The sequence below is a fragment of the Rhododendron vialii genome, chromosome 10a (genome assembly GCF_030253575.1).
Source record: "Rhododendron vialii isolate Sample 1 chromosome 10a, ASM3025357v1".
In the NCBI taxonomy this organism is placed as follows: Eukaryota; Viridiplantae; Streptophyta; class Magnoliopsida; order Ericales; family Ericaceae; genus Rhododendron; species Rhododendron vialii.
In genome coordinates this window covers 35,633,217-35,777,395 of record NC_080566.1, presented here as the reverse complement: position 1 = coordinate 35,777,395, position 144,179 = coordinate 35,633,217, and the positions used below count along the sequence as shown (strand labels likewise).

General features: G+C 37.2%; 8 protein-coding genes and 1 long non-coding RNA gene across 25 annotated transcripts in view; 4 read left to right on the top strand and 5 right to left on the bottom strand.

The window, feature by feature from the left end:
- Positions 1-1,438, bottom strand: part of LOC131302679 (uncharacterized) — a 1,449-nt gene extending 11 nt beyond the window's left edge. The window contains exons 1-2 of the mRNA XM_058329432.1: positions 1,368-1,438; positions 1-393 (exon numbers count right to left, since the gene is read on the bottom strand). The exon at positions 1-393 is cut by the window's left edge and continues 11 nt beyond it. Coding sequence (XP_058185415.1) covers positions 86-393; positions 1,368-1,377 — 318 coding nt within the window. The 5' untranslated portion in view covers positions 1,378-1,438 and the 3' untranslated portion in view covers positions 1-85. The remainder of the gene's footprint in view (positions 394-1,367) is intronic.
- Positions 1,439-17,148: 15,710 nt separating this feature from the next.
- On the bottom strand, positions 17,149-18,163 carry LOC131302678 (uncharacterized). The gene is made up of 2 exons (XM_058329431.1): positions 18,106-18,163; positions 17,149-17,575 (listed from the first exon to the last, which is right to left on the bottom strand). Exons 1-2 carry the CDS (start codon positions 18,113-18,115, stop codon positions 17,214-17,216), a joined length of 372 nt encoding a protein of 123 aa, XP_058185414.1. The 5' UTR covers positions 18,116-18,163; the 3' UTR covers positions 17,149-17,213.
- An 18,385-nt stretch (positions 18,164-36,548) lies between these two features.
- On the top strand, positions 36,549-41,943 carry LOC131302676 (uncharacterized). The gene is made up of 3 exons (XM_058329430.1): positions 36,549-36,963; positions 40,136-40,373; positions 41,581-41,943. The coding sequence occupies exons 1-3, from the start codon at positions 36,661-36,663 to the stop codon at positions 41,724-41,726; spliced, it is 687 nt and encodes a 228-aa protein (XP_058185413.1). The 5' UTR covers positions 36,549-36,660; the 3' UTR covers positions 41,727-41,943.
- On the top strand, positions 36,970-37,247 carry LOC131302677 (uncharacterized). The gene is made up of 2 exons (XR_009191878.1): positions 36,970-37,119; positions 37,176-37,247. It is a non-coding gene; the product is annotated as an uncharacterized LOC131302677 (long non-coding RNA).
- A 39,118-nt stretch (positions 41,944-81,061) lies between the features above and the next one.
- Positions 81,062-88,727, top strand: LOC131302675 (transcription repressor KAN1). 2 transcript variants are annotated; one of them, XM_058329429.1, is made up of 6 exons: positions 81,062-82,341; positions 82,730-82,806; positions 83,473-83,518; positions 84,685-84,835; positions 88,015-88,111; positions 88,349-88,727. In XM_058329429.1, exons 1-6 carry the CDS (start codon positions 81,543-81,545, stop codon positions 88,460-88,462), a joined length of 1,284 nt encoding a protein of 427 aa, XP_058185412.1. In that variant the 5' UTR covers positions 81,062-81,542; the 3' UTR covers positions 88,463-88,727. The 2 variants fall into 2 exon arrangements, with proteins under 2 accessions (XP_058185412.1, XP_058185411.1); XM_058329428.1 differs by having other exon boundaries at positions 88,346-88,727.
- A 7,869-nt stretch (positions 88,728-96,596) lies between these two features.
- On the top strand, positions 96,597-108,437 carry LOC131302673 (pentatricopeptide repeat-containing protein At3g14330). Of its 14 annotated transcripts, none has more exons than XR_009191873.1 (5): positions 96,597-98,599; positions 103,731-103,841; positions 107,039-107,181; positions 107,517-107,583; positions 107,713-108,006. XR_009191873.1 is itself a non-coding variant. In XM_058329426.1 (2 exons), exon 1 carries the CDS (start codon positions 96,605-96,607, stop codon positions 98,588-98,590), a length of 1,986 nt encoding a protein of 661 aa, XP_058185409.1. In that variant the 5' UTR covers positions 96,597-96,604; the 3' UTR covers positions 98,591-98,599; positions 108,299-108,436. The 14 variants fall into 14 exon arrangements, 1 of the variants encoding a protein (XP_058185409.1); XR_009191872.1 differs by having other exon boundaries at positions 102,732-103,841; XR_009191870.1 differs by having other exon boundaries at positions 99,694-103,841.
- Positions 104,125-108,942, bottom strand: LOC131302674 (protein GAMETE EXPRESSED 1-like). Its single transcript, XM_058329427.1, has 6 exons — positions 108,284-108,942; positions 106,725-107,312; positions 106,105-106,231; positions 105,827-106,013; positions 105,596-105,743; positions 104,125-105,040 (listed from the first exon to the last, which is right to left on the bottom strand). The coding sequence occupies exons 1-6, from the start codon at positions 108,760-108,762 to the stop codon at positions 104,770-104,772; spliced, it is 1,800 nt and encodes a 599-aa protein (XP_058185410.1). The 5' UTR covers positions 108,763-108,942; the 3' UTR covers positions 104,125-104,769.
- Positions 108,943-111,674: 2,732 nt separating this feature from the next.
- Positions 111,675-120,317, bottom strand: LOC131302671 (cysteine-rich receptor-like protein kinase 3). Of its 2 annotated transcripts, XM_058329420.1 has the most exons (8): positions 119,863-120,317; positions 117,401-117,801; positions 116,273-116,398; positions 115,345-115,472; positions 114,430-114,640; positions 113,538-113,769; positions 112,402-112,561; positions 111,675-112,229 (listed from the first exon to the last, which is right to left on the bottom strand). In XM_058329420.1, exons 1-8 carry the CDS (start codon positions 120,294-120,296, stop codon positions 111,912-111,914), a joined length of 2,010 nt encoding a protein of 669 aa, XP_058185403.1. In that variant the 5' UTR covers positions 120,297-120,317; the 3' UTR covers positions 111,675-111,911. The 2 variants fall into 2 exon arrangements, with proteins under 2 accessions (XP_058185403.1, XP_058185404.1); XM_058329421.1 differs by lacking the exon at positions 116,273-116,398 and having other exon boundaries at positions 119,863-120,312.
- Positions 120,318-130,259: 9,942 nt separating this feature from the next.
- On the bottom strand, positions 130,260-141,211 carry LOC131302672 (cysteine-rich receptor-like protein kinase 43). Of its 2 annotated transcripts, XM_058329424.1 has the most exons (10): positions 140,876-141,211; positions 140,668-140,734; positions 139,013-139,456; positions 135,065-135,456; positions 134,231-134,353; positions 133,757-133,887; positions 132,846-133,056; positions 131,703-131,934; positions 131,002-131,161; positions 130,260-130,775 (listed from the first exon to the last, which is right to left on the bottom strand). In XM_058329424.1, the coding sequence occupies exons 3-10, from the start codon at positions 139,411-139,413 to the stop codon at positions 130,461-130,463; spliced, it is 1,965 nt and encodes a 654-aa protein (XP_058185407.1). In that variant the 5' UTR covers positions 139,414-139,456; positions 140,668-140,734; positions 140,876-141,211; the 3' UTR covers positions 130,260-130,460. The 2 variants fall into 2 exon arrangements, with proteins under 2 accessions (XP_058185407.1, XP_058185406.1); XM_058329423.1 differs by lacking the exon at positions 140,668-140,734.
- Between the last annotated feature and the right edge of the window lie 2,968 nt (positions 141,212-144,179).

Here is a 144,179-nt window from a genome sequence, read left to right as displayed (position 1 = left end):
ACTGTAGTCACCATAGTATTACCGAATTTTTATTGTTGATAATTAGGGCATGACGACCAATTCATGCATCAAATTACACCAAATTTTATTTCCCCTCATGCATAACATTGGCATCTTCTCCGCCAAGTTTACAACCACAAACAGGAGTGGCACTGAATGTGGCCCTAAGCTTCTTCCTTTTCATTCTCTCTGCCTTCGCGTTCGCCTCCAACTCCTCCACGACGGACTCCATCGAGGGGGAGCCAGAAGCATAAATTTTTGAATTCTTGTCTTTTTCCTTTGGGGTCACGAAAATTCCCACCTTGCAGTTGTGGTCGTTGGACAATTCCGTTGCTTCTTTGTAAAGCTCATTGAGCATCTTCTTGAACTTTTTGCTTCCATACTTTATCTTATCTATCAATTGGAGCAGATACACATAGCAAAATTGAAGAATATTATACAAATAAACTAAAATTCTATATTTTTTGAATAAAAACAAAAATAGTCCCAAAAGTCTATCTGTTTTGGATTATCTTCTTGGATTATTTTTGTTTTTTGTGACAAACCGATAATCCACAAAAATTCAACACAAAACTAAAAAATTCAAAAAAAATTTAATAAGGACAAAAAAATAATCTGGCTATCTTTGTAAAAATTTTTTTACAAAACAAAATGGTCTATTAGTGAAAAAATTATCAGATGCTCCTTGGACATGCATGGTTACGTCAGCCGTGGTGCTTTAGAAGCCCTATAGTCAATATATATATATATATGAACACGAAGAAATTCCTTACGACTGTATATGGTGATTAAGGTGATGGAACACCTCATGATCATGCCCCACAATTACTTTTTTTTGATAAGCAATTTTTTTTTATAAATCTTCGAAAAGGACTACAAAGATTTAAAGGAACACAGGCACACCGGTGGAAATGCCACCTAAGAACCACACTAAAGGAAGGCAAGGAACCAACCAAAAAAGCAAAGCGAGAAATCACACCGAAACAACTTCTGAACGCTCCAAACACCCTGAACAAAATAAGACCAAAAAAAAACACCGAAACTCAAAGAGAACAAACCAAAAGTAGCCAAAACCAAAAAACCACAACATATAGGCTATACCACCAAACCTCGAAATTAAAATTCCAATGAAAGCAAAGCACTATCCTCAAAATCCACTTCTTCCTCCGAGACAATTACTTTTTTTGATATGCCCCCAATTACTGGATATAATAAAGATCGCGCGGTTAAAGTAAAAGCTAGCTAATACTAAATAATGAAAGAAATAATAAATAGATGAAGAAACTTCGAAGTAGTTTATTAACTATCTCGAAAGAAATAGAGATAAGGAGATGAAAGAAAAAGAAATGACATGAACTAGAATTTACCTTGGGCCATTATCAATGTCTATTTTTTTTCGACAAGGATTAGTGGTCGAGTGGTGGAGAGGAGAACTACTGACTCCCTTTATATAGTACCAAAACTTGGAGGGAGCTAGTCTTTAAATATTTACCTAGATTGCTCAAATTTGGTGATGAAATGTATGAAAATTTTATATTCATTTCAAAATTAATTGGCAATGAGTGTCTCAAATGTTATTAAGTGATTACCCATTCCACTCTCAAGCAATGTGAGACTTTATTTCCTTAACATTCCCCCTCACGTGCAGCCCACATTTGAGGTCTGTCACGTGTGGCTACTTTTTGAGCCCTATCATCATACATCTTTTTTGTTGGTCTTTCATCGTAGGGTGTGGATTGTAAATTTTTAAAATGTGGGGTGAATTGGGTCCCGCTCTAATACCATATGAAAATTTTATATCCATCTCAAAATCAATCGGCAATGAGTGGAGATGTCTCAAATGTTATTAAGTGATCACTCATTCCACTGCCAAGCAAGTGAGACTCTATTTCCTTGACAAAATCCAAAGTCCTAAAGTATGTACCTTAATAAGTACACAAAATGAGGCTATTAATTTGCTTTGATAGTCTAAAGATCGGGTTAAAAGTCCTAAAGTATTAAGAACACAAAATGAGGCTATTAATTTGCTTTGATTAGTCTTTGCACGAATTTTGTCTACAAATCAGGTTCTTTCAATCAAGATTATTTCACAACGATATTTGTGTTTCAGTGTTCTATCCCTACACGATGTCTTTGGCGGGGCAACTCGTGGCGGCTTGGCAGATTTGTAGTACTTGGGAGTTCATTGGTCTATTTATACTTGGTTGTAGTGCATCTGATCGTCTGGGTATTTGGTGTCTTTTGTTCTTAACTTTGCACTTTTTCTCGTTTGAGACTCCTAATTAGATGTTAGGCAGTTTAAAAGTGTTGCTGTTATGTCAGGCCATGCCCGAGTTAGGATAAAAGACATCGATTGTCTTGTGATTCACTCGTTTTATATTTGTTAGACGATTAGTTTGGCTTTGTCTAAGTGCTTTGTAATGATTTTCATTTCGTAAGTGCCGCTGAGCGTTTATCAATAGAATTTGCTCACTTTTGGAAAAAAAAAAAAATTGCTTTGATAAGAAGGATTTACATGGCTAAAATGGATTTTACCACTAAACTCGTTCGCATACTAAGAAAAACAAGGAGACTGATATTGATACTATAAAAATTGATCTAGACACTCCAAAATCAGTGTAATTTCAAAGTCACTTCCCTTTTTTTTTTTGAGTGCTTCCATCAATATCTGGAGTGCCAATATCATTTTTCAAAAACAAAATATTTGTTGCTAGGTATTGAAATTCTGTCACAGTACATAAGCCACCCGCCTATTTCTTTATGTGATGCACCTAGTAAACATTATTTCCTGAATAAGTAGAACACAACGTGATGCACACAACGTGAGAACCACTACTAGTGAAGTTGGTTGCTCATCATTCTTCCTCCAGTAGTGATCAGGGTTCGAGTCCCACAGAGGCGGGACTTTGGGGGGCTAGAGCTATGGATAGTGTCTGAATCCCATTGTTTACAAAAAAAAAGTAGAACACAACGTGGATTTCTTACCCTAAGATAGGGGTGCACAGAGTCTGGATTGGTCTAGGAACCAAAACCTAACTAGAACCAAATCGTAAGACTGATCTAATTTTGGTTCGGTTCCGGTTCTATCCAATTAGTATCCAAACACTTATTCACAAAATATGAACTCATAAATTTAAAAATTTTAAGCACCAAATAACTCAATAAAATAATAATATAAATTTTATTAAGAATCAAAACCCAATATGGTTCATGAAATACTTGACACTCTACCCGCACTTAAGCAACTCCTAAAATTGATGAAAACCATTAATAAAGTAGCCAAAACCACTAATGGAATAATCAAATTTAGCAACAGAAAAAGATTAACCTACCAAATCTAAATACATAGGAGTACTTTAGGAAGGAAAAGATTAACCTACCAAATCTATATACATACTTTATTACACACACATATAAATATATTTTTATATATTTTAGTTCTAAACGGTCTAGTTCGGTTCTAACCACGGTTCTTTAATTGAAAATCAATATATAACCGAACCAAAATTAATGATTCTTATTTTTTTTGGAACCATAACCGGACCAATAAATCGCAAAACCGGACCAAATTTTGAATACGAACAAGCTCATTAAATGTACTTTCTGCTGTGCCGTACCTAAAAAGAAGCAGCTAAATAAGGATCTAGGAATGGCTAGTCCACCCCCACCCCCACCCCCACCCCCACCACTAGGAATGGGCTAGCATAGAGAGTGCAAGCAGAGCTGATGCATTTAACGTTTGCCAATTGCCAGTAGACATCTAAAAAAAAAATAGTTTGCCAGTAAAGGACAGGGACCAGTTCTTTTCACAATTCAGAAATGTTAGGGACAAAGAAAATTTATCCCGAAAGTATCTCGAAAACAACAATCAATGGTTGAGATTCACTTTGATATGCGTGACCCAATCATCAAAGTGATTCTCAATCATTGATTACTGTTTTCGGGGTACTTTCGGGGTAAATTTTCTTTGTACGTAGCATTCCCCTTCACAATTTCACCTCTAGGGCGGGGTGCTCTACAGCCCCTTTAGGACAGATTTGGGACGTTCATCTTGCTAATAGACAGTTCAAATTTTAATCCGATCAATGGATGGTCCAGATCAATAGGATTTTGGATTAAATCCGAGCCATTCGTGCCAAAACGGACCGTACAAGATTTCCCATTGCAAAACTGAGAACTCTGTAGTGCAAGGGTATGCTATAAGATTATAGTACGACATCCAAGTTGCCCAGCTCGCATGCAAGTAATTGTCTGGATTTCATCTAGGCCCTTGCATATTTGAGCCATCCATCATGGCTTACTCCCAAGTGGTTTGGGAATTAAAAAGGTCCAATATTAGAGTTGCTGTGCCCCTTAGTGGTTTGTGCGGCCAATTCGTTTAAGTACGGTTGTAATCCACTAGCTATTGGTGGACCGTAGAAGCCATGGCTATTTGGTCTCTATCTGCAGGGTCCGTCACGGATTTAGAGTCTAACGGCGGAACTACATATGCAGGGTCCGTCACGGATCTGGAGTCTAACGGCGAAACTATATATACCTTAAGGTGGGCTATATAGCCCAAGCGAATTTAGGAAAAGTAAAAAATATATATTTAACATTTTAGTTCAATAAGTTTTAGCCCAACTCATTTTCTTTTTGTAGCTCAATTCATCCTATATAATTATCTTTATTAGAAGAGAACTTATTTAAGATATCGGTTTAGATTCGAAAATAAATTATTTCTACTCTCTAAAATTACGTAGGGCACAACTTCAATAAGGTAAAACTTTTTTTTTTTTTTTACGAAAGAAGGGATGATTTTATTAAGATGAAGAGCGGTCCGAGAACGGAATATCATCACAGGCAAGACAAAAGCGATATTGAGGGACAGTCTAGCACCTAATAGGGAATGCTCAGCCAACGAATGGACTGCCCTATTACAAGAATGCTTAACATAAATAAAGTAACAAAATGAAAATAAAGGTAAAAGCTCTGCACAATCAGCAAGAATAGAGCTACAATCTGAAAGAGACTTTCCATCTTGAATCAAAGCATGAACTACCTGTAATGAGTCACCTTCAACAATAATTTTAGAAAACCCTCTGTTGTTGTTTAGGGTAAGTTTCTTTTGTCTCATTTTTGTACATTTACCAGCTTTTGTATGTACAGGTTTGCAGGACAATATTAAATATAAATCTATTTTTTAGTCTATTAAATTGTGGGTGAGCTCAGAGCATGTTAGATTCCTGATACCGCCCTTGCTGGAGTCTCTATGGGGAGAGTATCGTCCTCTCCTCTACCCTGTTGCCTCCTCTACCCTGTTGCGAAAAAAAAAAAAACAAAACTATCACCATGCTGATAGCATGAATAGTCAGAGTTGTAGTTATAGAATGAATAGTCAGAGTTGATACTCTCTCCGTTCTTCAATGATGGTCCAGACCATGAATAGTAGTGAACCTTGTCGAACTAAAACATTAAAAGTAATTGGGTTTAAATTTTTTTGCACCTAATTAAAGTAAAATATTGAATTTGGTGCATAAAAATTGGAAAAAAAATATATATATATACTCTCATAGGTACTTGATTTTTTAATTAAAAAACATGGCTATTCGCAAAGGACCATGTTTAGAAACAGAAGGACAGGACCAATTCTTTTCACAATTGATTTCACCTCTAGGGCGGGGCGCCCAACAACCCCTATTGGGCATGACGGCTCGGATTTTAATTCGATCAATGAATAGTTCAGATAAATAGGAGTTCGGATAAAATTCGAGTCGTTCATACCAAAACGGACCCTACAAGATTTCCCATTACAGAACCGAGAACTCTGTACATGTAGTGCAGGGGCGTACTATAGGATTATAGTGCGACGTCCAAGCCGTCCAGCTCGCGTGCAAATAATTGTTTGGATTTCAGCTAGGCCCTTGCAGATTTGAACCATCCATCATGAATTACTCCCAAGTGGTTTGGGAGTTCTAAAGGTCCAATGTTCGAGTTGTTGTGCCCGGCCCTTAGTGGTTTGTGCGGCCAATTCGTTTAAGGTTCAAGTCGATCCACGTAGTCTTGAATTTTGCCCTCCTGCGAAGTCCAGTTGTGATCCACTAGCTCTTGGTGGGCTGTAGAAGCCATAGCTATTTGGTCCCTACCAGCATGGGCAAACCTAGAATTTTATGGCACTGCGGTCAAATATTCACAGCAAAAATAATTCTGTGTTCAAAAGATTACGGTTGGTTCCTAATGGCATATATATGATTGTTGGTAATCATGGATGCCATCTTAGTTGGAATCCATTGGAAGGTGAGCTTCTCGTTGTGATGCTATCATATCTTGATTCTTTTAATCTTTTTGACTTCTATTCAAATTAAAGATTACTAAAAAAGATATAACCATTACTTGAGTTAAAAAGTAGATGGGACCCAAAAAAAAAAGAAAGATCGGGCGCAGGGTGAAACAAGTTAGGCAAGATTGTAATTTTTCAATACTACTTGGAGCAAGATATAGGAATGAAAGTATAATGTCATGGGGCAAAATTATCAGAACATCCAAAAATATACGCATATCTTTGTGGAGAATTCCAATCGAGTGGGGTCAGGTGACCCCGCTTGCCTCTACCTGACCCCGCTTGCCTCTATATAGGTCCGCTCATGACTACCAGGATGTGCCACGGATCTGGAATCTCTATGCATGGTCATGCCTATGGGAGAGTATCGTCCCGGCCCTCATCTACCCTATTGCCAAAAAAGTGAAAAAACTATCACCATGCTGATAGAGAGGATATTTTCAGTACCATTTGTTACATTTTTAGACTTCTGATCGAACACGCCCAAGAGTAACATTAGAGGTATTAATTTGTTGCAACAGATTTGGCTACCGTATGGTACTCTCTCCCATCTTTTAATCTTTTGCTCTTTTAACCAGTTTTACCTCCGTCCCAATTTAATTGTCACTTTTAGAAGTTCGTGCCACTTTTCAATTGATTATATCTTGTAATTTATAATGTTTAGGTGATTTTAAAACATTGTATTATAGAACAAATCGAGATCTATCAAACAAGATCCATATTAGATATAAAATTCATTACCAATTTAAAGATATAACTAATTTTTTTATCCGGTTTGAATAGAACTGAGACAAGTAAATTGGGATGGAGGGAGTATTTGTTGTCCCGGTTGGGCTTGTCGGTTCAAAGCCGTGGCGGTTGGGTGGTCAGCGGCGGATGTAATCTTGCTAATTGTTAGGGTTTTGCTTAGGTGTTGGGCTGGGCTTGTTTAGGTGTTGAGTTGTTTTGTTGTAGATCTGGGTTTGAGACCCATACGATTTTCTGGGCTTGGCCCAATGGATGTAATGGGGCTTTGCCTTAATGGGGGTTTCTTTGGGTTGGTTCCTTACTAACCTAGGTTTTGGGAGCTTAGCTTAGGATTTGATGCCATCATCCCTTATCCTTTTAATCTTTGTAACAATTTCAAAGATTAATAAAATATTTTTTGCCGTTAAAAAAAAAAAAAAAACTATTTGTTGTCCCATTTTCAACAGGTGGTGGAGGACGGAAAGATCTTTTGGCCATAGCTTCTCCAGTTCTCCTTGATTTTATTATTTTGCCCATTTCCTTCACTATTTGTAGCATCTCCATTGTTTCATATATATTGGTGCTGTCAAGAGAGCTAATTATGGCAGCCTTTTAGAGCAGCCAATAACTATTGTTGTAACCCATGGGGTTGGTTAAGTGGTTTTGGCCTGAAAGTTACATATTTGCTCCATCCTAAGGTCTCAGGTTCGATTCTCTTTGTCAACAACTCTTGAGGTCATCTCACCCATATGTGTAAGCATGTGAAACGGCTGTAGGAGGAACTGTAGGAATTAGTCCAGGTGCGCGCAAGACACCCTGCATTACCAAAAATAAAAAATAATAAAAACTATTGTTGTAAGGTGAAGTACTACCGTCTGTGCATAATGCTCTCTGGTGTATCGCTCCAGTTTGTAGGGTTTCTGTTTTGTATCATTTTTATTTATGGTATGAAAACTTTTCTTTGCTGATAAAAAAACAAATATAACTATTGCTGTAAAACTGTAGTCACCATAGTATTACCGAAATTTTTTTTGTGTTACTAATTTATGACCATGAATTAATTCATGCATCAAATTACATTACATTTTATTTCCCCTTATGCTTAACATTAGCATCTTCTGCAACACCCAGCTTACAACCACAAACAGGAGCAGCATTGAATTTGGCCTTCTTTTTGATTTTGGCCATAAGCTTCTTCTGTTTCCTTTTCTCCGCCTTCGCCTTCGCCTTCATCTCCTCCATGACAGACTCCACAGAGGGGGAGCCGAAAGCATACATTGTTGATTTTTCGTCTATTTCCTTTGGGGTCACGAAAATCCCCACCTTGCAATTGTGGTCGATGGACAACTCCGCTGCTTCTTTGCAGAGCTCATTGAGCATCTTCTTGAACATTTTGCTTCCATACTTTATCTTAGCTGTCAATGGGAGCAGATACACATAGCAAAGTTGAAGAACATACGAATAAACTTATCGAAACACATACGCAATCATCACTTAATTGTTTAAATTTGATCATAAGATTCAAAAAGAGCAAATATTTTGACAAACATATGGGTGAAGTAAACTCAGAAAGTGATAGACGACGTATTAAAGTATACTTCTTTTCTTATGGTGTAAAAATCGTACTTGTGTCAAAAATCCGATTAATACAAACAAATCTAATAACTAATTGATGACTTTGCAGCGTATCTAATTACTAGCTGTACACATTCGCATTATATTTGACCTTGTGATAAAATAAATTTTATGCGAATTCTCGAAAGAAATAGGGATGAGGGGCATGAAAGGAAAAAAAATACAGTAGAAGAGAAATAGACATGAACCAGGATTTACCTTCGGCCATTATCAATGTTTTTTTGTTTTCGTTATTTTTGATAATGCACTTTCAGAATTAGCGGCGGAGTGGTATTGGAGAAGAGAACTGACTCCCTTTATATAGTACCAAAACCTAAAGGTAGTCCTCCTAATATTTATGTTTTATCTTTGATAATTTGATAAAATATACACCTAGATTGCTCAAATTTGGTAATGAATCCAAAGTTCTAAAGTATGTTTCCTAATAGGTACGCAAAAAATGAGACTATTTGCTTTGATAGGAGGGGAATCATTTGCATGGCTAAAATGGATTTACACTCAAAAAAACCAAAATATTTGTTGCTAGTTACTGAAATTCCATCGCGGTGCATAAGGCGCGCGTCTGTTACTTTATGTGATGCACCGAGTAAACATTTTTCCAAATAAGCACAACTTGGCATGGATTTCATACCTTAAGATTGACAAAAGGGATTATTAAGAAGCAACTGGTGCCAGATAAGAATTGTGTGAATTTTATTTTATTGTCAAATACGAGAAAAGTTAACCGATTCGAGTAGGGTTGACAACCGCGAACAAAGTTTCAAAGGTATTAATATCCAATTGTCAAAAAATGTAAAAAGTGAAATAACTTCAAGTAGGGTTGGTAGGGGAATGCTTAATTAGGGAAATTTATAGAAATAGCCCTCCTAATTTCATTCGAGTCTCATTTTCGTCCTCCAAGTATCAATTGCAACTCTTTTGACCTTCAAGTTTGATTTTTGTACCAAGTTGGTCCAATTGATGGCGTCTCTCAGCCAAACTGGCTGAAAAAAATCAAATTGAGGGCAGACGTTATCAATTGGACCAACTTGGGATGAACTGCAACGTCCAAACCGCCATCAATCTGATTTTTTCCGTCCAGTTTGGCAGACATAAGTTATCAATTGGACCAATTTGGTACAAAAACCAAACTTGAAGGTCAAAAGAGTAGCAATTGATACTTGGAGGACAAAAATGAGACTCGGATGAAACTATGAGGACCATTTATATAAATTTCCCGCTTAATTATGCTAACACAGTTTAACTGATACCATATTGAATTGAAATAGTTCTATCCTATATATTGCCAAATATGGAAAGAAGTAATTATTTTTTTTGGAAGTGTATTCAATGACATGTTCAATTATTGTTTGAATATTGCCATAAATTGGGGAAAAAAATGATTTCAAGTAGCGTTTGAAAAGGCGTGGACAATTATGGTAAGAGTTAAGTTAGTATATTTGAAAAGGTCGGCCCATATTGGTTAAGGCCTGGCTTTTAATTAGTGGGCTGGCGTTCACTCTTTTGGTCCAGGTGGGTGTAGAAGTTTTTTGGTGCCGCGCGGATACCACGGGACAGTACTCGTCGGTGATCCGGATTGTCCAAGCAGTGATCCAATGGACCAAATTTATTCCCTATCTATCTCCTCACCCCACCACTCTCTCTCCTATTTTTCTCTCTCTATAATCTGGACCGTCCAAAATACGTTTGGACTTTTTGAATCTCTGACGGGTACCACATCTGTGATACCCTACCGGCACCCAAAAATTTCTCACTGGACTGAACTCCTTTTTTTGTGGAAAGCAGACTTTGAAGATATATTAATAACCCAATTAATACGAAGGGCCCACAAGTCCGAGACGATACAAGAAATATAATCAACATACAAAATGAAAATTCGTAAAAAATTCAAGATTGCTGATTTTAACACTCCATTTTTACCGTGAAGTTACGCTATCAATTAGTAATTTGCTTGCCCGAGAATCCAGTGTTTCATGCCATATATGACTAAAGCATGTGGTGGTACACTATCACTCTGTCAAGGGAGGGAGATAGAGATGAGCCACGTGAAGACCAGGAACCAAGTTGCAGACATATTCATTAAGGCCTTGTTCGTTTTAGGATCTCAAAATCTTTAAGCACGGTTCACAATAGCTTTTCTCTATCTATATCCATCCATTCATTATTCTAAAAAAAACCTCTCTCAAAACTCAAATTGAACAGGGTCTAAAGGACTTAGAAACTTTTAAGTTGAGCAACTTGGCATGATTGCAGGAACTTCCAACATTGTGACTGTAAAATTATGGTGGTTCACAACATTGCGCAAGGCGCAAGCCTTGCTCGCTTTGCCTCAGTGACGGGCCTGAGCTGCATGCGATTCATGTGAGGTTATGAACTACTATTAGAATTCCTACCCAGGCTCTTGGTTTAGTTATTTAGAAAAATTCCTTCGAGCATGCATCCTTAATTAATTAGTTATTCCTTCGAGCATGCATCCTTAATTAGTTATTCCTTCGAGCAGCCTTGCTCGTAATAATATTATGCGCGCCTTTGATATTTCAATTTCTCACCATGGGGAGATGCCCTATTGTTGTTGGATATTACTTTCTTTTTGCAATCATGAATTTTTGTATCGTAGACTGCCTGATTTACATGTTATGAGCGTGAGATATGCATTAATATTTTTGATAATTTTTTTCACTGGATTGCTTAGATCCTGTAACTACTATTCCACTCATGAATTGACGAGATGTCTAGCTCTAAGTTTGACATTATTTCCTATTGTTATTTTGTTTGGTTCCTTTTACGCGAAAATAGATACAAAAACTTCTAAGCTAAAGTCCTTGCGTGCAAATGACTTTTGCGAAAATAAGGATTTGTTTGATGGCAGGGGCGGACTTAGTAAGAGGCACGTGCCCCTACACCCTCTCATATTAATTTATTCAACTAAGGTTTTCTCTTATTTGATTTAGGGGTGCCAAGTATATCTCACACAATTATGGATCTTTTTCTAATGATCCAAGACGTGTATAACGTCGAGATTGTCAAATAGTTTATCCACACAAAAAATCAAGTTGATTGGGCACTGATAACAGCTTGTTAAAAGTATTTCATTTATGCAAAAAATGGTTAGACTGTGTATTTTTTATGAGTATGAGTATTTCGATGGAGTTGTTTTAATTTAAAGTCTAATCGACATAAATTTTTTAATGGACAATTTATATGACGAGTCCTATCATATGAACGGTTTGGATTGACGGGAGATATACTTGCGGACAAATTGCACTTGTAGGGAATCTGAATCCTTTTACTAAGTTAGGAAAGAAAAACAAAGTGCTTAAGAAGAACAGAACACTAAAATAAAATTTTGGAAAACATATTTCGCCGCTTCACCCTCAAATAAAAAAAATCTAGCAGAGAATACATATGTGAGCATACGTTTAAAAACTTTTGAAATGGTGTATAATTGTAGTTGGCAATGAACTTCTCTAAGGTTATGAATGATTATGTGCCCCCACTATAAATAATTCTTGAATCTGCCAATGTTTGATGGAATAGTCAAATAGCAGGAAATGGTAATTCAAAACTACTCCGGAAAGAAAACAAGCCCCCCAAAGACTTGGGCTGTAGTAAAGATGGGTGAATGAGAATCTTCCACAACAAAAAAATTCTACTAATTTTCATCAACAATGATATCGTGATCGTATTTTTACGTCATATTTTGGTTGAGATAGTAAACAAAATACTACGTAAAAAATATGATCACCATAATATCACTGCATATCCATTATTATTGTTATCGAGCATGTCTTGAATTCATGCATGACATTACACAATTTCATTTTTCCTCATGCATGCTTAACATCATCTTTCCAAACACAACAACAAGAAACTTTTCAGCTTGGCCCTTTCTCTTCATGTTCACCATGGTCCATAAGCTTCTTCTTTCTCATATTCTCTGCCTTTTGCCACCATCTCCTCCACGATTTGACTCCGGACAAGGCAAATCGAAAGCACAAATTGTTGATTTTTTTAGTTCATTCCTTGGAGGCTATGAAAATGCCCACCTTGCATTTGTAATATTCCATGGATAGTTCTGCTGATTCTTTGTAGAGTTCGTCGCACGTATCCTTGAACTTTTGGCTTCTGTATCCCCGTTCCGCTGAGGGAAATAAATACTTATTTTCCAATAAGTACTTATTTTTTGAATTAAATGTGATGTATTATGAGAGAATGACCTGTCTCGTAAAACGAAAAATAAGTACTTAAAAAATAAGAACCTTATCTCACTTGGCAATGCTAGCATATCCACATACTTGAAAATATACATCTGTATATGTATGCGAAGGCAGAGCCATAATCTTAATTCCTTCATCGTCTAATGTATTTTTATTAGATCATAACTTTTGAAAAGAGAAAGACATTTTGACAAACATATGGGCGAAGTAAACTCAACGGGCGAAACATTCCTGTCAAAATATTTTATGATATAATATTTATATTTATGCTAATATGCAATTCTAATAAAAATAAATCTAAATTAACATGGACCTTCTTAAGTGATCTCCAAGGGCTTCAATAATGGTTGCCTAATGACGGATGACTTTGAAGTGTATAGACTAGCTACTAAGGGGGTCCTGGAGTTTGACTCTTTTTTTCAATGTGTTAATCTAATTATTCTAATAATACTGACTTTCACCGATCAGACCTTGTGATATACAATTTTTTCTGAATTTTCAAAGAAATAGAGACAAGACAATGCAAGAAAAAGAAAGAACGAAAGAAAGACATGAGTTGGAATTTATTTCAGGCCATTATCAGTCTTTCTTCATTGTTTTTTTTGTAATGCAGTACTGGTGGAGAAGTGAGCCGAGACCCCTTTATATAGTACCAAAACCTAAAGGGAGCCCTCCTGATATCCTTCTACTAAATCCTAATTAGGTAAAATACACGAGTCGAATGTACAAATTTGGTAATGAAGTTAATAATTCTAAATAATTTACCTAAAAAATTAAGCTAGTACACAAAATTGAAATATTTGTCGTTTATCTGACTAAAAATTTCATTCACACAATCAACATTACAAACTCATTCAATTCATATTCATTTCTGTATAGGTACTGAAATTCCATCCCTATACATAAGGTGAGCATATATTGGTTTATATGATGTGGTCCCTGCTTTAAGACGAAACGGATGCCACCGAATGGATTGTGTGAACATTATTCTATTTCCAAATATGAAGAAAACGAAATGATTTCGAGTAGCATAGGAAATGGCATGCAAAATCCTGGTTACTATTTCTATCCTCTTTTCAAGAATGGCAAATGTGAAACGACTCAAGTAGGTTTGGAAATAAAATTCAATTGTGGTAAGACATTTTAATTTTGGTAATGAGATTTAAGTTCAATCCAAACATTTGGTTTTGCAGTGGCCTATTTAAAATGGCCGGCCTATAATGTCCAGGCCTGGGTCCTACACTATTAGGTATTCTTGGATGTGGGCTGGAATGCAGTCTTTTGGGCCAGCTGAGTTTTGTTACTTAAAAAAAAAAAGATAAGAAAAGATAATTGTGAACGTAATTGATTTTCATACTTCATTTTTAAAAAAAACCCCCTTTTGGTCATCTTGTGACATAAATTTATAAAATTAACCTTTCATTTGTATATTTTTTCACACTTTGAAGGACAGTATCGTAAATTCAATAGTGGTAATCCGGATCCGTATCCGAAAATTCGAATCCGATCCGAAAACTTTTTTACTTCAAAAATTTTAGCAAAAAAAAAATATATATTTTTCAAAAAATACATTTTTTTTCAGAAAAAAATATTTTCCGAAAAAAATTTAAAATAAATTAAAATAAAAATAAAAATACAGTTTCTTAAACATTTTTTTTTCAAAATAAAAAATTTACTGTTTTTTAAAAAAAATTAAAAAAATATAAAGTTCGGATTCGGATCGATAACAGATTTAATCCGATCCGATCCGTATTTGGATGACCGGATTCGGATTATCGGATCGACAAACCAATTGGCAATGAGTGAAGAGGTCCCATATGTTATTAAGTAATCACTCATTCCACTCCCAAGCAATGTGGGATTCATTTCCTCAACATCCCCCCTCACGTGCAGCCGCATTTGAGGTCTGTCACGTGTGGCCACTTTTGGGTCCTGTCATCGTGCAGCCTTTTTGCTGGTCTGTCATCGTGGGGTGTGGATTGTTAATTTTTAAAATGTGGGATGGAACGGGCCCCGCTCTGATACCATGTGGAAACTTTATATCCATCTCAAAGCCAATTGGCAATGAGTAGAGAGGTCCCAAATGTTATTAAGTGATCACCCATTCCACTCCCTAGCAATGTGGGACTCTATTTCCTTAACATCCCCCCTCACGTGCAGCCGTATTTGAGGTCTATCACGTGTGGCCACTTTTGGATCCTATCATCGTGCAGCCTTTTTGCAGGTCTGTCATCGTGGGGTGTGGATTGTTAATTTTTAAAATGTGGGGTGGAACGGGCCTCGCTTTGATACCATGTGAAAACTTTATATCCATCTCAAAATCAATTGGCAATGAGTGAAGAGGTCCCATATATTATTAAGTGATCACCCATTCCACTCCCAAGCAATGTGGGATTCATTTCCTCAACAGTTATCGGATTCGAATCCGGATTCGAATCGAATTTTTCAAATTGGATCCGATCCATTGACAGGCCTATTCTCCTTAGAGAGGGAGATCTCCCCTCTCCCATCATTTTTGGACGCGGGACGCCTAGGATTCGGGTTTGGGTTTGGGTTTTGGCTCTTTGATATGATCAGTGTTGACAATAGGTTTTTAAGCTCTCCAATAGCATCAGCATTGATGGCGGAGTCTGCAGCGGATCCAGTGGTGTTCCTTCAGTCTACGGCATGAACCAGTTTTAGCTTAGGGCAAATCTAGTCCACCCTCTTTCACGAGTGTGTCTGACGGGTTCAACTTCGGTGTTGATTTGTTGCGGCTTTTCTTTGTTTTTGTTTTGTTATATTTTCTATGTTTTCGGACCGATGAAGTTCTGATTCTGTATTTTATTTTTCATATATATGGGATGATCTTGGTTTGTCAAAAAAGTGTACCATTCTTCTCTAGGAAAAGATAAAATTCGAACACATATATGTATACATGAGTTGTTCAATACTATATTTTACTCTCACGATATATTTGTGATACCCATATACGTTGAGGGTCGAACAATTTTATATTTATTTTTGTTCTGAATGTATGTTATGCAGTTAGGTATTTTGGACATGCTAAAAAAAGTACTCATTCCGTCTCAGAAAGATTGCTCAGTTCGCAAGAAAAAAAAGTATCCATAAAGTTTTAATTTTTTTTTTTACTGTAATACGCATATAAATCTCATCAATTAGACCAAAATCACTTTTAAAAAAAAAAGTTTTTTTTATGATTTTTTCTTAGGCCACACTTACTGCAATGTATGACAATACTTATCATATATGACCACAATCTATACTTACACTTATCACAGTGTGTAACCATACTTACCACAATGTATGGCCAAAATCTGTAATTTAACGGTTGAAGAAAAATGGGGCATGAATGTCTCAAAACCGGACTGAGGCATCATAGCCTGAAGTGGGCCCTGAAATTCATTTCGCTGTGATGTATATATCCAGAGTGGCCTCCCCACGTGTATATCTCCCATAATAAAGTAAGCTTTAAAACCAAGTCAGTCGGTCTATAACTTTTAGCATATGCCATGAGCATTTTTCTTGAGTAAAGAAAAAAATTATTCCTCCAACCAAACCCATCCATACCTTTCCTAAGAGAAAACGCTAAAAACAGCCAATTAGACTTTTATTGAAATTGATTGAAATTGGGAAAATGTGTGAAAATGAATAAGAGTATGTGAATGTATATTGAAAAGAAGTGTAATAGGCGCATTGTAGTATGTACACAAAATGAGACTATTAATTTGCTTTGATAGGAGGGGATCATTACCATGGCTAAAATGGATTTTACTAAACTCGTTTGCGTACTCAACAAAAAAAGAAAAATATTCGTTGCTTGTTATTGAAATTCCGTCACAGTATATATGCCGCACGTCTATTACTTTATGTGATGCACCTAGTAAACAATTTTTCCGATTAAGTACCACTCAGCGTGGATTTCATATCCTTAGATTGACAGATTGGACTATTAATACAACTGATGCCACCTAATGAATTGAGTGAGTTTTATTTTATATTTATGAAAATGAGGAAAATTAACCGATTTTGAGAAGCATTCGCAGCCGCGCATACACAATTTTGAATAAGTTTGTATTCTATCGTCAAAAATGGGAAAAGTGAAATAACTTCAAGTAGGGTTGGTAAGGGAACGCATAATTATGCTAACTGATCAGTTTAACCGATGCCATATTGAATTGAAATAGTTTCGATAGTGTTGCCAAACATAGCAAAATGTATTTGTGTTTTGGAACTGTATTCAATGGCATGTTCAACAATAGTAACTTTATTGTGCCAATGTCCTTATTAATTCATGGATAAGATTACACCCCATTTTAGTTTCCCTCACGCTTAACATTAGCATCTTCCTCCTCCGTAACACCCGCCCCACCAAGTTTACAACCACAAACAGGAGTAGCACAATTGCCCTCTAAAATATTCAATTTGGCCTTTCTTTTGATTTTGGCCATAAACTTCTTCTTTTTCTTTTTCTCTTCTTTCGCCTTCACCTTCAACTCCTCCACGACGGACTCCACAGAGGGGGAGCCGAAAGCATACATTGTTGATTTTTCGTCTATTTTCTTTGGGGCCACGAAAATTCCCACCTTGCAATTGTGGTCGATGGACAATTCCGCTGCTTCTTTGTAGAGCTCATTGAGCATCTTCTTAAACTTTCTGCTTCCATACTTTACCTTCTCTGTCAATGGGAGCACCAGATACACATAGCAAGGTTGAAGAATAGACAAATAAACTAAAATTCCATGTACAAATAAACTAAAATTCTGTGTAGGCAAAATCTTCGTCCAATTAATGGGGGCGAAACCATATCAGAACACATACGGAATCATCGCCTAATTATTTAAATTTGATCACAAGATTCGTCGACAAACATATGGGTGAGGTAAACTCAGAAAGTGTTAAGTTCACAAATTAAAGTACATACTTCTTTTTTATGGTGTAAAAATCGTACTTTTGTCAAAAATCCGATTAATACGAACATATCTAATAACTTGGACCTTCTTAAGTCACCCCTCATGCAACTGGCCTCAAGGGCCTCAAAAATTGTCGCCTGATGGTTGATGACTTTGCATCGTATCTTACTACCTATGCACATTCACATTATATTTGACTCATTGTAATAAAATAAATTTATGTGAATTCTCGAAAGAAATAGAGATGCGGGGATGAAAGAAAAAACATAGAAGATAGACATGAACCAGAATTTACCTTCGGCCATTATCAATGTTTTTTTTTTTTGATAATGCACTTTCAGAATTAGCGGTGGAGTGGTATTGAAGAAGAGAAATGACTCCCTTTATATAGTACCAAATCCTAAAGGTAGTCCTAAGATTTATGTAATCTTTATCTTGATTATTAGATTAAATATACACCTAGATTGCTCAAATTTGGTAATGTACGAAATTCAAAGTTCTAAAGTATGTTTCCTAATATGTACGCAAAATGAGACTATTTGCTTTGATAGGAGGGGAATCATTTGCATGGCTAAAATGGATTTTACTAAACTTGTTCACACATTCAAAAAAATCACAAAATATTTGGGAAAATGATAATGCCAAAACTATTTTTGTTAGTGCCAAAATTCTAGTGCACAAAAGGCTTATACCATATGTAGTGTACAAGACTTTTATGCAACTATTTGCTTTGATAGGAGGGGAATCGATCATCACGGTACATAAAACGTGTGTCTGTTACTTTATGTGATGCACCTAGTAAACATGTGCATTTTTCCAAATAAGCACAACTTGGCATGGATTTCATACCTGAAGATTGACAAAAGGGACTATTAAGAAGTAACTAATGGCACATAATGAATTGTGTGAATTTTATTTTTCTCCCGAAAACGAGAAAAATATACGGATTTCGAGTAGGATTCAAAACCGCATACACAATTTCGAATGTGAAAAGTGAAATAAATTCAAGTACTAGGGTTGACAGGGGAATACTTAATTATTCTAACACAATTTAGTTGATACCATATTGAATTGAAATAGTTCTATCCTATTGCCAATTAAATATAGAGAGATGCTACATACACTATCATCCATTTACTACACCATCCACTACATTTTTTATACGGCTCACCCCGGCTTCCAAAAAAATACAGAAAAATATCCATAAATTTTAGAATAATACTTTATGGGGCCCTACAAAACATGTAGTGGATGATGTAGTGGTTAAATGTAGCGTACCTAGACTTATTGTTAAAGATATGGGAAGACGTAATTATTTTCCGGAAGTGTATTCAATATTTCAATGACATGTTCAATTATTGTATGGATATTGCCACAAATTGGGAAAATAAAATGATTTCAAGTAGGGTTTGAAAAGGCATGCATGGACAATTATGGTAAGACCGTTTAATTTTGGAAATGAGATTTAAGTTCAATAAATATCGGTTTTACAATGGGAAAAGGCCGGCCCATATTGGTTAAGGCCAGCTGGCTTCTAATGGGGAATTTTTAGGCCGGCCCAAAAAATTAGGTTCGGTCTTATTTTAGTCCTGTACAATTTTTTGTATTTTTTATTCCAACCATGCCCTTCCATGCGCATCAGCATACGGAACTAGATAACATCTAGTATAGAAAAATTATCCAATGCTCTATGAGCACTAGTGCACCATTAAAAATTGTTTAAATTTCAAAAAGTCAAATATTTTGTTGTAGATATTCATTTGTAAAAAAAATTATATTTTTGGAATCTACTCGACGATATCTACTAAACAAAATCCATATTGAATATGAAATTATGAAAGATTAAAAAAATACCATTTGCTATGAAAAAATTCTATGAGAACTGTTTCTATAAGAATTGTCCATAAGAACTATTTCTATGAGAACTGTCTTTATGAGAACTGTTTCGGACAAATATACTCTTAGTTATGTGAACTAGCTATGAGAACTGTCAATTCTCATAGTCAATTCTATGAGAATTATTTGAAATGACTATGTGAACTAAAAAGTACACAGTTCAAATAGTCTCAACACACACTAAAATACACAGTTCTCATAGAAAATACGTAGTTGTCATAGAAATACACAGTCCTCATGGACAATACTCAATTCTCATAGAAAATACACAGTTCTCATATATAGTTGTCATGGACAATACACAATTCTCATAAAAAATACATAGTTCTCTTAGAAAAATACACAGTTTTTATAAAAAAAATACATTGTTCTCATAGAAAATACACAATTCTCATAGACATATCTCACAGAAAATACACAGTTCTCATAGAAAATACACAGTTCTTAAGAAAAATTCATAATTCTTATAAACAATTCTTATGAACAAATACACAAATCTCATAGAAAATACATAGTTCTCATAAGAAAAATACAATTCTCATAGAAAATACACAAATGAATAAAAATACCCCTGAACTATGGCTATGAGAACTGAGGCTATGAGAGCTATATTTTTAGAATCAATTCTTGAATCATATTATTTCGAACAAAAATACCTTTGGTTATGTGAACTAGCTATGAGAACTGTCAAGTCTCATAGTCAGTTCTATGAGAACTGCTTAGTTCTTATAGAGAATTGACTATGTGAACTGAGTTATGAGAACTGACTATGTGAACTGCCAATTTCCATAGTCAGTTCTATGAGAACTGCCAATTTTCATAGTCAATTCTATAAGAATTGGCTATGAGAAGTGACTGTTCTCATAGAAAACTAGCTTTCTGAACTAATTATAAGAATTGGACTATGTGAACTGAAAAATACACAATTCACATAGTTTTACCACACACTAAAATACACAGTTCTCACAAAAAATATATAGTTCTCATAGAAAATACACGGTAACAAAAATATCCTTGGCTATGTGAACTGGCTATGAGAACTGCCAAGTCTCATAGGCAGTTCTATAAGAACTGCTTAGTTCTCATAAAGAACTGGCTATATGAACTGAATTACGAGAACTGCTTATGTGAACTGTCAATTCTCATAGTTAGTTCTAGGGGTGTTATTCGGTCGGTTCGGTTCGGTTCGGGGTGGATTTGCCGCACCCCGATCGGGTTCGGGGTACATAGTCCGGAGACCGATCCCGACCGGTATTAATTTCGGTTCGGTTCGGTTCGGGGTGGGTTCGGTTCGGTCGGGGCGTTCGGGGCGTTCGGTCCGCCCGAAATGGGCCTTAGTTGGGCCATTCTAAATACTAACAATAGACTACGGGCTATATTTGGGCCATTTTTTCACCCATATTTGGGCCATTTTCACATGTTTCTCACCCATATTTGGGCAATTTTCAACCTTAAGTCAATCACCCATGTTTGGGCCATTTTTTCACCCATATTTGGGCCATTGTACGGTTTGTACCTTCTTTCTTTTTTTTCAAACATCAATTGAAAAAAAAATTAACATACAACAACAGGGAGAGTATAAAAAGAAGTGCTACAATACTAACATCCATTTGTTTTTCCAACCTTCAGAAAGCTTACTGGTATCGTATGGAGTAGCCATGGGAGATTTTTTTTTTTTTTTTGCTTAACTCGTTGGAATTGAAAGACCTAGGAAAATAAAAGGCACTTGAAACTTGAAAAGAAAGCATAGAAGAGTAAAAGGGTCATCTAACTAGAAACAAAATTTTCTCCTAGTTCAATAGTGCATAACCTATTTAATACCTGTGCAAGTTCCTATTTAAGTGGTCAACAAGTATGCTCAAACAATTACAACTTTCACAAGTACTCTTTCACCTTCTTTTTTTTTTTTTCCAATCGATTGGAAATATCTTCTACACTACTATATATAACTTGGAGGAGTTAAAGTAATTTAGAACAGAGAGAGCAATCGATTGGAAAATTTTGCAAAAACGTCCCCATCTTCGCCCAACTCCGCTTTATTCAAAAGGAAAAGAAAAAGCCACGGTTATTTAAGGTGTAAAATTGAGCCAATGTGTGGAACAGCATTCCCAATCCAGGCAGAAGAAATTGGATTGGTAAGTAATATCACCCCTAGGCCCCCTCTTTCAAGTCAAGTCCTAAAAACTATACTTGATCTGACCAATGAGAGTAACAAAGTAAATAAATCAAGCAATGAAATTCCAAAAAAAAAAAGTAAGAGCCAAAAGTTAACCATTCAAAATTTTGTTGGAAGTTAACAATTTAAAACAATAAGAGCCAGAAAATTAAAATAATTTATATAAATATATAAAATATATAGTTCGGTCGGTTCGGTCGGTTCGGTCCTCGGTCGGTTCGGTCCGCATTCGGTTCGGTTCGGTTCGGTCGGTATAGATTTCCAGAAAACCGAGACCGAACCGACCTAGGTTCGGTTCGGTTCGGTCCACCCCGAACCGAAAAAAAACTCCCTTGGACCGACCGAAGACCGAACCGATCGGTCGGTTTTTTCGGTCTTTTTCGGTCCGGTCGGGTTCGTAACAGCCCTAGTTAGTTCTATGAGAACAATACACAATTGTCATAGACAATTCTCATAAAAAATTCACAGTTTTCATAGAAAATCAGTTTACATAGTTTTACCACACACTAAAATACACAGTTCTCATAGACAGTTCTCATGGACAATACACAGTTCTCATAAAAAATACACAATCCTCATAAAAATACACAGTTCTCATAAAAAAAAATATACAATTCTCATAAAAAAATACACAATTCTCATAGACAGTTTTCATAGAAAAACATACAGTTCTCATAGAAAATACGCAATTGTTATAGACAGTTCTCATAAACAATACACAATTCTCATAAAAAAAATGCGTAGTTCTCATACAAAATGAACACGCACAAAAAATTTCTAAAACTTTCAACCATGTCAGAAATTTTTCCAAAAATCTTCCAACAATTTACACATGCACACAACTACTTCTTTTTAGATTCCACCATTTCCACCTCCTGTACATATTCACTCAAATAGGAACGAATAAAGAGGCACCCACCGATTAGGACTCTCTCTCCTATTTAGTTTGAAATGCAATTTAATTACCTTTGGTGTAAGCAATTTAATTACCTTTGATAAAGAGGCACCCACCATTTCCACCTCCTGTACATATTCACAATTCTCATAGGAACAAATCCTGATTTCCACTTCTCATAATTGTCTAAATCCTCTGCAAATTAATTACCTTTGGTGTAAGCAATTTGAATTTGGAACTCTGACTAGTCTTTGACGGTTTGTTGGTTCTTTGTAGGTGATGTAGCTCCAGTTGATGGGCAGCTGGCAGCGGCAAGGGCATTTGGCGTCAAGAGCTTGAAGAGACAAATTCAGAACATGATGTAGCGGTGGAGATGATACACGATAAAACCGATTTTGCCGATACAGTGCTCTTCGATGCCGGGAAGAGAGCATCGCCGCCGCTGCCGTCACCACGACGAAAATTAGTGGAGAATGCAGATCAATGAGGACGGCGTCAACATCATCATCGTCCGCAGCAGCGTCGCCGGTGGTGGCAGTGATCGAAGGTGTTGGTAGCTGGTGGTGAAGAGGTGGTGGAAGCCGGGTGGCACGACGGCGAAGGCGGCGGTGGTGGAAGTATTCTTCGTCACTAACCACTGGTCATGCTTCTTCATGATCCTCGTCCAACTCGTCGTCGTCCAACTCGCCATTGGAGGCTTCGTGGCTGGTGGGTGTAGTTTGAGAGAGAAAGCGAGAGTGTGAGGGTGAGGGGCACAAAAGTCATGAACCAATATACCCGAGCCTATCTAGGTTCGGAAAAATATTTCAGGGTTGATTTCAAACCGAGGCTAAAAAACGGGGGCGGCCTCTAATTTTCTATTTAATTAGTGTTAATCAGATATAGACTTTTGGGCGAATTCGGGTTTGTTTGATGGGATAGTGAAATAGCAGGACTCATTTGGGTTGATTCATAAACTAAGCTGACCTCTGGTTCATGTAGTCCAACTAATTTTCCTGACCGTCTAATCAATTTATCGTTAGACTCGAATCCTTTATTTGATTGGATGTGTTATTTGTCTCTATGTGTGTAATAGGTCTTTGTATCAGTTGTATTAGTTCAACACGACAGGTTGTAATCAACCTATTCATCAATAGATTTCTCACATGTTTCCCAAAAAAAAATAATTTTCCTGTGGACATGTACCACATATATATTTCTTATATTTTTATTCACAATTCCATATTTCTTAATTTTTTTTTTTTCAAAACTACTCCGGATCGACAAAAAACAAGCCCCCAAAGGACGGAGGTTGTAGTGAAGATGGGTGAATGAGAATCTTCCAAAACAAAAAATTATACTAATTTTCATAGATGGAGCATGATCTTGAATTAATTCATGCATCAAATTACACAATACTAGTATCATTTTTCCTCATGTTAATTAACATTATCTTTCCTAACACAACCAACCAGTACTATTAAAACAAGAAACTTTTCAGCTAGGCCCTTTCTCTTCATGTTCAGCCTAAGCTGATCTTCTAGCTTCCTCCTATTCTATGCCTTTTGCCTCCATCTTCTCCATGATCTGACTCCATAGAAGGGCAATCGAAAGTGCACGTACATTGTTGATTTTTCAATTCACTCCTTGGGGGCCATGAAAATGCCCACCTTGTATTTGCAATATTCCATGGATAGTTCTGCTGATTCTTTGTAGAGCTCGTCGCACATGTTCTTGAACTTTTTGCTTCTCTACCCTCGTTTCACCGGGAGAAATAAAGTACTTATTTTTCAGTAAGTACTTATTTTTTGAATTAAAGGTGATATATTATAAGAGAATGACCTGTCTCGTAAAGGTGATATATTGTGAGAGAATGACCTGTCTCGTATACATGCAAAGGCAAAGCCATAATCTTCCTTCATTGTCTAATATATTTAAATTAGATTCTAAATTTTGAAAAGAGAGACATTTTGACAAACATATGGGTGAAGTAAACTCAACGAGTGAAACAATATTCCTGTCATAAAAATATTTTAGAAATATAAGATTTATATTTATGCTAATATGCAACTAATCCAAATAAATCTAAATTAACATGGACCTTCTTAGGTCACCTCCAAGGGCTTCAACAATGGTTGCACTGATGACTTTGAAGTGTATGGATCACTAGCTACTAAGGAGATCAGGAGTTTGACTCTTCTTCCAAAGTATTAATCTAACTATTCTTCCAATACTAACTTCCGCCGATCAAATTTGATCTTGTGATAAAAAATACTAGTATTATGAGAATTTTCAAAGAAATAGAGATAAGCCAATAAGAGAAAAAGAAAGAAAGACATGAACTGGAATTTATTTCAGGCCATTATCAATCTTTCTTCTTGTTTTTGGTAATGCACTGGTAGAGAAGAGAGTCGAGACCCCTTTATATAGTACCAAAACCTAAAGGGAGCCCTCCCGATATCCTTCCACTAAATCCTAATTGGGTAAAATATACGACTCGAATGTACAAATTTGGTAATGAAGTTAATAATTCTAAATAATTTACCTAAAAAATTAAGTACACAAAATTTGAATATTTGTCGTTTATCTGACTAAAATTTCATCTACTACATATATATATATATTTTTTTTTGAAAGTCAGTCAATCTCATTTCATTAAAAGTGCCCACTGGGCAAATACAGGAATCCACCGAAATTACAGAGATACAGGCTAAACAATAACAAGAGGTAGGAACTTAAACTCTACCACCGAGAAATAAGCACATACTGCAAAGCAGAGTCGACACACGAAGTTCAACCAATAGAGCCGTTCACTGTAATAGAGAGTAAGCACCTACAGGAACGAAACCTAATCACTGAATAAGCAAGAAAAACAGGGGATCCCATTTCAACAACTCAATCTTAACTCCGAAAAACTGCCAACAGAGCAAGACGACCAAAAAACCACCATCGTCGGACAACCTCACGGGGCACCGGATTATTTCGCCCACCATCCCATCCACACCGGATCTGAAAAATCAGACCGGTACAAACTCCAAACTGGGGAGACCAGCCGAAGAACGGAGAAAAAGAAAAAAAAAGAAGGAAAAAAAAAAAATCTCAACTCCGTCACACCATTATTACCTCGCCGCCGGCCACTAACCGCCGGATCTGAGAGGACAAGGCAGGGCCCGGTCGAGTCAAGCCCACAGAACACCGGCCGAAGGTCCGATCATCCGGAGCTTCGTCGCCTTGAAACACCAACGCTCACCAAACCAGACCGGAGAGATCAGAGATGCACCGGAGGGTCAAGAAGACTGGAGGGGGGGGGGGGGGGGGGGGGGGGGGGGGGGGGGGGGGGGGGGGGGGCGCCGGCCCCGCCTCCCAGATCTGAAAACTGAGGCCTTGGTTTTTTTAGAGAGAGAAAGTAGAGAGAAGGAGGAGCTAGTGCAACCCAACTAATAACCAAATTGGTTCATTCACACAATCAGCATAACAAACTTATTCAATTCATATTCTTGTTTGTATATAGTTACTGAAATTCCATCACGGTGTATAAGGCAAGCATCTCTTACTTTATATGATGCGATCCCTGTATATTTTTCTAAATAAGCACAACTTAATATTACCCTATACATAAAAATGTATAAATGAGGCTTTTAAGACGAAACCGATGCCATCGAATGAATTGTGTGAATTTTATTGTTTAAATAACTTTGCCCATATCTATAAATAATATTAAGCATAATAGGATTTTTTTTTTCCTTTCTCTCCATGCATAGCACATGCACTGCACGGATAGAACACTTGTTACTACTAGTGAGGGAATGAAATCATGCTGAGAAGAGTGTTGACTGTCATGTCCAATGCCCTTTGTAGATTTTCTTATAAATATTTCTGCCCTTTTTCCAAAAAATTGGGAAAAATGAAATGTTTTCAAGTAGGGTTTGCAATGGTCATGGCAAATTGACAATGGCTTGTTCAATTATGGTAAGACATTTTAATTTTGGTAATGAGATTTACGTTCAATCGATCCAAACATTTGGTTTTTCAATGGCCGATTTAAAAAGGCCGGCCCATAATGTTCAAGCCTGGGTTCTGCGTGTGTTTATCGGAAATTCTAAGGGAAAATGACGGCCAATGATGTGTTTTGATAATTGATACCCGTCAAGGACATTTTCAGTATTAACAATTGTTCTCAACATGTCCTTGGTAAGTATTAATTATCAAAACACATCCTGGGCCGTCATTTTCCCGAATTCTAATCGCAAGAAAGATTTTCAGGGAACCACGCAAGGAAAAATGCGTTTGAGCCTATTTTAAGTCTCATAAAAATCTAAAACGCCTTTACGAATCCAAAAGTAATACTTACCGATATCCGTTAGAACTGATGTTTTATAGGGTCCCATAAAATAATATTCAAAAATTTATGGATATTTTTTTAGATTTTTGTGAAATCCAAAATAGGCCCAAACACATTTTTCCTTGTGTGGTTCCCTGCAAATCTTCCTTACGAATAGCAAAACTCGTGTTAATTACGTATTTTTGAACGTGGGCTCCAATTCAGTCTTTTGGGCCAGTTGAGTTTTGGTACTTAAAAAATGATAAGAAAAGAAAAGATAATTATGAACGTAATTGATTTTCACTCCTTTTTTTTCATCTTGTGACGTAAATTTGGAAAATTAACTTGTCATTTTGTATATTTTTTCACATCTTTGGAGGACAATGATAAGTGCCAAAATATATATATTTTGACCATTCAAACTACATTTGTTCGTTATTTATTTTTGTTAATTGATTTTTATTTTGTTCTTTTGTTGTTTATAGGTTGTTCGAGCCCGTTGTCCGAGACTTTGGATAAAAAGAAGATTTTAAAAAAATTTGGGGTTAAAATGCAAATTGATCCGAAATCAAGTGATTCATTCATTATTTCCTGAAGTTCAAGGGCCTTTGTGTGATTAAAATTTTCAATTCCTATATAAACACTTTACCCAATTGACTTTATGTGGTTCTGGCACCGGCCGGGAAAAGAAAAAGAAAAGGACGGGGCCGCCGAGCCGAGTTTTGTTCAGAATTTTTTTTCTCCTTTCAAATTTTATTAGAAGTTTTGTTTAATTACTCGCATTCCGATAACTCAATTTAATTTTTGTTCTTTATAAAAATTATTCACTGGTATTTGAATAGTTTATATTTCTTATTTGTTTTTTATCTCGCATAATAGAATCATGTTTCAAATTAGGGTTTCTTTTGTTTCTTGCTTAATAATGAGTGAGTAGTCGTATAGGTAGGGTCGCAGGGTGATTAGCACACTGTGGTCAGTCTGGGCACTGCTCTTATTTTCAAACAATGAAAAGGACAATTTTAGATTAGTAAAATACTTTCCGTAGACGGATCCGGGAATTGTTGGAGCTCATGTGAACGGGAGAATGGGGGTCCAAAACTCATTCTTCGCTGCACATGGGTAAACAGCGACCATTAGGGTTCGCATCTTGCAGGGTATTTTTTCCAATCTAAAGTAAAATGTTTTTAAGAACACTGAATGAAGTATATAAATCCGGACTGGTTGCGAGTGCTATGAACCCTACGACTGTACCTCCTTTAATTATTTAAAAAGTACAACCAATTTCTTAGATTTTAATTAATATCCCAATCAATTGTCAAAGGGTGGTTACCTAAGAGCTAGTTTAATCAGTAACAATCCGAATTTTTAGTCAGCACATATCACTGTCTATGTGTATTCGACTCCGGACTTACCGGATATTGTGCTGCGTCGGTCTCCACTCTACTCTTGGGGCAACCCGTTGATTTAGGACTAGGAAATTGTCAAGCACTTTTGATTGCTTTTCGTCGTGTGATGAATGGTTGGATTTCACGTGATGGGAGTGAATGTCATTAATTTTTTGTATAATTTTTTTTTCCCTCTCTTTCTTAAGTTAGCTACTTTTATTTTATTTTATCTTTTTTTTTGTGAGGACTAACATTGCAGAATGCTTCGTTCAAGTTGGGGGTCTTCTTCCCACTATGTTATTTCTTGCGTAGTTTTCCGTTCCGAAGTAATGCCTTTTTCCTTCTTTTTCTTTTATGTCCTATATTTTTACTCTTTGGCATTCAATGAGGACATCGAATGGTTCAAGTTGGAGGGATGAATTACTTTGGTAAGTTTTTCACACTTAGAAAAATCCAAAAAATTGAAAATTTTGAAAAATCTAAAACAAAGTGGGACCCTTTTTGTATGCGATTTGGCACTTGTTGTGATTACTTGTTGGATAATTGAGTTGAGGTGTGTTGCCTACCATAGTGATATCTGTTTTTGGCTTAGTAGTTTTACTTGCTAGTTTGTCTTAAGAAGTTGATCATGGCACTCTTGTATAGTACTATTACACGTCACGTTTATTTGGGTCTTGACCACTTGTGAGCCGTGATTTTAACCAATCTTGATGGCTAAATTAGTGGAGACTTATGCCGAGTGAGCTTTTGTGCCCTATCTTTTATTGGAGTGGTGTCACTTTAACTCTTAGTTTGTCATGGAAATAGTCTATTTGTTGGGGTCTCATTATTCTTGATTGTTGAGTGTTGGAACTTGAATGCATAACAATATTCCTTGGGTTTCGGTTCGTCACATAGATGTTATGCCCTCCGGGAGAGGATTATAGGCATTTTCTTGATACTCGAGCCGGTTCGTTCCTTTATTTTTCCATTTATCCCTTGCGAGCCACTTTGAACTTTAAATATTTAGCATTTTCTTGGTTAGCTCCACCTTCCATATTGTTTTGGAGAAAGGCAAAAGTATGAAGGTGTAATTTTTGGATGAACTGTGAACTTTTGTGCTTGAATTGGTGGTGCCCTTAAAAAAAAGAAAACAAAATAGAAAAAAAAACAAAAGAAAAAAGAAGAATAAAAGGGGCACTGATATAGATGAAGAGGAGGAATCGTGTTTTGTGGTTGAAAAATGTTGGAAGGTTAGAAGGAGAGATAAGGTGAAGTTGAAAAATGAAAAAAAATTAGGTGCACATTATTAAACTAGTCCTAAGTTGTTTGCTTATTCTCGGACACGTGTTGTTTTACTTTAACCTGGAAATATGTTTCCTTACTCCACATTACAATTGAAATTAAAGTCCTATTTGATCCTTGGAGTGATGAGAAGTGGATTGAAGGATATGAGATAGAGTTCCAATACTTTGTAGTTTGTTCTTGAGACTGTGTGACCACTATATAAAGCGTTCTTTTCGTGTCATAGTGCGCGAGTGTTTTGATTTCATTTATATAACTTCTAACCGCATACTTGAGAGTTCATATTATGCACCATGTTTCGAGTGTTTTCTTTTGTTGAGTGCATGACACGGTGAGAATTGAAGTCGAGACTCGGTCCGGAGAGAGTACTTTGTTGTGGTTCACTTGTAGTTAAGGTCCTTACTCACACACTCTAAGCTTGGATGCCATGATTTATTTCTATGTTTTGATAGCCTTTAGAACTATTTTCGCATATGCTATCTTCTTGGCATTGGCGTATCAATGAGTCGCATTGCAAGTTTTTGAGTTTCAATTAAAAGGATCCGCGGTGTTTTGTGGGTGATTACTGCTGAAAACCCTCACGAGACTTCACTCGTCCTACCGGGGCCACCCGGAGGTTTAAAAGATCTATCCCTTAGTTAGTTGCTTTATTTTATTTTATTTTTCTTTTCTTTGCTAGGGACTAGCAAAGTGTAAGTTGGGGGGGTGTGATAAGTGCCAAAATATACATATTTTAATCCTCCAAACTACATTTGTTAGTCATTTATTTTTGTTAATTGATTTTTATTTTGTTCTTTTGTTGTTTATAAGTTGTTCGAATCCGTTGTCCGAGACTTTGGATAAAAAGAAGATTTTAAAGAAATTTAGAGTTAAAATACAAAATGATTCAAAATCGAGTGGTTCATTTATTATTTCCTAAAGTTCAAGGGCCTTTGTGCGATTAAAGTTTTGAATTCCTATATAAACACTTTGCCCAATTGACTTTAGGTGGTTCTGGCACCTGCCATGGCAAGGAAAAGAAAAGGACAGGGGCTGCTGAGCCGAGTGTTGTTCTGAATTTCTTTTTCCTTTCAAATTTTATTAAAAGCTTTATTTAATTACTCGCATTTTGGTAACTTAATTTAATTTTTGTTCTCTATAAAAATTATTCACTGATATTTGAATAGTTTATATTTCTTATTTGTTTTTTATCTCGCATAATAGAAACATGTTTCAAATTAGGGTTTCTTTTGTTTCTTGCTTAATAATGAGTGAGTAGTCGTATGGGTAGGGTCGCGGGATGATTAGCACACCGTGATCAGTCTGGGCACTGCTCTTATTTTCAAACAATGAAAAGGACAATTTTAGATTAGTAAAATACTTCTCGTAGACGAATCCGGGCATTGTCGGAGCCCATGTGAACGGGAGAATGGGGGTTCAAAACTCATTCTCCACTGCGCATGGGTAAACGGTGACCATTAGGGTTCGCATCTTGTGGGGTATCTTTTCGAATTTAAAGTTAAATGTTTTTAAGAACACTGAATGAAGTAGGTAAATCCGAACTGGTTGCGAGTTCTATGAACTCTACAACTGTACCTCATTTAATTATTTAAAAAGTACAATCAATTTCTTAGATTTTAATTAATATCTCAATCAATTGTCAAAGGGTGGTTGCCTAAGAACCAGTTTAATCAGTAACAATCCGAGTTTTTAGTCAGCACACATCACTGTCTCTGTGAATTTGACTCCGGACTTACCGGATATTGTGCTGCGTCGGTCTCCGTCCTACGCTTGGGACAACCCGTTGATTTAGAACTATAAAATTGCCAAGCAGATAACATTGTAAATTCATATCACAAATGTAAAGAGTGAAAATTTCCGTCACAAGTTAAAAGTATTCATTATAATTATGAAAATTCTTAACAAAAATAGCGGAAATTGTGTTTACTGCTGACGCGTTCAAATAAATAGGCAATGAATAACGTGGACAAGCGTACCATTCTTCTCTAGGAGAAGATTAGATTCGTATACATAAAAACAAGAGTTGTTCAATACTATATTTTACTCACACGATATATTTGTGAGTGATACCCATGGGAAATGGGGTGGGTGTTGTGCAAAAGTCGACGTAGCTAATAAAAGTGGATAAACAGAGATGCTTCAAGTCACGGTACTATGTCGCTGTTCTTAAGACGATATTTGTTTCTACCAATTCAAGAGAATTCGATGTGCACCGAGTTACAACGAAGTCGCTTCCAAGATAAATTGAAGTCTAGTCTCCAATTGTTCCTTAACTGCGTTATGCACAAACAAAAAGAGACCCGAATACCTTTGAATTTTGCGAGCCTCATAAGTATTATCGTAGGGGATAATTCTAGAGAGAAACAACAATCAAAATGATTCTAATTTGCTTTTTATAGGCATAGATCATAACTGTTAGCCAAAGATCGCATCTCTTGATTTAATCTCAATAGTGATGTCTATTCATAATAGCCATGTTTATTCATGCGATCCTAATAGTCATACCTTTTGATTAGATCATGTCTATTCATTTAACCTAAATAGACACATCTTTTGCCTTTAAATCTAATAACCATGTCCATTCATACAACTTGAATAGACATATCTTTTGGATTAAAACCGTTCACCAATATTCCCATTTAATATCCATTAAATATTTTGGAAATGTTCCAACAACCATTTGAGTTGTCTGTTCGGCAATTCAATGGTCTAGATTTCATTTTGGTAATAAATGACTTGGATGCTACTTAGTGTAGATGACGCACAAACGAAAAGAGACCCGAATACTTTTGAATTTTGCGAGCCTCTTAAGTATTATCGTAGGGGATAATTCTAGAGAGAAACAACAATCAAAATGATTCTGATTTGCCTTTTATAGGCATAGATCATAACTGTTAGCCAAAGATCGCATCTCTTGATTTAATCCCAATAGTGATGTCTATTCATAATAGTCATGTTTATTCATGCGATCCTAATAGTCATACCTTTTGATTAGATCATGTCTATTCATTTAACCTAAATAGACACATCTTTTGCCTTTAAATCTAATAACCATGTCCATTCATACAACTTGAATAGACATATCTTTTGGATTAAAACCGTTCACCAATATTTTCATTTAATATTCATTAAATATTTTGGAAATGTTCCAACAACCATTTGAGTTGTCTGTTCGGCACTTCAATGATCTAGATTTCATTTTGGTAATGAACGACTTGGATGCTACCTAGTGTAGATGAGATCTGGACCTTTGCGAGCCGTTCATTACTGAAACAAATTTTGAATGAATTGCATAACGGACGGCTCGAATGAAGCACATACAACATGGTGTTGTGCACACCCTCTACAACACCATCCCTATTATCATACCCATACACATCGAGGGTCGAACAATTTTACATTTATTTTTGTTCTGAATTTTTGTTGTTTAGTTAGGTATTTATGACATGCTAAAAAAAGTACTTTTTCCGTCTTGAAAAGATTTTTCAGTTCGCAAGTCGAATATTTAAGACAACTAGGGGAGTAGTAGATATGGGATAAAAATATATGTGTGTAAAAAATTCAAGCTCTTAGGGGTACTTTTTTTTAATAATAATTCAAGCTTTTACTTGAATCGTACAATCTTTTACTCCTGCCGACATAAGCAAGCATTACGAAGTGGGCCCAGAAATTTATTTCCTATCTTATCCACCACAGTTACTTCACCAATCGCATACCGATGATGACATCGAGAAAATTAGTGCCACGTGTACATCCCATTACGAAAAAGCAAGCTCTCAAACTGAGAAGTTTTTAGGTGTCGGATGGGTACCACAGAATGACGATTTTAGCTGTTCATAAGTGTTTTTGTCAGTCTGAATTTTAGAGAGAGAAAAAAAAGAAAATTTAAATATTCTTCCTCTTTATCTATACTATGTAAGAATTCATCCCGACATCACAATCACCGTCGGAGCCCAAGGGCCACTTGCGGCGAAAATCCACACTAGTTTGACCTCCATTGTTGCGAAGTCCATGAAGAAGAATGACGAGGTTGCGGTTGTGGCCGTGGTCGGAGTTAATGTTAGAAGGCCACGATCTAGGTTTTGTTTAGTTTTATTTTATTAATTCATAGTAAATTATTTACTTTATTTACCATAAAATATGTTTTTCTATGTTTCTATCATTTCATGATTAATTAATTGTTCATGAATGTCTGATGAGAAAGGGATAATAATCCCATGATTTTCGGTGAATTACTTATGTGTGTCTATATCCCTAATTGTTGAGTTGGTGGTTGGTTTGTATTTACGATTTCATGGTTTGTTTATGTATTTCATGATTTATTAACCATGATTTTCATGGTTTATTTTATTCATGGTTTGTGTATTTTATTCATGATTTTCATGATTTATTAACCATGAATTATCTATAAATGAAATTGGTCGAATTATATTCACGTAAGTTTACCGATTTACAAAAATTCACGAAATTAAGAATTTTAAAAATTTACAAAATTAAAGAGAGAGAATGGTTTAGAATATATTCATTAAGGATTTGAAAATTTGAGAATTAAAAATTCTCTCATTCCTATCCCATTAATGATTCCATAATTTTAGGTAATTGTAATTCCTACAATCCCACTAATTTAGGAAGGAAGTATATACATATATTTGAATATTTTATTAAAAGGGTAAAATAGACAATTCACCATTTGAAAGGATGAAAACGTAACTGTTCAAAAATGACAGGATGAATACTCACGTAGGATGAGATTTGAGGATGAATTTTTAAGTCTCCCAAAAAAAAAAAAAGAGTGGTAGGGTGAGGAGAGAAAGAGGGAATAAACATGGATTATCCAAAATACATTTAGATCCGCTTAGCCCCCACAAATTTCTCTCTAAAACCAAGTCAACATTTTTTATTTTGAACGGCTCTAAAACCAAGTCATTCGGGCCTATAACTTTTTGCCATAAACACTTTTCTTGAGTGGTAATTATTCAAATACTCTAGGAGTATATGAATAGTATACTCCTTTATCTCACATAATATGTGGGTTTCAAGTAAAGAAAAAAGTCATTCCTTCAAAGTAAATATTAGGTACAAAGAAAACTAATCTCGAAAAAAGTGATTAGTGATTGAGAATCACTTTGATAATTGGGTCACAATATCAAAATGAATCTCAATCACTAGTTGTTATTTTCGGGTTAAATTTTCTTTGTCCCTACCATAACCATCCATACCTTTTTGAAAAGAAAATGCTAAACATAGCCCAATTTGGCTTTTATTAAAATTGATTGAAATTGAAAAAATGTGTGAAAATATATGAGTATGTGAATTTATATTGAAAAATATAAAAAACGCATTGTAGTATGCATTATTTAATTATTTTGTTGAGCTTATCTAGTATCTACAATCCAATAAGTTGTCTGCAGAAGGACTACTTCTAAATTATTGATAAATTCTACTTTATTTTTTTCTTCATGCCATTGAGAAAATATTTAAATAAAAGTCAAGTAATAAATCAAGTACTCCTATCTAAAGTCAGTGTAAGCCAATAATCCAGGGGTGGAAGTCAACTATACGATGTATGATAAGGTTCTCTAATTAGTGGGTAAATTACACTAACCACCTCTAAAAATTGAGACGTGTAGTAAGGTTCTCTAATTAATGAATTTACACTGCCTTTCCTTTACCCTACCCTAACCTTTGAGACACTACAGAAGAGTTGGTCTATAATAACTTTTGAGACTGTTGCTAAAAGAATAAAAAATTGTTGCTAAAGAACCCTGAAGTTCATACCAATGCTTCTGTGAAGTGTCGCGAGATACATGTCGACGAAAACCTAGAATGGGTACACATATGCCTATAGTTACGGGTAGAATAGTTGCTTCTTTCATATTTTCCCCCAATCTAAATATTAAAATCAGAACATGTATGTGTACGCACATTTGGACGAAACTACGCACATTCGACTCTAAAATATATGTAAAACGATGCACATTTGGATGAAAAAATTGAGCGAAAATACCCGTGATCCTTAATCATTAATCATGGCGGTGGAAGAAGCCAATTATGGTTGAATTAAGCATAGGGGAGGCCCTAGTAAGTAGTCCTCGCATCATCGAATGGAGAGATATATAGTTAGGGGCAATAATTACATAAATAAAGAAAATAGGGAAAGGAGACTAACCTCAGCAGTGGCGTCCTTGCCCTAGCGTGGTGATGAGTGGCCCGATTAGAGTGGTTAACTTGAAACGAAAGGATGAAAACCGGCAGCGTTAATGTATGATGGAGAAAAAGTGACAACGATTCATCTCATTTAGGGCTCTGAGAGGAAAGTTTGCTTAGATTATGTATATGTATGCATTATTGCGATTGTATGTATCAGAGGGAAAATAGTACAACGAGGAAGAGAGTCACTAACTCATCGTTGTCTCTTGCTGTAGCATAATTTGGATAGTTACAACTTTTTCCTTTGACTTTTTGAAGTGGTCAAATAATCTTGGGGCGTCCCATAAAGGAAAGAAGGACTAAGATAATGGGACGAAGGAGAGAGTATGGAAAATTCAAGATTCGTGATTGGCTCGATTAAAGATCGTTCAAAATCAAGTTGTCTCATAAACAAGCTTAAAGCTTGGACATGTTTTGAAACTCACTGTTTTTTACTCAAACACGAACAACTAACTACTCGGCTTGTTTGTCACCCCTAACTGCAAGGACGCTTGGTAAAATTATACCTAACTAATGGACTAATTGTGTTTCTTAAACTTCCAGTGTAATTACCACCTTCTTTTCTTTTTTCAGATGATCGAACCAAAAGGAAAGATTAGTTTCACGCACCCACTTTTGCGCTTCAACTAAAAAAACCGGTCACTCACACTCTCACCAACCCCGAGCTGAAACCTTGTAGAGAGAGAGAGAGAGAGAGAGAGAGAATGGCAGAGTACGACGATCTGACTGAGAAACCCAACGGCGTACGCACGGAGGCGAACGGGAAGCGGGGCCACAAGGTAGAACAACAAGACGTGACGCTCTACGGCGTCCTCCGCTGCCTGGTGGCGGAGGTTTTCTTCCCGGATCCGGACGCCGGGTGCGGGTCGGACCCTTTCCTCCGCCGGATCAAAGGATCTCTCTCCGAGAACGTCCCGCTCCTCCGCGATGCCTCGCGAAACTCGGGCCGCGACGTCTTCCTCTGGACCCGCCGCGGCAGCCCTCTCCGCGCCCTCCTCGTTGTTTCTGTGAGTTCTGTGCACTGCTCTATCCATCACGCACATCTACATCTATACATATACGTATACGCATAGACATAGATGCGTGCTAGACGTCTGTGCAAATTGTGTGATGCAAAAGAGGGGAAGTGAAAAAGTTTCGATTATCTCGCTCGTGTGCAGTAGGTCTTTTTCCTGTGTATCTATGAAAAGGCTTCGATTGTCTCGCTCGTGTGCAAAAGGTCTTTTTACCTGTTGTATTAGATACACAGGTTGGGTTGTAATCAGTGGCGACTCGAGAACATTTGAACAAATTTATTTTGTCACAAGTTAAATTTTTTTTTTATCCGTCCTCTACTGAATGAAATTATACAAGTTATAGTTTCAACTCAATTGATGCCAAAAAAGAAAAAAAAATTAAAATGACCCCACTTATCTAAAACCCCACTTATCTAAAATAAGTACTTATTTACTTAAAGGTGATGTATTCTGAGAGAATGATCTGTCTTGTGAAGTGGAAAATAAGTACTTAAAAAAAAAAAAAAGAGCCTTAGCGGAATGAGTTAATTTAGTGGGTTCAATTAACTATTTTCATCTATAATTTATTACTATATAGTAGTATATAGTACAAAATTAGTGGCTAATTAATGAATTTCAATTAACTTGGGTTTCATGGCGTCAAGTGACACCATAACAATACATACCACCATAACAATACATGTGGCGTTGCCACTGGCTGTAATATTTGTCATTAATGAATTTCTTGCCCTTCCATTGAAGAAAGGAAAAGAAAAAGCTTCAATCGATATTAATCTGTAATGAAACCTGAGATATGAAAGTAGACAAGAGGGGAGAAGAAAATCAGGGCCGTAGTTTTTTTTTTTTCCCTTGGTAGTTTCTTTGGGTAGTTTTGTGAATTAAAAGTGTGAGCCAGCTTCATAACCGCTGTTCACCCGGATGTTCCTTTTATGATAGTAACAGTTAATGGATAGATAATTTTGTAATGGAAAAAAGTGTGTTCATGTGTGTACTCGAATTATATAATTACTGATTGAATTAATTTGGTTGCTCTGCTTGATCAATCGTTTGTTTGAATTGCTTGTGTTGAGTGTTTGGTGTGGAATAATGACAATAGGCTTTGATCAAGGATCCAACTTCACAAGGGGACTGCACTGTGCAGTTGCTGCTTTGTGGGCCTGTGCCAGGCTTGCTTTGATGATCGGGGTTGTTCGTTAGGTAGAGCTCGACGAGAACATCAATCATGCCGGAAATTATACTAATCAGATACAGATTATACCCAATCTGAATGCATTTATCTTGCATAGAAATGAATTTGATGGGTTGGATGATTGGATCTTGTGTCATTGAACCCATTTTTGTAAATGCAAGTGCATTCAGATTGGGTGTTATGTATTAATCAATATTTTATTAAAATAATTTTAAAAATCATTGGTGTTTTCATCAAGCTCTATAAAATGAACATGATCATTGAAGTGTCCCAGGCACGGGCCCACAACGGGGCAACTGGACAGTGCTGTTGAGAAGCTGAATCCTTGATTAATAATTGGCATTTTCCGCATACAAATGGAAAGAGAGAAGAAAATTTGGTGGATTTGTTCACTGAAATTGCTTGGTGTTTACTGGAGTAACATTTACTGCTTTACCAACAGCATAATTGTTGATAATCCGAGATCACAGCAAGTATTACACAGAACTAGTTCCTCAGTCCCATAATTTTAGTCTACAACAAAAGACCATAATATTTATTTTGATACAAAAGTAAAGCACTTACTGTGCATAATTTTTCTACTTTTTGCTAGCCAATTTAAAGAAGAAATTGAGATTTGCAAATTGTAGCAAGAAAATTTAAAAGTTATGCACGCAAGTGTTATATTTTCTGATCTGGAGAATGACATGGCTTTCGTAATGGACTAAAATTGTGGGATAAAGAAAGTACTATTTATTTGGTCAATAGACAGAATCATGACCTTGGCTATTAAACACTCAGCAAAACCTACCAGTGCCCTCCAGTGGGGAAGCCTGACCAGGCCTGCTAAACCGGTGCTGTAGGTATCCTTTTTTCAGCCTAGTGTACTTTAGAACCCTGATGAAAAAAGGAGGAGTTGTCCATGTTAATGTTTCTTGGATGATCCACTTCTAAGGGCCAGGCGGTAGTGCGCAATGTGGCAATGGGTTTCTTTGAGAGAAGCCTGATTCTTGTTTTGATAGGAGAAGGCACGTGCTGCTTAGTGAATTAGAGATACCAGATTCTTACTGTCATCATATAGGAGATAGTATTGTGATCTCAAGTCCATTTTCTGAAGATGTTTTGATTCTGGATCCTCTTATTGCAAATCTAGTGAAATATTAAGCCTGTGCCCCGTCTATGGATTTTTCTTTTTGAAAGGAGTAGGTAGTTGCCGATAAAGAAAGATTAGTGCCATAGTTTGGACTAGAATCAGCAGACTAGAGTCCCCATTTGGCAAATGAGAGTTCTAGTCATCAGTCTGTGTTATACGCAAAGTTATTTGGCGCTTGAAATCTTGTTCCCTGACATGCTTCTGGGATGTCTACCGAGTGTAGTATGTGGGTTCCGAAAATCTGGATGACTTTGTTTTTTTTTTTTGCTAATGTCTCTGTAGGTAGTCCCCTTTCATCTGCTACACTTGTTTGTGTTTTGTTTATAACGTAGATAGTAGTACATGATACATTCATGTCCATTGAATAGCTTTCTTTCTACTCAGTTTCATATGTGCAAAAGAAGTTATGCATTTGAGAATGTTGCCATGTTGAGTTACAAGGGGATCTTGCTGTGCCACAGAAATCATCTTAATTGGTGACAGTAGTTTTGGCTTGGTATATTAGCAAATTGACAAGAGTGGATGCATTGGTGCAGTAGTTTGATTTGAAATATGAGTTGATTGATTATTAAACTTGTGGGTGTGGAAAATTTCCTACAAAAATCTGTCTAATCAACTTCCCAAGTGACAAAAATATCATCAGATGTCTAAAATTTTAAAATGAGAAAGACTCTTTACCTGAGTGTAGAGCTTTTTTTGCAAGCATTAGATCATATATGCTTGTACTGGATAAAGTTGAACAACCAGAAGTTGGCCTCTTTGCCTCTTTCTTTCATGTTCTTTATGGTAGTTCTGTTATTTTTGGAACCATAACTTTTTCTGTATTCTGAAAATTGCTGCAGGTTGGGGCAATCGCTCTTCTGGCCTTAACCGGGCTGACGGTCTTTATGCTTTTCTTTGTCGCAGCAACTGTCAATGCCATTGTAATTTCTCTTCTCATGTCTCTAGCAGCAGTAGGGGGGTTCTTGGCCCTTTTCTTTGCCTTCATGACAGCCATTTATATTGGGGCATTATCTGTAGCTGTCTTTGTCATTTCCACTGCAACAATATCGGCCATCATTGCTGTTCTGATTACTACAGGTAAGCTGGTTGGCACTTCCGTTTGTTTGTATTCTTCCTTTTATGCTGCTTTTTCCATTGTCCTTTATGGTTGTGTTCTTTGACATTTGATGAGCTTGACTGCTTAGTTTGTACTTTGAGTTGACTTTGCGGGACGTAAACAAATTGATAACATAAACTTTTCCGATTGTCCTTTTGACTCCTGTTTGTTAGCAGGGAGCTTCTTCATCTCTCTTTTGTAACCCCAAATAGCAAGAAGAGTTGAAAAATAACTTTCTCGCGGCCCTGCATGCAGTAATTGGTGATCAATAGTTTCCTCTGCTCCTTTGTATGTGCAGCCCTAGCTTGTGAACCCCTACAGACCTTAATTGTACATTTGTGGTGGTCTGTTCTCAACATTTTGCGAGGTTGCTGTCCATATAAAGAAGAATACTTTGGAAGGGACCCGACTCTTCCATTGCCGTCCCGTAAAATTTCAGTCGATGCTCCCTTTAGTAGAAAATTGTAATTCAGCTTTGCTCAGAATCTACTACTTGTTAACACCATCCACCTTGCTTTCCTTCACAACATGAGCTTTCTGTAACTAATGAAACACCTTATACCAACTGCCCGTCCACTGGCTAAACTCATAAACGATCCTAGACTCCTAGTGCACTGAACAGATGATCGCTATGACTATGAAGCTGAGTAGAATTCTTAATTAGCAACATCAAAACAATAAAATCATTCATTGGGATTATAAAGGTAAATTTCTTGTAGGCATTTAGCTGTGTGCATACTGAAAAAATAACAACTCGGTAGCTGAAAAGACGCGAACCTGTCTATAAACCTGAATTGAGAGCATAAATGAATTGGAGCAGTCACCACGGACATAAGTTTGAGTTTAAGACCGACCCAGGTTTATTAGAAGATGACTTCCATCTCTCTCTCGATTGGACCAACCTCTCGTTGAACCGACCTGTTCTGTGTTCTATCTATATGTACCACGAGTAATGTACAGGAAGAGAATAGGATATCAACATAATTAACTTCATCATACCTCAGCCAGAGCCTGTCTGCTATATGCACCACCAAATCCAATGGAAAGAATTGTTTTGCACTGTGCTACGTATTTACAGTTTATATGAGCTCAACTTCAAAAGCATCACATAATTAATTTGCTTCTGATATCACTGTTTTGTTTCTTTAATTCTTTCCTTAGACTTGAAAATCTTATTCATATCATCAGGTTGGATTGGATTCTTCTGGACCATATGGCTGGCAACGAAGAAAAGCGTGGAACTTGCAAAGCATTCCTTGACTGTGACTGGATCAACAGTTTCTGCTGCTTACTCTTCCGCTCGGCATGCCCGCCGCCACCATCATGAAAGTTAAAGTTTCAGGGTGAAATAGTGCCGGTAAAATTAGTAATCTTGTTGAATGTTGTGTAGAATTACCTTAATAGTAAGAGAGATGTGCTACAGTAATATTGTTTGCTGATGTGATGCTGTTTCTTGTGCCTATGGTATGGGAGAATAATTTTGATTCTGGCAGATGTCTTTTGTATTGGTGTTGTATTTTGTCTATAATAAGGAAGCATATTTTGTCTCAATCTTGTATTTTCTTCTTCTTTGAGGATTCTTTTTTCCCATTTCCCCCATTTATAGTTAAGATGAAGGATTTGTTTACTAGCACCTTTGTATCCGGCTTAATGGACCGACTAATCTGGTAGACCAATTTCACTGTCTACTAGCAGGAGCTCAATTAAAGTCATGACAAAGCAATATGGAGGGATTAGGAGTCTGATCCCAGACCGAAAGCTTCTTGAGACTCCTTGTTGTCAGGTGATTACCACAGCTATCTACGCCAATCCCAATAGTGGTTCTGCAATTTTGCTGGACTTAGTTCAAGGTGGCGTAGTTGGTAGGGAAAATTACCAGATTAGGTATAAACTCTTCCTATTTCTAAGTTGATTAAGATCCTGAATCTGAAAGGAGATTCATGGAAGTAAAGAACGAAGTTGTGGAACGAAAAGAAAACAGTGAAGTGAAGAAGCTAAGAAATGGCGACCGAGCATACGAGAGATTTACAGAACTTTATTTTCGGAGAGGTGGTTTTCGTGACCCAACTACAGAGACTTGTCCAAACAGTCCCTTATGTTTTGTCTCCTCCAAAGAACAGAGGTAAGGGCATTCATGAAACTACCTTTCAAAAGCATTTGTGAGGATTTAAAACCTCTGGAATCTGGATGCTATTTGGACAGGACCCGGGGAATGTGGCAGGGAGGTAGCGGGTGCAGAGCGGTTGATTTAGCCGCTCATCTCGGCACAGACGGCTTGGAGCAAATTTGAGCACATATAAATCTGAATCGTCTATTGCTTGGTTAAGATCCGAGCTGTCGATTGCTGAGATTCTCTGCAACGCTCTATAGTGAAATGCTTGGGAGGATCTCCCATTCTATTTGGACCATAGCACAAGGTTTCTCTTACTATCCTACAAGCCCAGGAAGGCCCAAACTCAGATTTAGTTGCCACATGGGCCAGTCCATAGTAAGAAGCAAACCAGGAACCAAATTAATGAGCCCAAAATTTTTCAGTTTTTTTTGGTAAGTATAAGGCTCCGTTTGTTTGAGCGTAAAATATTTTCTGATAAAATGTTTTACCTATTTTCCGGTGTTTGGTTGTGTAAAAAATGAGAAAAACATTTTACATGTAAAATATTTTTCATTAATTGGATGAAAATGACTTACCCTTAAATCTTCCGTAGGTTATTTTCTGAAATAAACCCGCTGCCTTCTATTGCAATTATCGCTGCTCAGTTTCCTCGATCGTCAGTCCTGACCCACGTTCAACTCCAATATTATCAAATCTCTCAACCGTTTAAGGCCTCTCCTCCCTCTCTCTACACTATTTTGTTGATTTCTGAAAATATTTTCAAGTACCAATCAAATACCGAAAATAAAAGTTAGAAGTTTGTTTTTTGAATAAATATCTTACATGAAAAATATTTACATTGTAAAACATTTTACATCGAAACAAACGGAGCCTAAGTGTATACAAAATTTTCAGTTTTTGTATACAAATTCCATCGACCTGTTTTTTTCCCCCCCTTCGGCACAAGACATGATCGGCGAGTCATACAAAAAAAAAAAAAACACTCAAATCTTGAAGTAGTCCAGCGACGCAACTGAGATCCTCTCATTTACTTGTGGTCGTTCCATGAGATCCTCATAGGAGAAGAAATGAGATTCATTACAATTTCACATTATGATTCGGGATTTTCATTTTAAAGATCTCTACTTAAATCATATCCCTGTCAAAATAGGGTTAATAGGATATCTATACTCATCTCAATATATCCATTTTATACTCTAGAAAAACGATAGATGGTAAAAGTCACATAAAAAATTATTAAACTTGTCCCACATCGCTTATCTAAGCCACTCAAGCTTGGTTAATAAAATTTAGAGGCTACTCCACCTATCGCCAATTGGTTTTAGGTTGGAACCCTCCAAGAAATCTAACATAGTATCAAAGCTAGGTCTTGGGTGGTCTCACATCGTGTGGTCAAGTTTCCGTCGCCCGAGTCAACTCATTAATTCATACCTCCACGTGCATTCGGGCTGCACGTGAGGGAGAGAGTATTAGATTTGTCTCACATCGCTCATCTAAGCCACCGAAGCTTGGTTAATAAAATCTAGAGACTACTCCACCTATTACCAATTGGTTTTAGGTTGGAACCCTCCAAAAAATCTAACAAAAATCAAGATAGGATCAGTTATTGGAGGGTTCTGTCCAAGCCCTTTGCTGGCTCTTTTTGGACCCTCTTCAATGGTTACCTTTTAAAACTCGTTGAGAATATCAATAACATCAGAAACGTGGGTAAGCTCAATCAAACATGATTGTTCTAGGCAGGACGGGCCACTCAGTTACTTAGACGTTGATTGGTATATATATTTTTAGAATATATAGATATGTTGAAAAATAATGATAAATATTCAATCAAAACCCATTTTTAACGTAAATATGTTTTGAGAACATATCAACTGGTATCCACCAAACATGATTTCTAGAGTGTTTGAAGTTCTCTACAATATATTTGAAAAAGAAACTACTTTGTATTTCAATTATTGAAATGGACCCGAAAAGATTCACAATCTAAGAGTTAAGTTCAAGGACCGAAAAGAATCCGAACCCATAAACATGGTATAATCACCAAGGATAACTGTACGGTGTGGCTATGCAAACAAAACACCCGATATACATACAGATACATATAGAGTGGGACAATTCTGTGACGGGCACTAGTAGTAGTACAGATCGACCTCGCGCTTTAAATGCGGGAGCAGACAATACGGTCAGCCCCAGAGAGAGAGAGACATTGATGTGAAAGCTCATTTTCACACATCCCCCAGCACAATTCCCTCTCTCCTGTCCCTTTCTCTCCCTCTCCCTCTCTCTCTCTCTCTCTCTAACATAGGGTTTTGAGCCCTGCTATGGGTACACCACAAATACCAAGTGTGCACCGCATCTCGTGAGACTCATTTTGAGTCCCATACAAAATGATCGGATCCGATAAATTTTTTTCAAAATATTTTTTAAGGATTTCTGTAAAAAATTAGTTCGTTGAAATATCAAATAGGAAGTTAGGACCCCGAAGTGGGTTTTGTAAAAACGCAATGTATATTTGATGTATTCTAAATGGTGTACCTATAGTTTTATTGTATCGTCCTCGGCCACCACGAAGTCGACCATGTCTACCAACTCTATGGTGTGTGGGGTTCATTTTGAGGTGTCATGTGATTATTATATAATAAAACTTTTGAATTGTTCTTAAAAAAATCAACTCAATCGAATAATTAGAGTTGATCCGATCTTTCAATTGTAAGTACTAAGCAAATAATTAGGGGCACAGTCAGAATGAGTAAGATTGCAAATGGATCGAGCCATTGTGCTCTGCTTGTTAAGTTAACAAGCAAGTTTGAGCCACAATTCTAAGCTCATTTCGTAAACGAGCTGTGTTAGTTGAAACTCAACTCGAGTAGTCTCATGTACCTACACGAGAATCTATTAATTTATCCAACTTAGATTTTAGTAATATATGTATTAATTTATAGAATTATTTTGTTAAATTCTTCTTAGACTCCAGCTTAGATTGTTTATATCTATTATACAAAACAGAATGGTATAGAAACAGAATGGTATAGAGTCCCCAAATGATAAGTTGTTGCAATGGCGATTGATGTGTGATCTCTTACTCTTAAGAATGTACCTACACTCTCTCAAATTTATTACACAAATGCCATTATTTTTTTATTTTTTTTTACCGATATCGACATTTCGGTTTTCCCTTCACCAAAATCCACTGCTCGGTGATAGTCAAATTGAGTTCGATTAAATAACCCCGAGGCTGATTAATCGGTCAAAAAATAGAGTTTCCGACGACGGCTGTTCCGGTTTCTCAGCTTTGCGTTTTATTTTGGTCTATCAAGATTCAAGACAGTTCATTGAGGTTTCGACGTCAAGTCTGCGCCGAAGGTAAGAGCCAATGCTTTGATTCATAATTTTGGGGTAAATAAATTGTTTTGTCCACTTCTGTGCATACCTTATGGGATCAGGAGGTCTAGTAGCAGCGACTGCCACGACAAGAATTTTAAAAAATACAATTATTATATGTAAAAAAAAAAATTTATGCCCAACTTATATAGTTTCGCTACCACTAGATTTTTTTAGTATACATTTCGCCACTGCTAAGGTAAAATTCTGATTCCGTCCTTGCATACCTAGTTGAAAGGCATGTGAAAATTGGGGTTGTTTAATGTGGATGCACCTCTCTCTAACCCTAAAACAGCCGTCACACTTCCTCTTCTCCTTCCCCTTTGGGTTTATATCCAAATATGGGTGGCAGGAAGGGAGGGATCAATTCCTACCTTCGGATCCGATTTCCCTTCTCTCTTCTCCACCAAAACCGCTTGCCGTTCGCCGCCACTCCGCTTTTGAGTTTGCAGTCGCGTGGTCGTTGGTGGCTTCATGGGTCGCCGACTTGGAGTTTGATCGGTAGAGGGCTAGGCAAGAGAAGGGTTGCTAAATGACGGAGGGAAGTGTATTTTTTTTGCTTTATTTTGTTTTTTGTCCAGATTTAGTCCAGTTTCTATCCGAATTTTAGTCCGGATTTAGTCCGGTGGTTTGTTGGTCATATGCTTGGTATTAGTTTTATTTTCTGCGAACCTGGTCTCGCTAGGTGAGTTTAAAATAGGAGGCTGCACATACTATGCTCGGATTGCCCTATCTAATAGTTTGTCCGGTCTGTGGACTCCCATTTGCCCCCATGGGGTTCCTCTCTGTTGTATAGACTTTCACCTCACAGTTGAATACAACTTCTCATATTTTTCAAAAAAAAAAAAAAGTGTGGATGCAAATGCTCCATATTTTCTCGACTTCGATAGTAAAAGCATTTGCTGGGCCCGTTATATTAGTTAATTGTCTTTTCATTTGATCTAATGATAATTCTCTCGAGTAATTTTCTTTCGTGCTACAAAAAAGAGATCGAATATTTTAGTGTTTTGAGCTACTGCCAAGATTCAAATAGTAATTCCAATCTAGATGGGTAGTACCGCAGGTATAGGCAAACCCTAGTGTGTGTGTATATATATTACTCAAGCTCGATTATTAGAACATGGACAATAACGAGCTCGATTATTTAAATATGGTTAAAGTTATTTTAAAAAAAAAACCTAAGGGTAAACCAAATATTAATTCACTGGATTTTGTGGACTTCACCTTTGAGTTCACACAAATGGTTGGAATTGTTTAATTTGTTTAAACATACTTTTAGCTAGCCCATAAAAGATTAGCTAAGTTGGATATCATAAAGGCTTGATCAATTCATTCAATTGTTGGTCACCGAATTTGCAAGGCCCCAAAATTTAACAAAAAGATAATTTTTTTTTTACCAATATTCGACTAAGCTGATTTTTTTACCGAAACTCTTAAACACATATTTTAAACAAATTGAACAACCTCAATCATTTGTACAAGACTTTGACTTGTGTGTATTTGAGCTAAGTTCCGCTAATGGTTTTTTGGGATTTTTCTTGTTTTGTCCTTATTGAATTTTTTTCATGTTTCTTAATTTTGTGCCTAACTTTTGTAGATTATTAATTCGATTCGTCAAGACGGATCGAAAAAATATAAAAAAATATGACTTTTATGCAAATATTTTTTGAAATATCTAAGATAAAATTCAAAGTCGGCTTTTTGAGTTTTATCTTGGATATTTTTAAAAATATTTGGGTAAGAGTCATAATTTTTTTATTTTTTTAATCTGTCTTGACGAGTCGAATCAATAATTTATAAAAATTAGACACAAAACTAATAGACGAAAAACTAATTTTCATAAAAATAAAATAAAATAACTCAAATTTTTTTTAGCGAAACTTAATCTAGAGTCCCCATAATCAAGCCGAAACTTTACTGGATTTGGCACATTGCATGACAAACCCAAAAAGGTTCTAATTAATGTTCTCTCTCTCTCTCTCTCTCTCTCTCTCTATACCCCAGGAGTCCCCACGCCCTCGGGCAGTAAACCGAAACACTGTAAAAAAAGAGAGACCACAATTCTACTGTGAAAAGAGAGACCACAATTCTACTGTTCCCTCAGCATTTGCTCATCATAGTGCCATCATAACCTCGTGACAGCAAGCACCCTTCTTGGCCTTTGTACCCTTCAAAAGAGCTCTTAAAGATGGTCCACTTTTTTTTTTTTTTGTTGCTTTTTCCTCCCTCTGTCATATTTTCTCTCTCATCTTTATCAATCATAAAGCAATCGATTACATAATGATTCAACTCGTCTTCTCTCACATCCATCTTTTCTCTGTTCTGCCAAAGATATCCCCCTGTTTTGCATTTATTAAATCCTTTTCGATGGATGGGCCATCTATGGCTGGACACCCCATCCTACTCTCTCTCTCTCACATGTCACCTTCAAAAAATGGGGTACAACTTTGTTCAAATGTCATCGTATAAGGCTGAGTTTTCCGACGGGGCTAAACGAGCTTATTTCTTTGTATTTTGTGAAGGAAAATTAAGATCGTTTAGCCCCCTTTAGCTTTGTAGGGAAATTCGGCCTAAATTACCTATTTCATGTGTATAAATGGAAATAGGAGAACAAGTGTGAAAGTGTCTTCGAAGCACATTTAAACCTAGTAAAATTCACGAGATGAGAAATGAAAGTGGCAACGTAGGGCGAAAATTGAGAGTGAAAACACATAACATTTTAAAGGATTAATATATGAATATGGATGGTAGTAAAAGTACCATTTTTTTGGGGTAAAAGTACCTTTCTTTACCATTTGGTTTTGAAGCATCTTTTCTAACTTTGAAGGAAAAGCTAGATGTCACCGAGTCATATATAGCACGCACATAAAACCATTCTACTCCTACTAGGTTAGGTGGCAGATCTAGAAATTCAATAAATAGATGACATATTTCAATCATAATTGAATATATGGTTTTTCACAATCAAGCCAAATGTTATTTTCCGTTTATGTGTGATAGATTTTTGAGATGAGTTTGTTATTCAAAATGAAATGACTTAAAGTTTGAGATGCAATCACCACATTAAATGTTTTTTAAGAGAGAAAAAATTAGTAAAACACACTGATTAGAGAGTTGTTGTTTCGTTATGTTTGAGACAAATAGGAGTGGGAGTCATTAATTCCTAAATACTAAGGGGCAAAGAGTAATTCTTTAGGGGATAAAGGCCCCGTTCCGCTAAGGTATTTTTTGAATTAATTAAAGTGATTGTGAGAGGATGACTTGTGACTTGTCTCGTAAAATAAAAAATAAATACTTTAAAAATAAGAACTTTAGCAGAATGGGGCCAAATAATAATATCATGGATATATTAGAGTGCAACTTGCAAGTGCAATACAACAAAATTAAGGGAAACACGTGACTCCTGATCCCTATTTGCACCCTTCAGGGACCATCACAAGTAATTGAGAAAATGACAGCTTAGGACGTGTTTTGATAATTAATATCTGCTAAAGATATTTTTAGTATTAACAAATGTTCTCGACATGTCTTTGACGAGTATTAATTGTCAAAACACGTCATTGGCCATCATTTTCCCAATTAATTACCCACGTACGTCCATTTACTTAGCAGGCCGTCCGGACTTTTTTTAGGCCCAAAGTAAAGCCTTATTGTTGGGTCTCATCATCAACTTTTAAATGAAAAATATGAGCATGGCTAACTTAAGTTTAAAAAGTTAATTACCTCCATTGAACGAAATATTTTATTTTTATTTCTAAGCAAAAAGATTTTATTAATCTTTGAAAAAGATAACAAAGATTAAACGGATCACGGTCACATCGACAAAAAGCCATCCGAGAACCAACACCAAAAGATGGCTAGAAAACAATCGAACCCAAAAAACACTTCTGAAACAATGAAAACCTCACAAGGGGCAAGCCCACACAGCAAAAACACCAAATCCTAAATACCACAAAGGACTGCAAGCAGAGACGAAGTATAAAAAACCAAAGAGAAGAATCAAAGCCTAGACCCACACCTGAAAACACACACGACCAAACACAGCCACCCACACTCGAGCCACAAGACAAACAGCCAAAAGACCAATGTCTGTGGGGCACTGCCACATAGTGCCCCAAACTCTTCTTTGCCATACATTCGTGTGGTTCCTACAAAAAAGTATGTGAAGCCCACACAAATATGTGATGAAAAAGAGTTTGGGGCACCGCAGGGGCTTGGAATGATTACTTCGATTGAACATAATATCCTTTCATTGCTTCAAATTTTCACTCACGAAAGGATAATGTGTAATTTCATGTAATTTTCGAAGTTTCGCCCCAGGCCCCTGGAACGAAGTCGGTGTTCTTCTAATCCAAAACCCAGAGCGCTACTCTCTCTCTCTCTCTCTCTCTCTCTCTCTCTCTCTCTGACCTGCCCTACGCACTTTTCTTTGTGAACCATATCTTTTGGATTAAAATGAGTCAGTCAATCAGTTTAAAATGATTTGAGTTGAACTCTTTAACATGATTTTTAAAACTTGCATGCTTTTGGAGGTTTCAGGCAAGAGTTTCCATATCTTTTGGATTCAATTAACGCCTCTCCCCTCGTGGAAGTTAAGGTTGCACATGTAGCTATAGAGTAACGTGACGTCGGCATCCAAATTCAATCAAATATTACCTCCAACACTAGTATATGGGTACCCGGTCGAAAAAACACTGGTATGTACGTTGTAGACCCTTGCATTTTAATCGATATAATTACCACATCAAATGAATGGTAGAAAGTCATTAGTTGCAATGCCCAATACATGATAGAGGAGTTGGAAACAAGATCTACCCTATGACATTAATACACCAAAAATCTGTCTGCAAATTCATTTTGTAAACGGTTGGACGTAAATTAATCTCAGATTTATTGAATAAATTGATTTGTCACCTTTTGTTTTTTTCTCAGTAAAAGAAATTTTATTTTTTTTGAAAGGAAAAAAAAATTATTAATTTTTAAAAACAAATTACAAAGATTAGAAGGACCCTAAGTAGCATCAAGTCTGAGAAAGAAAAAAACTCACTTGGGGAAATAACGAACTCCAACAATCATATGCCAAGAAGGACCCAAAGGGAGGAAAAAACAAATCAAAGTTGGCAAGAAGCCAACAATGACAGAGCACCACCAATAGCAAATAGACTCCTGAGGCCTATGACCGGAAATTCGAATCGCAAGAAAGATTTTTTTTTTTTTTGCTTGGCAAAATGAAGAATTTTATTAGCTCGAAAGGGATACATCGAGAAAGATTTGTAGGGAATCATGCAAAGAAAAATGTGTTTAGGCCCATTTCGGGTCCCACAAAAATCTACAAAAAATATCAATAAATTTTTGAATATTATTTTAGGCCCTGTAAAAAATCAGCTTCAACGGACATCGGTAAGTATTGCTTTTGAATTCGTAAGGACGCGATGTCCGTTGGAGCTGATTTTTTACAGGACCTAAAATAATATTCAAAAATTTATTGATATTTTTCTAGATTTTTGTAGGATCCAGAATAGACCCAAACGTATTTTTCCTTGCGTAGTTCCCTGCAAATCTTTTTTGTGAATAGTAGGACTCTAATTCAAGTAACACCCAAAAAGACACCTAAGAGCCAATCAACGGATGAGAAGCATGACCCTTTGCCCTTTCCTCATCTTTGGCTTCCATAATCGCGATTCTTCGAATAACATCCTTCACATCGCCCATGCAACGAAGGCCCATATCTTGTTTACCTCCCAAATAGCTTGAGCCTCATCAAGGTGAGTCCTGCTGATCCCTTCCGAAGAATTTGGTAAAGCAGCAGCTACAAGAGCATAAACAAAACACAACTTTGCTTATTTTTTCTGCATTTCTTCTTGGTTTTTGGAATGCCTAAGATTTGTTCAATTGACTTCTCCTTCCATTTTCCTTTCTCAGAATTCTTAACCTCTTTTGCCTCTGCATCTGCATTGAGATCCACACATAGCTGGATACCATTTAAAGAATCAACCATATCCTCACTATTTATAAAGCCCACTTCTGAAAGATTCCAAAAGCTATTGTCAAACTCTGCAACACCAAAACATCATCCAAGGTTTAGGTTGTATCATTCACAATAATGTCGCCATCCCCATTATCCAGAATAGGCTCCAATGGTTCAGAGTCAGCCACAACCAAATTTTCCCCATCAAGGTTAACCTCATTGAGGTTAGGTTCAGCCCCGCCGATTACCAAGGAGTTTTCACAATGGGATCCACTCCTTTGGGGTGTATTAAGCTTGGCATGATTAAGCTTTAATTACATCAAATGAGGACCCATTTGTTTCGCTAACTTGCGACACCAAATTCTTGTTTTACTCTAAATTCCTTTCATCAACTACTTGTTGTTTGCCATTCGCTTTCGTCCCCGTGCCAGAATCAACAACTATTTCTTCCACCTCATCACTATCCTTCTCTTCCTCTGATTCTTCTTCTGTATTTAAGGCAAAATCTAGGCTTGCATTAGGAATTTTTTTCTCCGCTTCATGAGGTTGGTCGCATGGATCTTCCATCACCTTAACTTTGTAGCTCTTTTCTTCGACATCAACGATAATCCACTCGTCAATTTCCTTAAAAATACTAGTGGCGATAAAAATTTTAGCCTCAGCAAAAGATGTCATCTTCAATGTCGATTCATCCGTAGATATAAAAGAGCCCCATAATTCTCCAATAGATTTGAAAGAATTACTATTCCATCCATTGAGTGGAATTCCATAGCAACATAACCACACAAATCTTTCAACACACGCCGCCGCTTGACCATCCCATGGTTTAGTTTCAGAGAACCACCTTTAAAAGAAATTTTATTAATTTCTGAAAATGATACAAAGATTAAAGGGGGCAAGGGCAAGCAAAAGCTACCCGAGACACAAAGAGAAATGTTGGCAAGAAACCAATAAAGAATGAAACTCCTTAGACACATCCACATCAAAGAAAAAACAACAGCCACCACACAGACGAAGACCGAAAAAAATTACTCCCTCCGTCCCATCTTCATTATCTATTTTTGAATTGCGTGCTATTTTTTAATTACTTATATCTTTCAATCTATAACGTTTTTCATAATTTTCAAAACTTTGTATTATATAACTAATTGAGATCTATCAAACAAGATCCATACTAAAAAATATAAGTAAAAGACATAAAAGAGACAAACAGAATAATAGACAATAAAAATGAAATGGAGGGAGTACAAACTAAAACCAGCCACCTAGCCCCTACAGCAAAAATGGGAGACGAAGCACCAGGAAAACAGCAACAAACAATAACAAATTACCTCTGACCGACAACACCAAGCAAAAACCCGCCAAGGTAAAACCAGCCAAAGAAGCAACCGAAAACCCCATATGACCGTTTCTTGTTCTTTCCCCTATCTTTCTCAATCAAAATTTAGTGTATTACATACTCAACCGATTTAACCGTGCTATTTAATTAAATTCTGTCGACTGGTATACGACCAAAAAAAAAAAGGGAAAAAAAATTGAGGATTTTGGGAGTAGGGGAGTGTAAGATAAATCTCACGTGAAAACAGGACCATTATTGTCAGGGTTACACAAACATCCCTGCCCTTCTTACGCTGAATTGGCTGAAACACTCGTACCAGATATCCGCCTAGAGAGAGAGAGAGAGAGAGAGAGAGAGAGCAACATGCAAGGATGAAATGAGCTGTCTCATTCAAAGGAATGACAACTCCAATCAAGTCCTTTTTAGAGTTTAGATTATCCTCGTTCAAAGCATAAATGTGTTTGCTATGGGGGGGGGGGGGGGGGGGGGGGAGGGTTAAATCGGGTGTTCTTGTCAACCTTCTTTCTTCGTGGGACTCGAGTGGTATATGATTGTTGTGATGTTAGCTAGGGTGGAAACTTCGTTGGGATATTTTTCTCGTGTTGTAATACCGTCATGCTCTTGTCCATGTAATTATACTCTATCCATTACTTTGATTCCTAAAATCCTATTTTTACTGTTTAAAAAAAAGTTTGGTCGTTATGTTTTGAAGAATAGTCAATTAATTCATTTCAATACCTGAAGGCAAAAGATTATATCAAAATAGTATGGGAATGAACCAAAACTACTGAACTTGAGACATGAGCCACTGCAAAAACAATATCAATGGCTCTAGGACACCCTGCAAAAGCAAACCTACACTAGGTGTCGGCATAAAGAATCCTGTGCGCAACTAAGTAGTAGAGGATCCAACGGGAGCCCCACCTCAAACCACGATACGTAGAATAGGTGCGCTGGCGTTCCATCGGTGCTTGGTAGGCCGGCTAGTTTGGGTTTCTGCTTCTGATTTATAATTGTGGTTATTGGGACTTGGGTATATGGTTTTGCATGTGTAATAAGCTGGATATATAGTGTTGTGTGATAAGACTGAACAAAAAAAACTATGCAGACTGAAACTAGCTTAAATGGTCCAAGACTATAATGGGCTCTAGGATTAATATGGTCCAAGTGGTTTCAGGTCAAATTAGCTACTAGTAGACTAGGCTGCCAGGCATATGCAGGTTTTGTCTAGGTGTTTTGACCTAATTGGATAAGTACACACCAACAGCTCCAATAAATGGGCCAGTTTGGTGTTCAAAATGCCATGGAGGACACAGACGCCCGTGTGCACAGAACTGTCCGGAATTATAAGATGTGTGCGAATCTCTCGTTTATCATCATGTAGATTTTATGTTCATTGAACAGTTTCAAATGCATCCTTGATTCAGAATCTGACAATCTGTACACGGACATATGCATCCGTATCATTGCTGTTTGGTAATTTCGTCTAAAAACTTGAAAAAAATTCTGAAGTTACACAAGTTATACCCATATACCGTGCAATGTGTATGGGTTCTCTAATACATGTAAGCGAATGCGTGTGCGAGTATATGTGCAACTTGTGTTTGTTTGGGGTAATTGTTATGACATTCACGCTTCTATTCTTTATATAAGGCTTAAAATTCGTGAATAATGGTATTTTGATGTGACTATTTGTAATCTTTACTTACATAACACTTCAACATAAGGTTGACCGGGTTTTGGTGTGATAACCTCTCCATTGGGGATAGTAAAAGAGTGGATTGACAAAAGTTTTGCTAAATTAATGTATATGGATATCATTGATTGTGGCTAAAACATTACTCTAGCATTCCTTTATATAGGCTACAAAATTGTGACTAAAAAACCTAGATCAACTTAGAAATATGCAAAATAGACAAACTAAGACTGACTAGGAAACAAGAATAATAAAACTTACAAAACTATGTTAACAGGGGAGGCCATCAAATAAAAGGAATTTGATCACGGGTAAGTCAAGTGAAACTATCACACTAATCGAAGAAAGATTTTATTAATTTTTGAAAACGGATACAAAGATACAAAAATTAAAAGGATTTCGGGCAAGGCTGCATCACAAAGAATAACCAAGATTCCAACTATGTTGTCGGTTGGGACCAAAGACATGGACAATCATCTGCATCCCACACCCCAGAGGGTTAAAAAAAAAAAAAAACAAGACAAAAGTTGGCAAGAAACCAACCGTACAAGATGGGAATTAAAACAATGGTCCTCATTCATTGGCGAGGACGAATGTGGAACTATCACACATTGGTCCTCACATAACCATTCTGTATACTTTTCCTCAGATATATGTGGATCAACTTAATGATATTCTAGAATTTTAAATTTTCTAATAGTAGGATAATGTGTGATATATAATGCAAGGGCAATGCCAAATAAACTCAATTTTTAGTAGCGAACACATGCACCAAATGTGCAACGACTAGCGCAGCTACTCGTTCAGTCAACCCTTTTAAGAAGCCCTTAGAACTCGGTTAAAAAGAAAATTCTAACTTAGGTTGACAGGTTATAGATGGGCGTCTTCTTATACATCCAACCACACTTTAATTTTCATTATCCGATGTGGGACTGGACCTTGCAAGCCAAGCCGGACGTTCTCTTGGGTTGATGTGTGATCGTCCGGACTCTTGGCTATGATACTAGCTCCCAAGTGGTTTGGGAGTATCATGCTCTCAGGACGTTTTTTCCTTATTCTATTGTATGTGTTGTCAACAACGTGATAAATGTTATCAACAAATATAGTAAGTACTCCGTATTTCTTAAGAAAATGTAGACATGCAACATAGTACGTGTTACCTTAAAAAATGATATATAAAACCTGTTTCTGTGGTAAGTAATACTACTTTTTTTTTTGTCACAAATTCTTAAAATCATCTCGTTTTTAGCAAATGCACCCTACTTTTTGTGAGTGATTTTGATCTAAAGGCGGTAATTTACCTATTTTTCAATCTAAGGGTCCAAATTTAATGGGAGCATCATACTCCCATATCACTTGGGAGCATTGTAGAAGTTTTGGATCGTCACAAAATGATGTGATTTTTTCCTCTTACTTTCATTTCCGATAAAAATACTTACCATTCGGTCCATTATAGCTTATACTAGTTTCAGAAGTCTACTGCCTGCCTCGTTTCAAAATTCTTTTCATAAATCACTCTTCAAAAAATAAATGTCAACCCTTACATAATCAATCTAAGGGGGTTATTTTTCCATTCTGATTCTTGGTGCTTCGTGCTTTGAATAATCCTTTTAATCTTTGTAATTTTTTTCAAAGATTAATAAAATTCTTTTTTGCTGTTCAAAAAAAATCTTGACCCAAACCCATGAATGTACCCAAGCATGCAAACTATAATTCACAAAAACCCAACCCACTTGTGAGACGGGTCATAACTCAAACTTTTTTTTTCTCGACCCCTTTCATCATCTTAAGCTTCGAGTTATTATAATTTCACTTATAACTTCCTCTTCCTCTCCCATGTAATTTGCACCTACGATCTTTATTATTGATCAAGCAGCCTCGACCACATTAAGGCTCCATTTCGCTAATGTTCTTATTCTATTAGTACTTTTATTTTTTATTTTACAAGACAAGTCATTCTTTTACAATACATAATTTTTAATTCAAAATATATGTACTTATTTAAGTTAGTCGAACACACACCCTGAGACGGGATCATATTTTTATCGCTAATGCATTCAGATGAAAAGGACAAAGCAGCATATCTGAACAGTACAATGTTTGTCCTAGCTAGACCTTGAACCACGTTTTTAAGCTACAAAGCTAGAGAGCAGCACCCCTCATACATAGAACAGAGACCACAATAGGATAGATGCTAGCTAGTCTTTTCATGAATTTTACAACCAAATTTAATTTGGTGGGGCCATTTTAATTCAATAAACATAAAGTAAAAGGGAGACTTCGTGTTATGCTTTGACATGTTTAGAGTATTCTTCCAATACACGAGAAAAGACAGATAATCAATCAAGGAGATTCCTCCATGCAAAGGAAATCAAGAAAAGAGAGAGAGACCTATGCATAAAGGGATTGCCTTTACTTTTTCTCACAAGTATTGTGGTCACCTTTAGTGAAAAATGAAAGCATTATGCTTTGCATTCATACTAAAAGGAATCCGTTTCTTTTCAACTCTTAGTTACCTTATTCGATTTGATGATTCAGACCTTTTAATTTTTAGAGCTCGCTGCGTAAATAATCCCCGAGATAACAAGATCAAAATTTTGAACCAACAAAGTATTTCGTATCATAAATATTGTTCAAACAAACAAATGATTAGCCGCTTGTTTGGCTTTAAAAGAATCATTCAAATTTTTGAAGAGAGTTTTGTATACCCGATATTTCTCAATAATTACTATAAGTAACCCAAAGAGATTGTCCCAGTGGTTCTGGTTTGAGACATAGGAATTTGCTTTCACTAAGACCAATAACCTCCTAGGTATACCGTCAACTCTTCAGGGTCGGTCAATATGAAACTTTGTTCTAGTTATAATTAATCGGCCCCATGTTGCTGGATGATGAGATTAGTTCTCAATGATTCGTCAACGTGTGAATAAACTGATTGAACACCCTTGAATTATAAAAACATTTTGTTTTACTCAGCAAAAGAAATCTATGAACCCTTTACAAAATAATTTACAAAGATTAAACGGACCGATAACACAACAACAAACGTCACCCAAGACCTAAAAAATCAAGAAGGCAAGACACTAACCAAAACAACGACCGAACAAAATGATTACTACTCCATAAACATGAACTGAAAAAATGAAAGTGGGCCTTCCGGGGAGCCTAATGAAGGCCCAATGGAACAATCCAAAACCAAATATATGCCTGACCAAAAAGCAAATATACATAAACGAGGAATTAGGAAAGCATGAAGCAGGTGGGACCAAAATTGAAGAAAAGCAAATACTATATTCAAGGCCTTATATATTGAGGGGAACAGCTAGCTAGTGAGACCGTAATTGCTGGGTTGGACCCCGCCATCAAGAATGTTGCAGAGAGAGAGAGAGAGAGAGAGAGAGAGAGAGAGAGAGAGTCAAAGGAGATGGGAGCATGCAGAATCATCGGAGATATTCATTCTCCAATATATTCTTTGGGTGATAATCACTTTAAAACCATCACGTACGAGCTTATTATTATCTAGAGCATATGTGTGAATGTTTTGTGGGTGTTGTTGGTGCTTTATTTAAAGAGAGATTAACCAAACCAAAATGAAATTTTTTAGTAAAAAATAATTGAATGGCATGGGGTCATGTGATGATTTATATTTCCCTCACATGACTACCGGGAATCTAGCTTTTTCTTAATCTTGACATCAACGAGTCTTCAATCCTTGGAAAAAATGCCTGTCCTTCCTTCCAACATATTCAACTACCTTTACTAACTCTCCCATTTACTTCTTCTCCTTCCCCCGAACCGGGGTCCCTGCGACAAAGTGCACAATGCACACCATTCATCTAGTCGGTATTAATGGTTGAGATTTTATCTCGACAATAAACGACTCAGATCTACAAGAGTCGATATGAACTCAGAATCATTGATTACTGAGATGAACAACTCGAATCACGTATTGTGTCCCTATATATATATGGTGAATAATTTTTCTCATAACCAATATAGACGTTGCACTAAGCATCATTAGCATTTGTTTTGATACCGTAGAAGAGGTCCTTCAAACACTAGTTATCAACACAAAATAGGAATGAGATCCTTATGGGACTAGACGGTCTTGTTTGAGTTTTTTGGCTCTTGTTGGATCTGTTTTGATGATTGGGATTGTGTTGATATTTTTGATCTCGTCAAGAACATTAGGAACGCTAAAAAAAAAAAAAAAACACACTCTAATCAGATGTTGTTTGATATGTTCTCGAAACATATTTATATCTAGAAAAATGGGTTTTTATCAAATTTTGGAATATTGACTTAACCCATTTTCTCGAGATATACCAGTTTCAAAAACATCAAAATTAGCAATGGTCCCAATTATCAAAATGAATCTGGAAAGGACCCGGACATGATTGTTCCCATCCCTAGCTACAAAATATTACTTACAAATGATAGAACATTTTATTATAGCATAAAAGACAACACAACTAAACTGCACTATTTCAACGTTTGGAAAATGTTACTCATTCTGCAAAATTTGAAGGGTGAAATAGTATTTGAGACGTCGTAGCATATAAATTGTATTAAAATTCTAAAGATCTTTTCGTATCTAATATTTGGAAATTCTATTTGTGGTTTACTTTTCATGATGTCTCTCCATCTAAAAAAATATTCAATGGTGTTAGGGTATCTATATGTGGTGCTCAAACACTTTTTTCTATCATACATTTTATAGAATCTATACATTTAATATTGAACTCTACAAAAATATGTAATATATAAAAATATCTTTGAAATATCACGGGACAGTGTCCAAACTCGGTGACTAAACAATTACTCATCTCCATCTGCATTTCTTTGTTGGATACTCATCAATCAACCATAAAAAAGGTGTTTACTTCTTTTTGACTCCCTCTGCCATCATTACTTCATTATTGAAGCTAAAGTCTGAATATCCACACCCATAAGGACATGAGGACCAACTGGAGGTCATATCTAGTACTCTTAGCCTTTAGGTACTCGATATATGTCAGACAGGCATTGATCAAGCCCCCTTTTGCTTGCTTTGACATCTCTGGCTAGCCCATTACTCTAACTAGCCTTTTACATTACTTTAGTAGTTTCATGTGCAAAATTTGTTTGGTGGTGATTTTTGGATAATGAGTGTAGAGAAATAAATAAATTTTTTTTATTGAAGACCGAGTACGAAGATTTTGAGACCTTAAACAAACAAGTCTGAGCTAGTAGTTTTGGCTTGATGTTATAATTTGATATATTGAAATATGATATTTCTTAGGCCCCGTTCTAGAACGTAGAATAAGTCCTTATTTTTTAAGAAGGCAATTTCAAACTTAAAAATAATGAGTTTATTAAAATTTAAAAATATGAAATAGGATCTTATTTGAAAGATCTCGATGAGATCTTTTATACGGTGCAAAAAAAATTAAAAAATTATTTTTTATTTACACTATTTTTGAGTTTAAAAATATGAAATAAGTACTTATTTTTTAAAAAGGTGTTCTGGAGCGGAGCCTTAATCTTCCATTCAACTCGACATGCCAAAATTATTTTTTGTAATATTTGATGATCATGTCAATTGATAGTATGTCTCAATTCAGTCAAGTGTTGTAAGGCCGAATTTCATTAATTATATACACACATATATAGAATTGGCATCTCGACTGGGATACCCTTACTAATTAGGCCCTCTTCAATGGGTTCTAAGAAAGAGGACGGCGGCCTTGAATCAATCAAAAAGCTTTTTTTAATTGAAGGGAACTAAGACTATTAGCTTAGCTAGCGCCTAGCGTTTTGGGAGAATAACGTCATTTAGTTAGTTCATAACAATCTCTGTAAAGTAAGGGGTAAAGCTTCTACGATAGCTTTCCCCATCATGTAGTCGTCAGACTTTGCACATTGTAAATTTTTTTTTTCCTCTTTGGACGAGATCCAATAAACATAACAATCGCTATCCAATAAACATATTTTTGGGTGTGCCTCATGTTCTCGAGTCTAGCTAAAACGTGAACGATCTCAATCACGAAAATTAATGGATCTGGGGCTCATAAACCGGTCAAGCTGAAAGTAGACTGGAGAGGATCCAATCCCGTTTTCTCCACCCAAAAGTTGTTGTTTTCCAAAGAATATATTGAGTCATGCCTCTAAGGAGGGGACCAATGTTTCCTTCACATTGGTATACAACAAGGTGTGAGTAAAGTATTTCCAAAGCTCATCTCATCTAATATCCCTTTCACTTGTCCTCTAAGATTTATACTTTGCCAACAATAGCACTGTCCATTTAGTTTCAGTTTGCAATGACTTTCATTCTGTCGATGTTGGGGTTACATTTATACACCAAAGTGGGTTGAGATTTGCCTCCAAAAGGGACTCATGATCCTACGGTAGTTTAGGGGTCTATTTTTGGCTTGTTTTGTAGCACTTTTCTTATAATATGTGGGAGTTTTCAAAAATTACGATAAAGTGAATATCTAAATCAAGTGAGTGTCGTCTCTAGTTTTTCTTGGTTCATACGTATGATTGGTCAAAAGAATTTGGAATTTGAAAGATGCATTGATCCTTCAATATGTGAGCAAAGCCTAATCTATCGGGGAGTAAAAATCGAGATGACGAGACCACTCCACATCATATATATATATATATATATATATATATATATATATATATATATATATATATAGGTTTTCATACAAACAATGGCTTGCTCATACGTTATAGACTTAAATTTTTTATACTGAGGGCAGGTGATTTATACTGGCTTGAGTTCATACTGGGCACAAGCGATTGTGTGTGATTCTCTATATCTTACTTCTTAATGCATCGAAAACATTCTCGATGAGATTAATATGTCCAATCAAGGCTAGGTTTTTTCAAAAACACTCCAATGATTAAGTCAACGAGGATAAAACATTATGGTAAAGTTCTGTTGGATAGTGAAATGGTGGGCTGGAAAACCAAATTTATAGATATCTCCAATAGTGATTAAAATGCACTTAGAGCCCATTCCGCAATTCAAAAAAAGTCATTATTTTTTAAGAAGGTAATTTCAAGTTCAAAAATTATGGTAAAGTTCTACTAATTAAAATAACTACTTATTTTTTTAATTAAAAATGATGTATTGTGATAGAATAATCTGTTTCGTAAAATGAAAAATAAGTACTTAAAAAATATTAAAAGTTTAGCGGAACGGGGCATACTCTTTTTCATGTTTAAATAAGTTAAGAGGTAGACTTTTGAAAATGTTGGTTTTTGTGTAGGCATTTCTCACGGCCTTTTCCATTTGTTTGTTCACGGATAATAGTAAAGCAGATTTACCTTTTGTGTTCCTCCTTTCAAGTCCTTGTCACCATATTTATAAATAATTCCATTATTGCCCTCAACTATTCACTGCACAGTACAAATGGACCCCCCACATTAACAAGTCCACCACTTTCGATTTGGACAAGACCTAGCTATACCGTAGAGAATAAGAAATGAATGTCGTGCAAAAATAAAAATAAAAAGCCAAAAATCCTCTCAATTATTCCTAAGCAAACAGTGGAGTTAAATGGAATAAGTTCTAGTTCTTGGTTTAGAGACAAATATCGTCTTTGAAAGCTAGAAGACATCCCCTATCAAGTTGAAAATGGCACTGGGTCTGATTGGAAATCTGGGATATGTCACTCTCAATCGATCAAGTGGAATGGCTTTTAGTCCTTGGACAGGACACAACTTTTAAAACATGAATCACTATATAAGGAGAGATTTTTGGGTGCCAAGCGGACCCGAGCAGCGCATCCGAGCGATCCATTTCAGTTTTAGACGATTTGAATTTGGAGAGAGAAAAAGAAAAGAGAAAGAGGAGAGAGACTGTTTTAATCTGGCTGTCTAACACACTTTTGGATGGCCCAGATAAATTGTTCGGGTACAACGTGAGGACGGTCATGTGAAACCCATCCGGCACCCAAAATTTTCTCCAATATAAGGCCATCCCATGCTAGGTAGCTATCCTAAATCAATTTTACAAAATTAATAATTAAAAGAACGAGCTAGGTATTAAACTACATGGATGATCGAAAAAGAAAACTTAATTGTCCGAGCTTGCCCCACAGATCGTATTAGAAATGATACATTGGAACGTGTGAAAAAATTAGCAAATTTTACTTTAAGGTTTACCTCTTTATCCGCACAACATCCTGGGCTTGGGCTTGGCTTGCCCATCAATCTAGATAGAGCTGATGTGATAGAGCTGATGTCTTGGTGGTTCTCAAATTGTAATTAAGTAAAATAGAATGATTGAATCGAGTACCTACACATATTGAATTGAACTGATTTTTTATAAAAAAAAATTATAGAACAGCTCGAATTTTTCATGCAAAACCCGGAGTGGAGCCCCCGGATGGCGGTCCTTGGAAAATCGATATGGCACCGTTGATGGCAGTAAAAGGACTCTTCTATAAATTATGAGAGGCGCCCAAGTGCATAATTTTGTTTTAAATTTTGCTCGTGATTTGGTTGGGACTCGACTACCCACGTTGGGTGGTTTTCCTCAAATTCTATTGTGAAGGTTTAATTCAACCCTCACAATGTACTCTAACGAGATTTCTAATAATATTAGGACCTCTCAATGTAGTAGTTTAAAACTTTGGGCCGGGTTAGATACAAAATTTCTATATGGTATCAAAATGGAGACCATTTTATCCAATATTATTTAAAAATAACCAATTCACACACTATGTATTGACTCGCACTAGCTGAGTTGCTAATATTTAGGCTAATCGTGACTCAAAAGGTTAACCTCGAGTTATACAGTAGCTTGTCACGACTCATTGTAGATCACATTAACTTTTCACATCTCAACGGTGTGGGATTAATTGTTGTTGAAACTAGACTCTTACAATAGATTATATTAGGATTAACGAATGAAAAAAAAAAGAAAACAACGTGGGACTAATTGTTGCTAAAATTGGACTCTTACAATTTACCCATCTCATAATGCAATGTCCTCGTTGCATTGGCCCAATAACTTTTCTTCCTGGTGGTCATGACGTGACACTTATGTATGTACAACATATCATCATACTCGTACCAGGCTCTAGAGGTGGCCCCTACCATGTTGACTAGGATTGTGCTTTGATACCGACTGTAACGATCCGTTTCAACTGACCTGCTAATTCTTAGTTTAACCATGCACGTGACTCAAAAGACTAACCTCAAGTTATCATAACTCCTTATATATCACGTTAATTTCCCCACATCTCATTGATGTGGAACTAATTGTTGTCCAAGATGGGCTTTCACACACCACGACGACACACCCAACCGAAACACTACTCGTCGTAGCATGGGTGGAGCCACCATGGGTCAAGTGGGATCACCCTGTACTCCCTTATACAATTCTCCATTAAATTAGTTAATTTTTTTTATGGTATTTTGCCAATTTGACGCCACAGTTTTGATTAAATTGCCCGAAGTATGGAACAATTCCATTGAAATTATGGATTTGGCTCTTCGTAACACTAAAATTTTACTAATGATTGGTCAATAATTGTAAATAATAATCAATGTATGCTAAAGAAGTTAGAACTTCAATACAATTTTTAATTAATTAAGAACACACATTTGCAAACTTCTATGCATAATTCATAAATATCAAGGTACTTTTTCATAATATTGCTTCCCTAAGGGCAGTCAATCGCTAATATTTTTTTAGTAGTAATACTTATTCAATTTTTGATTATAAAATTAGAAGAAAATCAAATATGTTTTTACATATTGACCCCCATTGTTAGAGAATATTCAACTGTTTTAGGCCTCTCTTTTTTTTTATATATCTTTTGTGCGTATTGTATGATCTGGGTATTTAAAGACAGGTGTTATGGGCTTTGACCATAGCTATAGGTCTCTACGAGCTTTGTTCCCATCGGGCTTTATTTTTCAACATTTGATTGAAACCCCCTTCCCCTTTTCTCTCTCAATAAAATGTTACTTTGCCGATAAAAGAAAAGTAGCGGCATGTGAGGAGGGAGAGTACAGTTGGGTATGAGACAATGATCACTGAATAATGAATCTCAAATAAAAAAAGTTTATTCCCCAGGACTTAAGATTGAATTTTGTCTATAAGATAACACTTTACCCACCCAATTATCACCAGGATATGTCACACTGACATCCATGATAACTTTAAGCCCAGCCCATGCTCGGCCTACCCTTTATTCTCGCCCGGAGAGGGGAAAATGGGGAAAATCTTAGACAAATTTTTGATGCTGCCGAGCAGTCGATTCGGCTATTTATTTCAGCACAGACAACTTAAAACGAATTTGAGCATATATAAATCACGTACAAATTTGAGCCGTTTATTACTCTGTTAAAATTCTAGTCATTAATTACCGAAATGAGCGGCTGAATTGACCACTATGCTGCCAAGCATCTCCCATTCCAATTTGAGTGAACTAATTCTATTTTAATAACATATGAAAAAGATGCAGACAAATCCCATCGAATTGTGTTGGGGGGTTTCCAGAAGCTAGCATTAAAGTCAACCAGCTCATATATAAATGGGGGTTGATTTCAGTATTATCGAAGGACAGAGCTTCTCGAGTTGACTGTCCCTGCGGTTGACGTATTTTAGGACCCATAATGGATTTATTATTATGATCGAAATCGTTCACATTGTAGAACTTGCCGACAACATTAGTTGTAGCAAGAATGATATTGTTTGGATTCCAATCTGTAGTTGATTTTACACGTTCATTTTTCAGACAATGGGTTCAATTAATCAAGTGTACGTGCCCAGCTCAACTTTTACAAATTAAGTGCATTCCGATTAGGAATCAATTTGTATTCGAACAACATAATTTTTGATGTGATTCATATTCTCATGAGTTCTACAATATGAACGATCCTAATTATCAAAATACATCCGCTCTGGCCCCAAAATGCTCCAACCGGGCAGTGTAGTCCACTTACCTATCCAAAACCGGATGGTTAATCACCCATGCATTAAGCATTTAAAAAAATCCAACTTTTTGCCATATTCTAAGCATAGTTAGGAAAGAGAATGCAAATACGCATAGTACTTTTTTGATTGGAAAGGAGTTTTAAGTGTCTCAAACTCTTCCAATTACTTGCTAGTTGTGAACTGGCTTGTAGCCCAATGATATTTTTTCCCTCAAACATGCCATGAAAAGTGAGAGCTCGATTCTCGCCAGAAGCATGTGTGTTTGGTGTGGTGATTGATGGCCTTTGGGTTTGCTCCACATGTATGTTGCTTAGCGCGGATTACCCCTTCCCTATCCCTTTAAGAGTAAGTCAGACATCTATTAGTGAGAAATAAAAATTACTTCCTAGCTAGTAGTAGTTGTTACTATCATCTTTTCATGGATGCGTAGTCTTATCACTTCCCAAGAGGGTATTGCTATTATTAGCAAGAATACATGGGTAGATAGAGAGCATGAAAAGATCATTAAATAGTCAAGGAGACGTTTCATAGTGTTTCATTTCCAAAATAGGAGAGAAAATGAACTTTTTTCTCACTATCGAGCCAGACAGTAACATATGTGAAAGAGATTGTGGGTCTCGAGTTGAGACCCGATGATATCAGGCTGACAACTTCTCTCACGTATGTTAAGACTGTTGATGCCTTAATGTAAAGAATCCCAAGTCCTCTTAAATTAGATACGAATTACGAGGTGTCGTACCATTCATTATGTCCGCGTGGTAAATTATTATTAGATTGTAATATCACGAGTCAATGTTGAAGAAGAATATTTACACGAAAAGTTAGTTCCCCAAAAATGAGATTAATGGAAACTTGCATTGACATCATGTGGTTTGGGTTGATCTCTCTCTCTCTCTCTCTCTCTCTCTCTCACAGTTTGTTGGAGTAGTTGGGTGGACTTTTTACATCAACATTTATGTCATTAGCCTTGGGCTTAGAATATGATATGACTATACAATAAAAATGCCAAATGGCTTTTCATTCATTCAAATGTTTGTGTCTTACTTTATGCTTTGATTGGAAGCCGAGCCATTCCTTTGTTTCTTTTCGTTTTGGAATTGTCACACCCATTGCCTAGGGTGTGGTAATCTGGGGAGTCGATTCCTTACTGTTATTGCTGGACAGGGGATGCTGCCGAGCAGCATTCCTTCAAAGCGGTGCCAAACGGTCGATTCTGTCGTTCATCTCTTTAAATTTAAATGCATATAAATCTGAACTGTCGATTGTCAATATGAACAGTTGAATCAACCGCTATGCACCCACTTTAAAGCTAGGAGGTGCTTGCCAATATGCCCATTACGATACTGCTATTGCTAAGTTCACTTTCATCCTTGATCTAGTGATTCCAACACACATCGTTTCCCATGACAATTATTTTTGCAAAAAGTCCAATAAAACCAATAAATCATTTCTAGTTGTTTTTTAGTTTCAATTAAATAATTACTGATATCCGATGAAGAAAGTGAACCTATATATGTTTGTTCATGAATCACCTACTTAGCGAGAGAAAGAAAGTGAATGATCCAAATCAAATAATCAGACCTAATATGGGTCCAATAATGGGGGCCCAACACACGTGCTATGCATTAGTGCACATCACAGATATGTCTCCCAATTTTATGATTCGTGTGTTCGATCTGTCTCTTTTTATAGTTCGCTCTGGTAGATATATATTTTGGGTTCATTTGTTATGATTTCTTATGCTGTTTCTTACATAACCTTCTAGCCAGTTATATTACATTATAGTTTTTAATTAGTTATGAAAATATTGGGTGATAGTTACGAATTAACTATCGAATCGATGCTTATTGGCAAAGAAAATGAAAATAATATAATAATAATAATAATTTTCACACTCTAGATTTAAGTGGAAGCACTTCCTCTTAATATATATTTTTGGGTCTTGTCTTGGTACAAATTTATGTCAATGTCACTTCTTTAAATGCTTCTTTTTTTACTTTTCACTTCTCTCTGTGTGTGTTATACTCCTATACATATGTAAGCTAGATGTCTTTTGTGCATGGTACCCGTGGTCCTAGAAAAAGATGATACCCATATTAAGAAATTGGAAAGCAAAAGTCCCCCCCCCCCCCCCCCAGGGTGATCTTTTTGGATCCGCTCATGAGTCTTTTATACTCCTCTTTTTTTCTTTTCCTTTCTTCTTTCTCTTTCTCTTTTAATTTAAACTACTTTTTTTCTTTTCAAACACCAAAGAACAATTATTTCAGCAGTCCTTGCAGTTTTCCTTCCATCTCAATTTTGTCCTTGCACTTCTGATTGATACAATATTGATTAACCTCTATTTTATGACTTTGTTAAACCTGCCTCTGCCATGCTTTGAGTCTGGTCTTATTACACTATTGGCTGCAAGCTCAAATAAAGGAGGGTTGAATATTAAGGAGTTGACAACCAACACATAAAACGCACTAGCTGTTATATACTTATGACATGAATCTTATACCATCAATGTAACTGAAATCATGATGTCGAGATGAATGTGTTGAAGACTTTGCGAGATAGAGTTAGAAATAAAATCCTTTGCGGGATGGTTAGGGAAACATTGTTGTAAGAAAAAATGTGAGAAAATAAATGAAGATAATTTATGCGGCTGTTTCAAGAAATGATACAATTAAGGAAGATGATAGCACTAAGAGGAGGTGGAGACCAAAATCTATATATTTTGGACCATCAAATTTGTACATATTTTTTCTATAGCTGAGATTTACGGGTAGTAGGATTAAAAATATACTTGGAAAGAATGAATATTTGGAAGAAGGATGGAAGAAAAACTAAAATTAATGTTTCCAAATCTTATTCTGATTCTTTATTTTTGAATTTTCCTTACTTTCCTAATAGTTTTTTTTTTTTGGCCACAATGATAACAGTTGTTATTAATAGTCAAGAACGATACATCAAACGGGAGACCCGTCCCTCGAAAGGGGACCAAGTAACCACAACGGTGGGGATTCAATCCTAAGACAATACCCTAAACCACTCAAACCTTACTTGCCAACACACGAGCAACAGAATTACCAGTCCTACAAACAAAAGAAAAGCCGCAGCACTGGAAATTTTTGCTCAAAGCTTGAATATTATGAATGACCTTTTCCACCTCTTGATTGGTTGCAACCTGGCCGTTGAACATCTTCACCAGGAATTGAGCATCACTTTCAACGAAAATAGATCCCAAACCAAGTTGGAACCCAAGATGAACACCTTGTCGAATTGCCAGAGCTTCAGTAACCGATGAACTTGTACACCACTGTGAAAAACCCATAGAAGCAGCAACAAAAAGACCTCTAGAATCTCTAACCACAATACCATAGCCTCCTTTTTCCATGTCTTTCTTCCATGAACCGTCCACGTTGATCTTAAATATCCCATCTAGAGGCCTAATCCACGAATTTGCAGCGCCCTCCTCGGATGAAACAATATTCAGAGGGTTCAAAGAGTTTGCAGACAAAAACTCTTGCAAATATTCCATTGCCCACTTGCACACCACCCTAGGAAGAGCTAGCTTATGGTCAAACAGAACCCCATTTCGACACTTCCAGATATACCACATACGGATCGCAGCAACCGACATACGCCATTCCTTATTGCTTTGATCCTGCCACCACAGTTCCATAGAGCCCCAAAAAGAAGAAAAAGAAAAAACTTGTACTGCCCCTATACTTACTTGCAAAGGTGACAAACGCCACGCTTGAATAGCTAAAGGGCAATTACAAAGTACATGGACAACAGATTCTCGGTTAGAACCACAAACCAGACAGCTAGGATCGTCGATAACCCTCCTCCGCTACAGAGCTTTCCTAGTTGGGAGAATTTCATGACAATACTTCCACAAAAAATGTTTAATTTTATTGGGGATATTGAGCCCCCAAATAGATTTCCAAAGCGCCCCATTCCCAGCCATCAAAATAGTCCCCTCGTTCTCTCCATTTCCATAGACCTTCGATTCTTCAACTCCAGCGCTGACATTATAAGTACCCGCATGTGATTGACGCCAAACCAACTTATCAACCCTGTTCGTCCATTATAAAGGAATGCTGAGAATCCACCATGCATGATCCGAAACGAAAAGCTGAAAAATAATATCTTCCTTCCATGTAGCCGAGGAGGGATTAATAAGTTGGTTGACTAGCACAAATCCCCCATCGTCCATCAACCTTTGCGGATGGAAAGCCCCATCCATTGGCACCCAAGGATCCGTATCCATGCGCACTTGCTCGCCATGCCCAACTGACCACCGAACTCCAGTGGCTAAAACCTTCTTGCTTTCCCAAATGCTTCGCCAAACCCATGACAGATTAGAACCCAACTCAGCTTCCATAAACGAACTATCCTTAAAATATTTGCTTTTAAGAACCCGAGCCAATAGGCATCCTAGAGACATCATAATCCTCCATCATTGCTTTGCTAAGAGAGCAAAATTATAAGATGTAAGATCTCGGAACTCCAGTCCTCCCTTGAATTTAGGATACCGAACTCCAGTTGCTAAAACCTTCTTGCTTTCCCAAATGCTTCGCCAAACCCATGACGGATTAGAACCCAACTCAGCTTCCATAAACGAAATATCCTTAAAATAGTTGCTTTTAAGAACCCGAGCCAATAGGCATCCTAGAGACATCATAATCATCCATCCTTGCTTTGCTAAGAGAGCAAAATTATAAGATGTAAGATCTCGGAACCCTAGTCCTCCCTTGAATTTAGGATTGCATAGCCGACTCCATTTCATCCAGTGAATTTTTCATTCATCACATTTTTGACCCCACCAAAATCTGGCCATAGCCGTTTCGATTTAGTGACACAACCCTTCCGGTAACTTAAAATAAACATAGCATATACCGGAAGGGCCAAAGCTACAGATTTAAGCAACACCTCTTTCCCAGCCTTAATATAACTGAACAGCACCGTTTTAGACTTTCCCACCTCTGCCGGCAACCCTAAATACTTTTCCAAATCTGAACGAACCGGAATAGACACCAACGCACTCAATTCCTGCTTCAAGCCCACCCTAGTGTTCTTATTGAAAAACATCGAGGATTTTTGAAAATTAATAACTTGGCCAGATGATGCACGTCAATACTCATCCATAATTGTTGCAATAGTTTGAAGCTCACTCCGCTTAGCTTTATAGAATACCAAAGTATCATCTGCAAAGAGTAGATGACTGATAGGAGGACAACCCCTACAAATTCTGAACCCATGAATCGCATTCCTCATTTCAACCTTTCGAAGCATCTCTGACAACCCTTCCACGCAAAGTAGAAAAAGATAGGGTGAAAGTGGGTCCACAAGAAGGAACGATGTAGCCAGTAGGATCCCCATTCAATAACAAAGAATAAGATACAGTCGAAATGCATCCCACAATCCATTTGATCCACAAATCAACAAACCCCATCTTCCTCATAATAGCCTCCACAAAATCCCATTCCACTCTATCAAACGACTTACTCATATCCAATTTCAATGCCACAGATCGATTATTACCATACCAACAGTTTTTCAAAAAATGCAACGCCTTGAGCCAAAATAGAATTATCCGAAATCAATTGCCCACTCACGAAAGCACATTGATTTTCCTAACAATTATCAGTCAGAAATAATTATTGGGATCTAGGGCTGTCTCTCTCTTCCTCACACGTTAATTCCAAAACAAATTCCAATTTTGAATCTAAAACTGTTTTCTCTAGCACACATATGTTTAACTCTCTCTCTCTCTCTCTCTCTCTCTCTCTCTCTCTCTCTCTCTCTCTCTCTCTATATATATATATATATATATATATATGTGTGTGTGTGTGTGTGTGTGTGTGTGTGTGTGTGTGTGTGATTTTTTGAAATGTATTCAAATTGCTAAATGTTTAGTGGTTGAGGGGAAAAATCTGATTAATTATATATTTGGTTATTTGATTCATTGTAATATGTTGGTGACAACAATTATATTGATTTTGTTGCATCTTGATTCTAAGTCATAATTTCATCTTCGCCTTTATCGGGTCGAAAGTTAAAAGCCAATGAAAATATATATGTGACTGTGTTCCACATTGGAATTAATTTTCTTATTTAACTTAATTTTTTATAGTACATAACATAAGGGTGTAGAGTCCATTCATACTTAACAAATGATAAGTAGTTCCAATGCATGATTACTTTGATCTAATGATTTAAGCTCATTCTCCTCATTTTAGTAAAGTGCTCACACTTTGTGCACATTTTACTGTGTGAGTTTATTTACTCATAATAACTGTACATTAATGTTTCTGTGATTTTTCAAAAAAATAAGATAGAAGAATACCAAAACTTTCCAAATTTTGTGTTAATTTGAAATATATATATAGATACACACAAAACTTCTAATAAGGGCGCCCTTACCGTATTACGGTAAGGACGTCCCTTTCCCGACCAATTTGTGATGATCCGAGCCGCTCAATGTGTTCAGAATGTGATTTTAAAAGTACTCGCGAGAAATTAGCAAAAAAAAAGACCGAAAAGGGCTTGATCCGAGCAGTTTTTGTTTGTATTTTATCGAACGGTTCAAATAAAAACTGCTCAAATCAAGCCATTTCCAGTCATTTTTTTTGCCGATTTCTTGCGGGTACCCTTAAAATCACGTTTTGAACACATTGAGTGGCTCGGATTATCAAAATTTGATAGGGAAAGAGAAGAAAAGGGGAAGCCCTTACCGTAATACGGTAAGGGCGCCCTTATTAGAAGCTTACTGTATATATATATATATGGGAGTATTTCGGGGACACAAAAAAAGACAGTTCATCTCAACCATTGAAGCCAATGGCTGAGATTAGAAGTTCATAAAGAAATTACTATTGGTCGCAAAGAATTACTCCTAGCCACAAAAAATTACTCGTGGCTGCGATGAATTACTCTTTGCCACAAAGAATTACTCGTGGCCGCAAAAAATTACTCGTCGTTGAGAATTACTTTTAGCCACATTGAATTGCACTTGACCGCATCAAATTACTTTTGACATTCACTTGGCCGTATCTAATTACTCTTGGCCGCATCGAATTGCACTTGGCTGCGAAAAATTACTCCTAGCAGCGAAGAATTACTATTGGCCACACAAAATTACACTTGGCCGCAACGAATTGCACTTGGGCGCATTAAATTGCACTTACCTGCTACGAATTACTCTTAACTGCATTGAATTGCATTTGGCCACATCGAATTACTGTATGGTCTCGCAATTCGATGCGGCCAAGTGCAATTTTTTTACAGCCAAGAGTAATTTGATGCGGTCAAAAGTAATTTTTTGCGGCTAAGAGTAATATTTTGCGGCCATGAGTAATTTTTCGTGGCCATGAGTAATTCTTTGCGTCAGATTCTTTTTCTTTTTAACTAATAGGTAAAAAAACAAAATTGTTGTTCAATACAACTTGAGTTGTTGGTTTAGTTGATTATGAGTTTCATGATATGTTTGGGATGGAAGAGTGTAGGTTTTTTGTTGGAGCCTTTTGGATAGACAGAGTTTCAAACTTTTCTCCTTACTTGGTTATATGTAATCTTGGAGCTATTTTACTTTTCTATTTTTCTAGGTCAGTTAAGGAAACAAGTGCGATAGAGGTGTCACTTTTGAATGATTAGATGTTTAAAAAATTGAATTCGAGTTGAAATCCGGTATGATTATATTTCTGATGCTATCCCTGAATGCAAACTAACGAAATTAAATAGATTTGAAACATTTGTTGTGTTAGACTATTTTATGAACTTTGTTAGATGGACCATGTTTGAAACTTATTCTTAACATGAAAATTTTCGAAAAGTAGATTTTGTTGGGAGAAGGAAATTTTTTCTAATTCACTGTTATATGTAATGCTCCTCTCGCATGAGGTGGGACCATACGCATATCCGAAACTCACTTCATGTGAGATGACATTAAAAAGAACCGTTGTATCCACAGAAAAACCTTCGAAAAAGTAAGGTTTGATACTTCATTTAAACTATGTTTAGAAAGCATTGCGTCGTGCTTTTAGACATGGGCAATTACTAGTTGACTTTGTAAGAGGCAGCAGTTTGAACTTTGGAATGACTTAAGTTAATTTATTGGTTATCATAAAATATGAATGCGCTTGATAGATATAAATAGAGAAATGGCTTAAGGCTTGACTTGGTTTGGTTTGGTGATGAAATTGTGTTAGTTTGGTCTGCGCCATAATTGGCGGTTACCTACTTTATTTGTTTTTTAAGTGACCTAGGCCATACGGAGTTTTTTTTTTATCCACAAATTAAAAAAGATTTTATAAATTTTTGAAAATGATTTCAAAGATTCAATAGATCACAGACAGACTGACATAACGCTACCTTAAAACACAGCTTAACGGAAGGCAAGAAGCCACAAAAAACACCACAACACCCTCTAAAACAACCCAAACAAAACTACAAGCAAAGCAACCTAGAAATCCAGAGAATAAAATTAAACCAAAAACCTACAAGCACAACCGAAACTCAAAAGAACAACCGGAAGGACCAGAACCGAAAACCAAGAAAAAGAACCCAGAAACGCCAAACCTCGAATTTAAAAATCCAGAGAAGGAAATTAAGGCACCATTCGCGAAATCGGAGAATTTCGAGGAATTTCTCATTCGATATTTTGTGGGCACTCCTTGGATACCCATTAACTAGCTTCGAAAATTCGTTGACGTGCTTAACAATTTAAAAGCTTACTAATAATTAATGGGTTTGGGTTTGGGTGTAGTTGTTAATCTGCCAATTTAATCTCACCTAATTTTTCCTAAACTTCACACCAAGGCTGTAAAAATATCTTTGAACAATTCTTCGAAAAATTCCAGATGTCTCGCATATTAAGTACCAACGTCCAATCAGTGGACCCCACGAAGAATAAATATAACAACAGCAAAAATACAGCCTTACATCCTGATCTTTATTCATTATAATTGCCTTTGCTTTTTGCTTAAAAAATGCGGATGTTATTCTTTCTTATTGTCGGGGAAAAGGATAAAAAGAAAGAAAGAAAAAATAAAATAGAATAAAGTGAAAGGAAATTGTGCTGAGTAGCTTAGAATGATTTGATATGAAAAATGGAACAATACACAATACACGTACGTTCATATTTAGTTGCGTACAATACGTATATTTTGAATCGCGTTGAATTCATAACACTTTGTCTAGAAATTCATAATATTTCTTAAGAATACATTATCTTCAAGACAAAAACTTCTAATATATTTCATCCGTTCATAAATGAGAGTTCATTTTCACTATTACGGAGCTCTCGAAATAATATCTGTACTTTTTCAATTTATAATAATTTATATATGCAATACGGATCTTGTTTGATCGATCTAAATTAATTCTAAGACAAAAATTTGAAAATTATTTAAAACATCATAAATAAAATTTGAGATATAAGCAATTTTCTAAGCGACACGTACGTCGAAAAAATGACTCTCAACGAAGGGAGTAAAAATTTATGAATTCTTACGCAACAGTTATGATTTCAAGATCATTTTTATGTAATTTCATTGAAAGTGTTATGAAATCAAGAAGATTCAATAATGTTAAATATTGTACACATTCGAATAAAAATATGTACTCTATAGCATTTTTTTTTCGATAAAAAAGAAAAGAAAAGAAGCAGCTAAGAATGATTTTAATTTGGTGGGGTCGTTTGTGGCAAAAGTTTTCTTCAAGAGGGGGACCCACTGACCACATTGTTCTGATTCATTGGAATGAGGATCATTTGTATGGTAATATAGACTCTGTACTACTAGGGTTTTAAGTCTAATAATGTGGTACTATCTCTATAGCTAGCTATTCCTTGTCCCTCTCTACCATACGTACATTCTTTTCCAAAACTGACTCCCCATTTAATGTCTTCCATGTGAGAATTTCTGCAGCTGAATAAGCTAAAGGGAAAGAATAGCCTCTATTTTGGTTGTGAATAATTCTTAGGGGTTTTTTTTTGTCACCAACTTTGACCAAAGTTAATGAATTTTGCTATACGTAGGAAACCGTTGGTACGTATAAGATTTTCGAAAGTTAATTAAGCACATGTTACAAACGGGCTCCTGTCCCAGTTGACAACTCTTGTTCTCCTCATATGGGAGGTCAGAATTTGAGTTCCGTCGTAGGCATATTGGGATTTAGAGCCATGAATGGTCTCTAAAACTTCTTGTAAACTAATTAATCTACTAATATCTCGTTACCCTCCACTGATCGGCTATACAATCTTGGAAAAAAAAAATATTAAGCACATGTTAGAGCAACTCCAAAGGGGAGCCAAAGCCATATTTTGGCTACGTGACCAAAATTTTCCCTATTGATGACGGAGAGTTATTTTGAGAGCCAAAAAAAGGGAAATTTGGTCGTGAAAATGGCCTGAGCCATTTCTTGCAAGGGTTGTGGTCTCATGGCTCTTGCGAGCATTCCAACAATCCACGGCTGCAACACCAAAATAATGAATTTCAAGCCATTACAGCACTTTTGTCAAATTTCGACTACGTAATATTGTAACACATAAAAAATGGCTTTGACTCTTAAAAATTGGCTAGGACCATTCGAGATGCTCTTACCAACAACACGTACGTCAAATTGTTTATGTTGTTCTTACTACTGGAGAAACATGTCTTGAAATGAGCCACGAGATCCGGCCCCTACCATTAGATGGCTAAAGCAAGTTTAATGTAATTTCTTAGAAAAGTTTGGCAGGCCCCTCTAATATTGTTGTGGATCCAATTATAAAAGTATGTGGATTCCACATTAATGTGCGATGCTGATACCGTTAAATTTCACGAGCTAATAATCGCATGAGATTTGTGGCACTAATACCGTTAAATTAATTATCACTATTCACTCTCTCGGTGGTTCCTATTATATCTGGATCGTATTTACCCACTTTGTCAATTGGCCGTAACGTCACTAACGAAACATAAGACCTCCTTTAAATTTTAAAATATATATTATGTAGCAAAAAAAACTTCACACAAGAGTGAAGATTTTAGTAATGCGGGTATATCATGATTTTTTCCTAAACGGTAATGTATAGAAACTATGAAATTTTTGTCTTCTAGATTGGGGGTGACCAACCTGTGGAAGCACTCGCTAGGTGTGACATCCATCATCCAACCTAGGGGTGACCAACTTCTTAAACATTTTTTTTTGACAACCACTGCTTAGTGCAGTTGGTCAGTCATTGTCTCCCCTTTGAGGAAGGTCTTGGGTTTGAGCCCCACAGAGGGCAGACTCTTTAGGGGACCAGGGCTATGGATAGCTTATGGTCTCTCCATGCTAACTCTAATACCCCCACTAACCCCCGCTGATGTATATTGCCGTGACAAAAAAAAAAAAAAATTTTTTCAAAATAAAAAATTTACTGTTTTTTTTAAAAAATAAAAGTTTGGATTCGGATTGATAACGGATTTAATCCAATCAGATCCGTATTTGGATTACCAGATTCGGATTATCGGATCGACGTTATCGGATTCGGATTCGGATCCGGTCCATTGACAAACCTAGCCACGGCTCCAGCCCATCACAAGTTAAGTGAGAGTAAGCTCCTGAACACATGACTGATGACTCAATCCGTCCGATCCGGTAGAAACAACTGTGGCATTGATAAAGTAGTAGCAGCAGCAGTGATTCGGCTTAGTTTTTTGTTTCGATTATTTTTCTTTTCTTGGCAATTTTTTTTGTTTGGATTATCGGGGAGCGAATATTCCAAGTGGTTTGGGCCTTTTGGAATGGCCGTCGGTCCAACAAGGCATGGCCCAGCTTACATACAAAATGACGAAAATACCCCTCAGAATTTGAACGATTAGTAGTTTCATTACCCTTTTGAACAATGTCATTTTGGTAATTTATGGTGGATCCAATTTGGAGAGAAGTATTGTTTGATCAAAGGGGAATAATCTTACAACGCATCTAAATTTATTTATCCAAAAAGAGTGCACTTTATTGTATTTATTTACTTTGGGGGCTAAATAATCCAATAATCCAAACAAATAACCATGCCAAAACCATTATTGAACTCATAACTTGCTGAAACCTCAACTTGGTGTGGCATTTTTTTTTTTAATCAGCAAAGAAGGTTTTCATACCATTAACAAAAATGATGAAAAACAGAAACTCTGTAGTGATACACTAGGCAGCATTTTGCACAAACGATAGTACCCCACCTATCACTATACCTCGCCTCAAATTTTATTTCAAAACAGAAAAAAAAAAAACACCCAAATGTTGGTAAAACACCAACAAACACCTAAAAAAAAAAGCCCAGCTCAAAACAAGGGCTAGGTCCAAATGGGGTGGGTGTTGTGCAGGGAGTGCCGTTGGCATGAATTGCCGAACGAATTGCTCGGGTGGTGCACAACATGATGCTGTGCACCCCCGCAGAGCACTATCCCCGAGTTTCATGGGAAGGTAAAAAATAGTAAAGAGTAAAATCAAACAGTATGAAACCAGACTCATTTTCTGGCATTTAATGCAACCATCCAAACACCACCTATGGAGCTGTGTCCTCAGTTGTGGCATTGAAGAGGGTACCACAGCAAGGACTCGGTAAAAAATTGCACCCCCAAAGCAAGTTTGTTTTTTTATTCTTTTTCTAAACAATAGTTCAGAATATATATTCAAGCCAGCTTACGTACAATTTGATTAATTTCTAACGGTTAAATTTCATATTTACCAAATCCTAACGGGCCAAGTAGGCATGAGAAAGAAAATAAATACTTACCTTCATGAGGTCCTATGTTCGAATTCCACAGAGGTCAAACATTTCAAATCTTGGGGTCACTAGAGAGTTAATTTGCTCGGTCGTTAACTTCAGGACCCTATAACTAACTAGTTGAGGTGCGTGCAAGCTGATTTGGACATTCAGTTATAAAAAAGAAAAATTTCACATTTACCCAATGAGGGGTCCAAGTCCTTATAATTAGCTACCTTGAGGGTTTGTCCGGTGTTTAACTTCAAGATCCTGTAACTAGTCGAAGTGCACGCAAACCGGCCCGGACATCCGATCATAAAAACAAATGGAGATAGCTTGTTTCACATTTATACCTAACGAGGGGTCCAAGTCCTTAGCTACCTTGTTAAAATCCATTGACAGCATGGAGATAGCTAGAGTGAGTGATTTAAAAGTACATAAGATCCAAAGATCCACTTGGTAAAAAAATCATAAAATTAAACATTTTGATATTTGATTCAGCCTAGGGTTTTGGAAACCTTAATTAACACAGCTGTGGGAAGTGGACTCAATCAATGTAATTGTCGGACATATGGATTTATTTAGAGAGAGAAAAATGCATGGACGGCTCATCTCATGTGGAGAGAGAGAGAGAGAGAGAGAGAGAGAGAGAGAGTATAGACATAATAAAACCCAGTTGAGGCCAAAGTTGTTGAAAGATTAGGAACAGAATATTTGGGAGAATGAAAGGGGAATTAGAAGGTAATGTGGTATAATTAATATTTGAAAAAAAATATATATGCTAGAAAACAAAGAACCCTTTGTGGGTATCTAACTTTTAGGTCAATGGGTCTATATCTGAACTTTGTACATATTATATACAGATAAAATACTGGGAAAATCAAGAAAATACAAAATTAAAGTCTCATGAGAAGCTGGGATTTTTTGGTAGCATGGAAATGGAATTCAACTGTTGTACTTCTGGAAATGATAAAACAAAAAGGTTTGTTATGAGAGAGAGAGAGAGAGAGAGAGAGAGAGAGAGAGAGAGAGAGAGAGAGAGAAGCGAAGAGCATGGGGGAAAAGGAATCCACTGTTCTCTCTCCCTCTCTAACATTTTTAACCCGTCCTGTCCGGGGACAGAAAAGAAAAGAGGCCATTTACCTACTGTTTTATCTTTTGTTTTTATCTCATGTTTTAGTTTTATTTTTTTCCCCATTCCTTGTTTAAAGGGTTAATTTCACTAACTCTCCCTGAAGTTTTTGAAAAATGCAAAGACTTTGCAATTTTTTTAAAAATATCAGTATACTCCCTTAGTTTTGAAATACTACTATCGAGATCTTTCATCCGGTTGGAAAGATAATTTTAAGCATGATAGTCTTTTTCCTAAGAATTTTTTGATTTTTTAGATTACTCTCTCTCTTGCTGGTTTGTTTTCGATAAAGAAATTAAAGGAGTAAAGAAAATAATCATCAAACTGAAAAAATAGTACAAGAATAAGAATTGACAAGCGCGAAAAGATTTAAAAAAGGAGGACCACATACGAAAGCAAAGCCTTGAGCAAGCTAGAACAAAGCAGAGAGTTGGCAGACAACCAAGTAATTAAACAAAAAACAAGATAAATCTTTGACAGACTAAACCCAAATAAGATTATAAAGAATGCACTAAAAAATATAGATCAAAATCTACCTCATCTTCCAAATTGCCACATGAACTCTTAGAATTCAAAGTACAAGTGATAATCTAATCACCTGAACTTTTGCCCCAACAATTTCTCTCCCATAAAACGCCACCAAAAACACCATGGACAACTAAAAGAATTAACCAAAAACTTTATGTAATCTAAAGTAAGCAAGTTTCACCCATCAATTGGGCGAAAATACTAACATTGCTACCTTAAAAAACAAAAAAGAATCCTTCTATGAGTGACGGAACTAGAATTTTTGCATGTGGACCATAATTAAAATATTTTTTAATGATAATTTTGTTTTTCAATGTAAAATTAAAAATCTAAACTTTTTTTTTTGTTAAGCTAGAAATCTAAACTTAACGATGTTACTGGGTTTAGTAATGGAAGGGAGAATTTAAAAACTGGCCGCTATATATATATGTAGCAGTTTTTCAGACCTTCGGTACACCACACCCTACTATACGGGTGCTACCCAAAATTAACAACCATAAGTATCGGTCGGTTCCCTCTATGTATCACTTTGCATCTGATGTTTTGCCCGCTATAGGATTGCATAATGTTACAGCCACAACTATTTCAAATGCTCTAATGCCAAAAATATTTGAAAAAATTTGGGACTACCGACCCGATTTCCGTTGCACATTCGATATGCCCAACCACTACCGATATTTAAAACCTTGAATTTTTTATAGCAATTTCCTATAAGAATGGGAAGTCCGTCACAATATTTCAGAACTGTTGGGCAGAGTAACTGCATTTTCCCGAAACATCGGGGAAGGCCAGTGCAATTGGCCCTATGTTTTTTTTTTTTTTTATGATGTCTTTTGTGGTTTTGACTAGAGAGAGAAACACCTTGCTTCCTTCCAGTGTCATTTTCCGAGATATACTCTCGAGGAAAAACACCCACAACCCAAATCTCTGTTCTTCTCCTTTCCTTGCCTTTCTGGAATTCCCCCCATTCTCTTTACTCTCTTCTTTTTCCATGCCTCTCTCTCTCTCTCTCTCTCTCTCTCTCTCTATTTGAAGAAGACACACAAGAAACTTTGTTTTACTTCATCCCTCTTTTAAGTTCTTTGGTTCTCACCTAAGCTTTCTACACAAACTTCCATAACCCTCCAACCTCTCTCTCTCTCTCTCTCTCTCTCTCTCTCTCTCTCTCTCTCCAAGAAAATCAAGAACAACTTTAAAATAGTTGTTTGAAATCTACCCTTTTCCATTTCCTTCTCTCTTTTTGGTTCCTTCTACCTTCTTGGAATCAATTAACCCCCAAAAAGCCACCATTTGGGAAAAAAGATCAAATCCAAAGGGGAACAAAAAAAAAATGCCCATGGAAGGGATTTTCGTAGAACCCTCATCAAACCAGCTCCCTGATCTCTCTCTCAACATTAGCCCTCCAAACATTTCCACTTCCTCTTCATCATCCCTTCACAACATTAGCAGTTTCGAAAAATATGACAAATCTAACCCTGCCACTTCTTCTCTAATCACTGAGCTTTCTCTAGCTCACCCGTCGACCACCACACACGACGGCGGCCGCGGAAGCTTCGCCGATCGGGAACCGCCGCGAAACCCTAACCTCCACCACTATTTCCACCAGTACCACCACAACCCTAGTCCCACCACTACCAGTAGCCAGTTGAATCACTTGAACCGTGGCGTTTCGTTGATGGATGTATCGGACGGCTTGAGACCCATAAAGGGTATACCCGTGTACAATCACAACCGTTCATTCCCTTTCCATCAAATGCCTTATCCCCCTCCTTCTTCTTCTTCCCCTTCGTCTTTTCCCTCTCACTCTCCCGCTTCGCCTTATTTCGGGTCTACCACTTTGGATCCTTTGTCCATCTTAGCCTCCGGCCCCAACGGATCTTCGCCCCTGTACCGGAATTTCCCCAGTGCGACGAGATTCACCGGACTCTCGTCGCCCCACCACCACCTAAACAATAATTATCAGTACGGAGTTGGGCCTTCCCACGAGGCCCAACTCCACGGGATAATGAGGTCAAGGTTTTTGCCCAAGCTGCCCACTAAACGGAGCATGCGGGCACCTCGGATGCGGTGGACGAGCTCTCTCCACGCGCGATTTGTTCACGCCGTGGAGCTCCTTGGCGGCCATGAAAGTATGCATTAACTTATTCTCTTTTCCCATTAGCTCTCTATAAATCTTTTGCTGCCGATCAAAAATAAAAACTTATTCCCTTTTCCCATATTTTTTCCCCTTATTTTCAAAATCGTACACATTTGGAGGGGGGGGGGGGGGGGGGGGGGGGGGGGGGGGGGGGTGGGGGTATTTGGTGGTTATTTGGATCTTATTTTATTTTGGTTTTCTTTTTGTTTTGGGTTTTTTGGGGTCTTATTTTATTATGGGGTTTTGTCTAGAGTTATTTGGATCAATTTTTTTTTATTTTTGATCACCTATTTGGATCATATTTCACAATTTTTTTTGTTTGTTTTTTTGGTTATTTGGATGTAATTTTATTGTGTTTTTTTGTGTGGGTGGTGATTTAGGGGCAACACCCAAGTCAGTTCTGGAGCTAATGGACGTAAAAGATCTCACATTAGCTCACGTCAAGAGCCATTTACAGGTACAGCAAGAAAACAAGGAAATTTGAAACATCCATTACTCTCTCTCTCTCTCTCTCTCTCTCTCTCTCTCTCTCTGTGTGTCTGTTTGTGTGGCGATGTGTTGTCTCTACTCTCTAGGGGCGGTCTTCGTCTGTGTCTCCGGCACAGTAGCCGATGAGTGGTGAAGTAAATGACTGAGCGAGTGAGTGAATGAATGAGTGAATGAAGGGATGAAATAAATAAAGTAAGAAAATAGGTGAAGTCTGATCTATCTTCTGATACCAGAGAGAGAGAGAGAGAGAGAGAGAATGATAGTAGAAGGATCAGACAAAAGTGAAAAAAAGTCATCATTTCTCAATAATACAGATCTCTGATTACTTAAACATCAACCTCGTGATTAATGAAGTAAACCAAGACAGTAGAGAGAGAGAGAGAGAGAGAGAGAGAGGGCACCCAGAAGTTCACAGTAGAGAGAGAGAGAGAGAGCACCCAGAAGTTCACAGTAGAGAGAGAGCGAGAGTGTACTAGTAGTACTACAAATTTTCTTTTCGACTTTAATCTCGTTATTTTTGTCTTTTTTATTGAATAATAAATAATTTCTCATTATGTTAAATTAATCTTGCAGTCAATCCAAATGCTTCTCGATACTTATTATTATCGTTTTTTTTATTTTTTGGGTTGGGCAGATGTATCGAACTGTTAAGACCACTGACAAACCTGCTGCTTCCTCAGGTAATTCGTATTGCTTAACTCTCAGCTCTTTTTTCTTTTTCTTTTTTTCAATCAAACTAATTATTCATTAATCTCTCCTTAAATCCACTCTAGCTGGAAAAAAAAAATTGCTTAAACACATACCCACTTGGGAAATTCTCTCTTTCTCAGTTCTAATAGGGCTTCTTCTCTAGTATTGACTTCCAGAATCTATGACCAGAATGAGAAGTCAATGAGATTTTTGCAAATCTAGTTTTTTTTGTTTTCTGAAAGTCAGTCAATCTCATTTAATTAAAAGTGCCCATCGGGCAAATACAGAAATCTACCGAAATTACAGAGATACAGGCTAAACAAGAACAATAGATAGGAACCTAAACCCTACCACCAAGAAATAAGCACATACTGCAGAGCAGAGTCGACACAATTATTATTATTATTTTCTCTGCCAAAGTTAGTATTAGTATTAAAATAGTTAGAGTAACACCCCAGCCTACATTGTGTATTGATGTCTATAAAGATGATTTTCTTAGATGGCATCATGTTTTTACTTTCAAGTGATGAAATCAAGATCTGACGCATTATTCGATCCGTAGCGATTCTTATACTACTCACTTCGTCCCATAATCTTTATACGGTCTGCAAAACGAGAACATAAAATTAATACAATTTTTGCAAGAAAAACTCCAATTTATTTCAATAATTCATTAAATATCGATGAGTTCTTTAAATTTATTTTAAAAATTAAATTTTTTCTTGAAAGAAATATATTATTTTTGAGTTCTTATTTTGCAGACCGGACAAACATTTTCGGACGGAGAAAGTATTTTGTACTAGTGTAGCTTCTGTCGAACTCCTATTATGAAAAATGAAGTGTTATGCCAATCCATACAAGAATTTATCCAGATTTGAACTTGGACCTCTACTAGAAGGCTGTGGAATTGATCGTTCAGATTGAAACGGTTATTTGGGCTGGATTACGAAATTATGAAAAAAAAAAAAAAAAACCCGAAAAACTTGTAAGATTAAGGTAAAATGCATGTTATTCTTTGAAGAACACAAATGCATATAATGGCCCTTCAGGGTTACGGAATTAGTCAAGGTGCCTGGACATCCGGTTGTTCAAAAAGAACATGTTAATATAATTTGTGCCAAGCCACTCATTTGGGACTTTTGGTTTGTTTTGGAAGGCCAATCGGATGGGTCCGGAGAAGAAGACATATCCACAATGGGGAGCTCACTCCGGTTCACTGACCAAAGGGGTCCATCTGACGGTTCTTTGCCACAAGACACAGACTTCCCTTCTACTACCACCACCACTCTCTGGAGTAACTCCTCAAGGTATATATGTACCACCTCCCTCTCTCTCTCTCTCTCTCTCTCTCTCTCTCTCTCTCTCTCTCTCTCTCTCTCTCTCTCTCTCTCTCTCTCTATTTTAGATAGCGAGCTCCATGGCAGTGTTTTTACCGTCTGAAACTGTTATACCGGATAATATACTGGTGCTGGTACGACAAAATGACAAACAAAAAACTCATGCGTACCAACAATATGCCCTTATCCCCAATGCCATCTTTATCTATCAATAAAATCCTTCTTCGCTGTTTAAAAAAACAAAAAAGAATCTCCAATGCCCAAACAAGAAGACTTGCCTTGGATTTAAATAACGCCCTCTACTTGCATTCTCCGATACCCCTACACCCCGTTATACTAGTGCTACCGAATATTCATAGCCATAACGGCCAATTTCTGCCTCACTCTTTATTTGATTTTTGCTTACTTCACTATCTTTACATGACTGCTACGACCACTTCTGGTGCTCTTGCACTTTCTTTTTCTTTTTTTTAAATCATGATTGTTACACTAGATTTCCGCTAAGTATCATTTGACACTCTTGCTCCCGCTGCACCGTTACTGCTACCGCTACGCAGTCTGCTTTGTAAAACCTTCGTTGCGCGTCCTCATATTATTGTCTAAAAGCTGATATATATGTATGTGTCACATGGGAAATGCCCACGTACAAATTTAAATTGGGAGAGGACAAAGACAAAGACAAAGACGAAGACAAACACAAACACAATCACTTTGCTTTCCTTTTCCTTTTGCACGTACGTACCCTTAGCTTAGAATAATGCGAACTCACGTACGTCCACCATTTTTAAAGAATATATATCAAAGGGTTCTTGCGGCAGCTTTTGCTTTTATTCTGTTTCGTTTCTTCTTGCTTTTCTTTTCTCTAATCCTTTTTTTTTTCCTTTCTTTTTTCAAGATTTTCTAATGGGATTAGATAAGTTTTTGTTTTGGTGGCACATTAAAAAAATACACAATGATTAAGCCATAATAATGTCAGAATTATCGGGAAATTAAAACAACTCAAAAATATAGAATTTACGGGCCACTTGCCAGCTTGTAAGTAATCTTTATAATTCGACATGCTTTCTAAGCTTTGTTAAAAGTTCTGGATACATAAATTTTGTGAGATTATGTAATGCGTTATTAATACAAGAAAGGTCTTAAGTCCTGGTTCGAAACCTCTCGGGTGGTATAAAATTCATTGGGGCCGGTCTATATATAGTATTGAGTTTTGTTCCGGCTTTAATTGAAATTCTCTGCAAGTAAATAATGAGATCGGTCTCCCAAGATTAGTCGATGTGTGCATAAGTTGACTCGGACAACTGGACAATAAAAAACAACCAATACCTGAAAAAAGCATTCAAAGGATATGGAAGCACGATTAGGTTTTGTTTTTTAAAATGAGACCAACTAAACAAAGCTCCAAACCTAATCAAAGGCTGATTTGAATAAGACAAAGAGATAAAAAAAAAATGGTTGGAACGCTTTTTCTTTTTCTTTGTGAACTTTGGAAGTACTATTTCTAATTGCTATGACTTGTAGGAGTGTTTTCTCAATAGTAAACTCTGGCTGTTATTCTCTTCACGAGGAAACTGCCTTGACTTAAGTGCACTCACTTTTTCAAAGTTTAGTTGACTACAGTACATGGGAAATCCTTGTCTTTTCTGTGTATATATATGCACAATAGGCATACGTATATAAACACACTGCATATTGGAGTTTGTTTTGTAGTGGAATGGGGATGCTGTCAAGCACCACCTGCAAAGCGGGTGGAGAGCGGTCGATCCGGCCGTTTATCTCGACAGTCGACGACTTAGATCTTAACCGAGTAATAGACGGTTCAGATTTGTATACATTCAGATCCAATCCAAGTTGTCTGTGTCGAGATAAATGGCCGGATCGGCTATTCAGAACCGTTTTGTAGGGAGATATTGGCAGTATCCCATGACCTGTGTTTTTGTACCGGTTCCTGTATTAGGGAATATATATATATTTTTTTTTGTTAAAAACTAGTATTAGCTCACGTGAGTACTAGAAACACAGGTCTTGCATAGTGAAAAATGTGATGTGTACTGTGTGATTTTGTTATGTTCACTTCAACTTAGCTGCTTGTCTACCCGTGCTGCGAATATAGACAACAAAGTTGTTCCGGATCTCTCTAACAACGTAAGTTTTTAGATGAGTTGGTATATAATAATCTAATAACCCATTTCACTGTAGCGGCTAACTAAGACCGAAGATACGTTAGTTTTTTTTTACTAGTTGAGATTGATGGAGTTGACACTGAAGGATTATCGAGTAAAAAATGTACAAAATATAGCATAAGATCGAATTAAATCATTTATTTGAATCTATTTCTTATCGGCAAAGAGTTGAGGATCATGCCATAATGCAAAAATGCTAATCATTCGTTTCGGAGAAGAATTTTTTGTTACACTAAAAGATCACTAGTTTTTGTCCCCATTTTTATGGTCTAATGTGGTCTGCATTTCATAGGCTCGTTAACTTCCTTGCTGCCTCCATAGTTCTGTGTCGTGTCTTTGCTAGGCCGGTGTGGCTGATTATCTTGTCGAACCAGCCACTGATCATTGCCTTAAACCTACTCAACCCTTTTAGTTGGGCTAAACTTGGTAACTCATCAATAGCCTGCTTGCTAATTCTAACTGTAAACGTCACTATAGTACTGCAATGGCATCATTTTTATATTTATTTCGATTTTTTAAACTTAGATAGAAGGACAAGGATGGATCGTAGGTTCCGTCCATGACTAGATATCTATTTTCTAAACCAAAATTCAATTTTAATTTGATATACCTATCGATGTTCAAAAAATCTAATTTTTTGCACGGGTATACTACTTTGCCGGTCTTACATGATGAATGGTTATGTTTATTGCAATGCAAGCATGGTGGGGCGCACAATATGTAGGTGGTGTTAAGCATTTTGAAACATGTTGTTAGCTAGTTTTTTTTTATTTTTATTGTTTATTAATGGTCTTAGGCAATCTCGAGCCAACAACTTGGATGAGAAAATTTGGACTGAGTTTTTCTTTTCTTTTCTTGATCAAAAGTTTTCGACAAATACCTAATTTGTATTGCACTGAGATGAGAAAATTTTATCCCAGAAAAATCATCGTTGAGGGCTAACGGTTTCTTTGTTTAAATTTCCAGCACAAGAGAGGCTTGGATGCAAACCAATTCCGACGAGATGGATACGCTTAGAACGTCAGTGTTGCTGTCACAACAGAAATCTGGACGCCAGATAGAGGTACATATATATTGAACCAATACACTAGTTTGGATTTCATGTTAAAACTCGGGGGCTTGGGGTGGCCCAACATAGCTCCGCCCCAGCTGAATTATATACAAACTCATAATATTTGGCCATTTAGTCTATGAATGGTCCTTTTTCTTTCTATCGCTATTCCGTCCTTCCCTTTGGAAAACGGTGTCGATGAAAGAAATTAATAATTCGGCTCACAGTTGGGAAATGTTGTTGCAGGAGAGTGATCATTTGAGAAGGGTGAAGAGTTACTTGGGTTCGGATTTGAATCAGAAGAACCCTAGCTTGGAATTCACGTTAGGCAGGCCAGACTGGCAAGGGAAGGATCAGCTTTGACTGATGATCATTAGCTAGGTTATATATCTTTTGTTGAATGGAGATCAAGAAGGCACAATATAATGGATATATAAATGTATCGCAAGAGGGATTGGCCGGTGGAATTAAGGAATGAGATAGCAAGAGAGAGATTCTATATATACAAATATATATATAGTTTCTTCCATCCAATATGCATGTCTGTATTGGACGTTTTTTTTCTTAATTTTTCATTTCATTCAAAAAGCCATGCTATGTTAATTAGCCCATGCATGGTTTTCATCTCTCTCTCCCGCGCGCGCACGCACACACTTGGAAGAAAATTCCCTTGTGTATGGGAGATTTAGCTAGCATGCATGATTAGTTGCTATATACCAATTGAGATAGGAAGTTAATGGGTTAATGATGTTGAATACTGCAAACGAGTGTCGATACTGTTCCATCAGATTGAACTCAAAACTTCAGAGCACGGATTAAAGTGCGGCTCTGACACAACCAGGCCGATCGTCCCCGTCATTTATATTTGTTGGTTTAATATGTGTCCATATACAATAAGTTTTTGAAGTTCGTTTATGTTTTGGTGATTGAAGCCTTTTAAAACATGGGTTATGGGAGAAAAAAATTGGTTATGATTATTAAGGGCCCCTTCATCAAATCTATGTCTGAGCATATATAGTTTTGCGCAGTCTATCACATGCAAGGTTTTTGTTCATTTTTGTTGGTCTTAGGTTAGGCCTGGGTCTGATGGCGCGCAGGTTTCGAATCTGTGTCTCCAAAAGATAGATTAATTAGGGACTGATGTGTCTTGCTTGACGATTTTGAACTCCAGATCAATATCAATAAGCCAAACCACTAAAATTTTCAAGGGTTTGATTCGATTTACTAAAAGAGGTTAAGTTCTCTCCGCCAGAGGTGAAAACCCACCACCGCCTTTGGGCCCCACTTGATTTTTTTGGTTAAAATATGAACCGTTCAACTTATAGGACCCGCAAATTAGTATACTCATGTAAAAAAAAATTAGCTTGATGTGATACTGATAGATATATAAAAAATTAAACTTTAGATTACAAAATGAATTGTCATAGATTTAGAAGTAAAACTGTTTATGACCGTCTATTTTATGAATCCAAATATAATTTTTGATATACCTATTGATTTCCGATCATGTTGATTTTTTTCGTGGATGTACTACTTTGTGAATCTACAAGATGAACGTTCAAGTTAGAACATAACATGCACGATGGAACCCACAACGGGCGATGGTGCAAAACCAAAAATTTTCACCCAAAGTGTAAATAATTTAAACTCTTACTAAAAAAATCATCATTGGTGTGTGCTTACCAAGTATGTAGAACTGCACGCAATGTCAATGTATGCTGGAGAAAAACCATGGAGTACTTCTCCGGTGTCATTTTGTTTTTTACCTAGAAAAAATATATGCAATATAAATCTTATTTGATAGTTCTTAATTAATTTAAATATACAAAATTTTTAAAATCAGGCTTGTTTGTTTAGAGGTCTCAAAATCACTGTATACAGTTTTCAATAAATTTTCTCTGTCTATCTATCTCCACTTCTTACTCTGAAAAACCTTTTTGAAAACTAAACCGAACAAGATTGCGAAATGAGAGTAAATGAAATAACGGATAAATAAATTGGAAAGAATGAAGTACTAGATAACGATGCTCCAAAAGCGTTGAATAATCACTCTTTTGGAATATAGCTGTACGCCATTGAAGTTGACAAATGAGAGAGGGGATGTCTAGCCCTGGATGGCCCATTCATCGAAAAGAGAAAGGTAATAAATGCAAAGCAGGGGGGAATTCCTTGGCAGAACAGAGAAAAGATAGATGTGAGATATGAGTGAATCATTTTGCAATCGAGTGCTTTATGATTGATGAAGAGGATAGAGAAAATGTTGACGGAGAAAACAATAAAAACTATTGGTACACCGTTTACACCAGACGCACGTCAACTTGTGTGGGTTTCATCTTGGAATTTCATATAAATAATCGGAGTCACTTAATTTATTTAAAATATTTTTTTAATATTAATTTATGTTAAAAATTAAGTTCAAGCGGATATCAATATGAACTTGATCAAATTTTTCGCTCTATTGTCTATTAGGGAAATTGGATTCATTTTTGGATTTCACAAAAATAATCGAAACCACTTAAATTACTTAAAAAAAGATTTTAATAATCCAAGAAAAAAATCAGCTTAGGCGGATATCAGTATAGACTTGATCAAATTTTCACTCAATTGTCTATTAGGGAATTGAGCAAAAAATTGATCAATCCTTTAACGATATCCGACTGAATTGTTTTTTTTTATCTGGTTGCGTTGAATTTTTACTGGAATTCTTAACAAATTTTTTTAAAAAAATTGAGAAGCTCCGATTATTTGGGAGGATCTCGATATGGATCCTGCACAATATCGAGATCTAATGTCTTGTGCATTTAGTGTACTCCGAATGATGTACGACTAAACTTTTTATTGAAATTCTTAAAAAAATATTTTAAACAAATTGAGAAGTTCCGATTATTTGTGAGGGGATCTTGAGATGGAGCCCCCTCAATGTCGGGATCCAATATCGCGTGCGAATGAACAACGAATGATGTACCCGTAGTCGGACCAGAGAGAAAAAAGCCTTGAGAAAAGGACCATCTTTAAAGCTTTTTTTGCTTTACTAGGGGAGACTTTTGTAGAGGACAAAAGTGAAGAGGGGGCGTTGCTATCAGGAGAGGTTTTGATAGCATTATGATAAGCAAAAGCTGTAGGTGGGAAATCGAATACTGGTTACAGTACTGTTTGTGTTTACTGCACGAGGTGGTGGGGACTAATGGGAATTGTGCTCGGGGATTTTGTGCGTGAGAATGAGCTTTCACCTCTCTCTCTCTCTCTCTCTCTCTCTCTCACCAAGGGTAGCCTGCGGTTTGGTGACTCAAATGGTTTTGATGTTTTAAAAGTTTAATCGAGCTATCCGCGCTCTCTTGATCCTTGTCCTCTCAAGAAATTCGGATGCGTTTGGTGGAATTATAGAAGATATATATCTGACTCTTTAGTCTCTTTTGGAGCATGTCACGGATTTGGTCCCGACTTGAAATTTGTGTGATCACGCGAACAGAGTTCACTCTATCCTCTACCTTCTTGGTCTAGCGCCCCCAACCCCCCCCCCCCCCCAAAAAAAAAAAAAAAAAAAAAACCTATAAAGCCTGTAGGCTTCGTCTAGGTGATCTAGTCAGAAGAAAGGAAATTACGAAAACAAAATATCTACTCCCTCCGTCGCACTTTGTTATGCCTTTATTTTTTTTGGGGAAAATGACGGCCAATGACGTGTTTTGATAATTAATACCCGTTAAGGACATTTTCAACATTAACAAATATTCTCAGTATATCTTTGACGGATATTAATTATCAAAACACATCTGAACCGTCATTTTCCCTTCTCATTTTCGATCAAAGCCCAGCCCATCCACATCAACGGACCATGGGCTTTACCCTCACCCATATCCTCTCATGAATAGAATGTGGGATGTTGATTGAATGAAACAGAAAAACCAGCCCATCCAAATTGGTGATAGAATGAGTTTTAATTTGTTTATTGGTCTTGAACTTTTACTAAGAAGTTAACGTCAAATAAACATGTTGTAATGTTGATCATGTTGTGCTCATAGGGTTGATTCAAAAGTGGACTCATCAAGAGAGAAAGTTAAGACTATTTCCGTTGTAGCTTCATCATCAACAGAGAAAAGTGATTCAATATCAGCATGATTAAGATCGTCATCTAGAGGGCCAGCGAGCTCACCATTTTGTCTCTCGTGGACTTTGGTGGACATTACTTTGTACAGTGACCCCTATTCTTTTTTTTTTTTTTGCAAATATAGCAACGATAGCCTCAGAATTTCTTTTCTTTTCTTTTTTTCAATTCCTGCTTGGTCTTTGTTGGATTGTTGATTTCTAGAGGGCTTTAACAATGAAAAGGAAAAATTCCAAGGAAAGCAAAGATATATGTGTATGCAACTGCTTCTCCTTCTTTTTCATAATCGGGTATCCAAACCAACTTTATGCCCATCTTGACTATTCTTAGGATACTAAAGTTTTTTTTGCTCAGCAAACGAAACAAATTTATTCAATCTCGAAAGGGGTACATCGAGGATAGAAAGGGATGAGCAAACTAGCTCAAACCGAAAATAGAAAAAACAAAAGAAGAAATGAAAACTCAAACATCCAGCCGGAGGTTGGATGCGCAACTCCTCCAAGCTAAAGCTTCAGCTTACGGATACCTCCCAGAAAACATTTAAAATCCTCGACTGAGTACACCTTGATTACGAACTTGGCTTTCATCCACATAGCCACCCTTGTCTTAATCTAGTCCCCCACCTCGCAAGCTAACCGTAACACATTGTTGAAAACAAGGTCGTTCCTTGCAAGCCACAAAGACCATAAGGTAGCAAAAAAAAGTCACCTCCCAAATGTGCCTTTCCAAACTCTTAAAACCTGTTGTCAAACCACCACTTTGTTAGGTCCACCAAAGAAGGGGGATAGACCCAGAGCATTTGCTTAGGATACTAAAGTTAACGGCTCCAAAACTTTTATTGGCCCCAAGGGGTTTTTTTGCTGGTGGTGGAAATCAAACTTATCATGAGCTTGGGTGATAAACTCCTTAATTGTTGTCATGCTCGCACTCAACTAACTCTTGGGTGAATAAACTTCTTAATTGTTGTCATGCTCTCACTCAACGAACTCTTGGGTTGTGGATGTAGTTTTAATTTATTACTATTTAGAAAACTAAAATGATAATCCTCAACTGTATTGTCCATGACGGCTAAACATGTAGGCTGTGTTTGGATATCACAGATTTGAGAAGGAATTTATCAAGCAAAAGCAAATTAAATAATAGGTTAGCTACTGGATAAATTTAGACTATTGTATTCCTTTTCCTTTTCTTCTATAAATTTAATTGCAAATTCTTGATCTAAACCCAGGATCATTTCCTCTTTATGCTCCATCTCTCCATACTCTCCTTGTGGCTCCCACTTCCAGAGCCGATACCGAGAATTTGAACTGTCCACATGCAGTGGTAGCTCCTGGATTTTACTTCAACGGTGACAAAAACATGAATAATTTTTTTGTACACAAAGCTCTATATAAAATTTTTTTTTTTATTATGATTGAAAATGAATTGTGTTTATTTTATTTTATTTTGTTGAGTTATATTATCAACATACTCATAAATTTGAGAGAAATTTTTTTTTTTACTTTGACTACTCATGAATACTTCAACACCAACAATATGAAAAAGTATGAATGAAAAATCAAATTATATGTAAAAAAAATTTAGTGCAGTTTTCGAGTCCATGGGGTTCGCTTGAACCCCTGGAACAAGCTGGAGCTGCCCCTGTCCACCTCGTAGACCTTGTAGTTAGCTGCTTTCGGGAAAAAAAATTAGATATATCACACATTTATAAACGTGTAAACAAATTTCATTTTGTTTCAAACATTGAACACTTCAAAGATTAATTATATGGTGACATAGCTTCCATTCTGTAAAACAAAATACAATTTGGTCACAGAGCTTTTTTATTTTCTTTTCACGTCTTTGTACTTACTGTGGACTCTACGAGATATATAGTTTCGATCCTGAACATTGGGTCCGGAGTGAAAGCCACAAGCAAAGTATGTAGGAGTATGGAGTATGAACCAGCAACTGGTGGATAGATAACCCACGTAAACAGTAGTACTCAACAGAAGTGCTATATCTTTCAAACCTGGAAAAGGGGCCAATCTCACATAATTGACCAAAGCCCAGCCCAGCCCAGCCCAATTCTGAGTTACCCTTTCCTTGGTTAATTATTTTTATTAGTACTATAATTTTTTATTAGTAGTTAATTTGATTTTAAAAAAAAAAGTAGTGAGAAAGTTTTAAAATGGTAGTAGCGTAATTGTGTAGGAAAGTATTGTACAGATAAGATTCTTGCAACATCTTGTGTTTTTCGCAGAACAAGATTTTTAAAATCAGCAAATGTAATAAAAAAGTTTGAGACATGAGTCCACAAAAAAAAATCTAATCGGACACAGAGAATAGAGAAAAATAGTACTCCATTCGTCCTAATTTGTTGAGCCTTAATTTGGACTTTTCCAAAATAAAAGGGAACATCATAATTACAAACACATCATTTTGGAACATCCTAAAAAAAGGGAAAATGACAGCTCATGATGTGTTTTGATAATTAATACCCACCAATAATATGCTGAGAACATTTTGTTAATGTTAAAAATGTCCTTAATGATGGTAGAGTGAAGGCGCCACAAATACCGTTGTAGGAACACCCGTTTGGTCATGGAAAATCGGGCGGAGTGCAGGAATTTGCCCTTGAAATAAGTACGCCCATCTTCTTCAGGGTAGTAGGTTCCTTTCAAGGCCTCAAACAGTGTTAGATCAACATAACATGTAGTTGGATGATCAGGGTGCGGAGTGTTACCGACCAGCACATGACAAAACCGTCTCTGCCCCATCTGCATCAGGGAAACCGAGCACAGCATCTAGAGATTAACCTTAACCACACCGGGCGACAAGAAGGCCACACTGCCAAACAATTCCTCTTCTCGGCCGTCGTTACAGATAGATCATGGACCAAATGAGCAGACATCCAGCCAATAACGGTACGAATTCTACAAATGAGTGTGAATTGTGAAAAGAGGAGTGAATTCTGCAAAAGGGCAGTAAATTTTAGGAGTGTAAATAATGATAAGGTCAAAATAGTAAAAACATCTTTAAATAGGGTCTGGATGGAATAGCACTACAAAAATAAGTCTGCATGGAACCCAAGACAAAAAATAGAACCGGCCAAGAATTTCCTTAAAAAAAAAAAAAATACTTATATGTCAATTTTTAGTTACCAAAAGTTTTAGCCCAACCCAATTTCTCTTTCTTCTTTAGCCCAACCCACCAATCCATTTTAATTAGCCCAGCCTTCTTTCTTTGAAGAAAACCCAAACAAAGTCTTGATCGATTTAGGAAAATCAAAACAAAAGCAAATCAAATTACACTGTAAACAAAATCCCATCCTTCTTTCTTTGAAAAATAAAATTACATCAACTAGCTAAAGAGATTGGAGTTATAAAAATCTTCTAATGTGGAGATGAAGATCTGCTGCCGAATCGTTGGAATCGCACCATAGTTCGTTAGAGTCCTGGACTAATCGAACGGAGAAGTTGGGGTTGGTTTGGCCTTAGAGGCAAACTTGTTGAAAATATCCACTCAGATTCGACAATAAAAATGATTTTTACTCTCTGAAACATTGTAGGGTACAACTTCAATAGTGTACGTGTTTTGTACTTTTATTTTGTTTATTTTTGAACATTTACTATTTTGTACTCCGTATAAGTTTGCCTCTTTTTTATTTGTATATATAAAATTTGGGTTAACTCAGGGCAGAATTAATTCCTAGTTCTGCCCTTGATCACCAAACAAGATCTTATTACCTATTTTACCAACTCAATTAGGATGCATCTTTGTCACCAATAAACCAAATTCGGGAGATTTTTTTTTGGGAAAAAGTTATAATTTTGGATATTTCAAAAAATATAGACGATGAAACAGTTAAAAATTTGGGAGAAATTTGTTTTGGAAGTAAAACCAAAACATTCCGAGGAGTGAGAAATAGTAGGCTGCATCAAATCAAATGGGTAAAGCAGGTTTTCCAAAAACAAAGAAAAAAGAATGGACAATATTTTGCAGCGTTCTTGTAAACTTAAAGTCTGAAACTTATTTCGTTTATTTTTATTTTTCGTGATTTTTTGTTTAGTTTTTCATCGTAATTTTTTGGTTAATCATTTGTTTCGACGAGACGAATCAAAAAAGCACTAGAATATAGACCGATGTTGAAAAAAATTCAAATAAGACAATTTTAGACAAATAAGACAGTTGTTTGATACTTTTTTCATCTTTAATGAATTACAGTAATTTTATTTTTTTAAGACTTATCTCGTCGAGATGGATAACAATCCAAAAAATATCACGGGAATTTGCAAAAAGTTAAAAAAAAAACGAACAAACAAAGGAGAAAAATAAGTTTTACACTTGTTCGTAAAAAAAAAATTGAAAAATGAATGGGCAATATTGGGCATACAGAGGTCTTTCTTCCTCATTGGCTCCCTATGACTCTACCAAGACAAGATAACCTCTCCTATCTAAGACAGAAAGACATGGCAACTCCCTCCATTCCTGCCTCAACTACCATAACCGTTCTTCCCACCAACACAAAACCCTCATCACTTCCTTCAACCCTCAAATCCCTCTCCCTCTCAGGCAAGCTAGACGAGGCCCTTCACCTCATCGAGTCCCACCCGCTAACCCCTCTCCCTCTCCAAACCTACGACGCCCTTCTCCACGCCTGCATCTCCAGAAAATCCTTACACCACGGCCAGAGGCTCCAGAACCACCTCCTTCTCCGCCACTCAACAAAAGGAAAAAAGGGTCGTGGTGGTACTCAGCAAAGCCTTCTGGAAAAACCCGCCTTGAAAACCAAGCTCATCACACTCTACTCCGTCTGCGGCCGGATCGACCTGGCCCGCAGCGTTTTCGACTCCGCCCTCGTCAGAACCGCTCCCGAGTCGGTGTGGGTGGCGATGGCAATCGGTTACTCGCGAAACGGGTGTTCGAAAGATGCCCTGTCTCTTTATGTGGACATGTTAAGGAGGTTCGTGCAGCCGGGTAATTTCGCGTTCTCGGCGGCTCTCAAGTCGTGCGCTGAGTTGGGTGATTTTCAGGTTGGTAGAGCTGTACATGCCCAAATTGTTAAGTGTAAGGATGAGTCGGATCAGGTTGTGTACAATGCTCTTCTTAGGTTGTACTTGGAATGTGGGTGTTTTGAGGACGTAGTCCGGGTGTTTGCCGAAATGCCTGAACGAAATATTGTTTCTTGGAATTCGTTGGTTTCTGGGTTTGCAGGGAGAGGTCAGCTGTTTGAGGCTTTTGATGCTTTTAGGAGGATGCAAGGAGAGGGAGTGGGGTTTAATTGGGTTAGTTTGACTGCAGTGTTGCCCGTCTGTGCTCAAATAAATGCACTTTGCAGCGGGAAAGAGATACATGCCCAAATGGCAAAATCGGTCACCAGGCCGGATATGTTTGTGTTGAACTCGCTGATGGACATGTATGCGAAATGCGGAGTGGTGGATTACGCTAGGAGGATATTTGATGGAATGGAGAGGAGAGATTTGACGTCGTGGAATACTGTGCTTAATGGGTATGCCATTGCCAGGCGTATGGAAGAAGGATTGAAGTTGTTTGATAAGATGGTTGATTCTGGATTCAGCCCAGATACGGTCACGTTTATTGCGTTACTATCAGGCTGCAGTCATACGGGGCTCACGCAAGAGGGCCTGAAATTGTTTCACAGGATGCGCACGGAATTTGGAATCTCACCAAGTGCAGAGCATTATGCTTGTTTGGTAGATATGTTAGGTAGAGCAGGGAGGCTCAAGGAGGCACTGAAAGTAGTGAAAAGCATGGGAAAGAAGCCCAGTGGTAGCATATGGGGTTCGTTGCTCAATTCTTGCCGCCTTTATGGTAACGTTCCTCTTGCAGAGGCTATTGCAAAGGTTTTGTTTGAGATTGAACCAAAATATCCTGTTAATTACGTGATGTTATCGAACATTTATGCAAATGCGGGACTGTGGGAGGGTGTTAAGATTGTGAGAGAGATGATGGAAAAGCGTGGCGTCAAGAAAGAGGTTGGATGCAGTTGGATTGAGATAAAAAATAGGTTACACACTTTTGTGGCTGGGGGGGGTATTGAACTTCGTAATTCAGAGAAGTATCAAAAGTTGTGGAGTGAGTTGATGGAAGCTATGAGAGGAGTTGGATATAAACCGGATACTAGAGTTGTGCTGCATGATGTTAGTGAGGAAATTAAGAAGGGATGGGTTTGTGGACATAGTGAGCGACTTGCGGCCATGTTTGGACTCATTCACACTAGATCTGGAATACCACTTAGGATCACAAATAATCTTCGTGTGTGTGCAGATTGTCACTCTTGGATGAAGGCTCTGTCCCAAGTTACTAGAAGAGTGATAGTGTTGAGGGACACAAAACACTTCCACCATTTTGAAAAAGGGAGCTGCTCTTGCAATGATTACTGGTGATTATAGCAGGTAAACTATCATTCGTCTTTTTTTTTTTTCCTTTCATCTGCTATTATACTTCTTCTCTATGATTGAGCATTACAAGTTCTTCCTATTCAAGAGCTATCTCCATCCCAGGCTTTTCAAATATCCTATCTTCTGCCTTTGTGATTGAGTATCCATGTTTTCTTAAGATGAAAATGATTACCATAGAAACCGCCAGTACTTTATCATAGACATTTAGAATTGTGAGAGTTGAGCTCAAAGCAAAGGGATAGAATTTTCAATGATTACAATGGTGGTACTGTGTAGGCCGGGTTTAGGACTCCTCTGTTGGCGAGGATTATGTTGGAAATTCGTGATGGACCAAATACACACTTGAACAAGTAGGAGAGACATGAGGGAGGAGATAACATACAACTTGTGATAAAATACCTCAACAATCTTTAGCACACTTGACTACTTCTTTGTAGTTCATCCACTCAACTCAACCTCACTGTTTCTACTCACTCTCACACACTTATCACTCGATTACAAAGGTATTTGTAGCCTCCTAGTGATATGAACCTAGCCAAGTTCATGAGCCTCTACATTCATGACCCTTCATCTACATACATGAATACTGTAACTACTAACTAGTCTCTTTAACTACATGCATGTTCCTAAAATCAAGTTTACTTTCCAACAAATTACTCTTTAAGTTACTGGTTGGAGGATGATGACTTTCCTTATTAACCTATGCTCTCTGCAAGACAGAAGACCGTTAGTGACACTCCGGCTAGTGTTGACGTCTGAAAAATGTCCTCCAAGGTCAAATCGATTTCCATTCAAAGGCAAACTGTGGGCAAGAAGAAATCACAATAGCAGTAATCAAACTGTAAAATTACCTTACACTGCTCTGGTTATGACTTTTCCCAGATGGATTGTGTTCTGCGCTCCTCTGGTATTTATAGGCGAATTGGCCCACTATCTACCCTTGGTGACCACCCTTTTAACTATGTTTATGTGCTATTGTTACGGTTTTTTAAACGAGATACTTGTGTGCGGTTCTGGACCTGCCCATGCGGCTACATGCCAACCCTAACTTTTTCTCTGGCTGATGTGAGTCATGTGACTGTTGACAGTCGTTTTGGGGGTGCATGTCACAATCCCTCTCGTATATTGGCTGACCCATTCTGCGGAGTAAAATCATCCTCGGCTCCAAAGAGTGATCGGTCTGTTACGTTGTCTTGGGAAACTCAAATCCCACAAGCTAGCTATTGAAGTGAGGCGGTGCCCTCATGCTTATATGCTTCACATTATTTAGACGATTCTTTTCCTTTTCTGGAAAATAATTCTAAGCATAGGGACAGAGGGCTATTCTTTTTGAGAAGAGAGTTGTAGAAATTTTGGAGGCAAAGACGTTAGTGTTGTGACAGATAGAATATGTATATTACTGCAGGTAAAATGGGAAGATGAAAACGAACTGTTTAAATGCTGGTTTACTATTAATCTTTCCTCTCCTTTTGGTATCTACTGTTTAGAGCATTCAAACACACAGGATGCAAATGTGACCTGATCTGACTCCCATATCCCCCATTGTAATTCTTTTTTCTTTTTTTCCTTTTTTGGCAATGTGCTATTTTCGTTTTTGAGCAAAAGTCTGACCTGATCCAAAATAGTGGACTTTGTAATGGCATGTTGTCGGGTAAATATAAACTTGTCCGGCCTGGGTTCATTGGTTCGGGCTGCAACAATGGCTGGTTGTTATTAAGGGTATTAGTAATTCTAGGCTCCTGGAATCTCAATCCCAGAAATGGATGTGGCACTCCAAGCCATCCAGTGGATCCTGCTCATTCAAACTTCAAAATACACTGCTGGAAACACCTTCCCCCTGTTTCTCTCTCTCTCTCTCTCTCTGTCTGTCTGTCTGTCTCTCTCTCTCTCTCTCTCTCTCTCTCTCTCTCTCTCTCTCTCTCTCTCTCTCTCTTTTATTGTGACTGAAGGAGGAACAAGTCTCGGACCACTAATGCCTACCAGCCTTTACAACATCGCCGCCGGAAGCCTTGTTTGGACCCATGATATCGCCAAGTAAATTTAGTGCTTCAATTCTATGTCATGTTCGATTTTCTCTCAAGAAAACGTTGAATAATACTTGGAATGTTGTTTCTAGTATTGTAGAATTGCAAAACATGAATTATCGGTGAAGCTAATGTCCCAATATTTTCAAGCTCCTATGACTTGTCTTGCTATCAAACAATGAATATCATTAATGGCAGCATAGAAAATGATGGCCATACTAAGGAATTTTATGGTCCATTGATAATTCAGTCATTTTTCTTGTCTAAGAAATCAAACAACGGACTAGATTGTCCAAAAGTAATACTGAGACAAGGACTTGGCTTATTATTTAGTACATCACCTATTAATGCCGGAATTAGTAACACCCCACCATTGTGTCTGGCAATCAAACGTGTCCTTACAGTTTGTTGGTATTAAACATTGGTCCAATGGTGTGCAAGGTGAAAGAGCCACTAATAAAAAGGAAGGTGCCACCGGAACTTCTCTCTTCACCACACATTTCCGTCATTTCAACCACAAAGTACGTGAAGCTCACTCAAATATGCGATAGAGTGAGAGTAATGACACCACTGGACAATTCTAGAGTGTCATGTGAAAGCACACACAAATATGCTGCAAGATAGAAATCTATCTTTTGTGAATCTAACTAGTCCTAGTATGGATGGCTTGCCTTTGACCTGACCGGAGAGAGGAATAGTCGAGGTGCGTGTAAGATAGTCCACACACCCCTGACTGTCAAAATAATAGAATAATCGAGACTTCTCATTAAGGGTGCAAACGAGCCAAGCCGAGCTTTATAGTATTCAAACTCTGCTCGTTTACTAAATGAGCCCAATACTCGAGCTCGGCTCGCTTGTAAATGAGCCAAGCCCTTAACAAGCCGAGTTTGTCCAATTTGTCTAACGAGCCTCTTTATACGAGCCGAGCTTAGCTTTTGAGGGTTGAACTCAGGTCATTTATTAAATGAGCCTAAGACTCAAGCTCGGCTCGATTATTAAGCTAGCTGAGTCGAGCCTTGACGAGCCGAGCAACGAGAGCGTTTCTCATCTCTAGAAAATATAGAAGTGGAATATGTCCATTCCCACCTCAACTACCATACCTGTCCCAACTAACACAACACCCACACCCCACACCCACAAACCCCTCTACTGAACCGTCAAATTCATCACTGTATCAGGTGAACTAGACGAGGCCCTTCAACTCATCGTATCCCACCCAATAACTAGTTGAGTTTAGTTCACCCTCCACTTAAGAGGGTAAACATTAACCCCCTTATTAGTTGAAATGATGTGGATCCCACCACAAAGTGATGTCATGCTTACCAAAAAGTGTATTGCATGGTTTGGACGTACACCATTTCAACCAATAAGAGGGAGTGTAATGTTCACCCTCTTTTAAGGATGGTGAACAAAATTGCACTCCCTAATAACCCATCGAAACCTCCTCGCCTATGAAACCTCCTCCAAGCCTGCATCGCCAAGAAATCCGTACACCATGGCAAAAGACTCCACGATCAACTCCTTCGCTCGCAAGAGTGAAAGGGCGCCCACCACAACCTCCTCAAGAACTCCTCGTCGAAATCCAAGCTCATTACCCTCTATTCTGTTTGCAATCAAATCAACCTGGCCCGCCTCCTTTTTTACAATGGCAGGATCGAAATGATTCCCGAGTCTGTTTAGGCGTCGATGGCGATTGGGTACTTGCGAAATGGGTATTTGAAGGATGCTCTGTCTCTTTACCTGGATATGTTGAGGTTTTTGCAACCGGGTTATTTTTTGTTCTCGGTTGAGCTCAAGTTGTGTGGTGAATTGTTTATTGTTCGGGTTGGGAAAGGGGTTCATGCTCAGGTTGTTAAGAGTGAGGAAGGACCGGATCAGTTTGTGTACAATGGGCTTCTTAGGTTGTACTCGGAATGTGGGTGTTTTGAGGACGTAGTTCACTAGTTCAGGTGTTCGACGAGATGCCTGAACGAGATATTGTTTCTTGGTATTCGTTGATTTCTGGGTTTGCTGGGAGAGGGTCAGCTGTTTGAGCCTTTTGATGCTTTTAGGAGGAGGCAGGGAGAGGGAGTGGGATTTGATGGGTTTACTTTTGACTGCAGTGTCACCCGTCTGTGCTTGAATAAATGCACTCTCTGGTGGAAGAGAGATACATGCCCAACATCAAATGGTGAAGTCGGTCGTCAGACCGAATATGTTTGCGGTAAGTTTGCTTATGGACATGTATGCGAAATGTGGAGTTGTGGACTACGCTAGGAGAATATTTGATGGGATGGGAAGGAGGGATTTGAGGTCGTGGAATGCTGTGCTTTACAATATGCAATCGCCAGACGTATGGAAGACGGATTGAAGTTGTTTAATGAGATGCTTGGTTCTGGATTCAGCCTTAATACGGTCACGTTTGATGCCTTTGTATCAGGTTGCAGCTACATGGGGCTCACAAAAGACGGAGAGACATTGTTTCACAGAATGTGAATCGAATTTGGAATATCACCGACACCGAGTGTAGAGCATTATGCTTGTTTGGTAGATGTACTAGGTAGGGCAGGGAGACTCAAGGAGGCACTGGGAGTAGTGAAAAACATGCATCAGAAGCCCAGTAGTCACATATGGTGTTTATTACTCAATTCATCCCACATTTATGTCGACGTTCGTCTTGCAGAGAGACTATTTCAAAGGTTTTGTTTGAGATTGAACCAAAATATGTAGAGAATTACGTGGTGTTGTTGAACATTTATGAAAATGCGGGACTATGGGAGGGTGTAAGATGGTGAGAGAGATGATGGAAAAGCATGGCATCAAGAAAGAGGTTGGATGCAGCTGGATTGAAATAAAAAGTAGGTTCCACACTTTTGTGGCTGGTGGGGATCCTGAACTTGGTAGTTCAGAGGAGTATCAGAAGTTGTGGAGTGAATTTAAGGAAGCTATGAGAGGCGTTGGGTATGAACCGGATAATGGGGTTGTGCTGCATGATGTTTATGAGGAAATTAAGAAGGCGTGGATTTGCGGACATAGTGAGCTACTTGCGGCCATGTTTGGACTCATTCACTCGGGATCTGGAATATCACTCAGGATCATGAAGAATTTTTATGTTTGTGCAGATTGTCACTCTTGGATGAAGACTGTGTCCCAAGTATTGAGGAAAATGAAACACTTCCGCCATTTTGAAAAAAGGGAGCTGTCCTTGCAAGGATTACTGGTGATATCACCAGGTATTCTACATTTTATCCTTTTCCTTTGTCTGATATTGTACTTCTTGTTTAGGATCGTACATTACAAGTTCTTTCTGTTTTCAAGCTATCTCCACCCTAGGCTTTTCAAATGTCCTATCTTCTGCGTGTTTGATTGATTTTGCATGTTTCTTACAGCATAGAAACCATTACTACTTCATCATAGCGGTTTGGAATTGTGAGATTCATGTACAAAGCAAAGGTTTTAAATTTCGAATAATTGCATTGGTTACAAAGAGGGCTGAGAGTTGTGTAATTAAAATGAGTTATGTCCTTAACAAGAAGTAACTATGAGTTAGGATACGTTCTAAATTGTTTGATCTAATTATGGCGTCATTGAAACTATTGAAAGAACAACAAAACTCAATCCATTAGGGCTTGAATAGAATAAATAACATATTTCGGTCATGTTTTGCATAAATCAGATAAGGACTCTTCTTCTCTTCCCTTAACCAAGGCATTGGAAAGCCTCAATGTGATAGACCCAAGTGGGTTAAAACGTATTTTTCATATATAAAACACTACTAACTTTTAATTGTGTATTAGCTTCTTGTTAACGTATCTTCCATAAGCGATACATATCCCGATACGGTCCGAAAATGAAAATAACGATACATGATATGTATCCCGATTTGAAAACACTTGTTGGGGATCTTTGTGTTAGAATTATCTGCATGCTTCAGTCATAGAGGTAGGGACAATGTTGTGAACGAAGTTTAGACCTCTCTCTTTGACAGAATTGGTTGTGGGAATATTTTGCAAAATCTGGCTTTTCATAACAATGAAAAAGTTTGTTTATAGTGATACTGTTATGAACGTCAAACTATCTGTGCATACAGTTGTAAGTAATAAGCAGCAAAAAGCAGGTTAAATGTAAAGTGCTGTAAGAAAGAAAGTATCTGCTAGATTACTAACGGCGACAACGGAGATTGTATGTTTTTGTTGTTGTTAAGGAAGTTGCAATTGAGTTCTCCACGACTTCTTCTGGAAGCATATAGTCTGGGTCTCCAAGACTATCTATGTCTTCTTTTATCTCAGTGTCAATAAATGAAGACCAATTCACGTCACTGTCGCAATCACTATCCCATGAGCATTCAGTGTTTAGTCGTTTTCCTTTAACCGGATCCGTGTTGTTCTTATACATTTCCAATATCATGTGGTGATTTGCCAGCTCAAGGTCCCTACACGACATTCAAGCCATAGCTTTAGAGTAAGAACTATAGATAGAGTCTTTAACCCAAAGGGTCTGTTTGATTACCAATTTGTAGTAAAATGATGGAAAGTTTGAATGGTAGAAAGTGAGTGAAAGAAAGGGAAAAACACATGCATTTGATTAGGATGATATATTTGCAGGTAAATTTAAAAAAAAAAAACAATCATTCTGGATTTTGTATTAGCATGAAAGTAACAAGATATCTGTGTTTCATTTGTCAAAAGTAACTTTAAGTAAACCAAATTAACATGCTAGATAGATACAATTAGTTTCTGGAAATGTGGGATAAATCGTATGTTGGGAAATCAAATGGTAGATAAACATTTTCGGAAAAATCAAAATTTGTTGAGGTTTTTGCAGGAAACATGAATGCATGAATGTGTTGTGTATGAGTTTTTATTTTCTTATAATTTTCTTCCTAATCAAACACTTGAAGGTGAATTTTTCCTCTTTCCATCACATTTTACAATTCTCTTGCTAAACGCATTGACCCCAAGTAAACATGATTGAAGCGTGTACAAACCTGAATGTCCAAATGGCATATAGAAACAGGAATAATCCGAACAGCACAAAGAGCCATCTAACCAGACTTATAATCCAAGTCTGTTGTTCAATACTAAGTGTTGCATGCCGGAGTATTGCAACTTCAATCAAGCATGTGATAGAAATCCCTGCAAACAAAAATGAACGATAATCTGAATTCCGAGAACATTGGAAGACCCATAACAAATGTTAAAAGGATGATAAGCCATACCAATATAAAGCTTAGGTCTCACAACATAGGTTTGCTTTGTACTTGTGAGCATGTGGAGTATGAAGATTGATATAAAGTAGAATACAAAAGCTTTAATTAATCGGGCTTCAAGCAGCATGGCATTGTGCAAGGCAAAGAGCTTATCTAGAGCGACAAACATGCTTGCTTGCTTTGACTCAAAAGCTTCCTGTGAGTAGAAATAGAAACAAAAATCATATTACAAATTTTAAGGTTTAAGATATCCACAGATTTAAAGACTACATAAAGTGTGCACCAACCTGAGATTCCAATATTGTCTTTGAATTTTCGGCTAGACGATCATGAGTTTGCTGTAGTAGTTCTTGTCTTTGAAGAAGCTGGTCTTGTTGTTTATTCCCAAGTTCAGCTAATTGCTGCAAAGTACTCCTGCAATTACAAGAATGAGTAAGAGGGTGTTCAATAGAGGTTTTGTAAGGTTATTTTAGATCCTGGCTGCAATAGTATTGGAAGTATAAACAGAGAAATAGATGTTGGATGTGAATTTGACCAAAATACCGTTCCCCATGTGTAAAAATGGGGAAAAAACCCAGACATTGGTTGGGGTGGTGGTTTGTGGTGCTAGAGTTGATATGTTTGTTGGGGCGATGTCGGGTGGGGTTGGGTGTTAATGGTGGTCCTAAACGGTAATTCAATAGGAAACTTAGGGGCAAGGTGGTTTTTTCCCTGCAGAATTCATAATGAAAGCCAAAAGTTCACCCGGAGGAGTTTTTGAATTCTTGCTAATATATAGAGATATTTGGAGTCATTCCTGTATCCGAAAATGTATTCTAGAGAATCCAAAACTCCTAATCGATGGAAATCCTCTTTGCCAAACACTCTTTAATACAATTATGCTAATAAGGCTGTCTTGTTTATTTACCTGCTCTCTTCTAGTGCCTGCGACTGAAATTTGGTTAGAAACTCGAGGCCATCAAGAGCCACAGATTGCCCATCTAGAAGTTGCTTTTGCTTATTCAAGGAAATCCCTGCTAGATTACCAATATCATCGGTTTTGCTTTGCAAAGTGTTCATTTTCGAAGCCATTGCGTCCCCAACTTTTCCAATCTTCTTCTCTATTTCAACAGCTTCATTCTTCAACCTACTTATTTCTTGAACCACATTGTCATAAGATTTATGCAACACTTCCATTGATTCTTCTAACTTGTTCTTCATTTGTGCTTGGCTTTCTTGCAGTTCCGACTGAGAACCTGCGATTTCCTTGGATTGCTCGTAAACTGCTTCAGCATGCTTCAGCACAACATTTACATGATCTTCAACATTCTTTGTCATTTTGGACACTTGTTGGGTTTGAACATCGATTGAAACCAAAGAATCATGTATGTGGTTTGAACTGTGTAGCAACTCCTCTGCTTTCTCTTCTATTATATCTAACTTGTCTTCGGCAAACTGGGCAGACTTCTTTAGTTCATTCACCAGTCTCTCTGTTTGGCGCTTAAATGCATCAGTCCTACAATAACATGAAATCTAAAACTTGCTCAGTGCGTGTAACCAAAGTAGTGAAGTTGAATTTTTAGGATTTGCATGTGAAGTTCTATGCTAACATATAGATAGGTGGTACTTTTTGCCAAGATAACCCGCAACTACTTCAAATTTTCATTTATTTGTTTTTCGTCATCCCCTCTTAATTGCTTCCACTTTTGCCATTTCCCAGATACTTTTGGAGCACACTGTCATGGCCATGGTGTTTTAGTGATGGAATTCTAGCAAAATTATGCAAGGTGTGCAGCCTCTAGTTTATGTGTAAATATAGACGAAAAAAACATAAGGTTGAAAAATAATGCAAGGTTGCAACCTCTAGTTTGTGAAACATGTATTGCAGTTCTAACTTTTTAGCAATTTCTTCACAGGTGTTTCCAAAGCGCTAACCACAATCCTTTGGACAGCAATTAAGTTTCAATCATGATGCTGGAAAATTTGCAAATTGTGTACAAAATGTAGAAGGGTATTGACATCTGTATACTGTTTATTGAGGTTCTAACTCTTTATTTTTTTATTTTTTTAATACATATTTTGCCCCTTATATGTAAAACATTAATATGGTTAAAGGTGAAAAATGCTTGTTGACAAATACCAAAAGCTTCTAGAAATATGTCAAAGTGTACCAAAATTCATATAATTTTTACTGGAGTTCCAACTTTTTCTGAGATTGTTCCCTTCAACCAATTTCCAATCTGCATATGCTCTTGCACACACACAGACACACGAGGGGCTCTAGTCTAGTTGGCATTTTCTAGGCTCTCCCAATAAGGAGGCCTACGTTTCGAATCTCGCAAGTGCTAGGTGATGTTTCTGTGGGGGTTTATTCCCGCGCTGTGGATCCCCTTCTCCCTCCCCTTATATATAAGCTTGTGTAGAATTTTCTATCTTTTAGAGAAAAGAATGCATGCATGTATTAATATGGCTGTATATGTACTTAACTGTAACTGGTGGCAGATGGAGTTGGTCTCAAGATAAAACTCCAGATACACCTTCCTTGCATCCTCATCCAATTCCGTCAAACACTTCAACATGCTGGATTTCGCATCACAGTAAGGAAAACCTGGCCTTCCGGAGTCTTTCTGGAAGCAATCACTGAGATGCCAAGCGAGTCTAGACCGTTTCTCTTCACCCGCTAGAATCTCCGAACACCCAGCAAACAGATTCTGGTACGCGTTTTGCCAGCAGGAGTTCGATCCGGCCATCTTGTTCTTTGCGTTTTCGACCAGCTGTACTCCCTTTCTGTTCCCCAGTGTTTCCATTGAGAAGTCAGCAACCACATCACTCGAAATCTCTGAATTCTTCGATGGGTTTTCGGGTGGAGTCTCTTTGGAAAAAAACAACCAACTCCCTGTCTGGTTGCTTTGTGAAAGCAAGAAAACGGTAAACAGAAAACAAAGAAAATTGTTTCGATTACCCATGTTCACTGTTCTCTTTTGCCGTCGAAAAACCTGTATTAAAGTCCAAGATCAAGCGTTATTAGTATGCTTCCAGTGTTGTGTTTGTTCTCAATGCAGAACTGCAGGGGTCAGGGGTGTGTGTATATATATAAGAAACATTTGTATATATTTTTTGGAAAGTAACATATATGTATTTTATCGGAGTACTTACGTATATTATATGGAGAGAGAGAGAGAGAGAGAGAGAGAGAGAGAGAGAGAGAGAGAGAGAGAGAGTTGGAGAGCAAGAAAAATATTTAATTCGACTTTCCTTTTTCATTCAAAATGTGTCTAAATTCTTTCTGTTACTTGCACTTCAGTTATTATTCAATAATCCCGGAGTACCACCTCGTGGTACTCTGGATCGCTTTACAACCGTGCGTTCTTGTGGGGTAATAAGCTTAGTGGTAGACTCCACACGAATGTGTGTTTGTAAAGTGGTCTGGAATATCACGTGACGATATTCCCGGACTATTGAATAATTTCACCTCCGGTTCACAAAGTCGGCGGTGGCCGAATTCTTTTTCTCAAATATATTTAGGAATACATTTAGGGATCAATTTAAGGTTTTGTGCACTAGCACGACGTAGACGTGACACGTTTCTAATGGATTATGGCTCTTGAATACAACTTTAAAATAAATAAATGCTCATGGATTTGACAAGCATTGTAAAAAAATTAAATCAATGTTAAGCTCATCTTTCCATATACTGATTCATATGATTCGTACCAGACCCATTAATTTTTTTCTATTTTTTTTAATAGTTAAAGCGTAATAATTGACTTCTACATTGAATCTTCCTCCCGATTTTTCTCAGCATCCAACCGAAGACCCCAAAAATCGGGTCCAAAAGAATTGAACTTTCAGTATCAGAATTCAATTCGGAAGCGAAATAAGACAACAATTCCTTAATCAAACCAAAAATCAACACATGAGACAATATACTCCGTAGTTCAGTAAAAGGACGAGAGGAGTATATTTTTAATGCCATCACAACCTTTCCTCTTTTTGTGATTGGTTCTCCGAAAAACACAAAAAGGCTGTTTATTTATTTTACCTTGTCTAAACTCAGTAAATTTTGCCTATAGGGCTAAATGTTAAGAGCCCAGGATAGTTACGAAGGAGGACGGAGACATATGAACAAAATTCAGAGAGAGAGAGAGAGAGAGAGAGAGAGAGAGACCTGGGATTGTGTCTATCGGTGTGTTCTTTTTTAATTATGTAGTACTTCACCTTTTACTTTGTTCTCATCAACATCGGAGAGAGAGAGAGTTTATATGAAAGTTGTAACTCTTCGGGAGCCCAAAGCGGTGCACCTCTTTGTAAGAGGCTCATGATTCTTGAAATCTCTCTCTCTCTCGGAAGTCTTCTATATTGGCATGCAGTTATGATTCATGCAAGCACCTTTTGGAGCTATAACCGTTCTTGTCCATTAGTCTATAGTAAGAGGTATAGTTCAGAGAAGACATAAGCCACAAAAAATCTAAATGCCAAACATCCCCGATTTTAAATTAAAATTGGGTGATATTTACTTCTGTAATATGATCCGATCGTAATTTACTAATTCAATAGTGGTTTTGAGCAATAACTACTAGTATGTACTACTATTTTTCTCTTCTTTTTTTTTTTTCCCCTATCGAGGGTGTCCGAAACACATTTTGCCTCGACTATGCCCTTAGGTACATGCAGTCCCCCGTTCCTCATGTGTCGGGTAGTTACCGAGCCTAATCCCTTGGGGTAACCTCAAGGGGTAGTGAGTTGTGGAATTTCACTATAGGTTCACCTCTTGAGATTCGAACGTTAGACCTTCCATTTGGAAATTCTATGTTCTGGCCCAAAGGAGTTAACAGAGAAAATTGAACCTAAAACCCTCTGGAGAGAGGGAGTAGTATTTACTTGATCACACCTTGCTTTTCGGCAAATCTAAATACAGATCATCAAGAGTCGTTCCATACACGTAATTTCATGGTACATTCATAAGACTCGCATAGATCTGTGCAGATATGTGTCCTAAGCATTATTGCCATGACCATTCACTACCACAAGGATAATAGTCCATCTATGGTACGCACACAAAATTTGGTGTATGGTACTCAACAGTGATACAATGGTACGTATTTCATATTGAATGGTAAGTACTTCATTCATCCCAATTTGTTTGTCCACTTTTTGACTTTTTGAGAGCGTTTGACCTCTAAAAAAATTGTCTATAATTTTCAATTCGTAATATTTTTAATATGCAATATAGATCTTGTTTAGTAAATCAAAATTAGTTTTATTATACAAAATCTTCAAAATCTTAAAAAATATTATAAAATGTAAGATATGAGTATTTGTTTGAAAGACACAAATTTCGACAATTGAACAAACAAATTAGAACGGAGGAAGTATTTCATATGGAATAGTAAAAGTTTTCAGTGTAGTGGTAAGTATTTTACATATGAAATACTTACCACTTCATATGAAATACTTACCACTATATGGGCAACTGTAACAAAGTACTTCAAATCTAATGTGGAGCATGAAACGGTAACAATTGGATTTGAAGCCAAGGTCACTCATGCTAAATTTGAAGCTAAAACAACCTAATGCCAAACTTGTTTTTGTTCAACTTAAAATTTAATTAGATTATTAAAAGAGCAAAGTTATTGCACTTCTTAGACTTGAATCTTCCAAAATCAAAGGGGTGTTTCCACTAAAAAAAAACACTAAAAACTCAACGCATTTATATACCATATCTTTTTTACTAACAAAAAAGTGTCTACATTTTATCATGCATCCCGTTTCCACTAACAAAAAAGTTGTCAACCTTTTAAAAAAAATAATCACCGGGCACAACAATAACGTGCAGAGCACGAAGCATAGACACTAGTGCATTAAAATGAGTAAGAGATTTCGGGAACAACCACCAATAATACGTATATATTCTCCTCAAAATTTAAACTTCTTGAGGAGTATATTACACCATTCCAAATGCATAAAAGAGCAATGGTATCACGATTAACTATAACAACGTACAAACCAAATAGAGAGCAATCATATCAGTTTTTCCCTAAATGCACACGTACTAATTATAGATATTTAGCACTTGCAAGTAATGACGTGATATCGCCAAGAATTCTACGCAAACCTAGCGACCGGAGAACTCTGTGAAAGAAGCAGTGGCATTGGAAGTTGATGAGTCGGGAGTAGTAGATGCGTCGTTGCGAATCTTCTTATCCTTGTCCATGAAAGCATGCCTTCCGGGCCGCATGGTGAGATCCATTGAGCGATCGCTTAGAAGCATAACAACTTCGGACATGGAGGGTCGAGAAGAAGCCGGCGTCTGAGTGCACATCAAGGCAAGCTCTATGATTTTCTTTGCAGCTTCTTCTGTGTACCCATCCGAGACTACTAAGATCTCGTCTACCAGCTTCGAGTGCAAATCATTCTCGTACAGCTTCCATGCCTGTTTTAAAGCAACGATTCAGGATAGCGGAGCAGGCAAATGGGTGTGTTCTTGTTTGCTATGTAAAAAGTTTCGTAAACATATCTGCCCATGCAAGACATGTTTCCTATCTAAGAATATCGACAACATTACCGAAAAGCGCGCAGTCTAGGCATGTTGCTAAGTGAATTACCTGTTCAAGGAGATACTCCGCAACTGGTTCGTCTTCGACAGTCTTGGTTTCACTACACTTCCGACCGCTAATAATTTCGAGGACGACTATGCCGAAGCTGTAGGTATCAACCTTCTCAGTCAACTGTCCATGGATTGCATATTCTGGTGCAGTATATCCCCTGTTCCATGAGAATTGACAACTAATTCATCATCAAAGGATTTCCCACAAATTAACACATACCATGACTTTCTGGGACTGGTGTGACTTAATCCTCAACTATGTTTAACTGCTGAAAGGAAAATGATAATCACAAACATAATTCCTATCATAAAATTCATCCCTAAATTTTTCAAGGTTGGGTCAGCGGCGGCTGCATGATATTAACTCAGCGGTGCCAAAAATGTATACAAAATTTTTTTGCATACAAAACACTGTATAAGATAATTATATTTACTTTGCTTGAAAACTTATCGAGCCTAATTTATTTTATTTTGTTGACCAATATGATCTACTTACTCACGAATTACAGTAAATTTTTATTTACCCTGCTTTGCACAACTGATTCAGTGCTGACAATAGGAAAGAAATATCAAATTATACACAAAAATATATAAAATTTTAGTACATTTTTTGAACCCAGTGGGTTTGCTTGAACCCCCTCAAACCCTGGTGGGGCTGCCCCTGAAGGTGGTTCTAAATGATACTCCCCCTGTCTCTTGTTTAGAGTCCAGTATTTCATTTTGGGTTGTCCCTTAATAAGTGTCCATTTTGTAAAATTAGTGGGTAAAAGTTGGTGCATTGTCTATTTTGTCCCTACAAATAGGTTCCATTTTGAAAAGTTAGTAAGTGAAAGTGTAATGATGAAGGATAAATAGGAAAAGTGAAGGAAAAAGTTGATGTGAAAGGTATAATGATGATGTCTTTTTAATAAGTTGAAATTACGAAGTAGGACACTTAAAAGGAATGGAATGAGTATAAGCTTAAACAGTGGTTGTTTTGGATCAAATTGAAGTAGAGACGTATAAACCAGCGAAGTACCTGGATGTCCTAGATCTTACATTAAGAAATGGTAAGACTAACAGAAATTTCGAAACAAACTTTGTTCGCGCAGCGCTACCGTAAGCTGGGAAATGGGTTTTTTTTTTCATACTTACAGTGTTCCAGCAAACTTGGTGCTGAGATGGCTCTGACCCTCAGGTAGAAGCCTTGCCAGCCCGAAATCAGCGATTTTGGGCTGGAGCTCATGATCCAGCAGAATATTGCTGCACTTTATATCTCTATGTATGATAGTGACATGGAATTGGTCATGTAGATAGGCAAGACCCCTGGCTGTGCCAAATATTATGTCGAACCGCTGGTTCCAGTTCAAGGTCCCGCGCATTTCGCCTGTCAAAATATGGCAAACTCTTCAAATTGAAGCATAAATCAAGTATGTGTACTAACTACTAAAACCCTTTCCAGGGATTAACAAATTCAGCATGTATTAATCTGAACTAAAACAAAAATCTTTGGATTTCCTATATGTATAAAAGGACGTATCCAGTGCAGGAAACTCCCACATGTGTAGTTGGCGTACAGCGGCAAAGTTGCGCCATTGTGGCCTGAAGGTTGCAGGTGCAAAACTTGTGTTTGTGTGGTTGGTTAGAAATTTGTTCATTCAATTGAAAAATGCTTATCATTTCCCTCCCTTGAGGGGAATACCTATATGTTGTTTAGCCATATACTTGCTCATTCCCAACCCGCTGGGCATAGTGCACTATCCACCATAGTCAGTAGATCAAACGTCTAACCTCGGCCTCTACACGATAATGAAGTAATTGCACGTGGTTGGCCACCTTATGGTGAGACGGGCCAAACGTGAGGAAACGTGTTGAGAACAGCAACAATTACCATTCTACAAAAAAGTTTTAACACTTGGAGACTTGACCAACCTCCATGGTTTTTGTTGCCTTTCGGCGCACAACTGGCTCTCACAACGGATATTGACCCAAATACATGTACAAAAAATTGATAATGACTTGTGGGTGGAAGAAATGGACAACTTACCATATAAGAACTGGTCAAGGCTTCCATTTTCCATATAATCGTAGACGAGTAGTAAATCGGGCCCTTTGGTGCTACAACCTAGCAGCCGGAGGAGATTCCGATGATGAACGTTACTAATTAGCTTCACTTCAGTTGCGAAATCCGCCTTTGCTCTACTGGTTTCCATGACTAGCTTCTTCACTGCAACTACATTCCCATTCTTCAGAGTTCCCTGATCCATTAATGAACTTTATGATGATGAGAATCCGAAGACCAACTTATCAATTACTCAATTGCGGAAAGGGAAGAAGATGGGCTTGATTGGCATTTCGCAAAATGGGAAATCATTTCTCCACCGCAATATTGCATATGACGAGCTTATTTTCATTGGAATCACCATTCTATTCCAACGTTGATTCCATTGAACTAAATGTTCCTTTAGGGGAGCAACACTGTTCCTCATCAGACTGGGGGATAGTGCGGGATAGTGCTGTATAGTACATCCGGACCATCCGTCTCGGCAATTAATGGTCAAGATTGCCGAGACGGTTGAGATTACCCACAGCACTAAGCATTTTAGACCATTAATTGCCGAGACGGACGGTCCGGATATGCACAACACGATATCCCACCAATAGCTTGCTCGAGCCCAAATTAAAGTTGGCTCTGGCCCTAGGTCCACCCGACCACCATGGGTTGGGCATGGGCAGTAGGATTTGAAGCCCAGACCCTCGGCCCAGAACTTCACTCCCCAGTGCTCTGTTTGGAACTTAGGAAAGTGAGGAGAAAAAAGGAAAGTTATTCCCTCTCATTTTCCTTTCTTTTCTTTTGTCCTCATTTTCCCTAAGTTCCAAACATAACTACAATTTTTAAATCGTCGCTACAATATTTTTGGTTGAATCCCTTTATATACCCGCTGAAAACACATGAAATTACCTTATATACATCACCAAACCCTCCTTCTCCTAGTTTGGTTTCATTACTGAAATTATTTGTGGCAGATTTCAAATCTTTGTAGCTGAAAGTCGTAGGTCCCTGCAGCTCGCTTGCCCCTATTATTTCACCTGGTACAACCGAAAAGTCACATTTCAGCAAATTGATGTTTCAGAAGAGAAAATTTTTATTACGGCTGTTTCCGCAAATAGTTATTTACGGAGGTAAATCGAGTGCGTCCATTTTAGATTTGGACGGTTCGCATGAAACTTTTTCCAAAAAAAGTTTCATTTAAATCCGGACCGTCCAAAGCCGAAAGGGAAGACCGAGATCAGGCGTCTCCATGAATAAGGAAATCACGAAGCCTCCGGGAATATGCCAATCTCAAAAACTGTTTTCCAAACTACATACTTTTCTAGGAAAATGTTCTTATAGACAATCACGCGTTACCCTTATCATACCGACAACAAATATTCTAAGAAATCCGAAAAAAAAAAAAAAACATCTTTTAGTTTTTGTTTTGTTTTCAATCATTAACCCTTTTTTTTTTCAATTATTACCTTATTTTTTCAATTATTACTTTTTCATCTCTCTCCAATCACTACCTCTATTTTCAATCGTTATTCTATTTCTCTCTTCACCCACTATCAAAATTAAACTAAACTAAACGCCCAACCAAACAAAACCTGAAAAATTACTTCTAAAAAAACAATGTGACAGAACTTACTAGTCCGCCTGGAGTGCCCCCATGGATTTGGTTATGCAATGTCACTCCCTGCGACCGCTCTAAAAATAGGCTTGCGGGTGTAATATCGAATGTTATAAAAGACTTAATTGAAACCCTCCCTAACACCAATTGGTATTAGGAAAGATGGTTTCAAGCATGCACGATTTGGTGGTAACAAATCAGGACAGTTTATTTTTGTCTCACCTCTTGAAGTTGCTTTTGCCTTTCTTGATCGGTGATACCATAAAACCAGTCCAACTATAAGCAGAAGGCATCCTCCACCTCCAACGACCCCTCCGATGATGGCATCCTTGTTGCTTGAACCTCCTCCTGTTAAGCCAAAAAACAAAACAAAAACGCCTGTGAAGAGTGATATCGTGTGAAAAAGAGTTCCGAGAACCATTCTACTAAAACTTCTCTAAGCTTTTGATCAAGCTTGTAGCTTGCGCGAGTGAGAGAAATATTGCTTAATATGCAGACCCACCCGGCACCCACATTGCCTTTCCCCACACCGACTACAAAATGCCAAGTCGTGTTTCAGAGATCAGTTTTCACGATTTTGTTGGAGCAATTCCAGGACTACTTCCATTGGAGATAGCTTTTGTTTGCCATGGATGACCAAAGCCCAAGCACGTTATTAGAGAGTTGACATTCCAGAGCATTAGCTCACCATATTGATATGGTGCTCCCCAAGCAACCTCCTTTTGGCTAGTATTCCGTTATCTAAGCTTATGTTATGTACGCTTAATGTGTATTTATGCAAACAAAAGATATATATATATATATATATATATATATATATATATATATATATATATATATATATATATGTTACATAGAATCGGGCGCGAGTATCGGATGCCGGGTGCAAGTCCAAGTGTCGGACATTCCTAAACTTAAATCTTAGGATACGGAGATATGTATTCCCAAATTTGATACGGGTACGGAAACACGTCTTGAACACTTGTTTATAGTATATATTGCATAATTTTTACAAATTATGTCCTGTAAATTATATTCAGAAACATATTCAAACAAGAAGGGGTTAAGAAAAATATATATTTTTTAGCTAATTTGATCTTCCTTTTTTTGTAAATATCATAGGGAAATGATTTTGTCATTCCCTTTTTTGTTAATGCCACTCCCTTGCAAGTGTATTTTTGTAATACACTTGCAAAGAAGTGGCGCTAACAAAAAAGTGAGTGACAAAATCAGCAGCCATATTATAACATGCAATTGGAGAATCTGAGCGTCCAAAAGGATACGGATATTAGAGGTACTTGAGCCAAAATGAAGGATACATGTAATGTAATATTGTTATGAAAGTCTTACCTCCAACTCCAAGGAAAGGGGTGATATTAGTGGTCTGATTGGCACCAAAGAAGGCAGTGTCCGAGTACCTAAAGAAACACCCAGCATCAACAGCCCTCCCATCTGTATCAGGAGGGCAACTCTGTATATTCCCATACGCCACCTGCAAGCAACCCAGGCAACCACTCTCACTCACACTTTGAGCACACTGTGTCACTGCGTAGACGGTGCCGCCACCACCGGACACCTCCCTCGTTGCCGCTGCGAAGTAGCCATTAATCCTGGGTGTTGCCGTTTCGAGATCCGTTAGTAGTCCTTGCGCGGCTGTCTGGAAAGCCGTGGGCTGAGCTGCGGTGTCGTTGCCGCATATGCCCATATTCCCAGGGAGAGTGGTCTGGTTGTAGAAAGTGCTGCTTTCATACCTTATAACATAAGAAGAAGCAAGTAAGAAATTTCAAAGGGTCAAGATCATAGTTTTAAATCGCGGTATCGGTCGCCGTCGCGGTATCGGTCGCGGTATATCGGTATCGGGACGTATCGGTGATACGTCGCGGGAATCGGGTGTCGTGGTCGTGAATTTTTTAAAATCATCAGGAACATGTATAAAACTTGAAAAATATACTTTTGCCCCCAACATTGGCTTAAATTATCACATTTTAATTAATTTAAGACATGTAATAACCCATTCTCTTTATGTAAAATATCCGATAATTTATCAAAACCCGCAAGTCAATAAGATTTTACAAATATGAGAAAAATGCAACATTATGAGTTTCGATATAATTGACATAAATAGCAAAAATAAGATGAAGACATTAAAATAAACACACCATAGAGGTTTTACATTACATAATCACTAGCCACATTATGCAACATTATGTTTTTTTTTGTTTTTTTGCCGAACCGTTATGAACCGGCCGAATCGGCCGAACCGGTCCACAAATTGGTTACATACCGATACGTATCGGGAATCGGCCGGTTCATCTGTGAATTTCAATCTCCCCGTTATACCGGCCTATATCCGAACCGGAAGTCTCAAATACCGGTACAAACCGGCCGATACGAACCGTATCGGCCGATATTTAAAACTATGGTCAAGATCATGGGGTAAAACGGCTGATGCAATTAAGGATGAAATCATTTGTGACCATGTGATGGAAAATATTTTACTTTAAGGCTTCGTTTGTTTTGATGTAAAATATTTTATAATGTAAAATATTTTTCATGTAAAATATTTTTTCAGAAAATAAACTTTAAATTTTTATTTTTTAGTATTTGGTTGGTACTTGAAAATATTTTCAGAAATCAATAAAATAGTGTAGAGAGAGGGGGGCTTGAACGTGGGTCAAGATTGATGATCGAGGAAACTGAGCAGTGAGAATTGCTGTAGAAGACAACGAGTTCATTTCGGAAAGTAACTTACGGAAGATTTAAGTGTAAATCATTTTCATCCAATTAATGAAAATGTTTTACATGTAAAATATTTTTCTCATTTTTTACACAACCAAACACCGAAAAATAGGTAAAACATTTTACCGGAAAATATTTTACGCCAAAACAAACGGAGCCTAAACATTGTTTTATTTTTTATTTTTGTTTAAGCAAACAAGGGGAAGTGAGAAAAACATTTTATGTTGAAACAAACAGAGCCCGGTTAAAAAATTAATTGAAAGTTTTAAATAAATGTATAAAGAATTTAAAAATGCAAGAAAATATTTGTTTTCATCTAAAAAATGACATGGTTTTTCAAAAAAGAGAAAAATAATAGGAAGGATGGAATGTAAGTATGTAAGTGTGGAAAACGCTAGCCAAAATGAAAAAGAACATAGAAATATGTAAGGGGTTTGGTATGAGTTTTTTGAATTGGTGAATGGTGTTGTGCAGTGATGTGCGCAGAACTAAGTTGCGTACCTCTAAGCCATCGGATCGAACATCCGACGGCTTGGATCTCATCTCGGCAATGAACGGTTCTTGATCGTTGGTTGCTGAGATGAGATTCGAGCCGTCGGATGCATGATCTGACGGCTCAGAGGTGCGCAGCACGGTGCTGCGTACACCACTGCACAATACCTACCCGAAGTCCAAGTTTTTTATTTTGGTTTGTTTTGTTTTATAAACTTGTATTAATTTTGTGTCAAATTCTTTGTGAATTACATATTCATCTCGACAAAAGAGAAATTAGAAATGTAAAAAAAAAAAAAACATGGATCAAACTTGAAAAAAATTAGTAGAGACAAAAGTAATCTATAAAATTGTATGTTTTGAACTAATGTCGTATTTCATGAACAATTTAAAGTTTTTGATAATAATTCTTTATCTTTTAAATTCTTCTTGTCAAAACAGTAAATCATTTTCAAAATTTGACACGAAAAAACAAGAAAATAGTTTACAAAATCTAAAATAAACCGAAACATATCAATTATGCCAAAACTTACTCCAAATCTAATACTGTACTACTATGTGCAAGAGGGATTAAGTATTACCTGAGGAAGCACCCATCATAAATTACTCTAGCGCCGTTAGCACCCGTGCAGTTCCGTATCAAAACCACCGCCACATCAAAGCACGCCACGCAGTCCGTCGTAGAGAGATAGTCCCTGCACTGAGCCATGGCGTAAACCGGGTCCGAACCCTTGGCCAGCTGTCCAGTGGCAAACTTGGTGTTCACCCCAGACAGCTGGCTCCGGAGTTGGAAAAATGTGTCATTTAAGTTAGTGTAGAAGTTGGAGAGGTTTGTTGCGTTGTACTGGCTGCACCCCTTGTTTAGAAGATTGGTTTGTGGGTCTGCCGCCACCAGATTTAGCATCGCCGTGGTGGTCAGCACTACCGTCAGAGTTACCGCTTTTATCGGATACCGCCATAGCTGGCGGAATTGTAGAAGTTGGGGGGCCATTGTGTTGATCGGTGAGGCACGCATGATTTGGAAGACCAGAAGGTCTGTTATAATGAGAAATTTAATTTATTTAAAGACCTAATAGTAGTAGCATATCCAAGTCAACTAGGCTACTTTTTTCCTAAACGAAAAAGACAGCATAGTTGCATATATTCGACCAACCAAAATATATAGCTATGGAAATATAGTCATATCCATTCCTAAGGGAAAAATATTGAACTAACATTATTGTTTACATCCGTTTTTGGCGTGACCGAACAATTATTTTTGTAATAGATAGGTGCCTTTAAGGATGGAGCCAGGAGAATAAGTGGCGGTGGATGACAAGAATTTTAAAATATGCAATTATCATATGTAAAACAAAAAATTATCTCCAAATAATATAGACCAATTAACTACCGCTAGATTTTTTATTTTTATTTTTTTATATACTAGTCATTAATCCTCTAATTTTTTTTAGAAAAGAAATCTAAAAAATATTTTAAAATTAAATTTATTGGGTCAAAGTGAAATATTATAAAAGAAGAAGAGGTCTAAATTAAGAGAAAGAATTTTGAAGAAGTTATAACATCGATATTAACTTTGACCACTTTAATTATTTTTATGAGAGACATATGAGAGAGAGAGTGAGAGAGGGGGTCAAAAGAGTAGCTTTAAGCAAAAGTTCGTTTTTGTCCTTGAGCTGATATTAGATTTATCCAAAGAATCCGGAATATACCATTAGGAAGCGATTCAGTAATTAAACCTTCAAAACTGCGTTTTTCCTCTTTCTTGCTCATTTTCTTTTTAAATCTAAAATCCTCCTAAAAATCCTTTTAAGGGTATTAATTAATAAAATGAGATAAATTAATCTCCTCTTTTTCTTTTTCTGAAAAAAAAAAAAGTTCCATATCCAAGTCGAATATAAGAAGTATTATTATTACCATATGCACAAAATTTCTCTGCCCATTCCTTCTAGTCGAGCCTCTCGATCTGTCATTATTATATGGAAGATTTATAGTAGAAATAAATTCTCCGTTGTAACTATTTGGGAGATTTACTGGAGTTGTAGAGTCATTCAAAAATATCTTAAGAAAATTCTGCGTAATTGTGAGAAAATTTATATTGTCTGGAATAATTATTGGAGAGGAGCCCAACCCATTTATAATAGCATTGGAAGTTTCTCGAAAGCTCAATTCTCAGAATTTATATGTGGAATGCATGCTTGTGGGTAGGTGTTTACAGATATGAATGCATAGAGTACTGAATTCATAAAATATACTCCCTCTTACCTATTCTCTTTTTTCTCTTCAGAAAGTCTAAGTAAATCACTTTTGTAAATTATTTTTAAAGTATTTTGCACCTGCCTAGGCTCCGTTTATTTCGACATAAAATATTTTCACAACAAATAATCTTCTTGTTTTTATTTTTCTGTGTTTGGTTAGTTAGCAGATGAAAAACATTTTCCATAAGAGAGAGAGAGAGAGAGAGAAGATGTGGAGTATGAGAAAAGTCCAACCTGCAATGAAGAGCGATTGATTTTGTGAACCTTAATAAGTGAGCGTCTCTCTCTGTTTCTAGTCTTGGGTTTCCTTAATGGAGAAATCACTCTCCGGCTCATTGGCTGTTGAAAATGTAATGGGTTGGGGTCAAGATCATATATGGGGTAAAACGACTTACGCAACTCCTACCTTTCGGAGGGCTAAGAGGGGCTTTTGAGATTTGCTGTTGATGCATGTTTTGTACTACTCCCTCCGTCTCTTTTTAAGTGTCCTGCTTCGTAACTCCAACTTATTAAAAAGACATTATCGTTATACCTTTCACATCAACTTTTTCCTCCACTTTCCCTATTTACCCATTATCATTACACTTTTACTCACTAACTTTTCAAAATAAAATCTACTTTTAGGGACAAAATAGACAATACACCAACTTTTATCCCCCTAGCTATACAAAATGGACACTTATTAAGGGACAACCCAAAATGAAATACTGGACACAAAAAAAGGAACGGAGGGAGAATATGTGAAGCCAGCCCATCTCAGTGGGCTTTGCTGCTGTTGCTGCTGATGTTATTGATCTCCCTCTTGGATGCTTTGTTAGATTCATTTTCGCAGCTGCTGTTTTTTCTGTGCAAGTTGTTGCTAATCTGGAAAATTAATGTCTATTGAATGATTTGCTGAAGTGTTGCTGGGATGTCATCGTGTACTTATAAATCGATTCTGGATATTCTAAGGTGACACTTTATCTTGTGCTGGCCCTGATGCTGTTTTTGAAACAAGGTGTTTTGTGTCTATGGTGTCTCTTAGGGGTCATATATCTCTCATCTTATCATGGCCCATTTGTGATATTGTGCTCGATCGCTAATGGTGTGGAGCTGTTGATGCTGCTGTTTGGTTTGGAAGGGCATGTGATTTTAACCTTCCCAGTCCTGCTAGGATGTGACGCAGGCCGGGACCGGCCGCAACGTTTAGGATAATCTCGGGATGTTGCTCACCGGGGGCAACGGAAGTCACTCGATGTCGCTAATTGCGGAAGATACTCACGTGACCAAATCACACACTTGATTGTATGAGGAATCACTTACTCTAAATAAGACACACTTACAACTTACCCATTTTGGCTCAAATCCGCTCAATTACCACCCATAATTTGTACGTAGGTTCTTCACAAAAATTTACTATTATTTGGGTGGTTTTCATTAAATTGATTCGTGGCCTGATTTTTGGGTTGGATGTTCAAATATTTTGGGTAGGGTGTTCAAATATTTTTGGGTAGGGTGTTCAAAAAGGGCTAAACTAACATAATACCAAAAATATTACATGTATTCAATGAAAAGAATATTTTTGGGGTGTTCACGTGACCACCCTCGACAAAAGTTGGAGCCGCCAATAAAGTTGAGGGGCCATTGTGTTGATCGGTGAGGCACGCATTTGGAAGACCAGAAGGTCTGTTATAATGAAATATGTCGACATGAGAAATATATTTAAAAACTTAAATAGTTATAGCATATCCAAAGGCAACTAGGCAAATTTTTTCCTAAAGAAAAAAGACCGCATGATTAATTAGGTATTTTCGACCAACGTACCTAAATAGGTGCGGAAATATAGTCATAGCCATTCCAAAAGAAAAAAAACATTGAACTAACATTATTTATGTTATAGATGCCTTTAAGGATGGAGCTAATGGGACAAGTGGCGGCGGCAGCTGCCACGACAATAATTTTAAAAAATGTAATTATTATATGTAAGAAAAATTATTCCCAAATAGTAAAGACTAGCCACCGCTAGATTTTTTTCGTTAGTTTTTGTTATATACTACTCATTAATTCTCTAATTTTTTTAAGAAAGGAAACCCAAAAAGTATTTCAAAACTAAATTTAATGGGCCAAAATGAGATATTACAAAAGATGATGTCTAAATTAAGGGAAAGAAACTTCACGCTTTGCTTTTTTTCAAACTCTACACGAAAAGATAAAAAGAAAAGAAAGAAAAAAAAAAAACTAAAACAAACTTAAAGGTGTGCACGAGCAACAACTCCACCGCACGGCTCCCTGTTTTATTGAGGGGCGGCCTCACGTCGAGACTTCCGAATAATTAAGAAATTATTTATTATTTTGCTGTTTTGCCATGGATTTCTTAAACTCCATTTGAAAAATTGTTAGTCTTCTTTAATTTTTCAATATTCAATTGAATTTAAAAAAATTATTGAATGATTTGAATCTCTTGTTGAGTTTGTCTTGAGCAATAGATAGTATTTGCCCTATACGAAAAAAACATAACAGTTAACTAATTATGAGGTCCATGTTTTCAAGCATCCGGAGCTCCAAAATATGACTACCATTTCAGAGTTATGTCAAGTGTTGAATAAAACGAGAAAGTCTGCAATTTATCCTCTTGTTGATAAATTGACATTGCCTGTTTCAAAGGCTACCCAGAGCTTGCATTTTCAGTCATGAAACTTGTAAAAGCTAGATTGTGCAATAGGATAGAGGATGATTTTCCGGCAAGTTTCTTGATCACATAAATTGAGAAAGACCTAGCTAGAAGTTTTCACGCCGATTTTATCATCGATACTTTTAACGACATGAAAGCATGTCGGGACTCTAAATATATATTTGGAGCCGGAGTCAAGTTTCTGATTATTGCATTTTGTCCATGGAGGAGAATGAGAATCCTTGTGTACTCCAGTGACCCCTGCTAGGATTTGGAGCACGATTAAGAACATCCAGCCTATAGAGCTCCTGGGCCGGATGGCATTTAGGTTATTTTCTACCAAAAATATTGGAATGTGCGTGACTTTATCCAGAGTTGTTTTGCTTCCCGTTCCAGTTTCCCGGCCCCCTTAAAAAATAACTACTTATTTGCGTACTTATTTGCAATTTTCAAGTTTAAAAACAATAAACTTACTGGGAAAAAAAATGCAATAAGAATCTTGCTTGATAGATCTCATCGAACCCGGCAAAAAAAATGAAAAATTATTTTCGTAAGTCTATTATTTTTAAGATTGAAAGTAGGTCCTTATTTTTTAAGTACTTATTTGAGAGAGTGGAATGGAGGCCACTGTTGCTGAAAAGGAGAATAAAAACTGGTTGTTCGGCTAAAAAAGTCAAGTGTTTTTTTTTTATTCAAATTTTTTTCGCATTTGTTAGTTTTTCGTCAATTCTTGGGGATTATGGCTTCGTCATGACGAGAGTAATCTAAAAAATAAAAAATTACGATTGAAATTCAATTTTTTTTAATAAAGAAGAAAAAATTGGCTTATTGGCTTATTTTTGTCTTATTCAAAAAAATTAGATTTCAATCGCAATTTTTTACTTTTTAGATTCCTCTCGTCATGAAGAAAACATAATCCCCAAAAAATTGACCAAAAACTAACAAAGACAAAAAAAAAAAAAAGAAGCCATTTGGCTAATTTTTCTGTTCGGCTAAATAAGCTAATTGGCTTATTTTTTGTCCTTATTAAATTTTTTTTTCGTATTTGTTAGTTTTTCGTCAATTTTTGGAGATTATTGCATCGTCATGATGAGAGGAATCTAAAAAGTAAAAAATTATAATCGAAAGCCAATTTTTTTGAATAAAAACGAAAAAAATAGCTTATTGACTTATATCATTGTTGCTAGTCTAAGTCATTACTAATATTGAAGTGGATGAAGGTAGCTTAGAAAGGTATTAAGGTTTCTAGAAATGCTTGCCCTAATTCTTTTTGACCAAACCAATGTTACTAGTCAAGCTATGATCATCATAGTATGATGGAACTAGCTTCCATCATGGAAGTGCTTAAAGATATAGTGGTATTCCTCTCACACTTTTGATCTAGGACACTTCCATCATGGAAGTGCTTAAAGATTTAGTGGTATTCCTCACTTTTGATTTGGGTGTTCTCCTTTTGCATAATAGGGTGAGTTAACATTTTCATGATATTGTTGAGAAGGTTAAAAAAAAATTGACCTGTTGGAAGTCTTAACACTTTAATTTTTGCGGGGAGAGCTACTCTTGTCCTATGTTACCAAGGAACGCTACTACCCTAGTGAATTACGTTTTTGTATGAACGTTTCAAAACGTGCATGGTACACTACCGTTCCAAAAAGGTAAATTTAGCGATCCGAAGCGATCCCCTTAGTTTTTCACAAAATGTCCAACTTATTATTGGTCAAAATAGAGAGAAAATGAAATTTCGGTAGAAGAAATTGTAAAAAGTCCAGTCGTTATGCTCCTAGAAATGTGTTTAATTTGACAAACAATAGTATTAAGTTTCACTAGATGTTTATTGCTTGGAAGAGTAAGTTCTAGTTTTGTTGCGGATCAAAAAAAAAAAAAAGTTCTAGTTTTGTTATTATCTATAGAAAGCATATCCCTAGCGTACCACAATTTAAGCATATGACGTACTACGTTTCCGTTTCCGTTTCCATTCCTCATACCGCAGAACGATTCCGCATTCCAGTTAACATCGCTCTTGTACAATCTGTTTCCTCCACCATCCCTAGTTATTCCATGCAAAACTACGCACCTCCCCATAAGTATTTGTAACCAACTGGATCGTTTAAACAGAAATTTTCTTTCGAGTGATACCCCGCGAAAAAAGAAGAAGATTACATTTGGTTAATTGGAATCAGGTTTGTAAGAGGAAAGCGAATGGTGGTCTGGGGCTCAAGAAAGCTCGTGTTCAAAATCTTGCGTTTCTATCTAAACTTGGATGGAAAATTTCTACTCATGAGGAGAGTATGTGGGTCAACATCCTTAAAAGAAAAATCTATAGTACATGATACGAGGATGTAGGATCCATCTATACTTAACAAAAGACAAGTTGTTGCAATGGTTGAGATTATTTTGATTTAATGGTTTAGGATCATTCTCCTCCTTTCAGTAAAGTGCTCACAATCTTTGCACATATTACACAATTGTTGTATGGGCATCATGCCCTTAATAAATGGCGGCCATGAGTAATTTTTTGCGGTCAGGAGTAATTATTTGCGACCAAGAGTAATTTTTCGCGGCCATGAGTAATTTTTTGCAGCCATGAATAAATTCTTCGCGGCCAAGTAATTCTTCGCGACGTCAACCTTCTAAAGGATGATCAGTAATCATATCCTTCCATTTGAATTGGATTCTCTTTGACATTATCTTTTTACATCAATGTTGGTTTATTGGCTCACTCAATTGAATACCAATATCGAAACCCTCCAAATCTCATTTGAATTTTCAATAAGAAACTACATTATGGAAATTGTGAAGATTCATTGAAAATTTTCACTCCATGATTTGTGAGATGATTTGAATTTGAAGAAAAAAATAAAATCGCAAGTCCGTAATTTATTTGTGTGTGTGTTGATCGTTTGAGCCGCGCCTTCAGGCACGGCGGGCATATGCACTAGTATCTTGAAAACCACGTTGTCCTCTCTTGGCCTAGTAACCGATCTGCTTCCCACATTTGCAGAAGCATTGCCAGTACTAAACCTGGATACCATAGAACACATTACTGATCATCCCTGTTGTATGGAATCCCCCTCTGGCATGGTATGTTCTCCACTGCCTCTGCTTATGACTTGATAAGCCAAAAAGATACTGATTTCCAGGATGGGACTGGTTTTGGATCCCAGCTAAGTTTAAGACTTTTCTATCTATGGTGATTACAGCTTGATAAATTGCCTACTAATTCGCTGAGTGCCCATAGAGGTATGACTGATCTTGATCAGTGTCTCCATTGTAGTACGAGCCCTGAAGACTTGGACCTTCTATTTAGCGTATTAGTCTAAACGAGATAAACAACTCGTAGCCATGACCAATCCTTGAGCACAGGGAAAAGAGAGAAAACTTTGCGATATTATTGATAAAAACAGAGGCAAAACATTAGGTTTACAACCTTTTATAGGGCGGTCCAAAACCCTTATAATAATAAGCCGAAGAAATAATAAGTCCCAAAATTTGGGTTTTTCCTAAAATTGAAAATGGGAAAGAAAAACAGGACTTTCCCATCAAGAACCAACTAAAAAAGGAATTACGGTCTAAAAGTTATTAAAAAACAAAACTTTTCTAAAACGGCAAAATAATGCAGTTGAAGGGCTAAACGAACAAATCGGGCCGAAATCCACCATGCATCACGTCGTGTGTATTGACCGGAGCGCGAAAATAAGTCAGCCCATCAAGTTTGGGCCTATTCCAAGCTCGTCCGAATTCTGTCAAATCGGGTATACAGAAACGAGAAAATGTCAGGCCGGTCCTACTTTTCACTTTCATAGCCGGCCAAGTCCTATACACGATATGTGTGTTTCCTTACAGATCATGTGGGTGTAATTTTATAAATTTACCCCAATCTCCACCTCTATAAATACTTAAACCTAATTATTTTCCTCTCCTCTTCCCAAAGATCCCCCTAGCCGCCGCTGCCCTTCCCTCCCGCCTACACCAACGACGGCATCGCCGCCATCCTTTCCTCCTACCGCCGCTGCCGCCTCGATCTCCTCCTCATCCTCCGCCCCGATCTCCTCCGTAATGCGCTGCAACCGTGCCACAGCCATCCTCTCCTTCTGCCGCCGCCACCACGATCTCCTCCTCCTCCTTCGCCCCGATCTCCTCCGCAACCCGCGTCAAGCCCCCAGCCTCGCCTCCATTCTGATCCGGATCTCCATCACCGGCCGCCGCCACCATCCTTTCCTCCGGTTGCTACTGCCATCCTCTCTTCCTGTTGCTGCAACCGTGCAAGCGAAATCCTCTCCTCCTATTGCCGCCCTCTTTATTTTTAATTTTTTTGGTTCAGATCTGTGTTTTGTGTATGGAGCATGTAGTTTTCGTAAATTGAGCATGTGAATTAACAGCTAACACTGCTACTTAACAAAAAAAAAAAAAAATCAACCTTGAGGATTTGGGGATTGAAAACTCTAGTAATTAACAGTTAAAATTTAGGGTTATGGTATAAAAACACAACTAATTAATAGTTAAAATTTAGAGTTAGGAGCTAAAAATATAGCTAATTAACAGTTAAAAATTAGGGCTTCATGGTTATGGGATTGAAAATATTGCTAATTAACAATTACAAAATTAGTAGTGTTTTAAATGAGCTAAATATGTAAATTTTGAATATATAAATTTAAATTAAAAAAAAACAAAAAAGCGAGGAAAAAAAGAGGAGAGAGGATATATAGAGATGAAAGGGTATTCTTGAAAAAATTATATGACCAGGACCTAGTCAACTATGCATTCTTTTTTATTTGTGCGCTAGGACTTGAAGGGAATAAGTCCACTCCCATAGGACCGGCTGAGAAGACTTAGTCAACTATGCATTCTTTTTTATTTGTGCGTTAGGACTTGAAGGGAAGAAGTCCACTCCCATAGGACTGGCTGAGAAGAACCCCATCGGAAACTCGGCACGGTCCAGCTGATCATAGAGTTGGATCTCCACGTGTTCTACATCACACCTTTAAAAGCCGTATGTGGAGAGAAAGACCTGTTAATGATTGGATCTCATTCCGTCTAAAATCCAGAAAGAATGTGGTTAGCGGAAATGAATTGCCTTGGAACATAGCTTTTTGTGCAACTCTTTGGCAAATTTGGAAAGACCGAAACACAAAAAATAAATGTGTTATCGGTTAGTTCCAAGGCAATCCTTTCTTGTGCTAATGAGATAGTGCAGGCTTTCAAACGGCTTTTCGACGCCCGTTCTAAATTTTTGGATGCAACCTTATGCAGGGAAAATTAAACTCAATACGTATGGTAGTTGGTACCAAACCAATCGGAAAGCAGGATTTGGAGGACTATTTAGAACAACCCGCTTCAGCTAAGGTCGCCCCTAGCCTGGAAAATGCGGACGTCAACTCACAGCCGTTAGATCGTGTTTTCAATGGTCTGGATCTGCTGATGGTCATAAACCATTTATGATCTTGTTCCAACGATTGTGAGCTGACGTCCGTATTTTCTGAAAATGAGGGCGGCCTTATTAGAAAGGCCCTACTATTTAGAAATTTTAATGGAGAATGGATCTTGGGCTATTATGGAAAGATTGCATGCGAGAACAGTTTGGAGGCAAAGATTTGGGGAATTTACAAAGGATTAACAGTCATTTTGGAGAAAAGCATGACCAACGTAACCATTGAATCGGATTCTCTGAGTGTTGCGAAGATGATCAATGAGGGCAATTCTGTTAACCAACCTCAAAGTGTTATGATCAATGACGCCCATGCCATCCTGGGCCGAACTGAATCCATGCTAACCCACCTCTACCAGGAAGCTAATCAGTGTGCTGATCGTTTGGCAAGGATAGGAGCCGAGCAAGATGAAAGACTTAGGGGTTTCAATGGACAAACCACTTTTGATTAGGGAGTTCATGATTCGGGACGGCCTTAATCTAAGGCAGTTTCTTGACTAGGTAGTTTTTCCTTGTTGGGGTTTGTAATATTTTACGTATGTTAGCACTTCTGTTGCACAACTCTCCTTTCGTTTAATTTATAATATTCCGAAGTACCAAAAAAAAAAAAAATTGAAATAACTTACATGGGCTGCAACTTTAACAGGATTTATCAAACAAGCTCATATTTTACATTAATAACTTGAAGCAAATTGATGAATCAACAAGCAATGATATCAAAAAATAGTTGCACAGCAAAGTAAATACAGCAATGATATCAGTTGTCACTGAATGCAGATGTACTGATTCCATAAACATGTAGCACACGCAAGTAATGACCTGATATCAGGTTAAATTTCAACTCAAACCTTAGCGACCGTTGTTCTCTGTGAAAGAAGCAGCGGCATTGGAAGTTGATGAGCCGGTAGTAGTAGATGTGTCATCGGGAACCCTATTATCGTTGTCCATGAAATCACGCCTTGCTGGCCGCATGAGATCCGTTGGGCGATTGCTTAGAAGCATAACGACTTCAGACATGGTGGGACGTGAAGAAGCCGGCATCTGAGTGCACATCAAGGCAATCTCTATGATTTTCTTCGCAGCTTTGTCTGTGTATCCGTTTGAGCCTCGTAAGATCTCGTCCACCAGCTTCAAGTGCATGCCATCGTCATACAGTTTCCATGCCTGTTTAGAAGCAATGATTCAGGACAGCAAAACAGGTAAATGTATGTATTCTTGTTTTTCTTTGTAATTGGTTTTGTAAACGTCTCCGCGCATACAATAAATGTTTCATATTTTTGCTTATGTTATCGCCGAAGAAAATGCAAACAGTCTTCATGTTTTCTAATATCAGCAATTATATTGAAAACATTACCGAAACACAGTCTAGGCTTATGGCTAAGAGAATTACTTGTTCAAGAAGAAAATCAGTAACTGGTTTGGCTTCAACCGCGTTGAAGTCATTACACCTTCGACCACTTATGATTTCGAGGACAACTACACCAAAGCAGTAGGTATCAACCTTCTCAGTCAATTGTCCATGGATTGCATATTCTGGCGCTGTGTATCCCCTGTTCCATGAGAATTGAGAACGGAGTTATCATCAAAGGATTCCCACTAATGACCACATCTCATAACATTCTTGGGAACGGATGTGAGTTAGTTTATAGTTCACTAGCCTCAACCAAATTCGACAACTGAAGAGAAAACAATTCACAAGCATAACTCTTACGCATAAAATTTAGCCATAAATTTTTCATACTGCCAACAAAGAACCAATCGTAGAAAAATCTTTAACCAATATCTTTTTCCTTACAGTCACTTTCAAATGAAAGGCCTAACACCAAAACGTTTTGTACTGAAATTCACAGAAATTCTATTTGTATAGGATTAACTGAGCTAGAGGGTTGTAGTTATACCTTTATGATTTACGAAATTGATTTAAAAGAAAAAATTCAATTTAAAAATTCCAACCAAAATGACGTGCAGTGGCTTTTTTTGAGGTCAAATGATGGCTCTCATATGAAGAATCGGTAACAGTACTCCTCTTTGTAACAAACTTTGTTCGTATAGCATTACCCTAAGCTCGGAAATGGTTGCTTTCCTACTTACAGTGTTCCAGCAAAATTGGTGCTGAGATGGCTCTGACCATCAGGTAGAAGCCTTGCCAACCCAAAATCAGCAATTTTAGGCTGGAACTCATCATCCAGTAGAATATTGCTGGACTTTATGTCTCTATGTATGATAGTGACATGGAATTGGTCATGTAGATAGGAAAGACCCCTGGCTGTGCCAAATATTATGTCAAATCGTTGTTTCCAGTTCAAGGTCCCGCGCAATTCACCTGTCAAAAGTATGCCAAACTTTCAACTTGAAGCAGCAATCAAGAACGTGCACTAACTCTTTCCAGAGAATTACAAATCCAGCATTGCATATTTGAGCTAAATCAAAAAATCTATGAATCTTCTTCATGCATTACACAGTGCAAGTCATGTGTGTGTTTGTTTGGTTAGAAATTGGTTCATTCCTTTGAAATCTGGTTGTAATTGGATTTTGAAATTCTCCAAGAATGCAACATATGTTCGGTAATGGTACTCTGCAAACAAGAAAACTGTAAGCAACATATGTATCTTCTTTTATCTATAAACAGCTTGAATCATTTGTATGGTAATGGAAATCTGCAAACGAGAAATCGCTTGTGTTTCCCTTTCTTTACAATACCTACATATTGTTTAGCCATATACCTACCATTTCCCAACCCACTTAGCATGGTGTATTGTTCGCCTCGGACCACCCTGACCTTTATAGTTGACAATATAAATGACTATTATCCTTCTCTCTAACAACTAAAGTTCTCCAATGAGTTTGTGGTGAGTAATTTAACATGCTATAAGAGCAGTCAATAGATCATATGTGTGATCTCAACGCCTACACGACAATGAAGAAATTGCACATGTTCGGCCACCTTATGGTGAGACTGGCCTTGAGAATAGCAACAATTAAGTCAGGATTTTACTAACAGTTTAAAACTTGGAGCTTTGTCATATGCTACATGCTACACTTGAATACACGATCCAAAACTGCATACACCATTTAGTCGTACGTTGAACCCACCTGCATGGTTTGTTTCCTTTCAGATCACAACTGGCTCTCACAAAATCGTACTCGAGCGCACCCTTACACACCAGATATTAAACCAAACATATGGACAAAAGATTGAGAGTGACTTGCAAACAGAAGAAGTGGACAACTTACCATACAAGTACTTGTCAAGGCTTCCATTTCCCATATAATCATAGACAAGTAGCAGTTCAGGCCCTTTGCTGCTACAACCTAGTAGCCGGAGGAGATTCCGGTGATGAACATTACTGATTAGCTTCACTTCAGTCACAAAATCCGCCTTTACTCTACTGGTTCCCATAACTAGTTTCTTGACTGCAACTATATTTCCATTCTTCAGAGTGCCCTGATTCATTCAACTTTATGGTGATGAGTATGTTACCATTCCAACAACTTATCAATCACTTAATTAGTGAAAATGAAGAAGATAGTCTGATTGGTGTTTTGCGAAATAGCTTTTTCCAATGAAGTTCTGGAAGAGTAGAATCTTTGGACCAGATTCATTCTAGGCATGACTTACATTTAGGGAAGTAAAAACTCCCCCTCAGCCCGCTAGCTTGCCCGACCCCAAAGTTGGCCTCGGCCCTAGGTCCACCTGACCGCCATGGTTTGGGCATGGGCCATAGGATTTGAAGCCTAGACCCTCAGCCCAGAACTTCTCTCCCTAAAAGAAGCGTTAAAACAAGTTCTTTCTGAAAAAAGGCCAATAGCACAGGGCCTGAGACCAAGCCAATAACCTGAATACTTCCGGACCATGGTCGCAACTAGACCTAGGTTTGAGGAAAATAGTCCGGCCAGGTTCAAAGATGAAAATTGTGGGAGCCCTATGGGACCTGGGCCAAGCTAGCGCCATGCCTCATAAAGAATGGGCTGGCCGAGCTTTCCTTACCCACATTACACCAAGGCTAATTCGAAGCACCAGTTTAGATCTTAAGGAGAGTGTTCTGGGTAAATCCAAGGGTATATTTCCCCATCAAGGCATTCTTAATCATCGTTACAATATTATTGTCAAGCTTCTTTACATCACTGGAAACATATGAGATTACCTTATATATATCACCAAAACCTCCTTCTCCTAGTTTGTTTTCTTTATTGAAATTTTTCGTGGCAGATTTCAAATCTCTGTAGCTGAAATTCTTGGGTCCCTGCAGCTCGCTTGCCCCTATGGTTTTACTTGCTACAAGGGAAAAATCACATTTTATTCATGTCAGTGAATGGATATTTCAGAAACAGTTTTCCAAACTACTTTTTTTTTTTTTTTTTAATGTTTTAGGGAAATCAATGCTTTATCCTTTTCATGTTGACGACATACTTGAAAAACTTTGAAAACATCTTTATGCTGTTTTCTTAGAAGTGGTTTCTTTCGTGAAAGATCACTTGAAAACAAAGTTTTGTATCTGTCAACCAAACAAGTTTTCTGCAAAAAACAAAAAAACAAAAAATCCGCAAAATTATTTCTGAAACAAAAAGACGCATGCAGAATTTGATGGTAACAAATCAGGGCAGTTATCTTTTCTCACCTCTTGGAGCTGCATATCTTGATTGGTGATAGTGATACCATAAAATCAGTCCAATTATAAGCAAAAGGCATCCTCCACCTCCAACAATCCCTCCGATTATGGCATTCTTGTTCCTTGAACCTCCTGTTAAGTAAAAAACAAAAGGTTAACATTCTTGTTTCATTGCACAACATAATGTGGTGAAATAGTTTCTCCTGTATTCATCCGAAGAGTGAGAGTCAGAAAAGGTTCCAAGAACCATACCACTAAACTTATCTATGCTTTTGAGCTTGTGGCTTGCCCGAGTGAGAGAAATATCGAGCCAAATGCTCTCCCACACCGACTGCAAAATGCCAAACTCGTGTTTCTGAGATTACTTTTTGTGATTTTGGTAGTATTAGTTCAAGGACAACTATTTGGAGCTAGCTTTTGTTTGCCATGGATGACCAAAGCCAAAGCCCGTACTAGCAGAGTTATTATTCCAGGGCACAAGCTCACCAACCAACCTCTTTTTGGCTAGTTGAAGTTTCTACTAAAGTACTGAAGCAAGAGAGTATCCGTTATCTAAGGTTGTGTCGCGTACATTAGTTCAAACAAAAAAATTTTATTTTGAACGGCTCGCTATGCTTTATCAGATGTATAACATGGTGAGAATCTTGAAAACGTGATTTTTTTCGGGACTAGCAAGCAGTTCAAAGACAACAACATGATCTCAATCCGCTCTTTTGTGCATTGGGTACAACATGCCCATATCACAATGGTGCTCTTACAAGTGCTCAATTCCACAACTCATTGTGCAGCTCATCTCTATATATGGATCATGAAATATGTATTTATGCGAATCAAAGGTTTTACCTCTAAGGAAAGGGGTGATGTTAGTGGTCTGATTAGCACCAAAGAAGGCAGCGGCCGAGTACCGAAGGAAACACCCGGCATCAACAGCCCTCCCATCTGCATCAGGAGGACAACTCTGTATATTCCCATACGCCACCTGCAAGCAACCTAGGCAACCACTCCGACTCACAGTTTGAGCACACTGTGCCACTGCGTAGACGGTGCCACCACCGGCCACCGCCCTCATTGCTGCAGCGAAGTAGCCATTAATCCTCGGTGTTGCCGTTTCGAGGTCGGTTAGCAGTCCTTGCGCGGCTGTCTGGAAAGCCGTGGGTTGAGATGCGGTATCGTTTCCGCATATGCCCACATTGCCAGGGAGAGTGGTCTGGTCGTATAAAGTGCTGCTTTCATATCTTAACATAAGAAGAAGCAAGTTAGAAAGTCGATGTTACTAAATGCAGAAACTGTGGCCATTCTTGTTGCCAAACAAAACTAAATGACCAGTTAATATAAAACTTGTTTCACCCTTAATTAGCTTTTCAAGATCATCATAAACTAGACCGCAAGCTGACTGCATACCAAGGGAAAATGGAAATTAGTCGAGGTGCACGCAAGTTGACCTGGACATCCGGTTATAAAAAAAAACTAGACCACAAGCTGACTGCCAAGGGAAAAAGGCCAATGGCCATATCATCAACACATGTAAGGCAGCTTATAACACATTCAAGATTGGTATTGTGAATACTCTTATAAGTTAGGCTTGATGGGATATATACAAGAATAACCATAAAGTTCATGCTTAGAGTCTTATCTTCCTACACAACAAGTTTCAAGTCCGAATAATGAATGAAGGTTGTGATCTCTGCTTCAAAAGTTTTTTTAGTGATTAGATCCTATTGAATGTTTTTCCTTGGGAAGAAACTAATCTTTTCGGGAAAAAAAAAAATGAATTTGGTCCATTATTGTGGAGATGGGCGACCCAGATGAAACCGCAGAGACATCTTTGTTGTTCAATGCACTTTCATTTCATAGGAATGTAGAATTTCTTGTCAAAATAAAAACGTTAGAATTTTTATCTTCGTTGATCTTCCTATATGTGTTCATATAGAAAGTAAACAAATCCCGAATTTACAGGAGACAACATAAATTAATTAATAAAAACCGCCCCCCAAAAAAATTAAATTAATAAAAATCTTGCCAATGTCATATTTGAATACATATTAGTTGGATATTTTCAATTTTTTACTTAAGGATCTTGTTCATCTAAAAGATGATTTTTTTTTTTTTTTTAACCTTGCAATTCCCAAACGCTACAATTAACTTTTTTTTTTTTGTTCGGCAACAAAACTTTATTAAAAACTCGACAAATGGTACATCGAGGCGGCCAACTCTAAATACAAGAAAAGACTTGAAGCATAGAAAAGGCCAGAGAAAAAGGAAAAAATAAGAAAAAATGCATCCAATGCTACAATTAACAATTAGATGTCAGATACATAGTAATCTTATAACTTTTCATTTCGTTGTAGTTTGAAAGAAATTTAAAGGGCTGGAGATGCGCCTATTTGTATGCAAAACGGGCAACGAATTGCGTATTCGCATGGATGGATCTCCAAAAATTTGGAAATTTTGAATAAATACTTTCGAATTTCTTTTTAGTTTTTGAATTTAGAAGATGCGAGCCGCATATTGTTTGTTAGGAGAAGCCAAAGTTGAGTACGAGAATTTAGGTAATTGTTGAGTTCGAATTTTTTGTTAGAATAAGATAGCCAATAGAGTATCATTTTTATACGCTTTCACACTTGGAAGGATAAAATCATAAATTCACATCACAAGAAGACAAAAGGGAGTACGGTTATAAAAAATGGGAGTGTGAAATTTTAGATTTCGGCAGAATATATAGCTGGCCCGGATATCATTGATGTTGATCTAAAAAAACGGGTGGTGTGCGTGAAATTGAAGGTTAAAAAAAAGAAGGGGAAAATGACGGCCAATGACGTGTTTTGATAATTAATACTCGTCAATGACATTTTCAGCATTAACAATTGTTCTCAGCATGTCCTTGGTGGGTATTAATTAACAAAACACGTTTTGGGCCGTCATTTTCCCTAAAAAAAAGTCATCAAATTTGGGAATTGGATCGTAGAGATATCAAGGGGATTGGAGGCTCAAGGCGAAATCTTGGTGTGAAACCTTTAAGATATCTTTACATCTAGGTTACTTCATTCATCTTCTTGAGCAGATTGATAAGTCTGCAGACTCTGCACCAGCATTGATTTCGTGCAGGTTTTCCTTGTATATTTTTTTCATCGTATTTTATTATTATTTTTTGTTCTATTTGTAATTTATTTTAGAGTTTTTTTTCCTTTTATCCCATATTTTCTTTATTTAGTCCCTAAACTATCAATTTGACGATTTTATCCCCTCAACTATCATACCATTACCTACTTGTCCAATAGATAACGGAAATTAGAAATTTAGACAGAAAATGTCATGTAAAGTCCTATTTGGGACTCTAAAGAGCAAATACTTGATTATGAGAGTCTTAGAGAAAAAAATTAATTATGTTCCTTTTGAATAAAATAATCAAAAAAATAAGATCTTCACACTGGTTCAAACAGATTGCAAATTGGAGCACTTTATTTTTTTACAAGGTTCATATATCAGAATCTTGCGAAGCATTTTATAGACTACTACATACATTTTTTTTTATAAAAAAACTGAGTTCTTTATATAGAATTTAGACTATTTATATATTAAAAATATGGTTAAAAATTAAGCGCTCTAATTTTCCATTCTTGTGAACCAGTGCGAAGATCTTATTTTTCTAATCATTTTATTCTAAAGGGTCATAATTAATTTTTATCTCTAAGGCTCTCGTAATCAAGTATTTGCTCTACAAAGTCCTAAACAGGCTTTACATGACATTTTCTGTCTAAATTCCTAACTTTTGTTATCTATTGGCCTAAGTAGGTAACGGTATGATAGTTGAAGGAATAAAATCGTCAAATTGATAGTTTAGGGACTAAATAGAGAAAATGTGCATAGTTTGAGGGATAAAAAAAACTCTTTATTTTTTGAATCAATTGTTTTTAGCCAACGATTATAGACGCAGTTTTTTTAGAGTAGGTGGCTAGTCAACAATCATTTTCAAAAAATTCGGAGAGGGAGAATCTAAGAATATTTATTCGAAGAGTACATTATTAATATAATATACTCTCTCTCTGCATCCTATTCTATTGTCCTTTTCTGAAAGTCTAACCATTTTGCAGATAAAAAAATAAAAGAATTTTATTAATAAATTTTGAATTTTTTTTTGTACTGATTTAAAGAACTATTGACATTTTTAATCAATAAACGTACATTCAAAAAAGGGTATGCACAAAAAATACTCTATTTTTTTTTATCAAAAATTGCTAACTTTTGAAAAAGGAGGAAAATTCTAGGACGCAGGGAGTATAAGTGTGAAAATCGCTAGCCAAATAAAAATTAAATTAAACAATAGTTAGGGGGTTTGCCTGACTTACTTACTTGTGCTTCTTCTTTTTTATGAATTTTTTTTAGTTTGCGTCAAAATTTTGAATTATCAATTTGTCTAAAAGAAAGAATAAAAAAAAGTAAAAACATATTGATCAAACTTAAAAAAAAGTTCAAGAACGAAAAAATTTATCTAAAAATTTGTCTGTTTTGGATTAGCATGTTTTTAATAAAATTTTTGAAGTTTGTCGTCATAATTTGGTAGTTTAATTATAGATTCCACTCGTCAAGATAAAAATAATAATAATAATTCCAAAAAAAAAAATTTGGGTAAATTATAATTCCAAAAATTGGTCTGAAAACTAACACATTTTTTATAACAGGAGAAAAAATAAACCAGGATAAATAAGTTTGGCCAAACTTTGCGTTAACATCAAACAAATTATTAAGGGAAAAAAAAGAAGAAGTCTGGTATTTGCAATAAGTGATAATCACCTGAGGAAGCACCCATCATAAATAACCCTGGCGCCGTTGGCCCCGGTGCAGTTACGTATCTGAACCGCCGCCGTATCAAAGCACGCAACGCAGTCTGCCGTAGAGAGATAGTCCCGGCACTGAGCCATGGCGTAGACCGGGTCCGACCCTATGGCCTGCTCCGCGGTGGCGAACTTCGTGTTCGCCTCTTGCAGCTGGCTCCGGAGGTCGGAAAATGTGTTGTTTACGTTACTGTAGAAGTTGGAGAGGTTGGTCGCGTTGTACAGGCTGCACCCCTTGTTTAGAAGATTGGTTTGTGGGTTGGCTGCCGCCGAATTCGCCATCGCTGTTAACACTACTGCCGCCACCACTGCAGTCGTCGGCCACCGCCGGCGGAATTCTATTGATTTTGGAGGACTCATTTGTGGTGCTCGGTGGCGCAGTCGGGGAAGACCAGAAGGAGGTCTGCAACGTTGAAATAGATGGACATGAGAATTTAAAGAGCTACTATCTCATATCAAATGTCAACTTAATTGGCTACTTGCTTTTTTTTTAATAGAAAAAAAAAAAAAAAAAAACAATGTTTCGGTATTAAACAAGAAGAATACCTCTTGCCGGAAGTACATTGATTTTTATTTTTTGAGACTATGTTGGCGTTGTTCACGAGGTACTTCCGAAAAATTAATGCAATGACATATTTAATGACTGGTGCAGGGATATTGACACTCACTGAGACAAATAATGAGTGACCCATATCTTGTTTATTTTATGATATATCATCTGTGCATGAGAGAGCACAAGCACATACATACATGACTTCAACATTGAATTAGGAACAATAAAAAAATCAATGAAAAATTCCACGCCCCACATATATATTTCTTGTGATTGTTTGTATCTGTTTGTGCGGTTGTAACAAAGTTGTAAATCTTTTTGTTTCATACGGAAGGTTATTTCAGTTTCAGCCGATCACTATTATAAAACAATATCAAAATAGATTATTGTAGATATTTTTAATTGACTTAAATGCGTACCTACAAATATATAGGCATAATATAATTGTAGATGTATATAATCTTGTGCATCCACGTCCATTAAAAAAAATAAAATATTGAACTAGCATTAGAATTTTTTACTACTGTGATTTTACGGAAGTTCTAAAACTCGAGTAAGAGTATCCGCATCAAGTTCTCTACATTTTGAACCAAATTACACTTTAACAAATCATTTTATTTCTCCGTTTCATAATCTGTAAAGGGTGCCTTTCCAAAGCCTCTCAATGAAGTTCATGTCCCGGAATATCAAAGGCCCGTAAGAGGGAGAAAAGGGGAAATTCTAAAGAAGGTAATGAAGGTGTGTGAATGTCCACTAAAAGGGTGTGTGAGTGTGTGTTTCTCTCTTCTGAGTCTGGGTGGTGTGTGTGGGGGAGAAATTTTTCAGTGCTGGATGGGTACCGCTGACGTGGTGCTCGCTTGGCGCAACACTTTTGGACGGTCCAAATGCGCCGAACAAGCACCACGTGGTACCCATCCAGCAATGAAAAATTCCTCGTGTGTGGGGGGTATTTCTCCTCTACTGGGCGTGTAATCACTTCTGGGGCCCATGAACAATTGGGGCAGTATCCACAAAAACAGGGGATGGAGAGTGTCCGAAATTGAGAGAGGGGTGCGAAGTACCTGAGTCAAATTGAGAGGTCCTGAGCCTATAATTGGGATGGGGGTGAGAGATTGGGAGTTCTATACCCTGTAAAAGAGGTGGGTTTGTGAGGTCTATGTGGTTAGGGGTCTGAAACCACAAGTCAATTTGGAAAAGGAATTTTCAATTCGGATGGGGACTGCTTGTTCTATATACTCGGAAATTACAGTGAAAAATGAAGACACATACCTAGGCTTGATCTACCCAGCTTGGTGAATTTGGCTTCGATCGACAATGGTGATGGCTTCTTCTACTCTGTGTCAGATGGGGCTCAATTTCGCTTCAACTCAACTCAATCTGATGGGGGTTTCCACCAAGGATTTCCATTGCTCGAGGAATACTGTGCAGTCTGTGCTTACTTTCAATATGAAGCTGCTGTTTTGACTTGAAGATTACTCTCCTTCATCGTGGGTTTTCAAGGGATACAGAGATTTCAAGGGAGTGTGATCTAGAGGCTGTCTTCCTCTTTGATTTTGTGTTTACCGTCATGGACCTTGTTGGCATTTTTTGATCTTTTCTGTAGTACTTTTATTCGGTTGACTATTTGTCAACGGTCCTTTTCTTTTTTTCATTGGAGTCTTGTTTGGCACATGGTTGTCAAGGATTTTTTGATCAAGCCATAAATATAACATGGTTGTCAAGGATTTGAGTGTCAACATTGTTCGATTGGAAAATCTTGTAGTGCAAGGTCATGCAAGGATGCAAGGTAACTTTTAGGACGCATATAAGTCATCGATCTTAATAATGAATGGTCAAGATATGGCTTTTAATTATGACCGGTAAGAATCATTTATTACCGGTCATAATTAATTTTTAATATGGACCGTTAATTGATGAGATCGATGACTGTGTGCCTACACGTGCACTACGCGAGAGTGCACTAAAGCACCCCCATGTTAGGATACATTCCTCTAGATTGTAATGCTTCTTTCTCAGGATTTTTCTTTGTAATAACTTCAAAAATTAATAAATTTGTCTTTTGCCTTTAAAAAAAAAAAAAGAATTTATTTTATTACTTGAACTACCTATTTTAAAATGTATATACTGCATTAGACTCTCAATATTAAAATTATACCATTAAAAATATTGTTTCTTTATTCTATAAATTAAATAAAAAGGGAGCAAATAGCGAACCAAACACCCCCCCCCCCCCCCCCCCCCCTCTCTCAAACTTTACTCTCTGATGTTCAACTAACAAACCAAACCAAGATCAAACCTCCAAGATCAACTAGCAAACCAAACCACTTCCACAAGCCCCTCTCCGTTAACTTCCGATTGAACCCCTCTCTATCTCGTGTGGGTTTTGATTCTGGTGAGATACCCTTCGCCTCTCCAGTTCCTCACCAATGCGTGCAGCGTGTTGTTTCTTGGTCAGAGCTTGGATAGGTTGGTTTTGTGTCTGGGTTGTTTGTGGATCAAATTGAAAAAGATCAAGCCAGTCTTGAAAGGAGGAGCAGTGGAGACACTAATTTCTATTTTTCAGAGAATCTAGCTGTGCCGATCTTAGGAGCGACAGAACTAAAATCCTACATTTTCTATATAACTTTTGATGAAAAAAATTAACTATGAACGTAGTACACAATTAAACCACATGGGAGTCATATGCTACTAAATGAAGTTCAAAAGTTTATTTGCACATCAACCAAACCACATGAGATTTAAGTGAAGTTTGCACTGTCTATAAATAGGTAATCGAAAGCAAATATTACACGTGATAGTGTTTTGGTCAAAGCCATTAGAAAAAAAATACTCCGAGCTAGGAAATGAATTTTGTCACTATTTTATGAATTTTTTTATGTCTGTGGAAACACTATATTTTTTCTTGTACGTCACGTGGCAAGGTTTCGATAAAATTTCGACAGCAAAGGCTAAAATTTTTTAGTATTAGCAAAAAAAATTAAGACATTACAAAGATTAAAAAGAATAAAAGCACAACCGTATTGCAACAGTAACAAGCATGCACCCCAACTATATATGTTATCACGCACCCATGCACCCAACCAGTGGCGGAGCGGGGGTGGCGAAGGCCCCCCACTTTTTTGGGGAAAAAAATAGTTTGAACTGAGAGGTGATTAAAGGCTTTCAAAGTCCCACAACATTTTGGGGTTGCTATGACAACCTTCTTGTCACTTAAAAAAATTTCATTTCAAAACAAAACAAACCAACATTCTTTTGAGTTCTATCTGTATTTTCCTCACACAAACTCTCCCACTCCACTTCAATCCGTCAAATCATGCGTCGAACTCCAAAGCTGACCAAGGTGAGGGTCCCCGTCCAGCAATCAAATCTATTTTCTATGGCTACTGACACTAGGAATTGACGAATGATGAGCGATGGCTACATCTCTCTCACTCTCTCTCTCAAATAGAGATTATAGGACCGTTCATCTCAAACAATCTATTTAGTGCTTTGTGCTTTTGTGATTTTCTTAGCTAAAAGATTGTTTTGACTTGGCACCAAAGATTCTAAATCATAGCTCCGCCACTGCACCCAACAATTGTATGCCACCCAAGAGCTCGAGAAACAAGCACAAAGTTGACACGATACCAACCCATGCCAATACAATGAACACAAAAATTGACAAAAATGTTGGAAAAATACAGCCCACGAAAATAAAGCTGGCAAAATACGGCGAAGCTTAACTTTACCAAGGAAGGTGCAAGCGGAGTGGTAGCTCAATGGTGGGCACCAGTGGCGACTTTAGGAATTATTAACACTGGGGGGTCATTCATTTGTTCAAATTTTGATTATTCCACACATAAATTACTTCATAGTTCATAATAAAAAGTAAAAAAAATTCATTTATCTCCAAAGAAAATTAAGATTTCAAATAGGTCTATTTAGCTATACTTGTAAATAAAAAATTTAGATCAATTTCCAAAATTCATAACTATACACCCAAGCTTTTAATGAAATAGAATCCTAAATACTCCTCTTGCTAAGTTTACGTGATGTTTCTTTCCAAAATTTCTCGAGTGCAATAGTTTTTTGAGAGAGAGATACGGGATACAAAAAAACTGTTTGGAGAGAGAGGGGGGCGCCAAACTAGCCAAAGTATGCATGAGTTATGGGGTTGTAGGGGAAAATTATCTAGTGAGTTATTGTGTTGGACATGAGGTCATACAGACTACTAACAGACAAAACTTATATACACCAACCGTAGCTTTAGTTTTTTGTCCCACGGTGTTAGGCGACCCCACGGCTAATAGGTTGGCATCACCTCTGGTGGCCACCATGTACTCCATGTATGTGGTTAGGGTTCAAACCTCACTAATTACAACACTGCTGACTTTTGCCAATCAGAAAACATAATAGTAGTAAATAAATAAAAAATAAAACTTTACTAAAGAAGGACAGGTGAGCATTGCCAACCCAAAGCAAAAATTGTGGCCCATGAGATTTCGGCCTGGTTTTCCTGTGGTTTTTGTTCTTCCCTAACACGAGACTGTGGCATACGCAAAGTCTCCGGCCCAAGCACGCGAACCAAATTGGA

Excerpts from the sequence above, each read along its gene's own strand:
- LOC131302675 (XM_058329428.1), top strand. The coding sequence starts at position 81,543 with ATGCCCATGGAAGGGATTTTCGTAGAACCCTCATCAAACCAGCTCCCT. Across the intron at positions 82,807-83,472 it reads ACGTCAAGAGCCATTTACAG|ATGTATCGAACTGTTAAGAC; the intron begins GTACAGCAAGAA and ends TGGGTTGGGCAG. Across the intron at positions 84,836-88,014 it reads CTCTGGAGTAACTCCTCAAG|CACAAGAGAGGCTTGGATGC; the intron begins GTATATATGTAC and ends TTAAATTTCCAG.
- LOC131302672 (XM_058329424.1), bottom strand. The coding sequence starts at position 139,413 with ATGAGTCCTCCAAAATCAATAGAATTCCGCCGGCGGTGGCCGACGACT. Across the intron at positions 133,888-134,230 it reads AAGATATGCAGCTCCAAGAG|CAAGTAAAACCATAGGGGCA; the intron begins GTGAGAAAAGAT and ends TTTCCCTTGTAG. Across the intron at positions 133,057-133,756 it reads GTTTTGGTGATATATATAAG|GGCACTCTGAAGAATGGAAA; the intron begins GTAATCTCATAT and ends TGAATGAATCAG.
- LOC131302676 (XM_058329430.1), top strand. The coding sequence starts at position 36,661 with ATGGCAGAGTACGACGATCTGACTGAGAAACCCAACGGCGTACGCACG. Across the intron at positions 36,964-40,135 it reads GCGCCCTCCTCGTTGTTTCT|GTTGGGGCAATCGCTCTTCT; the intron begins GTGAGTTCTGTG and ends AAATTGCTGCAG. Across the intron at positions 40,374-41,580 it reads TGCTGTTCTGATTACTACAG|GTTGGATTGGATTCTTCTGG; the intron begins GTAAGCTGGTTG and ends TCATATCATCAG.
- LOC131302674 (XM_058329427.1), bottom strand. The coding sequence starts at position 108,762 with ATGGGTAATCGAAACAATTTTCTTTGTTTTCTGTTTACCGTTTTCTTG. Across the intron at positions 107,313-108,283 it reads TCCATCTGCCACCAGTTACA|GACTGATGCATTTAAGCGCC; the intron begins GTTAAGTACATA and ends ATGTTATTGTAG. Across the intron at positions 105,744-105,826 it reads GAGACCTAAGCTTTATATTG|GGATTTCTATCACATGCTTG; the intron begins GTATGGCTTATC and ends TTTTGTTTGCAG.
- LOC131302673 (XM_058329426.1), top strand. The coding sequence starts at position 96,605 with ATGACTCTACCAAGACAAGATAACCTCTCCTATCTAAGACAGAAAGAC.
- LOC131302671 (XM_058329420.1), bottom strand. The coding sequence starts at position 120,296 with ATGCGTGCCTCACCGATCAACACAATGGCCCCCCAACTTCTACAATTC. Across the intron at positions 116,399-117,400 it reads CCCTTTCCTTGGAGTTGGAG|GAGGAGGTTCAAGCAACAAG; the intron begins GTAAGACTTTCA and ends TTGGCTTAACAG. Across the intron at positions 112,230-112,401 it reads CGGAGTATCTCCTTGAACAG|GCATGGAAGCTGTACGAGAA; the intron begins GTAATTCACTTA and ends GCTTTAAAACAG.